The sequence below is a fragment of the Centroberyx affinis genome, unplaced genomic scaffold (genome assembly GCF_046629955.1).
Source record: "Centroberyx affinis isolate AG114_WGS23_722 - 3 ecotype Tasmania unplaced genomic scaffold, CSIRO-AGI_Caff_v1 ptg001691l_1, whole genome shotgun sequence".
Lineage (NCBI taxonomy): Eukaryota > Metazoa > Chordata > Actinopteri > Beryciformes > Berycidae > Centroberyx > Centroberyx affinis.
The window spans coordinates 51,164-192,056 of NW_027280109.1; the positions used below are offsets into that span (position 1 = coordinate 51,164).

The 140,893-nt window shown below is 41.0% G+C and overlaps 11 protein-coding genes across 15 annotated transcripts in view; 5 read left to right on the forward strand and 6 right to left on the reverse strand.

Moving 5' to 3' along the window:
* Positions 1-2,352: 2,352 nt before the first annotated feature.
* On the forward strand, positions 2,353-6,702 carry dhrs7ca (dehydrogenase/reductase (SDR family) member 7Ca). 2 transcript variants are annotated; one of them, XM_071528611.1, is made up of 7 exons: positions 2,353-2,406; positions 2,646-2,823; positions 3,175-3,287; positions 3,991-4,201; positions 4,418-4,510; positions 5,175-5,324; positions 6,382-6,702. In XM_071528611.1, the coding sequence occupies exons 1-7, from the start codon at positions 2,353-2,355 to the stop codon at positions 6,585-6,587; spliced, it is 1,005 nt and encodes a 334-aa protein (XP_071384712.1). In that variant the 3' UTR covers positions 6,588-6,702. The 2 variants fall into 2 exon arrangements, with proteins under 2 accessions (XP_071384712.1, XP_071384713.1); XM_071528612.1 differs by having other exon boundaries at positions 2,658-2,823.
* A 1,151-nt stretch (positions 6,703-7,853) lies between these two features.
* LOC139651636 (protein NATD1-like) lies at positions 7,854-9,812 on the forward strand. The gene is made up of 3 exons (XM_071528639.1): positions 7,854-8,016; positions 8,618-8,736; positions 9,439-9,812. Exons 1-3 carry the CDS (start codon positions 7,857-7,859, stop codon positions 9,553-9,555), a joined length of 396 nt encoding a protein of 131 aa, XP_071384740.1. The 5' UTR covers positions 7,854-7,856; the 3' UTR covers positions 9,556-9,812.
* A 4,570-nt stretch (positions 9,813-14,382) lies between these two features.
* On the reverse strand, positions 14,383-21,115 carry LOC139651615 (germ cell-specific gene 1-like protein). Its single transcript, XM_071528613.1, has 5 exons — positions 20,812-21,115; positions 18,855-18,902; positions 17,445-17,597; positions 15,193-15,304; positions 14,383-14,686 (listed from the first exon to the last, which is right to left on the reverse strand). The coding sequence occupies exons 1-5, from the start codon at positions 21,113-21,115 to the stop codon at positions 14,383-14,385; spliced, it is 921 nt and encodes a 306-aa protein (XP_071384714.1).
* Positions 21,116-29,256: 8,141 nt separating this feature from the next.
* Positions 29,257-30,606, forward strand: rcvrna (recoverin a). The gene is made up of 3 exons (XM_071528614.1): positions 29,257-29,637; positions 30,236-30,347; positions 30,475-30,606. Exons 1-3 carry the CDS (start codon positions 29,257-29,259, stop codon positions 30,591-30,593), a joined length of 612 nt encoding a protein of 203 aa, XP_071384715.1. The 3' UTR covers positions 30,594-30,606.
* A 4,630-nt stretch (positions 30,607-35,236) lies between these two features.
* gas7a (growth arrest-specific 7a) lies at positions 35,237-54,422 on the reverse strand. The gene is made up of 10 exons (XM_071528626.1): positions 54,294-54,422; positions 49,442-49,531; positions 48,258-48,373; positions 46,037-46,111; positions 45,084-45,162; positions 43,614-43,745; positions 42,463-42,586; positions 38,790-38,869; positions 38,092-38,190; positions 35,237-35,428 (listed from the first exon to the last, which is right to left on the reverse strand). The coding sequence occupies exons 1-10, from the start codon at positions 54,420-54,422 to the stop codon at positions 35,315-35,317; spliced, it is 1,038 nt and encodes a 345-aa protein (XP_071384727.1). The 3' UTR covers positions 35,237-35,314.
* A 17,006-nt stretch (positions 54,423-71,428) lies between these two features.
* On the forward strand, positions 71,429-88,908 carry LOC139651627 (myosin-4-like). The gene is made up of 39 exons (XM_071528627.1): positions 71,429-71,632; positions 72,340-72,483; positions 73,587-73,743; positions 74,235-74,262; positions 74,359-74,467; positions 75,100-75,192; positions 75,283-75,346; positions 75,460-75,558; positions 76,217-76,320; positions 76,411-76,549; positions 76,684-76,802; positions 77,359-77,508; positions 77,597-77,767; positions 77,862-78,168; positions 79,043-79,116; positions 79,552-79,639; positions 79,719-79,836; positions 79,909-80,032; positions 80,149-80,285; positions 80,787-81,042; positions 81,165-81,407; positions 81,490-81,666; positions 81,760-81,905; positions 82,247-82,337; positions 82,445-82,834; positions 82,951-83,077; positions 83,163-83,281; positions 83,365-83,561; positions 83,636-83,819; positions 84,198-84,363; positions 84,460-84,584; positions 84,701-85,009; positions 85,785-85,988; positions 86,593-86,718; positions 86,833-87,003; positions 87,758-87,862; positions 88,442-88,537; positions 88,644-88,775; positions 88,888-88,908. Exons 1-39 carry the CDS (start codon positions 71,429-71,431, stop codon positions 88,906-88,908), a joined length of 5,814 nt encoding a protein of 1,937 aa, XP_071384728.1.
* Positions 88,909-90,031: 1,123 nt separating this feature from the next.
* LOC139651628 (myosin heavy chain, fast skeletal muscle-like) lies at positions 90,032-103,531 on the reverse strand. The gene is made up of 39 exons (XM_071528628.1): positions 103,328-103,531; positions 102,848-102,991; positions 102,614-102,770; positions 101,821-101,848; positions 101,614-101,728; positions 101,424-101,516; positions 101,187-101,250; positions 101,003-101,101; positions 100,811-100,914; positions 100,582-100,720; positions 100,143-100,261; positions 99,489-99,638; positions 99,182-99,352; positions 98,779-99,088; positions 98,592-98,674; positions 98,392-98,479; positions 98,133-98,250; positions 97,916-98,039; positions 97,655-97,791; positions 97,311-97,566; positions 96,915-97,157; positions 96,652-96,828; positions 96,410-96,555; positions 96,233-96,323; positions 95,753-96,142; positions 95,525-95,651; positions 95,290-95,408; positions 95,006-95,202; positions 94,340-94,523; positions 94,088-94,253; positions 93,869-93,993; positions 93,224-93,532; positions 92,339-92,542; positions 92,127-92,252; positions 91,854-92,024; positions 90,965-91,069; positions 90,602-90,697; positions 90,372-90,515; positions 90,032-90,055 (listed from the first exon to the last, which is right to left on the reverse strand). Exons 1-39 carry the CDS (start codon positions 103,529-103,531, stop codon positions 90,032-90,034), a joined length of 5,847 nt encoding a protein of 1,948 aa, XP_071384729.1.
* A 7,249-nt stretch (positions 103,532-110,780) lies between these two features.
* Positions 110,781-125,025, reverse strand: LOC139651630 (myosin-1B-like). Its single transcript, XM_071528630.1, has 38 exons — positions 124,825-125,025; positions 124,484-124,627; positions 124,027-124,183; positions 123,866-123,893; positions 123,672-123,786; positions 123,446-123,538; positions 123,289-123,352; positions 123,093-123,191; positions 122,816-122,919; positions 122,561-122,699; positions 121,706-121,824; positions 121,460-121,609; positions 121,208-121,378; positions 120,720-121,026; positions 120,479-120,546; positions 120,293-120,380; positions 120,091-120,208; positions 119,870-119,993; positions 119,254-119,390; positions 118,568-118,823; positions 117,674-117,916; positions 117,046-117,222; positions 116,733-116,878; positions 116,378-116,468; positions 115,900-116,289; positions 115,642-115,768; positions 115,439-115,557; positions 114,783-114,979; positions 114,510-114,693; positions 114,258-114,423; positions 114,042-114,166; positions 113,003-113,311; positions 112,601-112,804; positions 111,673-111,798; positions 111,383-111,553; positions 111,199-111,303; positions 111,018-111,113; positions 110,781-110,924 (listed from the first exon to the last, which is right to left on the reverse strand). Exons 1-38 carry the CDS (start codon positions 125,023-125,025, stop codon positions 110,781-110,783), a joined length of 5,802 nt encoding a protein of 1,933 aa, XP_071384731.1.
* Positions 125,026-128,680: 3,655 nt separating this feature from the next.
* Positions 128,681-133,714, reverse strand: sco1 (synthesis of cytochrome C oxidase 1). Its single transcript, XM_071528623.1, has 7 exons — positions 133,500-133,714; positions 132,871-132,996; positions 132,471-132,561; positions 131,549-131,746; positions 131,357-131,449; positions 130,013-130,128; positions 128,681-129,891 (listed from the first exon to the last, which is right to left on the reverse strand). Exons 1-7 carry the CDS (start codon positions 133,662-133,664, stop codon positions 129,757-129,759), a joined length of 924 nt encoding a protein of 307 aa, XP_071384724.1. The 5' UTR covers positions 133,665-133,714; the 3' UTR covers positions 128,681-129,756.
* A 322-nt stretch (positions 133,715-134,036) lies between these two features.
* On the reverse strand, positions 134,037-136,885 carry tmem220 (transmembrane protein 220). Its single transcript, XM_071528633.1, has 6 exons — positions 136,742-136,885; positions 136,624-136,653; positions 136,487-136,547; positions 136,010-136,133; positions 134,913-134,972; positions 134,037-134,619 (listed from the first exon to the last, which is right to left on the reverse strand). Exons 1-6 carry the CDS (start codon positions 136,847-136,849, stop codon positions 134,487-134,489), a joined length of 516 nt encoding a protein of 171 aa, XP_071384734.1. The 5' UTR covers positions 136,850-136,885; the 3' UTR covers positions 134,037-134,486.
* Positions 136,886-137,723: 838 nt separating this feature from the next.
* map2k4a (mitogen-activated protein kinase kinase 4a) overlaps positions 137,724-140,893 on the forward strand; it is a 13,146-nt gene continuing 9,976 nt past the window's right edge. Inside the window, exons 1-3 of one of the 4 annotated variants that reach the window (XM_071528595.1) lie at positions 137,724-138,166; positions 139,027-139,062; positions 140,463-140,495. In XM_071528595.1, the coding sequence (XP_071384696.1) occupies positions 138,016-138,166; positions 139,027-139,062; positions 140,463-140,495 (220 nt within the window). In that variant the 5' untranslated portion in view covers positions 137,724-138,015. The remainder of the gene's footprint in view (positions 138,167-139,026; positions 139,063-140,462; positions 140,496-140,893) is intronic. The other 3 variants (XM_071528596.1, XM_071528597.1, XM_071528598.1) reach the window with 3 other exon arrangements.

Sequence of the window (140,893 nt, forward strand, 5' to 3'; positions counted from 1 at the left end):
AACGTCGCCTAGACGGCTATGGGCCATTTAGACGTGTTTTAAACGTCTAATCAACTAAGATTGTTCAGTGGGTTGGAAGGGTGTCTACAGTCTTATAAAGCTAATTTTAACCTGTTTAAGTGCCAAGTTGTTCCTAAAAGCTGTAGAACGGGGGACCCAGTTCTGAGTAGTATAAACGAAAAGCTGTAACTACAGGGCCGTTTGCAAAGTGACAAACAACGCTTTTATTTTGAGGGTAACATCCAGTTACTTCTGGTCTTAGTCTGTCTAACTTTGTGTGACTTGATTGAACGCGAATTTTCGAGCCTTCTTGACAGGAGTCGAGCGCCGGCGGCACACACACACACACACACACACACACACACTCACACACACAAACACACACAAACACACACACACAAACACACACACACAAACACACACACGCATTGACACACATAGAACATGATGACAGACTTGTTCAGTAGCAGTGAATATGAATCAATCCAGCCGGACATTTACAAATCTGACAATCTGGACAATCTAAGACCCAACATTTTAATATATATTTTTTTTAATTTAATTAAAGTTATTTTTTTTGTGAGTTCATGCAACATCTACTTAGTACAACACAGATCTGTTCTCTCTGAAACGGTAATAATTAAATTTCTAGTGTTTTATTATAATATGCAAAAACTACACAACATACTTAACAACATAGCCTACTTTCCATTCAGAATACTTTTTGCTCTCTCATATTTTTGGTCTCTCTCATTTTGTGTGTGATGTATGCATATGCGCACACATGCACACACATCTGTGAGTGTGTGTGTGTGTGTGTGTGTGTGTGTGTGTGTGTGTGTGTGTGTGTGTGTGTGTGTGTGCTTAATCCTTTTTATTTGTGATGGACTATACGAAATTACATGTAACCTATGAAGGAAGCCTGACTCAAGCAATGGGACACCACTCACCCCCCCTCTACCCCTCCACCTCCCTGGCCTGTCATTCTAAACATAACATGTTGACAACACACATGGAAAATAACTGACTCAGCTGTGTTGCTATTAAAAGAGCTCAAATCCCAGAGTATTGCTAGAGTAGGAACGCTGGCTGAATGAGCCGAGGCTTGCAGCTCCAGCTCCTCATGAGAGGAATTAAACGGAGAGCGCAGAATACCTCCAGAGGCCCATAAGAAACCCAAGCAGTAAGTGCTGCATGGTTGCTAATTCATTCTTGCCATTATCTACATCAGACAGCTCAGTTGGTCAGAGTGAACTGTTGCATTTAGTCCACCAAAGCGTCACTTGAGCCTCTTGCGAGCGACGTGCCAAGACGCCATGCTGCAAATTTAGGATTTCTGAGTGCGACGGTTTGTTTTCACAAGTTTTATTTCATGCTAGACAAGTGCTGTGTACAATGAAATGAAGACAGTGTTTCATTTCTGTTCAATTTTTCATTGTGTCCTTTGATCTGTTGACTTTGTCGAGGAATAATGCTGATAGTACTCTGTGACATTGAGCTTTTGTGAGAGATACAGTATCCATTTCTAGGTCAGTTTATATTTAGACGTCCCTTCTTGGACAAACACACTTTACTCGGCGTGGTAATCTTCTGCCACAGGGTTATCCTGTAATTCCCAGTACAAAACCAGTGCGTGTAACTACCAGTATTTACATTCTGATGACAATAAAAAAAAACTAGAATTGTTGCAGTTGCTAACAGAGAACAGCTTTGTGGGAAGGGAAGCCTGTCTCTTCAAGCTGATTATGAAAGAGACTCTGACTGTCTGTAGAAAGCTTATTCATTCATGATTTTGACTTATATCTTACAAGCTACTCCAATAGACACAAATCCCATCAGAGGACTTTAACTGTGGTATTTATTAGGAATGGGACGATACACTTCTCTCGCGATACGATTCGATACACAACACGGGGTTCACGCTTCGATACAACCATGATACGATTTAATAAAAAAGAAAGTTCAATGACAACAAAGTATAACTGTGCAGAATTGCATTGGCTTGCTAGAATGTAAACAACAATTTAAAAATGTCATTACAAAGTGCAAATAATATAATTTGGATGGAGAGCTTGTGACATTGTGATGGGCAAACCATCATTTGTGATTACTACAGAATAAAATCTAGCTAATATCGCGATGAATTTTTCTGCCACACGACATGTATTGTTACATTTTTGTATTGCGATATATTGAAATTCGATATATCGTCCCATCCCTAGTATTTATCATTAACCCCTTGTGTCACAGCTTGCCCTCTCGTCTTTGACTTGTTGTGTAAGAACATGGTGAAAAAAAAAATGTCTTCTCTGTTTTCATTTCAGAGTTGTAAGAATATAGCTAGATTTAAAAATGGTTGTAAAGGGTCAGTTGGATTCCAATAGAACGGAACCGGAGAGCTTTTGGGTATGAAACGCTCCTTTTAAGTCATGTTCACTAGATCCTAGTGTTTGAACATACTTTGACAATAAAAAAAACTTTGCTTTCGAGCTAACCCTGACCTTCATGATGACACATATAAACAGTGGGTGTTTATGAAGGGTGTTTTTTCACTTTTTTACATTTTGTATGAGCATTTACAATGCACTCTCTTTGTCATCTTCATAATTATGCACATTTAATATACAAATCATATCTATTTGCAGGATATCCTCCAGGAAATGGACCTAGCAGTGACCACCACTGTCCTCCTGGTGCCCTGTGTAGTTGTGATCACAGCTGGGCTCTTCTACCTCTATGGCACAGTTACCAGTCTGTTGTCCAAAACTTCAGTCCGGAACAAGGTGGTGGTGATAACTGATGCCTTGTCTGGGCTCGGGAAAGGTGACTTCAGTTTGGTTGTTGAAAAGGAAAAAGAGTATATGAATTGCACTGCAAAGTACTTGGATTGTAACTGTTTATTACAAATTCATCATCATCTCATTTCCACACAAATTACAATTACAATTTACAATTACAATTTCACATTTGGCAGACGCTTTTATCCAAAGCGACTTACACATGAGATTTGCATACAACACAAGCAAGTTTCTAGATAGGAGAGAACAACGAGAGTAAGTGCTATAGAGCTAAGTTCTGGTCCAACAGGACAAAGGTGCTACGAGACAGTGCAACAAGTGTCAAATGTCCCCATTGTTTCTTTTATCTGAACTTGCTGCGGATTCATCAATGAAGAATGTGCGAGTGTGTTTCACCAAGGAGGGGCGAGGCTGATCCTGTGTGGGAAAAGTTGGGAGAAACTTGAAGCACTCGCTGATGATTTGGCAAATGCTTCAGACCCAACTTTAGTAAGTATGCCACTTTTGAATCAAGATGAAAGACAACAATGTCTGGTGGACTGACTGACTGATTGGCAGTGGTGCAAAGAGCACTAGAACGTCCTACTCAAGTAGAAGTACTGTTACTTTGCTGATATTTTACTTAAGTAGAAGTAAAAGTACTGGTGTAAAAATCTACGTAAAGAAAGTAAAAGAAAGAAGTAGGTAATTCAAAATGTAAAAGTGACTGAGTTACTTTTTTAGAGAAGAGAGCATTGTTAGCTGCAATTCTAAAAGGACAAGAGGACAGAGTTCAAACTACATTCTTTTAACCAGAAAATGTGGAAATTACAAACTAAAGTGCAGAAACAAAGTAAAGGCGGATTGCTCTTCTCACTGTCAATGGCTCCATAATTTGCCAATTTATGTGGGTCAAGTTTCTGTAGCTTATGGAGAGACACAAAGTCTGTCCTCTGTAGTGGATGTGATTTAAAATGTAGTGAAGTACAGTACTTCAGCAAAAACATACTTAATTAAAAGCCTGTTAAATTAAAAAAATACTCAAAAAAGTACACAAAAAAGCTAGGCAATTACAGTAACGTTAGTAAATGTAATTAGTTGCTTCCACCCTTGTTGATTGGTTGGCTGATTGGTTGTTTGGGACAAATATGGATCAAAGTCCCCTCACAGAATGCCTCAACCCTCCTTTGCCTCCACCGTTTCTCTTCCCCAGACGTTTCCCCCGAAGCTGGTGCTGCTGGATTTCGGCGACATGGACAGCATGCCTGAGGTCATCGCAGAGATCCTGGAGTGCTACGGCTGCCTGGATATTCTCATCCTCAACAGCAGCCTGAAGGTGAAGGCCCCGGCACAGAGCGTGTCTCTGGAGATGGACAAGTTGCTGATGGACAACAACTACTTTGGACCCGTCACACTGGCCAAAGGTACATAGGACATACTGTATATAAAGGTATATAAAGGTATGTAAAGGTATGTAAAGGTACAAAGAACACATACAACAATGAGATTTAGGTTTGTAAGGGGGAGAGAATTGTCTAAAGAGTATAGATTGTTTCTGAGAGAGGTGAATGACTTGATCACATTTCTTTTGTGGCTTGTTCTCACTTTGCGGTACACATGCTTTTATGTTTCTGTTTCAGGTGTGCTGCCCTCCATGATCTCTCGGAGGACCGGTCACCTGCTGCTGGTCAACAGCATCCAAGGGAAACTAGCTGTGCCCTTCCGCACTACATGTGAGTTTAGAATGGCAAATATTTAAGAAAGTTTTAATTCACATGTAGCATTTTCAAACATGAGTAAATCATCTTGGGATACCTTGGTATAATTACTGTAAACAAATGAGACCATGGTGGAGTCAATTGCTAGCGTCTATGCCAGTGGTTTTGTTAGTTTGTTTGTTAGTGGAATTAAGACCACATTTCCCATAAACTCGTCTGCTTGCTGTCACAAAGACAATCTTTGCCTCTTCAAAGGTAAAAGGATTTCTCTTTCACTTTACTGAAGAGGATAAACATGTTGGAAGCGATTTTTCCATCTGTCTTTCACTCCTTCCTCCATTTGCCATTGCCAGAAACGCCAAAAAGCTTAAGCTCAGTTTTCTTTGGAAGAACAGCGCCCTCTTCCTGTTTTGTGCCGTAAAGCAATCCAGAAGATTTCCCGCCAAATCTGACCCGGCGGCACACAATGTAAAATGTAGTGTAGAGGCTGGTAGAAGCTGCCAGTCTTCTCCGCAGTGGTCTTGTTTGTTTATAGTAATTATACTAATGTCTCAGAATGAATATAGTAATGATTTATTGATGCTAAAATGTTAGATGTAGCACCTGTAAACAGCCTACGGGTTAGTATCTTACTTGTCAGATGGGAGATTCAGATGGTTCTGCGCTTTCTATGTTGCAGATGCAGCCTCGAAGCATGCGGTTCAGGCCTTCTTCGACTGTCTGAGGGCCGAAGTGGAAGAGTACGGCATCTCCGTCAGCACCGTGAGCCACACCTTCATCAGTGGCTCGGCATCCGGAACGGAAACCGCCTCCAAATCCATCTGGTCCTGTGAGTAAACTTCAATCAGATGAAACCAGACAGAAGTATAACCAGACAGAGTGTTGGTGTCTTTCTCACTACACATCAATAAACTATTCAAAGAGGAGAGGATAGAGTGCTTCTATTGGCTTTTGGTGTGTGAAGGTATTGGTGTGGTCTTTTGAACTAGCAATGGTATAAAGTTTCTCTTCTTTTTGGTTGAGGAGTGCCTTGGAACTCCTTTTTTACATCAGAAAATACAATAAATTTTTGTAGATATTGTATACAGAGATTAAAGTTCCAGTGCGATGATTTCAACTCAACTTTCAAAAGTTTGATGTTGATTTCTAACACAATGAGCATCATTTTGTTCAGTTTTAATGGTTATATGGTACAAAGCCTGTAGGACTGAGTGTCTTCCACTGCAGACAATATTTCTATCTTTGAGGAACAAATATCCAGAGTTGGACCTTCGGCACACAGCAGCAATAGAGGCACCGAGATTTTGCCTAGTTTGACAAGTAGCTGGCTAGATATTGTCTGACAGATTATGGGGCACCTCATTAACTATGCATACTGTCAAACCAATCAGAGCATTCATTAAAGCCTGGGTGTAGGTGGCATCATTTACACCAGGAAGTAGACTGGAATTCTAAATCTGTGTGATTCTGTTGAGTTTTCAAAGGGCGTTAGTCACATTTTCACAGTGCTGACAGTTATGATAATTTGTGTAACTTTACATTATCAGATCCTTTGTTAAATTATACCATGAAATTGAGAAATGCAATTCTCACTGCACTGGACCTTTATTAAGTGGTAAATAAAAAATGTGGCTACTCACATCAGGCAGAAGAACCAACAACAGTCAAATCATCAGACTAGTACTGTGTTTAATATTCTTGAAAACACTGCTTTTCTAATGTATACAATGAATAAGCTCTGTAACTACAATGATGGGTAAACTCTTAAAAAATAAAAAGGTGGGTAGACCAGGTAACTTTACCCTCCACTGCAACCCTGATTGTATAATATTGAGCGTTTTCTTCAGCTTTCTTCCATCCTAACCTCTCTCCCCTTGGGCTTTCAGTTCTGTACAGTCAGAAGCCCCTTGGCGTTTCTCCAGATGAAGCAGCCACTGCGATTGTGAAGACTTTAAGCAGTAAGAGGAAAGAGGTGGTAATTGCTCCCTCGCTCCCCAAGGTGGCCATCTACGCCAGATCCTTCTTCCCTAATGTTTTCTTTGCTGTGATGGCCGCCGGAGTGAAGAATGCTGCTGCTTTAGAGAACATGTAGTGTTGCCGGATACAGCCTGGCACTGTAATCACTCTGGATACTTGAAATGAGATTTGTTGTCTCCACTGAGAGTTGGAAGTGAAACAAATGTGTGGAAATTAGAGAAATTAAAGATAGCTAGAAATGAGAGAAGGGTTTGAGAAGATTCATTTTTCGCCCGCAATCGTCCTTTATCCATGTAAACAATCAAGAAATAATATTCAAATCTGTTGTTTGTGAGCATCCCATTTTGTTTTAGAATAAAATGTTTGAAATAAATGTAACCAATGAATCCTCAGATTGTGTCTTTCAATCATCTGTACTGTATGGGTTGGCTGTAAGTTTCTCCATCAGAACCAATTGTTTTTTCATATTATTCAGTTTCAGATATTCTAAGACACGTTATATGTGTGGCCTCAGATGCATTTGAGTTTGAGTAAGACATTTTAGACATTTACGTATTAGAGAGTAGGATTAAATTTGCCTCACTGTGAGGTTTTTCTTTCAGTTAAGACCACATTTTCATCCTGAGTGGCCTGATACATATTGTAGACAAGGTTAAGATGTCGGCCATGCATGTAGACCTGCTGCTAACTCTAACTGAAGGTTAGGAATAACATGATAGACACACTCTTTATTGGAAGAAAAGGCAACTGTAATCCATTACTGTTACTATGGCAAACAGATTGAGCCAACTCAGAACAGTTTGAAGTGATACTACAGGCAAATATAAATTTGCATGACTTTAAGTACTGATTAGTGATGACGTGATTATACTAATTGTGCTGTTCAAAATACAGTTTGTAAATTGGAGTGGGCTACATTTTCCACTCAACCCTACAGTATATACAACGTATTTTTTAAGGCAAATTAGATTAATCCCATAGTAATTGAAAGTAATCAGACTGAATGACAAATTTACTATAGTGTTTCCTGCAGAGTTTTGTAGATTTGGTGGATGGGGGTGATTTTGTTCCACTCCTGCACCCATGCAGGACCAGTTTCACTGGGTGCTGCAGTTCAAGAATGGCTCTTATTTGGATATTTATATCATGATGGTGAACTGTGCTGTAATTGCAATTGTTATGATTATTTTGGGAGCAGTAAAGCCACATCATGAATGTTTCATTTCCCTCTTGTCTTTGACAGAGGTCATGGAAAGGTGATTTCATAAATGTAACCTTTGGAGTGTAAAATGCAAAACACTGGCGCCCCCTGCAGGACATTCTTTACTTCCAGTCGGTGTACATGTCGTTAGTAGGCCTACATGCGTGTTTTTTCTTTGTTTAAATGGCCTTTAAATTATTTTGCAGCCTCGCTGCATTGAACAGTACCCAGCGGTTCAAGTATTATCCGGCTGCCTTCAGGGCGTTGACTTCCAGCTGCAGTTTAACGGTGGATCATGACCGGCAGAACCGGCGCTTCACCGTCAGTCTGGGCGGCGAGGCCGGTAAGCAGACAGCTGGGGTGGATGTTTAGGTGGAGGGGAGATACTGTAACTGGAGACCGCTGTTCATTCACGGCCTACTGTATACTATAGGCATTATAGTTTCCAATGAGAGAGCACGTACGGGTACGCAAGTATACCTGTTCTCTGCTGTGAGGAGAGAACGTTACGCTGAATCCGTAAAGAAATCTGGCAGTTTAATGTGTCGTTGCTGATGTGCAAACGATACATACGTGGTAGTAAATTAGTTAAGACTTTTTACAAATGATTATGGGCCACACTTCAATTCGGCATACATAAAATCCACTAAAGCAACACGTATTTTAGTACGATTTAAATTTATTTAACTGTCTCGCCCGTTATTCCCACGGGTAGCGCGCTTTGAGAATCACTTTAGCTGAGATTTCCTTGAAGTAAGGTGCTGATTAGTGAATTACTTATATGCCGAATTTGCCACTGGATCAGAGTGATTTATAAAAAGTCTTAAGTCGTGTTACATTAGGCATATATCGTTTGCCAATGAGCAAGGGAGCGTTTAATAGCCAGATTTTACAATGGAATTTGGCGATCTCAGACTAGTTTGAACTGCATTCTCTTTCCACAGGGAACCATGAATGTGCGGTGCTGCGCTACAGATTCACCGGGAACAAGGAGGTGGATCTAGTATCAACCACTGTACCCGAGTCTTTCAGGGGCCAAGGTGTTGCTGCACTGCTGTCAAAGGTGAGAAACAAGGACAGGCACTGACCATAAATGAGTCCAAATTTGACCTTGTGGTTTTCAACCTTATATTGGAGAGCAAAGGTCATACAGAATCCCCAGAAATGTATTTGTAAGCCATATTTAATTAAAAAGAAAATCTCACCAGGGAAGCATTGGGGACTAATGTTCCTCTAAGCTGATAGTTCGGTGGCCTACATTTAACATCACATTAACCAAATAATATCTGGTCAGTCATTGCTCCACTTTGTCCCCAGAAATTTTAATCAGTATAAGCAGGTAAATGATTTTAGATGATGTAGTCACAAATCAACTCTATACATAGTATTCTATTCCATCACTACACAGCCATTTTGGTAGGAAAATAACAGGTGATTATAATCAAATGAATGCCACAGCCAATGAGCTGTGTATATGATGAAGCACCATATTGGTAGGAAAAGTGACATCATAGGAATACTATGAAGACATTGTGCAAGTGCCCACCACATCAGATAGGTTAGGCAAGCCAAATATCTCAGTGTACTATTGAAGATACTGTAAAATAGATTGTATGCAGATTTGTATGAGAGTGCAAGTTTACAATTAAATCACAAATTCATCTACATGCAATCTCATGTCAAATGTAAAATGCTTCAATTTTTGATGTTGTGACAATTTCTAATCTTGTATGATTAAATGTAATTTCGAATGTTCCTTTTACAGGCTGCCATGGACTTTCTGGTTGAAGAAAACCTCAAGGCTCACGTCTCTTGCTGGTACATTAAGAAATATATTGAGGACAACCCACTGCTTGGTTATAAAGACTTTGTCATCGCTTGACTGCATATAGCGCCAACAAAAACAATAGGAGATCACCTATGTTAATTTTTCCAGTATATTACCTTACAGAGCCTACTACCTCAAGTCAACTAAAACCTCATGTGTTGTGTTACCCATAAAGGCCAAGTGGAGGTGTGAAGTATACTTGAAATGGGAAATTTGTGTCCTCTGAAATTAAGATTATGAATGATGATTTAAATTGATTGTTATACTTTGGTTTTATCCTCAAATACTGAAAACACAAAATGAATCACATTAGGTTTAGGTATAGTTCCTATACTATTTAATGGCTTACAAATTGAAGCACCAGTGCTGAGTAAATTTACTCAACATGTCAACATGTCCTCAGGTAATTTTGAAACTAGTAATTTTTTTATTTTGCATATCAGATTGAATTTTATATTCTTATGTCTATGATCTTTTAGTAATGCTCCATGGATGAAATAATAAATAATAGCTCATATGATTCTTTACTGAACATGATTATGGAACATAAATATGTGCAGATCAGAAACTGTGCGAGCTCAATAATAAATTTGTCCAGAGCACAGAAATGCAAAAAGCAACCCAGGGTAGAGACAGTTCAAGCTTCCTGTCTCAGCTCCCTCCTAATTGGCTGAGGCGGGGGCTGTTTAGGCAGGAAGCATTGCACAGTCTGATGACTGTCAGCACAAAAGGTCGCCCAAGATGCTCTGTGTTGCAGCTTGGGGTGCTGAGGCAGAAGCTGAGGATGAGTTCAGTTTAGTCCTCATCCCCCCCTCTTCTACTGGTACAGCTACACTCTTCAGGGTGTCCAGGCTCAGCGCTACACCACAGAACCAGTCTGTTTCACCAGTTTGTTAATCCTGCCTGCTTCCTGTCCACTGACTGGTAGCACATGTAGTCTGTTGCATAACTTGAAAGACCTGGGCCTATAGTTACAAAGCATCTCAAAGTATAAAAAAAAAAGTATGTTGTCGGACCAGTCCAGTTTGTTGTTGATGTGAACCCTCAGTTACTTGGAGGACTGCACTGCCTCCATCTCCTCACGCTGCATCTCCACGGGTATCAGTTGGAAATCCCCCACCAGCTGCTTTGTCTTACTGACGCTGAGCTGCAGATGGTTCTCGATGAAGCTCTCCACCAGACTCCTGGACTCCTCCTCCTCCTCTCCGCTGATGCATCCCACGATAGAGGAGTCATCGGAGAACTTCTGGAGGTGGCAAGACCCAGAGATTAATCTGAAGTCAGAGGTGTAGAGAGCGAACAAGAAAGGTGAGAGTATTATTCCCAGGTGGCTAATGCTAACCCTCCGTTCCACTCCGTTTTCCACTGGACCTCTCTAAGCTTCTCCCTGAGCAGGAGGGCCCAATTGGTGTTAAAAGTTCTAGAGAAATCAAAGAACATGATTCTCACCATGTTTCCCGGCCTCTCCAGCTGGGAATAAGCCCTGTGGAGCAGGAAAATGATGGTGTCGTTCACACCTCTGTGGACTCGGTATGCAAATCTGAGGTGCTTCAGGACCAGCCTCCCAAAGGTCTTCATTATGTGCAAAGTCAGTGCCACCAGCCTGTAATCATTCAGGGCGGTGGGGCATCCCGGCACTGGGACAAAGCAGGAGGGGTTTTATATGGGGGTGCCTCCTCTACCCTCGGGGATAGGTTTAAAAGGTACTGGAGAACATCTGCTAGCGGATCGGTTAGAGGTGAAAAAGAGATGTGTTTGTCCCGCTTATTCACTGTGATCGAGAAAATTAACTTCATAAATAACTGGAAATTCCATTTCAGTGGAGAGCGACTGGGAAACAGTTGATCGATTTTAGCGGGGAGAAAGTTCAACTTGTGTTTTCTGATTCTGAACATATCACAGTCTGGTATGATAGAGAGCTTATTTGTGCGTACTGTGTAAATTCAAATGTTCAGTGACTCCGCGCCCCATCAGCTGTCAATGGTGCAGCTCCAGACTGGACATCAGCATGACATCAGATAAGAGTCTTAGCTGTCTGACTTCCAGATTAGGTTCCAGGCAAGTTATCACAGATAGTCTAAAAATAGTATAAATAGTCCAAACCTAGGCCATGGGAATAATGCGTAATATAGACTAGTAGACTAGTTAAATGCAGGTATTCATGAAATTTGACTTGCATATTTTCATTTCTGGGGAAAAAATGGGATTGAATTTCTTCGTTGTTGTCTAGTACCCCCTTGGGTTTGCTGCATCACCTCCACAAGGCATCTGATGTGCCGACCTTTGAGACCTTAATGGTCCATAATGGAAAAGAGAAGAAACTGTGAACTCACTGTGAAGCTCCATGTGGAGAGGCCTACATGCGCTGCATCCAAAGAGGTGACTGGCTTATTCCTCCTTGGCCAAGGACCGTTCTGTCCATGGCGAGAGTTTAAGGAGTGATCCTGCTGCTGGAGCTGGGCAGGGTCCTGGACGTCTTGGGTTTGCATCACAAACACTTCTTCAACGAACCCAAGGGCTCCAGCCTGCCTGAAGAAACCTGAGAGCAGCAACCAGCCCCACAGCCTTGGCAGGACTGATGGAGGAACCCCTACTGAGCTGCAGATTGGAGTTTTAGTCATACAAACATTTCTCAGAGGCAGAGGTGAGGCAGAAATAATCCTCTTGGTTGCTTAAACCTCAATGGGCGGAGCTAAATAAACATTTTTTCACAGCAGAAATTAGCTAACTGGCAGCTAATTTAAATGGTAAATTTGAACGGCAAAGAAGAAACTCTGGTGAGAATATAGATAAAATATATAAATTGTAATGACCTCTTTTTTCATTCATTCATGATCTTGAAAGGTCAGCAGGCTAGTGAACTTGACTGGAGCTGTAGGCTACTATGGCTAATTTGAACTTGGAAGATAAACTAGCTAACTTTGCTTTATGGCTAGCATTTTTTCAGTTGGTAGTAAGAGCGCTAGGTTTCATGTTAGTTACCTCCTCTTTTACCCCTTGGGCTTCAGTCAGTCTAATGTTACTTAGCCTTTAACACTTTTTTTTTTGGCTGTACCCACTGAGTTTTAACTCAACCAATGAGATTATTTCTGCCTCCACAGCAGCTTCGCCTTCAAGAAATGTCTGTGCAACTATTGCTCCAATGTGCTACTGAGTTATAGTCTCAGGTCTTCCACATTCTGAGATAGTCATGAGTGACTCCTTCAACCTGAGGTCCTACCAAATGACAGGGCAAGAGTTTGGCTGCTCAGCTTCAATAGAATCTACGAAGTGGCCATGTCGTCTACCAGGTAAAGCATGAGATGAACAAAGCATCAGGCCTTTGATTTCCAATGTGGTCTCCCATACTACAAACACATGCATTCAAGGTACTGTAAGGTGATTTGGAAAAAGGCATTGACCAATTATAGTTTGCAGTTAGAAGCATCTTATGCAATCAGTCTGAGTCACTATTCAAGTAACAGTATCTTAATGTTTTATTTTGCATCGCATCTTCAGTGATTGTCACTGCTCGATCAAAAGATACAGAAAATGTATTTCTGTGTTGTACTGGAAATCCAAAGACAGAACTGTATCACAAACTTACATTATTTTTCCAATAGATGTCAGTCTTTCTCCACTATAGACACTTGCCTTGGCTTGCAATGTGGCTCAGTACTGTCAGTGTTAGATTGATACCTTAAATTAGAAAATGTTTAACATACATTACACCTATAAGAACCCGTCAAAAAGCACTGGTCCCAGATCAAAGCTGGCATCTGTTATTCAAGTGTCTTTCTAGGGTCTTCAAGTCTTGCTTTAAAAATACATACAAAGCTGAATATTTAAACCGTCTGAAAACAGAAATCAAGCTGATAGGGACTAAAAGGAGTGGATCCAAATGGCATATGAAAGCATCAGCTGCAGTGTTGCTATTGGATTTTCTAAAATTAAAGTCCAATACATTCATGGATTTGGTTAACATATCCTCAGAGTATGTTTGCTTATTTACTCCGTTAAAAGTGTGAAAACTAACAACTTTTTTTTTTTTTTACCACTTTTTCTCAAGCACATTTGGACGCATGTTTGCAAACGCATATAAATGTGTTGTCCCTGCTAAGTAGTGATCATCCGTATGGCAACAAGCATTGGCTGATCTTCTCAGCCCCATATGAGCTGTATGGTAAAACAAGCACAGACGCAGCTTGTAAAAATCAGCTCACCCATCTGTTCCTGAATAACTGTCATGATTATAATAGTCATGGTTTTGGCTCTAGACACACATAGGATGTACTTTTTGTCGACAAGCATAGTCTAATCACTTGGCTAGCGTCGGATGTGTTATGGCATAGCACAGTAATGTTCTCAATGAGATCAACTGACCATACTGTAATGTCCTGTAACATCCAGTCAGTTTCTGGTCTAATTCAGACTCATTGTCCGTCTTACTGAGTAGGTCAACAAGCCTCGTCCCCGAGAGCAGCTGGGTGTGTAAGGGTTTGATGCAACCCCACTCTTAAAAGCCTAATTCAACAAATGATTGAGGTGGAAAAAGATATTCATGGGTAGTGCTGCAACAGTAGCTTCCACATCCTGCAGCTGAATTTCAAGACTTTGAAATCGCAGCCCTCTTCCACAAATAGCATCACATGGAAAGATTTGATGAAATGCATGTTGTGTCAAAGCCGAGCAGAGTTATATTATCTCCGCAAAAAAAGATTCTCGGGGCTGGTTTCACAGACACATTTTAATGTGCAGCAAGGACCAAAACAAACTAACAAAAAAAAAATATTCCCCTGTATTAGAATTTTAAATCCAGGAACAAGACTTAATCTGTGTCCAGGGAATCAACCCTCAAAGTGTTCCAGTGGGGCACAGGGCCAGGGGTTAGCGACCACGTTTTTAGCAGTACGCCTCTCCTTGTTGATCTGGCACACTGTCCATTTCAACCACATAGGCTGTGCCACTGGGCGGTTTGTGCCCGTTGACCGGCAGTTCTAGCGGTGCCTCAGTGTCGGCGGGCACGGCAGTCAGGTACATGTCCCACATCTGCTCCGGGAGGTCCAGCTCCAGCATCTTCTGCTTGATCCTCAGGTTCTTCTCAATGTTACGCCGCTTGTATTTGAACTCTATGATGGTCTTGGTATACCGGTTCAGCGCCGTCACTGCAGAACCCATGCAGGTGCCGAAGGAGCCCCACGCTAAGCTGAGAAGGGGGTTGGAAATAGTATGCAATGGATGTTACATAAACCACAACTCAGTCTGCTGTATATGTGAGATTATCTATTGCAGTGGTTCTCAAACTTTTTGGCTCATGACCCCTTAACATGAAGCGATGCCTACCTGCAACCACCGTCACAGGCTGCAGTTCCCCCCAATTTTTTTTTGTCCCTTTTTCAGGTTGTTTCATTTGATTTACGCAGGAAACCAAAACTACTCAGTATTTCACGACAAAAAAGCAAAAATTAGAGAAAAATACATAAATTCCTATCCCATATATCATGTTGTGAACACCCCAAAATTATCTCGTAACCCCCTGGGGGGTCCAGACCCCTGGTTGAGGACCACTGATCTATTGCATCTCAGCATCACCAGATTCTATCAAATAATGGTGAATAAGGATGGGTATTTCATGCATATTTTGTTGTTTGTTTTGAGCTAACCATCCGGGTTGACACCTTGTTTGTACAGCAGATAAAAAGAAGCACTTACACATAAGACCAGCTGTAGTCCCAGGTCTTGGGCCTCCAGTCTTCTGGCCCCATAGCTACGGCCAGCTGGAATATTGTGGTGAACATCATGTGGGCCACCATCCCACAAAGGCCTGAGAACAAGAACAAATCAGTGTGTGTATTGTGCAGTCAAATGTATATAACATCTAAAATCCTCCAGCTGTTGTTTCACCTATTAGCATTTATCTTTAGAGTCTGATAACACTGTAGTATGATTTTTGCTGAAACCACTGTGTGGCAGAGTCGTATAATTTAGATATGACATACATTTCATTTTTGTGCTTTTTGTGGGAGCAAAAATAAATAAGCCGAACATGATGAAATGTGCTGGTTTTGATATTCTTGCAAATTAGCAAAAAGAGAAATATCTAAGGAGAAACTATTTGCTGACATGAAATTTAATTAGCCTAACCCTAAGCCTGAAACATGTTCTTGCTTTCATTTGCAGGCTGCACTGAGCCAAACATGGGTGTGTGATATCCAGGCAGACAGACAGAGGGACACCGGTGAGGTGAGCTGGGCGACGCCTGCCTGTTCTCTCCCTGCCGGCTCCTGGCCATCTCTCAGCCAACATTCTGCTTTTCCACAGCTGCTTTTCTTGGGATTAACACATAACAACAGGGGGGGATGGGGGTCAGGGGAAGGGGGGGGGGGGGGTTGGAGGGGGTGGGAGGGGGCTCCTCTGGGCAGGCCTTGTCGTGGCCCAAAACCGCTGCCTCAGCTCCAATCCGATTAGTCCACAAACCAGCAAATCCTCCGAGGCAGCGAGTGGACACTGTACAGACCGCTGCTCCTCCTGCTAGCTAGCGCTGCAGCAGCCTGGCCGGTCTTCTTCACCTATTACCCCGCTCTGATTAATGCTGTGCAAAATTATGTCTTTTTCACAGGGTGACTAGGCGACATGCACCCCCTTGTTTTTTAGGGGATTTTTTTTGTGAACAGATTACATTGAACAAAATCAAAGTATAATAGTTTGCTGAAACATTCACACATTTTTTTCCATTTCAAATGTTTTAGGGGAAAATTTATGGAATCCTTTGCCTCAGCTTACTTTATTATAACAAATCAGCCACAGACAGTAAGCAGCTGCTGTCAAAGCTGTTTGGAAATTGCAGCAGCTTGCACGATGCACAGCATTTCACACTTGGATAGATATATTTATTACCCACAAAGCACAGTTGGATCAGGAAATACTGGCTTTATGGAGTACAGTAATGATTCAAAAACCTTGGCAATCCAATGAATTAATCCAGATTTAAGATTGTGTTCTATAAAACTATCAACTAACATACTTAAGTGTATTGTTTTAATTGAGATTATGTGGCAAGCTGTCCACTGTGACAACAGCTTTCACTCCTTTGATTGGTCTGTGCCAGCCAGCCTGTCTTAGTTAGGAAATCAAGGCACCAGAATGGCTGTCCCAAATGATCGTCTGTTAGTGTAAAAATCTTTGTGGAACTTGCAAATCGCAGAGTTTTAGTTATGCACACATCAAACATTTAATTGAGACAGAGAAAGGAGACAGAAATAATCTCATTAGTTGAGTAAAACTTCAATGAGCGGAGCCATTGCAAACTTGAATGGCAAAGAAGGAACTCTGGCCAAAATATAAATAAAAATATAAATGCCAATGTCTTATTTTTCATTCATTCATGACCATGGCATTCATGATCTTGGAAGGTCAGCAACTACCTAACTAGCTTACCTAGATCTCTATAGGCTAGTATGGCTAGTTTGAACTTTGATGGTCAGCTAGGCTAACTAGCTAACCTAGATAATTTAGTATGGCTAGATTGCATTTTTTTTCAGTTAGTAGCAGAGCGCTAGGCTTCATACTATTAGCTTCCTCCTTTCTTACCTCTTGCCTTTTTCACTGGGCTTCAGTCTTAACGTTGCTTAGACAGAAAAACTGATTCTTTGGCTCCGCCCAATGAGGTTTAACTCAACCAATGAGATTATATGTGCCTCAGAGAAATGTTTGTAAAACTAAAACTCCAATCTGCTCCCAAATCAGACCCACCGCAGGATTTCTATCCTACAACAGAGAGCTGTGTACCAGCTTTATCACGGCAGGGGGAGGTTGGCATCAGCTGCTGTCATTCAGAAGCAGAAGATACACCCACGCAAGGATCACACAGCATGTCTGACTTGTTTGCCATTTCGAATGTCACAATGGATGAAAGAAACAGTGAAGTGATTCTCGTCTGTGTGCGGCTTCTTTCGCAATGTTACCTGACAAGGCAGTGCACAAGGCAGCGAAGGCATTGAGCTTTAGCTTGTTCATGACACTGAAGCAGGGACACTGCTCCAGGGTCATGAGAGCCCCGCCTGTGAAGAGCAGGGTGAGGTACAGACTCTCAGCCACTATACACAACCACAGGACCCCTGGGGACAGAGAAAGAGAAAGGGAGGGAGAGAGAGAGAGAGACAGAAATGAGTTGTGTTGTCCCTGTAATACCCTGTCCCTGGAAAATAATCCCACTTGTGTGTGGGCAGACATGCGTATCAGACCTGTTGCAGAGGGTCCCTCCCAGTGTAATCTGTCCCACCCTGCTGGAACTACCTGATCCTCCATGACTGGACAGATTTATGAAAGCAGGACAGCAGCTACTGATGAGATGAAAGCTGCTCATAACATGTGGGACTTGCAGAGGTGCGGATCTCACAGTCTGGGACAATGAATGGGATCCTTGTAGTATGAAGCTGTAAGGTAAACTAACAAAGGAACTGGGTCCGTGGGTGTTACAACAGTAAAAGTGACAACAGGTCCTTTTTTTTTACCCACTATTGTTGTGTTTTGAAATGTATGAAACTTATCTCCCCATAACTTCCTCAGTTGATTTCTGTTTTTCAAATGGTGCCACTCATCATTTTAATAATTAAGAAACCTCAGGACATATTAGAAAAGATTGAATGCACTTTAAAATCATTATTCAAGCAATTCAGTACGTTTAAATTAGCTGCATTTGTGTGTTATCTAATTCTTACATACCAAGTCAGTGAGAAATTTCTTAGTGTTAATAAAGATATGGTGGTTGACAGTGAAATCTCACCAAGTATGGTATTTTTGCATAGGCCTGCTTTACACATTTGATTAGCATTATATCAGTATTCTCAACATTTCAACATTACAAAACAATAATATACTCATAGATAAATGGCCTGGACAAGATCATTGGTGCTCAAGACCAATAAACTAAATTAAATACACCAAATGTAATATTCCCAAAAGCATAATTGTTCAATATTGAAGTGAGAAGCTGTGGATCACTTCAGCTGAAGAATCTCTGTTGTTTTCATGCTTTGAGCAGATTCTAAGTCTCTAATATAGTGTTATACTTGGCTGTGAACTGTCCACATTCCCAGCCATCAAACAAACTGTCCCACAGCTGTGTCAAAGATTAGACAACATGATAGTGAGCTCTCTGAATGGTTTATTTCTCTCACTATCGTGCGGGTCAAGATGAATGTTGAAATTTCGCCAGTTACTAATTCTGACAACCATATTACAGTGGAGAGCTCTGTCCTAGAATACATCAAAGTCATGGAAACACTGTCAATAATGCTATCGGTGCACAGGATACAGACAGTATTTCAACAATCTCATAATCATCTGATTTTTCCTCCCATCATTTCACCAACCTCGTTCGTGTTCAGGTGCAATCTCTGAGAAGTCTCTACAGTCAAACCCTGTAATCAGAAAAAAAACAACGTAAAATCAGTTATTGTTTTTGAGTGAATCAGTGTTCTCTTCCTCAGTAATTCTTTAATTTCTGCTGTGATTAACACAGCCTCGCAAACCCAGAGGACAATACTGTAGCACTTTCACTTAGACTTGTTTATATGTCAGCATGGACACATGTTAGGCATGATGACTTTGGGTCCATCGCTACAGCATGTCGAATCAAGAGAAGTTTAATGATCCTTGTGGGGAGATTGGGACGTTGCAGCAGAAATAGTAAGAGGATACAGCACAAGGAAATAGAATAGAAAATATAGCAATGGACGGTATTTAAACATCCTACAACCAACAATTTCAACACTAGAACATGTTAAGCATAAATAGTTAGGATGTAAGAATATAAAGACAACAGTATGTGAATTTACAGCAGATATAAATGATGTGCAAAATGTGCATTGTATTCACTTTAACAGGTCTGCATAAGGCCATACATATGTTCAAAAAGTGTCAAGGTGTGCAGATTTCATTGTTAAAAATTATTGACGTTAACAAATACATTCAATTTACACATGTAAATAAAGAAATTGCAGATTTGGATATGTGCATACAAGCTGTTCAGTTTATCAGAAACTCAAGATGGAGGTACCATATAAAGAAAAAGTGATGATGTGCACAGGTGCATGTACTTTATTGTCTGTATTCATTTTCATATCATCATCAGTTCTGGTGTTGTATAAATTATCGATGATATAACGTCACATTGAGGTTATCGTTGGTTTTAAACAGGATCTTTAGACAGCTATAATTACCTATCATTGCTAACCAAGCCTGCTCTTAAGACATTCATTCTTAGACATTTGTTTTTATTCTGAAAAACTGGCACCAGCCTCTTGCTTACATTTGCTATCCATACTGGTGCAAGTCAATGGAGAATGCAAAGCCTTATAAAAAGTTCTATTACTTATTCCCACAGCTTATGAGAGCAAATGGGATGGCTTGCATGCAATGCTAAGAGAAATGGTTTTAATCCGCTATTGACTAGCATTGCTAACAAATGCTAAAAACAGAATCGCTGGCAGGAAAACATCTTGCAAAAGGAAGATTGGTTTAATTGATCGACAGGAGAGGCTTCTAAAAATCTTGAACCTTCCTTTCAACACCGTCGGGATATAACTTTTCACTTTTCATTCCAATATTGTAGTGTGAAGAGTAATGTGTTTGCTTATCTCTTATTTAGCCTTAATTTTTGTCATGGTGCCACCACCAAAAGTAGAGTGAAAAGGCAACCTACTGCCCCCATGTGCATTCATCATGTGTCTACATAGAGCAGAAACTGAAAATACCAAGCCATGTCTACAAATCTCTCAACTGCTGTTATAATTGTAGGCGACATTTAACTGATTGTGATGCCGTTGTCTATTTCATACTGCAGTATCATCAGCATAAAGTGTCTAATATTGCAGCATGGGAGGGAAATCTTGTAAGGACTGTTGCACTTAATGCAACCATTTCATTACTTGCGGTAATTTATCTGGAAATTCACACATAAACTTAAAGAGCCAAGCAGAAGTTATACTTGCTCTGGTGTGGAGTGTCCTCACTTGCCATAATGGTAATAATGAATGAGTGAAATGAATGAGATAATAGAAATTTCAAAGATTTACATTCTGTACGCCGAGATTCAGCTTGACTTTGACTATAGGTGGCAAACGAACAACAAATGAAAATTAATGACGATGTTAAAATAATGTGGTCACCATTTCAAACCTACATTACAGCTAAACTGCTGATTGAAAAGTGACTCTGTTCTTTTTTTCTTTTGCCTTTGCATGAAGCACTTCCTCCATCATCACTTCCTGTTGTTTCTTTTTGAACACCTGGACCGAGCCGAGGGGCAGCGCCGGCCACCTGTCTCACCGTTCATGTCGGCGGCCTGCTCGCAGGAGAAGAATATCCCCGTGTGGAACTTCCTCATTAGAAACTTCTCCTCGCCGGTCTCCCAGATGTACTGCACCAGGCGGCTGTCATTGATGTTGGAGCTGTTGAAGCGGATGCAGAACCACTGCTTGACCTTCGCCGGCGGTCCCGTGCAGAAGGGCTTCACCACCTTCCTGGTCCCCTCGCACCAGTAGCTGGTCGTCACGGCTGATAAGGCAAACGCAAACGCCACAAAGTTGAGGGTGAGTGCCAGAGAAGCCCGCCGCCCGCGCTCTAGCCTCATGGTCGAGGCCAGGCGAGATGAAATGAAATGAAAAGGCAACTAATCCTGGCTTTCGATATGTAGCCACCGTCCCAGATATATCAAATCTTCATAATCTTGTTGTGTTTGAGGCTCCTTGGGTGATAAGGAGAACGCTGGACATCCTGCCGCTGGCTCTAAGGACGCTCCGCTACCTTGACCGAACGATTCATTCTCTCCCCTTCCGCTGAAACAATCCCAGTCCCATGCCAATCCGACGACTCTTTGTCGTTCTCTGCTTCATCTGAACTCTCTCGCTCCTCGCTCTCTGCTGCTCGTCCAACCCCATCTCGCTCCTCCCCTTCCACAAATCTTTAACTGCAATATTATCCATTACAAATGGCAAATTATATTCCAGACCTTCTTTGAGCATATTAATAAAAAAAAAAAGATTACTTCCAGCTTAGTTTTTAATCTGGCACAAGGTTCTTCCAGTCGGCATTTCCCTGATTTTTTTTTTTTTTTGCATGTTATGTCAAAGTATATCTCAAAGTAATCGCAGCCATAGACATCAGATCAAATACATGCTTTACAGTCAGTGGCCTGTGACATAATATGCACATTCTCACATGAGGCTGAAAATGAAGCCATAATGTGTGTGCATGCAGGGTCTTAATAGCCGGCTGATGTAGGACGCACCCTGCAAAGCAAGACAAATCACTTTAGGAAGTATGCGAAGGACAGGACAGATGCTCGGAGAAAACAAACGCTGCCTTTCTTCCGATAGATGTGTCTTTTCCTCTCTATAACTGCCCGCCACTCCATTAAACATTAGAGAGGATGCAGGAAATGCTCCTCCGTTGTTAAGGCAACTCCAGACGAAATACTCAAAATGTTGATGATGATGCATAAGTACTGTAGCTGAACGCTTACAGAGACAAGCAGCAATATTGTTAACAGCATTACGCACAAGGCTTTTACGTTAGTATTTGCAGCAACTGGCAATGTTAAGTCATTCTGAAAGGTCTTATCCTGTTTAAGAACTTAGTGTTTTATGACTCAGCTGGGTAATCTAGATTATTCAGTGGATCTGTGTTAAGTATGCGTGAAAGAAATGTCAGAGTCATTCAGTACAGTCAGTCGAGTCAGAAATCTGGATGCAATTAATTCACAAAAGAGGAATGAAAGCTTGCACATCCTTCGATCTCAGCCATGTGCTTGGAACAAGGGAGGAATAAATCAAAAGATGGACACACACACACACACACACACACACACACTTCAATACTGCACCACTGCAAATAAAGCAAGGTATCTGTATTCCAGCTTTGCAAATAGCACATTGGATCATTGAGGTTCATTCATGACAGAACAGCTCATCATTGCTTGGAAACTACAGCACACAATGTTTATGGGCAAAGAAAACCATTTTCTAATACAGATGCAGCACGAGATATGAGGTTTTGATAGGAATCATGTAGGCTTAATCCACACGAGCCTGCAGATGTTACTTTCATCTAAACATAAAGAAAGAAAGTACATAAATACAGTAATGTTATTAAGATGAAGGCTTTCAAATGAGCAAGTTTGACTCCTTATTCTTCGAATTCTTCAATGTTTAGGGATAGATTGTTTTTCTTTTATTACTTTAAAAGGCATTCATTTCCAGCTCGCTACAGACAGCAATACCTTTGACTGTAACACAATCAAGGCTATAAGTGAGTATACACACTATACCCCACCATATATACCCACTCTCTCCACTACCACTGCACCATTGCATCAAACTCCTTTATTCTTTCACAACATGTAATCATAAAAACCTGAATATTCCCTCAATCATAGCAGTGTTGTCATGTTTTCTGAGCCTGGACCAAATCCAGAATACACTGAATCGAAAATGTCGAGCATTAGATGAATCATGCAACCTTAAAAAAATCCAAGCTTACAAAGGTACTGGTACTTCAGCAAATGTTAGGACAGGATTATCTTCTACTTGAGTCCCTGTGTGTTTTCTAGGTGCAGGCACATTTTGCTTTTTACATGACAGCCACAACTGTGCTCCATGGTGCTGAGTATCAGGAAATGATAAGAGACCGGCCTCAGCTCAAGTCCAAATCCTACAACCTAAGGCCAAGTTGAATAACCCACCACATTTAATACAAAAAGCAACACAATGTGCTTCACAAGGCCAAGAGCAATACATGTATAATAAAATAAAATGAAATAAAATAAAATAAGAACATAGATGTCATCATGCATAAAAACATACATACACATGCACACATGCAGAGGACATAGACAATTTACAGTGCATATAAATTCAGGTAAAACAGGAGCTCTAAAAATAAACAACATTAGTGTGTAAAGTCAAAAGAGCTTGTAAAAACAGCAGTAAAAAGAAATATTTTAAGTCTACTTTTAAAAGAACTAAGTGTTGGGGCAACTCTGATGTCACTTGTAATACGTTTTTTTTTTACCTATACTCTTTTTACATTTTGTTCATTATCATAGCTCAGATAATCACAGAATAAATCGGTCATGTTGGGATATATCTAGACAGATAGAAATCAAACGAAACACCACTCAGCAGAAAAAGGATTCTGAAGTGTTTTTAGGAGTGATAATTTCCTAAAGTTCATATACAACATATTGATGAGTCTATTATTAGTCAAATGCTTTGCAAGTAACCTGCAAGTCTGTTTCCAAGACATAGACTGTGCTTCATAACTCTGGAATTCACCACAGCATGGCAGCGCCTGAAAATTGGTGCCATGGCCGGGTGCAAAATCTCCCCTCGAGCGTTCATTGCGGTGATAGAGATGATCATTAAGGCATCAAACTGGGTTGTGGGTGGAGAAAAGGCAGCAGCGACTCGCCTCCCACCCATTAGAACATATGGAGGATGTGACAAGTATGACTATAATAACACCCGACAAAACTTGCCAAGTTGAATAATGTCCTAAAATAGGTCAGAATGAAGAGGCAGTTCCAGGGATGTCGGAGGAGCCTGTCAGAAGCTTAGGGAGAGACGGTAATAATGCAAGCCTCACAGACAAAGTGCAGATTCAGGGGTTAAGACAGGATGTGATGAGAGGTTCAGGGTCCATGGAGAGGCATGAGGAGTTAGAAAGATTCCCTTGTATGCTAGACAATTGCTAAGAAATTCTGCATTGTTTCAGCAGCAGTATGGCACTTTATGGAAAGTGGGTCCAGTTATACCAAAGATTATCTTCACCACTCCCGATCTCTTCCATTGTTTCTTCATAAATGGGTGATTACAAACACCCCCTAACACCAGTAAGCGCCAACAAGCTCTAATGATTGGTGAGATATGGCTACATGGCTAGAATCGTACTTTATGTCACTCTACAGCATTTGACTTAATTTCTTTTTCAAGGTTCTGGATTGAGCTGAGTGCAAATATTCCCAAATTCCATTATTCACATGACGGCTTGTTTCTCAATTTTATATCTAGATTTTTCTAAAAACTAGCTTCCGTAGCGGTGTGGCTAAACAGCGCTGATTGGCCATGTCAGGTGAACTCAACGCTTTGTCGTTTGCAACTGTATTGCGACATAGCAGAGGTAGCTAATGATTAGCAATTCTAGTCATGCCAAAGATAATCTTTGGTAACATTAGCCTATTTACTTTGAAGATAAATAAATGTTTCCTTTGAAAAAAATGTACACGTATTTTCTTTGACACCAACGTCTGAACAGGCTTTTTCAAGCCAGTGGAGTCAGCATTTTTGGAAGAGATATTGTAAGCAAAATACAAGTGTAGATGCAGTGTCAGTAGAGTAAGTGTATCGGTGAGTATACATGTTACATTACAGTTTGTATGTTGTAGGCATTTAGCTGACGCTTTTATCCAACTTAAAATGAGTACAAGAGTAGAAAAAGCTTAATTTCCTAGATCGCTAAAATTAGAAGCAGCCAGTAGAAGGTCAGAGCCACCTGACAATATTCAAGTGACCGCAGGATGATTATGTAATGATTCAAGGGCTGGGATAACAGAGACATGCTGGGAAAAGAAATAATAAGAGCTATGGAGAGAGGAGGAGGGGATTTTGAGAGCAATTTTAGAGTGAGTAGAGGAGATGGCAAAAAAATGGCAAAGTGAGGTGAGGGTGACATTAGGCATTTCTTGAAAAGATGAGTTTGAACCTTTACACAGAACAGAACCTTTACTCCAACGGTTCTCAACCCTGGGTCACAGTGACCAGAAAGTCTCCTGTTGAGGGTAAGAGATGCGAAGCTACAACTCAACTCAACTGTATTTATATAGCACCTTTCATACAAGCATGCAGCCCAAAGTGCTTCACATAGCAAAATTACAATAATAAAACAATAAAATGTTAAAAAATCAATAAGTTAGAGTCGATAAAATACAATAAAAATACAATCAAAAAAACACCAGGGATACAAATAAAGTAAAAAACAATGATTAGAACTTAAAAACTAAGGCTATAACATTACTCCAAATTAAAAGCCAGATTAAAAAGATAGGTCTTTATTTTACTTTTAAAAACATAAGAGTTACAATACAGATCTGATGTCTTTTGTCACTGTTAACCTGCACACGCCTGTCTTCGCAACATCATTATCAGTTCATATTGGTATCAGATATGGGTTACATCATAGAATAGGTATGAACAGTCATCTAAAAAAAATCAAATATGAGCAGAAATTCAGAATTGAGCATGAAGGCCTGCAGTGTCTTGGCTTTCTTGTTTCTATCTTTGGGAGAGAATTGCTTTACGTTCACAAATGTTGATTCTTCACTGCCCAAGATCATGTTTTAGGGTTATTTTTTTCTTTCAAATACCACATACCTGACTGCAGGTACATGGAGTGACCCAACCACAGCCAGCAAGTCACTGAGTAATTTGTCCTCTGAACACAAAGAGATTGTTCTGACAAACTTCCATGTAATGCGAACAGAGGAGGAATGAGTCCAGCATTAAACCTGATGAAACAGTAAGCCTCTGCTGTACGGGGAATCTCTCCTGAGAATAATCCTTTTTACATAATGCATACCTGCCAGGGGGGCGAGATCATTTTGATGGAATAAACCCTGTAACATCAGAGTATTCAACTGACAGATGTGGGATTTGGATGCCTCTTTGTCTATTTTCCTGTAAATGCGTACGATCACAAAGGATACTCAAGTTGATGCTTTACGTTCTGTGCCTTTTATGACAAAACTTAAAGCTTATTTGATTAGGTGAAACTGCATGATGCTGCTTGAAAGTGAAATGATTGGAGGTTTCCTAATCTCTGATTTTGTAAAGGCAGATATGCAGAGTTTCAGATTAATGCTCCTAGATCATGTTTAAGTTTGTAGGAATTCAATTTGAGCAGGAACAGAGGTGAGGAAAGTAGAGGATTGGCTCTTCTGTTTTAATTCCAGCGAAAATAAATAATTTCAAAATAAATTTGTGTGAACCTGTCCTATTAAGAAGTCATACATGTGAACACTGTATGTTGCAGAGTGATGACCTGCAGGCCACTTTGCTCTCCATCGTGTCAGACTTAAACTGATCCTGTGGCCTCTCAGTCCCTGACGCATGAAAGGCACTGATAGATTACTGTAGGTTAATGGGGTGCACACAGTTGACTCAGCCGGCTCTGCCAAAGCACTTTGCACTGAGATACAATCACTTCTCACACACACACACACACACACACGCATAAACACACGAAAGAGTCAGAAACACAGATTCCACTAAAAACATTGTTTAACAGCTTTCCCCTTTCCACGTCTGTTATAATTCAGTCCTTCCAACAAATAGTTTATCTCTCAATTTCATCAGCAAGTTAGTGATATCAGTAACTCAAGGATGGCATTTTAAATTTGAAAAGTCTGTTTGTGGCGTTTTACAGTATATTTAAAAGAAATAGCAAGAAAAGTAGATTGTTAACCTTCGCTAACAAACCGCTAATATAAAATATTTTGTAATCGCTTCACTGCAAAAAATCTCCATCTTAACAAATCATTTAGTCTGTTATTGAGTCCTAAAAATCTAAATTTTCTTAAAATCTGCCAATTGGGTTTGATCATTTCGCAGAATCAGGTGTCATTTTCTTGTTTGTTTCTTATTCTAGTCAGAAAATTCCTGAAACAAGAGAATCTGCATTGGAAACAAGTTATATTTTTCTCTTGGTTTAAGAGAAAAATATGAGACTAATATATGAGACTAAATCCAAAGTTGGATGTTTTTTTGCAGTGTAATAAATGGATAAGTCTATTACATTTTCATACAGGCCTATTTTTCAATCAGTAGCTGGAAAAAAAAAACTACAGTACTTTAAATAATGGCCAACATTGAAACTGGCTGAAATAAAAAAAAACAACAATTTGCATTCATTCATTTGGCGCACAGTTTCAAAGCAGCTTTAGTTAAATCAGGGAGTGTGTCCCAGTTGAGAAAAACCAATTGGCCCCCAATTGACCCTCTCTGGACCAGTCACAATATCCGTCTCACACAGGCCTTACAGTGCACTGAGAATGGTGTCAAATGCCTCACTCTTTCACCTTTTTGCTGCTACATTTATGTGGTTTTAGGTGCCATTTGATCTAACTGCAACCCACATTAATGGAAGATAATCTACTATATCTAAAGGCTCAAATCTTAGATACACTTTGACTTGGCTGTGAAAGCTGAGTCATCACCAGTGGAGGTTTTTAGGATTCTTAGGATGGACATGTAACACCTCAGTCTTAGTTTTTCAGTTACTCAGAGCAATACATGACAGGAGAATTAATGATGGCCCCCCCGTCACTCATCCGCAGAGCCACTGCTCCTCCTGTTACACAGCACACACTCATCCCGATTCTGTAATTACCCTCACTCGCCGTGGTCTCGGCACCACTGCAGCAGATGGTCTTGTAATCTGGCCTGAGACTATTACACTGGAGACAGATAATCTCATCTCATTGTGGAGGAGCGGCCCACGCCATGCAGGGCTTCAGGACGACCCCCGGCCACGTCTCAATCCCCCACTGGCCCTTTTTGTTTTTTTGCTGTCTAATGTCTTGGCCTCGTTTACGACAGACCTTTACTGTCTGGAAGTCAGTGGACAATGCTCGATCTGTCTGGTAGTAATAAGAAAGGTGTGTAAACTACCATCATGACCATCATAAGGCACAAAATCACCAATGTAAACAAAAATCTATTATACATATTATGCAGAAATGCATTCATTTATGCTTTTTCCCCCTTACAATACTCCATCTTCATAAAACATACATCAGTTTGAAGCTACTTACTATGATGTACATTTTTGTAAATTTGTAAATTTACCTTGTAAAGATTAATGCTAGCCTAAAAAGGTGAATAAACTTTATTCTGCATATAAAAAAGATGGATACACAGAGTTTACCCTCCACTACATTCCTGAAGCAACTGATTGTCAAATATAAATGCAGTCCATTTACCATTGTTTCTTCATAAGGCGTGTAACATATTTTTAACTGATGATGTAATAACAACAGATATGATTCTTTTTATTCTTCATGAGTTATCACTATTAGTCAAAATTCTTATTACATCATCAGTTAAAAATACATTACACTCCTTATGAAGTGAGAATCACGGGTTGATGTAATAATTTAACATCTGGAAATGTATTATATTAACAAGTTTAATTACAGTTTCTAACAGGGACATTTTATTTCATTCATTCATTTTATTTCATTCATTTTCACAAGTTATTTCGTTATGCAGCAGTTATTACAGTATCAGTTGCTATATGATCTTGCCTGAATCTGGATCCACAGTGTTTTAGAATTAACTGGAAAGAGTACAACAGGACGCTATTGTTTAAAGTATTTACTTCAATGTTTGAATATAATTTAAGATGATCTGGTCTCCCAGATGTTGACCTTTACAACCTTAGCCACTCGCTGAGTTCAATTCTTAATCCTCTACTTATATCGACAGTATGTGACTGTCTTCAAAAACGTGTCATAGTGGTGTGACGTGGTTATCCCCTTAATCTTCAAGACAGCCTGTCTGGATTTAGGTAGTGATGACCATAATCCCATTCAGCACTTTGAGGAGCCGTCGGGTCGAGCGACAGACCACAGAGGTTTTTACACCAAACCAAGACAGGAAGAGAGCAGAGAGACGAGAAGAACGACAGCAGCATCTCCTTTTTAGAGTGTCAGTTTGCAGCATGGGGAATAGCAAGAGCGGCGCGCTGTCGAAGGAGCTCCTGGATGATCTGAAGTCCAACACGAAATACTCTGAGGCCGAGCTGTGTACCTGGTACCAGTCCTTTCTGAAGGAATGCCCCAGCGGGAAGATCAGCAAGCAGCAGTTTGAGGGCATCTACGCCAGCTTCTTCCCGGACGCCGACCCCACAGCGTACGCACGCCACGTGTTCAGGAGTTTCGACACCAATGCAGACGGTACTTTGGATTTTAAGGAGTACATCGTGGCCCTGCACCTCACCTCCGGCGGCAAGACTCTGCAGAAGCTGGAGTGGGCCTTTGCCCTCTACGATGTGGATGGGAACGGGACCATAAGCAAAAACGAAATCCTAGAGATCGTTAAGGTACTATCTTCTTCATTCAGCTCAGTTCAGATGCTAGTCACAACCTGGAGTAGGAACTGTAAAAATACGTATATTAACAATTTACTTTACTCCTGCACTCTTGAATAATGAATATCTGGGTATCCATTTGCTCAAAAGTCTTTCACAACTTGAACATGGATAACTCAGGAAAAAAAGATGGCATATTGTAGCCACACTCAAATTTATTTTCTAATGGCAGATAATTTAATGTATCACCTCATATATTATAATAAATCACCTTATCGCTCAATTAGACACAACAAAAGATAGTCTCAGTAGACAACAGAAAACGCTGGCATTGCTAAGCAGAACTTATGTCAGGTTATGGCAAGTATTTATTTTAGTCCCATTATGTTTTACAAATCCTCGTAAGTATTATGTATAAGAGATTTCCATTAAGCTCTTACAGAATATTAATGTCTACATAAAATACTTTTAATACTTTAGAATAAGGCCATTGTAAATGGATACTGTATATTCTGTAGGTTGTTAGTCTATAGTGTGAGTGATTCCTGTTTCATGTGGCAAACCAGCACGCACTGTTTCAGTCATGTTAAAACATTTTACTCTCATGCAGTCAATATTCAACATGATCCCTGTTGAGGACCAGAAGAACCTGCCTGAGGATGAAAACACACCAGAGAAGAGGGCAGAGAAAATCTGGGAATTCTTCGGAAAGAAGGAGAACGGTAATTCACTAATTCATTAATAAACTCCCTCTGATTGGTATAACGCCTAAACAGCTGCTTTGATGTTCTTCTATAAGTAAGGATCAGTTTCTGTATTGATGTGTCAATGATTTTTGTCAATTGACAGATAAAATACCTCAGGGAGAATTCATCCAGGGAGTGATGGACAACAAGGACATCCTGCGGTTGATACAGTACGATGAGCCCCAGAAAATTAAGGACAAACTGAAAGAGAAGAAGCAATAGAAAAAAAGGTTCTCCTCGATGTTATAAGACAAAAATCTTTTTTTTTTCTGTTTACATACTTAACACGTTTCTCATTCTTTCTGGTCTCGGCAACCAGCAAAACCGTGTTTGTCATTTTCGTCTTTGTACCCAGCAAGCAATGATATCGCCATCCTGGACTGATTACGTTAATACTCGAAAACAGTCGGTTTGTACACAAGATAACCAGGTTAGAGACGACTCTGCAACACCTCAGGAACTGAAACGGTGTGCTAAATAACACTATGGATGTGTATCGAACAGGTGGTAAACAACTCATTATAGGCCTCTACCTTCTGACTTGACTTCCATACACATTTGACTGGGCTTGACACCGCCCCCCCCCCCACCCCCTCCCCACTTGTCGGCCAGTCGTCCCTGGTAGCCACTTTACCCTCCCAGGCCCTGGCAGCGTACCAGCATGTTTTTTCACACTTCGATTCGTTCATTAGTTTAATAGCGAGAAAAGTCGGGACAAGAGCTCCTTATGAAAGGAATTAGGCTCAAGTTAACAATCCGCCTGTATCAGCCAATCCTATTAGGAGCTGAAGGTCAGTTGAGACAAACAACCTCCTTAGTGAAGTGTCTAGTTAGGGTAATATGGGCTTGGCACAGTAAGGAATACGTACGCTCCTTAAATATGCTGCTCGTCCCACAAAGGAGGGCTCGCACACTTCAGGCAGTCCTAACTCCCATTCGAAACAGAGTCAGTAAAAGTGGTCATTTTCTTGTTTTTTTTATTTAGTTGCGAACATTTTGTTGGCATGCTAGGTTACAAGGGATGTACGATCACCGCAGGAGATTAGAGGAGATATTCTGCCATTGTCCTGGATTAGTGTTTTGGAAAGGGAATAGGCAGTGAGGTACAAGAGCGTTGCTGAAAGACATTTCTTTCTGCTTATATTCATTTAAAGGATATGCCTTCTACAACATAGATGGGTAATCAATGGCAAGGGTGGAAGTAACCAATTACAATTACTCTCCTTACTGTGATTGAGTTTTTGTTTTTTTTGTGTAATTGTACTTTTGAGTATTTTTTGAAATCAGCTATTTTACTTTTTCTTAAGTATGTTTTGACTGAAGAATTGTGCTTTGCTACATTTTAAATCAAATCACATTGCAGAGTACAAGTTTTGTCAGCTTTTCCATAAGGATTGGATCAGAAACTGGCCAGTTGTAAATTGGCACAACTGTGGAGCCATTTGCAGTTAATGGTCAGAGAAGAGTAATCTGTTTTACTTTAAGTTTTTTTTTTTTTTCAATTAAAAGAGTCTAGTTTGAACTCTGTCTTCTCGGCCTTTTACAAATGCATGGAAAAGATCACGTCTGACAATGTTCTCTTTTGTAAAAAGTAACGCACATCAAACATAGTTATAGAGCCCATACTGTTGCATTAACCAAATGTACTGTATGTCAGAGGTTTGCTCTCTAAAGGTAATGTTATTCTAAAAAGTCCACACTCAGCAGAGTTATTTTAACACTTCTAGATAGTTTTGAACAACACTCCAATAAACACTTGTCAATAGTTGTCACTTAAAAATCAACACATAACATTGGAAAATTTGCTGTGTACCCATGTACACTGATGTCAGCAGTGCAGTACATAGTGTATGTGCTTTATCTGTTTTTCATGCCTGATCTTGAGGGAATTACTGATGTATTTACTGATTTAGGTAGCTCTTTGGCTTGTAATAAACTTAAATGTGTGGAGTTGTTGTATATGTATTGCATGTGTCCATATTACACTGGCTTTGTGTATGGTTTCATTGTTGATTCAATTTGACTTTGTTTTTAATCGTTGGCGGACAGTATCAAATAGTATAATATCATCAGCAAATCATTTTAACTCAAGTTTGACATTTGCACACTACCAGTCAAACGTTTGGACACACCTGATTGAATGTACTATGTTTTTCATTCTCTCAAAGCAATTTTGATCTAAAGGCGTATGCTTAAATGCTTGAAATTAGTTTCTTAGACAAATATAAATAGTGAAGTTGATCCTATGTATGAATTTCTTTCTAGAGCCTTTGCCTTTCCATCAAGGCAAAGGGCGGCTACTTTAAAGAATCTAAAATATAAGATAGTTTTGATTTGTTTCACGCTTTTTTGGTCACTGCATAATTCCATTTGTGTTATTCCATAGTTTTGATGTCTTTACTGTTATTCTAAAATGTGGAAAATAGTAAAAATAAAGAAAAATTCAGGTGTCCAAACTTTTGACTGGTACAGTAGTGTACATCAACACTAGGGATTACATTGCTGTGGATGGCTTGGCAACATCTTATGTACCTTTTACAGATGAAATTACACAGTAAGCATACTAATTTGTATCTATCATTATTATGACTCTGAGCCCATACAGTCAAGCCTCTGGGTGCTCGCCAGAACTATACTGCTCCGGCGGCGTCCGTCCTGCCCTAAAGCCCGTTTTGGCTCGGGCCAATGCCTGGCCTGAATACATATCATCCACCTGCCTTCTACTGCCCCCTCTAATCAGCACTGGACCACATCCAGTGGGGTTGGTGACCCTGTAAGCTGACCAAAAGTTTCATCTGATCATGAGGGAAGGTGTGTTCCTGTATGTGTGTGTGTTCCTCTGCACAAACAATCACTGTAAATCACAAAGTTCCCATTGTGAAATCCCAACCTCCCAATGCAGTTATGTAATGACGCACCGAGATGTTTCATTTTCGAGGAAGAGATTTATTTTGGACACTGCATTCCACAGTACACTGTCGGGACATCGGTCACCAATGATAAAACATTCTTAAAACATCGGGAACATCTGATTCGATCCACGTTATGAAAAATATCTTGTCACAAAGGGCAGTTAAACTCAACAGTTACATCATTATGAAATTTTTCGATTCTGTTAAGAACATTTAGTTGGAACGTAATAACTTTTTGTCACATTTAGTGCACAACATCGACACACGGATAAACCTCTACAACAAATATGCCACTTAAACCTGCAGCAGGTTGGGAAAGCGTTAAAGTCTAAATGTGCTGAATGCAGTTCGCCTGATTCAAATAAACACGACTTTGCTTCATTTAACACAAAAATAAGGAATGTCAAACGTGGTGAATGCAATGCACATTACTCAGTCATCAATGCGTTGGTGATAAGGCAGGTAAACTTTTTTTTTTTTTCATGGCATTTCTTTTCTGCGCCTGGTGGATTGGATTTAGGTTTATGACTTGAATTAGCCTTATCTGATCAGCCTCGTCCGCTTGGAGATGAAAAGAGCGACCACAGAAAGGAAACAGTCAAATCCAGAACAGATAAAACCACAAGAAAACGTAAAGACAAAGACAGACGTAAAAACACACGTACATGTAAACACAGAAACATACTGTACATGCAGTCTCTCTGTCAGGATGGATATTATCTGTCATTTGTGCAAGTGGGTTTTTTTTTTCAGTTCGCTTTTACTTCACTGGAGTCGATCAGTAATTTCCTCGTCAGATCAATCTATAGAAATGGTGAATTACAATCCATAATTACAGTGAACCCACTACAAGAATATGCCCACTTCTTATTCCTAATCCTCTTTTTTGTAATAAGTGAGTTAGAGTTACAGTCTGCTGAAGGTTGCCCCCTTTGCCTCACACCACCATAAAGATACTCTCTGTACATTTACCAAAAATAAAACAAACAACAATGTACAAACACTCCATTAGCCCAAAGACCGAGGCCCGTTAAACATTTGACAGCAAAATACATCTAGCCCGTATATACAAATGTACACTGATGCAGAGTAGAATATATCAAGGACATTCCAGGTATATAACCGTTAGGCACTAAAAGGTGTTTTCAGTGTAACATGGATCGTCTTTTCTCGTCAGGACTGATCCAAAATAGACCCTGGCCTAAATCTGATCGACCACATGTTGGGACTTGTGGCGAACATACCAAATTCACAATCCCAAACATCTTGTGTGTGTGTGTGTGGTTTTTTTTTTTAATCTATTGATGATATTGGATAACAACGTTGGACATGAACTCTCAATTCTTGTGAGAAACATCGTAATGAGTCGATTAACTCTCGGTACAAGATACAGAAAACCTTGTGTAAATTATTCAACCAATCAGACTCTTGCACTATACCAAAACAACCATCATGATTCCACAAACTGTGCAGTTCTCCATGTACAGTAAAAGCAAGATATTCAAAACATGCACTTCCACCAAAATGAACCAGCAAAATATGAAAATATATCATATTCATTCTAAGATATCTCAATATGCTTCAATATCAGTATCTAAAATAAAGGTAATATCAATAATGAGCCTTTTTTTTGTTTTTTTTGTTTGGTTCGTCCAAATTGGAAAAGGTTTTGACAGTAAGTGACCTGAACGAGCGCTAAACTAAACAATTCAAAATACATAGCATTTTTGTAATAGTCTTGACTTGACAACAGGTAAACAACAAAATATGTTAAGTGGCATTCAATAAGCTAATGTAGATTATAATACTGTTAAAATTTAGAAGGAACATGCTGGTATTTTTATGTTTTCCTGGACTCTAACTGCGTTAAGTGTGAAGCTTTCCTCCCGTTGTTCCGGTCAGGGAGACAGGATGAGCAGACTTCAGCCTGAACATGCACTGTCCCTGGATCAGTAGTAGTAGAAGTGTTCTGGGACTCTGTGGACGTGTCGATACTGAAAGCAGAACGGCTGATCCCAGGTCAGTTATGGTCTATATGTCCATATCCACCGGGCGGACCTCACCACTTTTATGCTCCTTCACCCACAGCTCTCTGTCTTTGGCCGGATCCACGCTCTGCAGCAGCTGATCCACCGGCTCTGCCGTCTAACAACACACACACACACACACACACACACCCACACACAGACATAGAACAATCCCATCAAACATTGGCATTATCTCATTATTACTGCTTCAGCATGTTAGATATAGTATAGTATTTGTCATTAGCAGTAGCATTTTTGCATATTGGTTGCATGTAAGCATGGATATACTAGTATTAACTGAATTAAGTTATATGTAAGTAAGTTATAAACCCACCTGAACTCAGTTTATCCACCTTTTCTATATGCGGAATAGAAGTTACTCACTTTTTTGGGCTGACATGACATAAATCTTTATGAGCTAAATTCATAGTACATGTCATAGTAAGTCAAACTGATCAGGTTATATAAGGATAGGGCCTAAATGATAGGGGAAAAAATAATAAATTCATGGTTTTCTGAAAGTATAATAGATTTTTGTTCATATTGGTGGTTGGTTGCCTTAGTATAGGTCTGTTGTAAACAGAATATTATTAGAGAATAACATTAGAATAGAGCTTATCCACCTTTTCAGTCTAACATAATTTTTTATGGCTTAAATTCATAGTTAGAAGTATCACACTGTTGTAAATGATATGAGAATACGTTTTTAAGTGATTGATTTTGATAGATTTTTGTTTATATTGGTGGTTCTTTGCTCTCTGATGATGGCTAACTGCTCACAGCTGGCCCACCTTTTTATTTTCCACAAGTCACATATTGATTATGAGCATTAAATAGTTGATACCCATTTGCATGAACCCTTTCCCTTAATCAGTACACATGATATGTGGAACATAGGACCCACGCTTTGATAGCAAAACAACTGAAAGCACTAGGGTTAATCCAGTATATCAGTTTTCTCTGCCTTAAGGAGCTGCTAACCCACCTAAAAGAATTTAATATACTAATTAGGCTAATGGAGAGTTTTAGTGTCCCATGATGATCTAACTGCTGTTTCAGAGACTTTTCCACCCTGACAAGAATAAAATCCTGGGGCAAACACCTAATATTTGTCATCTTTTGGCATGAAAAACAAAATATCGGCCATGGGCACCTTCGGTCTAAAAATATCGGTATCGGCCTCCAGAAACCCATATCATTCGCAGCCTAACCTCCACTAGCAGATCACATTAGGCCGATCACAAGTGCGTGCTATCATCTCTATGAAATTATCCGTGTCAGCCAGTCAGAAAGGAAGCGCCCTTGTTACGGTAAACAAGCCTGGATGCTGACACTCGGCGTCTCGTTAGATTTGCAGAGGTTTTACTGTACTCCTGCTAAATAAGCGGAGCGCCTCGCCGGGCTTCTCCGGGGCGGCGAGCGATGACAGCTAAGATAGCAAGTGCCGCCCGATGAAAGGCTGACAGAGGGACACCGGGAGCCTGAGAGGTGCTGAAAAGCTCGGGCCGCACTGTCACAACAGCTCCACTCAGCCGAAGTGGCACACAAATCCCGTCAAAGCCAATCGCATCACTGGGAGATCTAATAAAGGTTTGTTTAGCGGATTTGTTAATCAGTGAGGTAGTGGGGAATAAAAAGATGGGTGAACTGTGGCCTTCAGTCAGCGGTCAGCATAAGGCAAATAACCACCAGTCTAAAGAAAAATCTACTTTATTTTCAGAAAAGCATTCATTTATTCCTTATTTGTATTTATTTTATTATCTATTTATTATCTATTATCTATTTATTCCTATTCATTTCCCTTAAAATACCATATTCTCATATAATTTAGACCGGTTTGATATTGCTCACTATGAATTTACGCCACAAACATTTATGTTTAGACTGAAAATGTGGATAAATTAAAAAATCTGTTATACTTTCAGAAAACCATTAATTTATGACTTCCCCCCCCCCCCCCCTCAACAGGCCCCATCCTCATATAACCTAGTTTGACTTACTATGATGTATGCTATGAATTTAGGTCATAAAGATTAATGTCAGCCCAAAAAGGTGAGTAACTTCTATTCCTCAAATAGAAAAGATGGATAAACTGAGTTCAGGTGGGTTTACCCTGCGGTACATCCCTGTCACTGATGAACTGCCAAAACACACACTGCTTAGTCAAAATGTGTTTGTAGCATTGTTGTGCCCGTTATCTGACTCCAGTGCAGGTTTGGAGCCGAACTGAATTCAGAATGCATGGTGAAGTCCAATTCAATTCCTGGAGTTGGAATTGGAATTGGAATGTGAATGTCACCCAGCTCTAAGGAAACAGAACGTGAATTGAACTGGAACGACAGGGAACAGAATTAGATTCCAATTTTCAATTTCAATTCCATGAAATTCCACTTCTAAGAGAGGTTGACTTGACTCGCTGAACATTATAAATCAAACATTATGAATCAAATAAAAGACAGTTAAGCAATACAATACATTCAATTATAATATATTTATTACAATTACATATTACACAGGATCAATTCAATATTGATAATATATAACACTAGGTGTAATCTCAGCTATGTGGCAAGAAAAAACAAACAAACATGGAATTTCACAGAATTTCATTGAATTAAATGAAACTTCCTGAAATTCCAATTCGATTCCAATTCTGTTTCTTGTGGGTGTTTTTTTCAAATTCCAATTCGATTCCAATTCTGTTTCTTGTGGGGTTTTTTTTTCAAATTCCAATTCCAGCGCAGACACAGTAAATGTTAAAGACAGGACAAAGGAACTCACACTTTGGTTGAACATGTCGGTTTCGTGCCGCAGAGTGGTGTACTGGCGTAGATGCTGCTGAATCCACTCGATCCGGTCCACCTCCAGCTTCTCCAGCTCCTGCAGGCCAGAGGGAAACAACAGTCAGAGGTAATATTGTTGGGCACCTTATCCACTCAATACCTATTTCCTACACTGCAGTATAGTCCTTACTTCCTTCCTTACCTATGTCTATCTTTCTTTCTTTCTTTCTGTCTTACCTATCTTTTATCTTTCTTTCTTGTTTTTAGGATTCATATTTTATTGGATTTTCAAACTTTATAACATGTACATGAAAATAGACACATAATGAGGGATGTAAATGAAAAAAGGGGGATTTAAAGGGGTTAAAAGAAAAAAAAAAAGAATAAAATTACACAAAATAAGTTCTCTCTCGTTCACATCTGAGATCAATACAGTAATGCAGTGTTTTTCGTGACAAAGTTCAGTACAGGATACATGGACAAAACATATTGTATTCTCACACTTTGTGGCTCAATACTAATCTAGTGCCAAAATGTGCAATCTTTCTTTCTTTTTTAATGTCATTTTACTGGACAAATTCTGCCATGCTTTTGCTTGTATGTTTGATTTTGTCCATTTATTTCATGTAAAGCACTATAAAAATAAAGTTATTATATATTATTATTATTTTCAGAGCAAGGGAAATGTGGTTTTACCATGCTTGTAGTGACCATCTCCTCAAACCACTTGGACTGGGTTTGGTTGTACAGGTCCACACAGCGCATCAGGTCGTCTCCTATAGGGAACACAGGACAGCAAAGGCCTGCAGTCAGTCCAGGAGCAAATAATAAAACACTTTTACCAGGGGATTTGATTTGAGATCCATTGATCAGTGTGGATCATAGCTTAAAAAAGCCCAAAACAAAACGTTAGATTTTCTAAAAGTTCTAGAAATGTGGTTTGCTGTCATGTCTGTGTGTCTGTTGTTGGTACCAGAAGCTGCGGTGCACATGGAGTAAAACCCCTAGTGGCCAGCAGAGGGCGCTCACAACTCATTCCTCCTGCTGTCACAGTTGATGCATAATAACACATTTACATTTAGATTGAACTGTCCTACCACAGCTATGTTTAAAAGGGAAGAGAGAACATGAGAACACACTGAGAAGTGACCAGTGTTAAGGCAACTTTTAGCAAGTGCCATGTATATCCTGTGATGTTTTTATTGTGTTTTCACTGTGTTTCAAGTTACTGTTGTGATGTCGTCTTCCATTCGAGGATCACAGTGGAAATAAAAGCATTTTAAGCAGCACTTTCTTGTGCTTTCCTCTGCGCTCAAATATACATGAATTGCTTTTTTATCATGTATTTTTTTCTACAGCACTTGAGTGGATAGAGCGGTCATTCCCATTCAAATCAAAGTTCCAGGACGGTTGGAGCGGCGGCCATTTTTACTGGATGTGTACTGTTGGGCTAGTTCCCGGATAAACCGATTTACGGAAAGTTGCTAAGGCAAGAGGTTTTACAGCAAGGACCAAAGGAGCTTCACTATCGTTTGTTAACCTTGTCGCTAATGTCGGCTTTCAGTTGAGTTTGCTAACAGACACATCTGCATAGTTCTCAAGCAAGTGTGACACACTTTACGATCTTAATGCCCAGACTTACGTTGTCACCATAGCAACCCTTAAAATTCCATATTTGCCATTTTATGGTGTATGAGCCAAATTACCAAGGCAAACAATGGAAGGACCGTTCTATCCATTCAAGTTCTGTGATTATTTTCTATCTCTCAAACCAAATCAAAGTTAGATGTCATTTCCCCTTTGGACTGCAGCATATTTCCGCTCAGTTCATCTTCTCTCAGGACTGTTAGGCAGAGGAAAACATCAGAAAACATCAGGCTGACTTATTAAGATTCAGCCTGAGCAGTAACAACACAGTATGCAGCGAGCTGTAATGACGTTTGCCTCATTCTTTGGGAAGCAGTGATCACTGACACAAGGCCGACATCATTTAGCTGTGGCTTATGAGCGCTATTGATTAGCGCTGTGGACTGTGACTAATCTACTGAGTGCAGGAGAGAACTTCCCGCAGCGCCTCTCCTCCACTGTTCTCTGTGCAGAGCAATTACAACCTCGGCCCTCGCTCTTTTCTACCTGCGATGTAGCGACACGCATTCGCTGGAAAATTAGCTGCTTGAACGCTTGTAGCCTCGTGTTCCTTTTCATTAAAATGTCCACATCTCAAACACCGCACATCCCAGGTCATATTTCCCGCTTTTGCTCTGCTTTTCCTTCTGTTTTCTTCTGTTTATGCCGAGGAAACCGTGCAAAACCAGGAAAAGTTCACATAAAATAATAGACATGCCTTGATGCAGGGTTTTATAGATTTCTTGCTGCACCCCCTCTGCAGAATATTTGATAGAAAAATGAATTTTGTATCATCATGTGCAGTGATGTAGTGGCAAATAGAAAAGTGAGTAAACTATGACCTCCAGTTGGCAACCATTTTTCACACTTTATCACTTAAAAACCCTTTTCTCATTCAATTTGACTTGCTCAATATAATGTATACTATGAATTTAAGCCATAAAGATTGATTGATTCTAATATATTGGCCTTGTTTACAACAGACACCAGGCAACCAACCACCAATATGAACAAAAATCTGAAAATCTGAAAAGAAATACTTTCAGAACAAAAAACAATTTGTGTTTTTTTCTCTTTAAAATATCATTATATACTGTAACTTCCACCAGTCTGATACTCCTTACTGTAATGTATGCTATGACTTTACACCATAGAGGTTTATGTCAGCCTAAAAAGATATAAACTAAACTTTATTTTGCAAATAAAAAGGAGGGTAAACTGGGTGTAGGCGGGTTTACCCTCCACTACATCCCCATATCATATTATGATACTGGAGTCATACAGATGATGAGTTTTTACACATAGTTACATCTGCATGAAATATCTTGGCACCCTTACTGCAACAAATACACACACACACACACACACACACACACCATCCCATTCGTTCTGCTCCGTCTACAGCCTGCTCCATTCAAACCCAGGAACCTTTGGCAGCCAAATCCCAGTATCTGGACGCCTTGCTGGATGAGACAAGTCTTCCATTGACAGGACACACTGTTATTCACCTACACCGAGGGATTAGCCCCGAGGATTGTGGGTAAGGGGTTTGCTGGTTATGCCTCATGCCTCACAGCGACCCACAAAGCCCCACCCAGACTTTACACAACGGCTGCACAATGGCTGGCAATCGGAGAGTAATAAAAGCCTGGCTCCTCCAAAGCATCTTATTCAAAATAACTGCAGGTCGCTCAACCGAACCGGACTGATTCATCAAGACACGCAGCAGTGGGTGAAGTGAATAGCCAGCGTCTGAAGGGAAGGGTAATTTGGTGCCTTAATACAAAAAAACACATCTTTTATGTTGATTAAGCACATCTGAAAATGGAAAAGGCTTCCAGTGCATTCTGGGTACATAACCCTCACCTCACTGGTGTTATATAGACCTGAAGAAGGAGCATGTATCTGTCAGTAACATGTACCTAGTGTATAAGTAATTTGTAAAGTCTTGATTAAAGTGCCCTGATCTTGTGAAGATGAACAATTCATAATCAGTGGCTCATTTAAATTGAGTTTACTTTGGGTCTACACTTTGAACCAGCTTGTACCGATCTCCTGTGGGAGTTTAACTCCTGAATCTTAGGGTGCGATCACATCTACAGTTTGTTTTCTTTGGTCCAATCCACAGTTGAAACCTTTACGTTTGTAAACAAAAGTCACATGGACTCATAAGAAGCTTGTTTATTGGACAGTTTTGTTAACCGGTCATCCTGTGAGGTCAGAGATTTTGGCAGCGGAGGGAGTCAAAACAAACCTGATTCCAGTCCCCGTAACTTTAACTGAGCATGATGGATTCGTCTGCACTTTTTGCTGTAATTTCCCTCCTCTGGTGTTCATACCAGTTAAGAACACATGAAGAAACAGCTGAATATGAGCATCAGTCCAGACTGCAGTTTGCCCTCGCTTCATTTTGCTCTGCTAGACTTTCCAAGCATGAGAGACTGCTGGCTATTAGATGTCAACATTTGTCTCTTTATACCCATAAACCCTTGTGTTATTGGGTTGTTTGCAGTTTGTATGATTCTGTTCTCACTCCTAACAAACCGCACTGCAGTTCTCTTGGAAAGAGACTCAGACTCACATTTTCAGGCGTCTCGCTGCGGTTAATTGGTGCCACCCGAGTTCAAATGGCATTTATTCTCACCTGCCCAAAACGAACCGGGAGGAGTAAACACTCAAACTGTTCAAAACACGCTTGGTGTGATCGCAGCCTTTTTCAAGCTCTGACTCCTCTGCCTCTGACCTGCTTGTGTGGATTTCCGCCGGGCCTTCTTTATGTCTTCCTCTGTCTTGTTGCTGAGTTTGATCTCCAGCTGCTGGGTCTTCACCTCCAGATCCTTCTGCCTGTCTGCCAGGGCTTTGCGAGCCTGCAGCACACACACACACACACACACACACACGAAAAGAGTAGAGCAGGATGTGTGAATGAAGAAACAATATGAGTCATTCAGCATAATCCTCAGATTTACTGTACCTACATCTATTACTAGAGTCATTACAGCCTTTTCATGTTGGCTACCTATATCCGCTCTCCAATCCTGGTCTCATCCCTTAATCTACGCTTAATTCAGAGTCTTTCTTCATATTCTCTACTGAGGCAGCTCTCCAAGGTCATGGTGTAATAGTGTTTGAAAGGTAAACATACAGAAGCAATGATCCGTAAGCCCACAAAATCTCTTTTTCAGCGGACGCCAACAAAAATAAAACACACAGGATGGAGTCTGCCTAAACCCACCGATTAGGGCGTTTAATCCAAGCTGGAAGAGAGATGGAGCCACAAGTTTGTTTTAGACTAAAAATGATTTGCATGATTGGAATAACTTCAACATTAGACAGTTAACTTATTAGGAACATATTAAAAATTCAGATGAAGTTGCCGGCTGCAGATATAGTGTATGTAAAGCTAGAAAAAAAGCCTAATTGTCTCATTATAGGCCAATATATTTCTGACAATATTTTAAGTAGGTTTCAGTTAATTGTACAACCATATTCAGTTTGCAAATCTTGCAGTTGTAAGATAAACACTGTTGCTAGGATGAGAGGTAGCACAGCAAGCACTCCCACACACACACACACACACACACACACACACACACACACACACACACACAACATATTTTGGCAGCTCAACAACACAACAAGATGAAAATGCTGTGTGTGCTTGCTTGCAGAGTAGGGAGTCCACACTGGCAGTGTAGCAGTGAGGGGAAAGTGTGTTCAGTTTGTACTGCAGGCCAGTTGGGGTTTGGAGAGTCGCAGGCCAAAATGAATTGGCAACCAGAATTAGTCAGAGGGCCAGCTGAACATCCGGCCAACAGACCTTATGATGATGGACACAAGATTTAAGAGGAACTTCTCGTTAAGATCCGCAGCGGCATGCGAGAAGCCAAGTACCTTCTCCACACTTGCGTAGCGACTGGCCAGCTGCTTCCTGAGGTCTGCGATGTGATGGTCGTACTTCTTCAGGTCCTTCTTGAAGTTGTCGCCTCTGAACGTCAGCAAGGGCTTCTCCACCTCAGAGTGGAGCTGTGAAAACAAGGCAGTGTACAGTAACGATCCCTGACTGTTGTAAAATGGATGGTTCCGGCCCTCAGCTCTGATAGAATACCCTGTACACACCTGTGATCACACTGCAATTCACTGAAATATTAATGTGTTAAACAGAAAATCCCCACTCATTACTTATGTGTCGCTTAGCAACCACTTTGTTTAGCTACTGGTCAAGAACTGCAGTGCTTAGCAGAAGAATAACTTTTGAGTTATTGTTTCTTATTATTTCATTATTATCTTTCTTTGTTTTCTTGTTACCAGTGCCACCATTTTCTAAAATCGGTTGACACTGTGCTTTACATAAATAGGCACATTTCTAAGATCACTGACAGCTTCTTGTGACTTAATGCTTAAGTAAAGCCTAGGCCTGCTTCCTATGTTACAAAGTGAGATGCCTTAAATATAATGGCTAATGCAATGCCTAAAATGTAAAGATGTAAAATGAGATAGATCTAGTGTAGTATGTAGTACCCACATAATGCAAAACAATCTTAAAAGGATAGGCTACTGTTACAGTTTTAGTCTCAGATTTTATTTCAACTCACCAAACACTTATAATCTTATAATTTGATTATTTTTTTCTTTGACTGACACTTCAATAAACCAAAAAAATACTTTCTATATAGAATGCTAATCCCAAAGCTATTTTAGCTGTTGGCTCTCCATGCTGAATGCTAATCTAATGCTAACGCCAAATGTTTGCAACTGTAGCTGAAAGGTGGCTCATCAGAAACTCAGAAATAAATGTGCCAGGCCTTCTACATCTTCTTTATAAGACTTGTCACTCTCTGGCTGACCACACATCACCTGCCCCCCTCTCATGATGAGGCATCGCGTCTCGGAGCTTCAGCGGCGCAGGGAGAGCCGGGCTGCTGCTGGGCGGCGGCTCGTCACGACTCGCAACTAATTAATTAGACAACAGAGGGCTGGGAAAAGCTCCGAGGCTGCCTCTGCTTTATTTAAGGCTGGATTTAAAGCCAGTATAGGGTTTCTGCATCGCTGCTAATTGAATTGCAGGCGGGTCGTTTTCTGCGGTCAGCACTGACAAGGTTGAGGCAAACAAGGCCTGTCACCCCAGGGTGCGGTCAGACCAAGTATCCCACTTCTTCAACTGATGACACTTCTTCAACACTTGACCTGAAAGTCACACAAAGCTCTGAAACCAAGGCATCCGCACAGGAATAGATGACGACTCCTTTCAAAATGTTGTCAGTTTAAGATTACCGATTACCTGATGAAAACTGTAACTTTTATTTGAAGTTACGTTTGGGGCAGTTTGCTTCCAAAATGTTTAGGACGTGAGGTAGACCTTACCTTGTTGGAGAACTTTAGGTGGACCTCAGCCTCATCATGGAGACTCTTCTTCAGTTGGGTCCAGGCTTCCCCAAGAGTCCTGCAATACACATCAGTGAAATGTTGGGCTGAAATCTATTTCAAATAAATAAAACCTGTGATTTTAATGGTGTAGCATATCTGATAGAACTAGAAGGCACTCGGAGAGCATAAAACCTCCGCCAACGCTGAACAATTCTCCAACTCTTGGTTACACCCAAAGACATCATTCCTATCAAAGTTAAATTGATTTATTGAGCCTGCAAACATTCCTTAGTCAAGTCCCTGTCTTTGTTAATACAAGACGTAGACACAAGAATCACTTCACTTTACCAAGGATAAACACTGAATACAGACATTCATCCACAGGACCATAAATATCTGGAATTCATGTCTCTAAGATTGTCTTTTCATTATTGCTACATTTTCCGTAGCAATGTTGATTTGTCTTTTTTCTCTCTCTCTCTCTCTTGTTGTTGTATAAGTGTATTTAATATGTGTTGTTTTTAAAATGATGGACTCTTGGAATATTAGCCCTCAAAATCAAATCTTTGTTTGTTTCATAATTATGGCTAAAAATCATCCAATAGTAGAAATCCCAGGTCCCAATCATCACCAAAATCTATTCAATTGTTCTTTGGGCCAAGGTCAATTTGTCCACCAAATTTAATGTAAAACTGTTTATAAGTTTTTGAGTTATCCTGCTGACAGACAGACAAACTAACCATGGTGTAAACAGAACCAATAACAATCTTTTAGAATTGCATCAAACACATTTAATCAAATGCACAAAAAGTAGTGTGGGAAGTATTTTTTTAAACAGGCCTATCTTTAGACACAGTATTGTTAATTATAAAACCAGCATACTGATTTAAAAAAGGAGATGGCAAGTCCAAGATGCACACAGTGTTATCTTGCTGCTGTTCTGCACTCACCCTTCCTCCTGTGCGGCGAGGGGGCTCAGAGACAGCTTGGAGAGGTTCTTGGCATATTCCTCTTCAATCTTTATCCTGAAACAGTGAGAGAGACAGATATAAAACCCTGAGCTGCCTGGCTCAAGGGAGGGCCAGCACTGCTTTAGTGAAGTCGAAAAAAAAACCCAAAAACGCTTAAACACAGACAATTTCAGGAGAGCACTGCAGCAGAACGACATAAACTTCTAATACATTGCTGCTAAAGGCTGAAATCCAAATGGCAGACACGGCCATGACCCCCCTCTACATCTGTAATCCCATTGTGCTGCTGCAAAATTCTCCAGCAATATATGATAGAACAGCCCCATTTTTCGGTATGGCCATTCACATTTCCATTTTAGAGAGGGAAATGAGAAAATGCATGCATCCTGAGGGCCATTCAGCGAGGGTAGCCATCTTTTTGCCCCTTGTGACATTCAGATCCTCCACTAAATTCACATTAACCATCCACACCTGAGTAAATCTGTCACCTAAAGAAGGTCACGAGGCCCGTTCTGGAGACCTGATGTCGGGATACTCCAGGCACAAAGCAACCCGCCGAAACAACACATAAAGGTCAGCGCTGAATAGAAATCTACTTGAAGGATTTGGGAGACTGTAGCCTCTTGAATCCAGTGTGCGAGTACACTCAAAGGGGAGCGTTCATTAACTCCCCAGGACCGGGACGTGAATAGAGCTTTTGTGGGATTAGGTGGAGCTAATTATATAGAGAAGCGTGGGATCGGATGTAAAACTTTTAACTGAATTCTCTATTGTTCGTGTTGCTTTGGACATTCTGGTCCAGATTCACTAAGATTGTCAATCTATGTGTTTTTTGTGCCCGAGTTGCTTGAACAGAGAGTGCAAGTTTTGTCTTATATACTAAGAAATTTATGCGAAACAAGTTACGGCACAAACAAGCCCTTAAAAAAACACTACGCAAGCAAATAGCCCTCTTAATTACCGATTGCAAGTGTAAATTGCTTGTTTCAGCTGTAAGAGTAATCCACCAAGGCTGGCACCCTTGCACCCTAAAGCAGCCTTTATAATTGGAGCGTTCTCTGCTCTGAACTTCTCTGGGAACTACACTGTGCTCGATTTGCATGGCCTCACCTACAAATAAGTACTATATGTACAAGTTACACATATAATGTACCGATGCATGTCCATGACAGGTGCAGAGAGGCTGTATTTTTTGACCAGTGCTATTCCACTCATGGGCATGGGTTTCTGATTGGTTATTTTGGTGACACTCTTCCTTGCACAATCCTTTAGTGAATCTGGACCTCTATGTTTTACATGTCCACATACAGTAAGTAGTCATGCAAGTCATCTAAAAACCTTTTAACTTATGATATCCATTGATATCCCCCAGTATTATGTTTTGTAGATTCAAATGACCAGTAATATCTTTACTGTTCAGCACTATTTAGCATTGCATGCATAGCAGTAACGTATGATGGATAGTAAATGCCACTCTAACCTACGTTTCTAACTTGAATTATTTGTACTATAACCAGCCCCACCGAGCCTACATTAGTCTCCCCTGTGTTGATATCTATTGATGTATGTATTAATATATCTGATTTAACCCCCAAACCTCGACCAAAAAAGTGATAAATATCGTAAAGTTTCCATGGTGCCATATATCCCAAGGGCAAAAGAACACAGGAATGGATTATAAATACCATGATAACACGGCGATAAAACTACAAGAGCCCTATTGAACACTGATAAGGCACATTAAACACAGCTCAAAATAAAACAAGATCAGAAGCGATAAGACATGGCCAGATAATAATAGCATATTCTCTCCACGGCTCACACACTCCCTTTTGTTGATTTCTACAAACAGAGGGCAGATTGTAGCTTTAGTTCTACAAGCATTTCTCAGAGGCAGCTTCTCGGGAGGCAGGAGTAATCTCATTGGTTGAGTAAAACTTCAGTGGGCGGAGCTAAAGAAGAAACACATTTTTTCTGGCTAATGTTGCGTTCACGTCATGTGGGAGTTATCACAATTACTAGCTTCTGAATGGGAAAAAACGTTCACGCTAACCTCCTAATTCCAACTAGGAAACATGGGAACTTAAAATTACCGTTTTTGGTTGGTTCCACCGATTGAGATTTAACTCACCCAATGAATTTAGTATTTCCGCCTTCAGCGCAGCTCTGCTTCTGAGAAATTAAAACTCCAGTCTGTTACCTCTCGTGGATGAATTCGGCCATCTCCTTCTGCATCTGTTTGCCCTTCAGCTGCTTCTGCAGTAGCACCTCGAAGCCGGCCACCGAGGTGGTGCCCTGCGGGTCTTTCTTGTCGGTCTGAGGGAGAGCAGACTGTCACTCAAACACACAAACTGACCAATGCACAGCTATCAGTTCATGGACAGAATGTCAAATAACACCTCAGCGTTGTTTACGTTTGAGAGTGTGTAGGAGTTTGTGAGAATGAGAGTTGGGCGGTGAGTCAGAAACTATGTGCATGAATGTATGAGTCACACATGCATGTCAGGGAGGGCATGCGTTGGTGTGTGTGTGTGTGTGTGTGCGTCACTTGCTGATGGGCAGATGTGTCTATGTGTGTGTGTGTGTGTGTGTGTGTGTTTGTGTGCACAGGAATGTCTAACAGGGTTCAGCGAGGTGCAGCACTCTCTCTTGTTTTTGACAGGGACTGATGTGCGTCGCCCCGTGGAACAGAGGTGGCAGGTTTACTTCACACAGCAGGTTGGAGCAGCAGGTCGCCGGATGTACAAACCAGCACAAACAACAGCACAGAAGCAAGGAGCGAAATAGCAGTAGAGGAGAAGGAAACAGGCCTCGGCTCAAGAGTTTGGATACAAATCAAATTTAGTATGGAAATTTATGGAAACCGAAAATTACAGGACCCGCTAGGGGGGCATTGAAGCAGGGATTATCACTGTGTTTGTACTCGGACAATTGCGGAGAGGCCGGTCGATCAGCCTTCCACCTGTGATCCAACTACTCCACCATGAAAGCCAATTATGTCCTTTGTTAAACAAGGAGGAGTGCGCTGAATCCATCTACTGCTGGCAAAAAAACATATTTACTGCTGTCCGTCAGTGTAGGACCTTGTTTTTTTACTTGCATATCAATTCAAAGTAAGCATTTATTTTTTAACTGAATCATAAATTTACCATCAAAGACATGTTATAAAGAAATCTGAAATCTATCAGATCTCTCACCCTTTTTCCTCCATCCATGCTAGGTATCTACATTCAGTAGGTGCTCTCATCAATATAGCACAAGGGATAGTTACAGATCATGTGTACTGGTAAATAACAAGATATTAGATCATTATCAGCCCATTTCACTGTGAAGAATAAAAGGGGTCATTGGTAGTGGTTTGTCTGTAAGGGCAGAGTGTCTTACCCAGAAGTAATCACAGTAGCTCCACTCATTGGGCTTGAGGAGCTGCTGCTCCGGTCCTTCTCCAGGCAGAGGAAAAGTGACGCAATTGATCTGAAGCAAAAGAGGAGAAACGCAGATGGAAAAACAAAGATTTGAACCAGGAACCTCTCTGAGATTTAATGTGGATTGCGCTAGTCAGAGGAAGAAATGACTAGTGGAGTCTGTGGGAGTTGTTGTAATTTACGTTTTGTCTTTTGGAGAGCGAGGTTGCAGGCCCGGGCTGCGTTTGGCTGATGCTGATGAGAGGGAAAAGGTCAGGCATGAGTAAACATACGAATGTGGCGATGTTGGTCATCCAGAAGGTGACCCATGGGCCTCCAGGGAGAGAGAGGGAGAGAGAGAGAGAGAGAGAGAGAGAGAGAGAGAGAGAGCAAGCGAGAGACAGAGAGCACCCCCCACCCCCTCAAAACACAAAAAACCCCTCTCCATTACTTCCCTCAAATCGAATCAATCAGCTTTATACACTGGGGAATTTGTGGTGTTGCAGATAAACACAGCCGGCCCTCAGACTGAATACACACTCCCTGCTCCACAGCGTCTTCAATTACTCTTAGGGCTGCAATTATGTAATGTTCACCATCTGTGAGCCCTCCCTTCTGGCACAACAAGATACCCTCTGTGCCATGTCAGCCGCTGCTGCAAACTACATGGGCATCCAGACATGCTGTTTCAGCGACAAACAAACACACACACACACACACACACACACACACACACACACACACACACACACAAACACAATATTTATAGCATGAGCCCATCACAGTACTCTCTTTACAAAGACTGATCAAAGACACCAGTTTCAGAATGCATTTCAAATTGACCTAATTGAATTGCTTAATTCTTTCCACTGCAAATTGAATATAGATGTAAAAAATAAAGAAAGGTAACATATTTTAGCATTTAATTCTGCATTGGGCAACTTTGCACGTTGTTGGTGTTTGAATCATTTGAACTTCAATACCCAGAATTCCTATAAGGTGATGTCAGTAAACTGCACACAGTACGCACATGTTTACCAATTAGCCGGTTTGTGATGCTTTATACCAAAGATACCAAAGAGACGAGAGAGGAAAAAAATCTAATGTCTAATGCTGCTCACTGCTGTTTAGGAGACAGTTTGGATTTCACTTTTAACTTTTGATTCATCACTTTCTGTGGCTGGAGTGTGTCCACACCAGAATTTAATTTGGGTAAATAGGATGAATCTACAGCATCCTAAGTAGTGGGGCTCTCCTCTATTGATTCTCTAATGATTTAGGTGGATAAAATGTTTGTATTTCTACATAAAGCTTTAACTAACAAATTCAGCATGAAAAAGCTGAAGTGGCTGCGAACACTCTTCACTGACCTCCTCATTCTCTACACTGCCTCTGCACCACTTGGTTTGAATAGGATCCGTAAACAACTGCAGAAACAGATGAGTAATGTGCTTTCCTCTCATCTAGAAAGGTATGTTCACTAAAACCCAGAGGGTGAGCTGGTTGCCATTCAGATAGATTCATATGCACTCATGTGGTAGAAACAAAACAAATAAAACATCACCGCCGAAAACGACACACACAAACAATACAAACACATACATTGACACGCGGTAAGACTTTCTAATCTAAAGAAATGGTGGCATGATTTACTCCGCATGCCAACCAGTCACTTTGTTCATTTTCTGCCTGAGAGATCATACTGATTGTCATGGGCACCAGATTTTCCATTACACTGGCTCCACATCTATCATGATCGTTGTTTATCTCCCTCTCACATCCAGCAGAAATGAGACCATTTATCTAAAGCAAGGCTGTCTCCCTAACTCACTTCTCCTTTATGGGTGCTTAGTGAGGTGCTCCGGGGTTAGGACTGAAATATTAATACAGATTACCTTTATGACACTCGCGGTGTAATAAATCCTTTTGGAGGATCTAGCCATTCTGGTGGAGGTGTTGCAGACTCATTGAAGACTCATGAAAGAAGAAGAGAGCCAATGTACAGTAAAGTCCAGACTCCCAAAGATGTGTAGCTTATATGGCATATTATGTCCTTTCAGATGAACACAACATAATGTTTTTTTTAAGCTGCCAGCAATGTATAACAGTGCCAGTCTTGTAGAGTGAAACAGAACATTTTGTCCTCACTCAGCATTCATAAACAAATTCGCTCTCATGGGTTTTGTAGCCAAGCTAGAGGCAATGGTTCATTACACATGTTGGTGTTTTTTTTGTTTGTTTTTTTGTTTTTTTTGTTTTTTGTTGTTGTTGTTTTGCTGAATAGACAGAAATATTACATGACATAGTCTGAGAATAAATGGCCCATGAGACACATAAAAATAATGGTTTGGCAGGCAAACAAACAACTCTGTAACACATTATTCCACATCACTCACTCTCTCTCTCTCACACCCATTTCTAAGCAAAAGCACTGAAGATTTCAGCTACAGCGAATGAGACTGTAGGGTGCTCCGCCACTGTTGCTAAGCGACAAATTACTTTTGCTGTAAAGGACCCCCCCCCCCCCCCTCCCAATCCCCCTCCTCCTCCATCCTCCATAACAAAACAATCTGAGACGTCCTCACTATTCTCACTGTTGCCATTTCTTCTCCCGGTCCTTTCTCCTCTGATTCATTTTACATCCGCTAATATCGTGCGACTGTCTGCTCCGGGAAGAGTCCAATCAAAACGACCCGTCCGAAGCCAGATGACACTCTTCCCAAGCTGCTGTTCCCTGAGTCTACACTGAACTGAGCATAGCAACAAGTCAAACAGCACGTGAATGAATGTTTAATAAGGTGAAAAACATTGAGGCATTCAGTCGGATGGCTGCGTATCGGTCACATTCACACATCAGGATGGAGAAGGCAAGGTGAAAACAAGGTTACAGCTCCTTCTCCTATCTGATGCAGGAGCCTTGGTGTCCATGTTGCTACCAGTCATAGATGTGCGTGTCTCCATGACAACTGCAGGGTTGTAGAGGGTTGTGTAACGCAAGATGCACCATGGCAAACAAAAAGACACCTTTCTGGACTGACGTCATGCAGCCACACAGCTACGGATTCAGCTGTTATCACCCATCATCCATAAAACACCTGTTTTTTTTATTTCTGACTGAATATTTTATTCAACTGCAACAGAAATATTTGACTATGCATGAAGCCTGTTTACACTTAAATTATGTGAAAATATGTCAAATTATGTGAAATTGCCCTCTCTATATTTTCAGAAGGCGACATTTTTGCACAATCCATTGTGTTAAAATAGAAAAACTGCTTGCCAAGTGTCGTAATGGCTCAGCACTACATGGGAATTCATGGGATACAAGTGAAGCCGAGGCAAATTGTTGTCAAGAATTTGAGATCTATGAGAGGTGAAAGCCTTTGAAAAGGCCCGGGAAAAAAAAACATTTTTCTACACGCATTATATATTCAGTGAATATGTGAATGGTTTTCCCCTTTCCTATGGCAGTGTTTTCCATTTCAACACCCATTAATCAGTGCTATTGCTTTTGTCACCATGGAAACTGGACTTGCTGCATCTCTCGCAGGTCTGTGGGTTTTCACAATAGCCAGACTGACGGCTCCCGTGGCTGCAGCAGGTCAGCGAGCCCACCGAGCGCAAAACCAGCCCTGCGAGACACAAAACCACCTCTGTCTGTCTGCAAAGCACATGAGCGCCATCTCCAACACACATTCTCCTCGCCTCTTCTCCTCCCACAGTCATCATTATGGACCACGAGATTACATAACCAGAGCCACTGTCAGGGCAACTTGAGACAAAGCGATATTTTACGTAAATCTGAATATATGCTGCTGAAGATTGATGCACATTTTTGTTTCCTTTGTTTGAAAATTTGCTTGGTGTAATCAGCGATCGTTCTGATTGTGTATGCATAACTACAGAAGAGCATGTAGCCAGAATGCTTGCTACTATAGGCGGTGAGGGAGTTGTTTGTGCACAAAGTGCTTACTTTCCAAATGCTGTAGACACTGCTGGCTGACAACTGCAGTGCTGTGTGACCTGCACTGCCCCGCAGATTCATCTGTGGACCCCTTTTGGGAGGAGGAGGGGTGCCTACAGTACCACACTGAGCAACATCTTGATGAGAAAAACACTTGGAGATCAAGATGACTTCGTTTTCTGACAGACAAGACAGTGTGATTCTAAAAATACCCACAGCTGTCTGCAGTAAACTACAAAGGCTTTGTGCTTTTCAGGCATTTCAAAGCCATCACAATACAGTGAAAATCACAGCAAGGCTACTTGGCATCTACTCTTGCTCAAAGTCTGCTTCTGCAAACTGAGAGGGAGAGGAAAAAAAAAACACATTTCATCGTGTTGAAAATGCATCTTTGAGAGTATAAATGCATCTCTGACAGGTGTTTGTGAAGCCAGCAGGATCAATACTGTGGAGCAAGGCCAGTCGGTCCGGGAGATAAAGATTAGCGCGGGACTCCTGGACAGCTCCTTCATTGAGACTAATGCTGTATCCAATAGGATGTCTATGGAGGGTTCCCCATACTACTCCACAGACACACTCCACGAGGACCCACAATGCATTATGATTTACTGTTGTGTGCTGGAGAGGTGTGAGATTTAAGATGATGTTAGCAGATGATGCAAAAAGAAAGCATTCCTTTTTTTTTTTAAAAATAGACATTAAGTTCTTTCTGCTACATCAGATTCTCCTTCAGAGGATGGAGAGAGAGACAACAGAAGTGGAAAGAGAGAGAGGGAGAGAGACAGAGAGAGGGGGAGAAAGAGGCAGAAGGCAGCAGAGGAAGAGGCGAGAGAGGTGGAGGACGGAGTTGGAGCTCCGAGGTACTCACAGTTATCTTGGTCTCCTTGACCTCCTTGATCTGCCTCTTGGCCGGCGACACGGAGCCGGGGGGCTGCGGGGCGAGACAGGAGGGATCGTCAAAACTCTCCTCAGTGTCAAAGCTGGCTTCCATCATCATCCCTCTCTCCTCCTCCTGCTCCTCTATTCTGGGAAAGCCTCTCTCTCTCTCTCGCTCTCTCTTTCTCTCTCTCTCTCACTCTCACTGTCCGCTGCTCACTGAGGCTGCCTTCAGTCTCACAGCCTGCGCTGCCAAGCTACAGAGTGAGCGGAGAGGAGTCGCGTTGCAGGGGGGGTGGGGGATGGAGGGGGGGGGGAGGTGTGTGAGGAGGAGGAGTGAGTAGTGTGAGTGGGGGCTGGTGTGGGGGTGGGGGCTGAGGGGAGGGGGGGGGGGTGATCGGTCGCGGCACTGGGAGCGTGACGAGGCTCGCCTCCGGTTAAGCCGCTGTCACACGAGTTTTTTGAGGTTGAAGGCTGGAAAGAGAAGGATGCTGCCTGCAAGGGGCTTTTTGTACCCCCCCACCCCCCACCCCCCAACCCTCACCCCCAACCCCCCCCCCCCCCCCCCCCCCTTCACCCCCCGCTGTCCATGCAGAGAGACCACTGAGGCGGCACATGGACGGAGTGTGAGAGGGAGAGAGTGAGATGCGAGGGGAAGGAAAAACACACAGGCAGAGAAATGGGAAAAGACAGAGACAGTAAGAGAGGGAGAGGGGGGAGGAGGGGGTTGTGTGGGGGGGCTATTTACATGATCCTCGCCACACCTCCCTCCCTCTTCCCTCCCCGGAGAGCCAGATAGTGGGAGGAGGGAGCAGTGGTGGGTGGTGGTTTGATGGAAATGGTTGAATGATGATCTCTAAAGGACTAATTACGATTTGGGAGGGAAGCTGGAGGAGCGGGAGAGGAGAGAGAGGGCAGGAAAGGAAAAAAAAAGGCAGCCAATGAAATGCAGCTTCTCTGATTGTGTATTTATGAACGTGTGGTGTTTGGAAAGATGTGTTTTAGAGGTGTGTGTGTGTGTGTGTGTGTGCTGAGTGCAGAGACAGTAGGTGCAAGGGGTTAAAAAAAAAGGTGTGCAGAGGGATGCATGTTTGTGTGGTAAACATAACGTGACAACTTAATTATTTGTGTCCGCATATGTCTATGTGTGTGTGCAACGGGCGCGCGCCTCTGAGCTAGCATGCGCGTGTGTGTGTGTGTGTGTGCAGCGTCTGCATGTTAAAGTACGTGTGTGTGTGTGTGCAAGACAGCGGCAGCTACATCGTTATCATCTTTCTCATATGACAGCGTTAACACCCGAGGCGCCAAACGCAAGCCGTGCGGAGAGCAGCTACTGTACGGCGCACGTGATCGCCGCGGGGGGCAGCAGCAGCTCTCTGCACCCTCATTACAACATCCACCTGCGCTGGGCCAACAACACCAACACAAGCCAGTACAAACCCTTTGAAGATGCCACCGTGCAATGCAGACTCTGTCGCGGACTCTCGCTCTCACCTTCGTGGTACAGAACATGGCGGCGGGCAGCACACACCGACACCCAGCGCGGTCCCCGTCCGGGCTGCTGGGATTGGGTGTGGCGGTCCAGCCGGCGTACTGGTCCCGGGCCCCGGGTGTTCCCCAGCGCTCCCGCCGTGAGCTTAGGCTATGTTGGCTGGCCTCCTTTCAAAAGCTGTAGTCCAAAATCTCAGTTGCCCATATGGCCCAACTGTCTGTCCATCTCCTCTCCCGTGCGATGGCGATGACACGGTATGCCCTCATCTGACTCGTAATTAGTCACGTGGGTTGGCATGTAATCGATGTTGGCCCGGGTTCATCGGTGCTACGGGAGTGGCCCTGGCTTCACTGGACAGAGCGCGGCAGCTTTATCCCACCGAAATACTGATACCAGACCATGAACGGAAAATGCTGCATATATAGAAGAAAGCACTAGGTGTTGTGGAGTTGGGTGTCTCTGCAATAAGCCGGCCCAGTGCAGCAGAATGTAGAATATGATAGTGGATTGATTTGCTATTAAGGGCAAGCTGCTCCCCGTATACATGAAATCAATGAATGTGCGTTAGTAGTGTGCAAACAGAACTGACAGTTTGTACTGCTTAAAGTGATGCTGATATAACCATGAAATTGGTGATTCTCTGTTATCTGTTGCCCGGGGCTCAGGTAGAGGCCCTACACCTGCAACACTGAAATTCTTCATATTGGATTTCGGTTTTACACTTGTTCAAGCTGAAAAGTTTAATAAGATAAAGAAAGCGATTCACTTAAAAAAAATCAGCAAAGTGACTCGTTTTTTTTATATATATTGACAGAATCTGCTTTGTTTGCATTTGTTTATGTGCTAGAAGTGTGATTTTCAGACATGTGGCAATGGCAGTGAATGGATAGAGAAAAAAAAACAATTCTCCAATCGTCTCTACCGGAGCAACAGATAACAGAGAATTGTCGATTTTGGGGTGTTATCATGTCCAGGAAGCTTCACAACCCAAGGTACTACCAAAGTTCACCATCACTTTAATAGTCTATTTTGGCTCAAGCTGTACCTGTTTATCCATGGTGGCTCTCCTTAGAGGAACATCAGCGATCGCTACGGGCTGATTGGCCTTTTTACTGCTGTGACATCCATTGGCTGGGGACAAACAGATTATAATGTGTCCGTTATTGAAAAGATTGACAGATGAAGGCTTATTTTTGTGCAATAACTTGACAATAATGAGCAGGCGGGGAGCAAGCAATTGACAATTTGAGAGGCAGTGTATGACTCAATTATAGTGAAAAGGTCACATTCTGCTGAGGTTGTAATGTGACGTCTTAATATTGGGGTGTCCAAGCAGTAGTTTGCATGTTCACAAGTCTCCTCATTCATCTTCCAGACAGAAACCGATTTGTTCGCCCTCGCACCAAAGCGACGAGCATTTCGCACAGCGTCTGTTTAATGCTACGGGGGATCTCAAAGGCCAAGATGTGCCGTTATGACTCTCTTGGGGAAATGACTGCTGCTTATTCTAGGTAGGTGCTGCATACCTCCTCTTCTCCTCCAGAGCCGCATAGGAACACATACTGTAGGGATGCCATTAATGAGACTGGCCTGGGGGTTATCTCTTGCTTCACCCAGCCCAGTTCTGTAGCAATGTCCCCGGTTTCATCCTACAGGCCACTAATGGTTCTTCATCGCCTGTGATTCATGGGCTGTCCGCTCGTCGCATATCAAATCGGCCCATCTCCAGCTGAAGGTAAACACGTGAGCTTGGCAGTGTGACGCCCCGAGGATACACATCACAGATATGGACACTGGCTGCAGAAGGACCAGGCTGCAGAAAATGGAGGGGAGTCAAAAAATGGCGATGACGCTCAGTGAGTTTAAATGGACATTAAATAATCTATGGCCTTTATCGAGCTCTATCGACGACCGAGGAATTTCAACATTATAGACAGGTCTCTGACACTGACAGATTACGGTGGCCTGTAATTGACATAAATAATAAAGTCACATTATCACAGTAGAGAGGAGTGAGCTAGCTAATTAGAGCAGACATGCGTCACTGGAATAATAATACTGCTTTGTCATTTTTTTGGTTTGAGAACGAGGCTTTTTAGCCTTCATAGCTGAAATGTTTTGCAATGCCAGTCGCTCCCTCCATCCTCTATCATGGAGCATTTGAGGGGTTGGAAGTGTCTTGAAACTCCAGTGGGTGGGGGGTTTATGTTCCAAATCGGACTACGGACCAGAAAGTGAGTTCTGAAAGCCAGGATATCTCAGCAGCTGGCCAAGTAATCGTTGAGACACTGGTATTGATCAACAACCCTATCAACCTCCCGCAGATATATTATGGTAATTTTGTGCAAGGGGACAGTGAAAATCTTCCTTGTTACATGTAGCATTTTTAAACAAATTAATTGTAGTAATACCGTGGTGTAATGACCATAAACAAATGACACCATGGTGGAGGTGATTGGGAGCCTCTATCTCCTGTTTTCCCATAAATCATGTTGCTTCCTGTTGAAAAGAAGATGTCGCTTCTTTGGTGAAAAGTCTTCTCTTTCACTTTACTGAAGAGGATAAACATGCTGAAGGTGATTTTTCCATCGGCCTTTCACTCCTTCCACCATCTGCTGTTGCCAGAAACTCTGAAAGCTTTAGCTCCGTTTGCTCTGGAAGAACAGAACCTCTTCGTGTTTTGTGCCGTAAAGCAATCCAGCGGATTTCCCGCCAAATCTGACCCAGCGTCACACAATGTAAAATACAGTAGAGTCCAGTAGAGGCTGACAATCTTCTCAGTGGTGGTCTCATATGTTCACGACCATTATACTAATGTCTCAAAATTATTGTGGTAATGATTTATCGACGTAAACATGATACAAACGGCACCTTTAAGTGTGTGTGTGTGTGTGTGTGTGTGTGTGTGCACTTTGGGGATGTATTGTACGTTTGCAAGGGCTTGAGTGCAGAGTGGAGATGGTGGGTGTAAAGGATTTGAAAGGTGAGATGTATGTGAAACACCATCTTATCTCAGCACCCTATCCTGTTGGACGCTGCGTCACTCTGCCTCTCTGTCTGGCCCAGTCGAATCCAATCCCCGGTTTCCTGGTTTCCCTCTCCAGGGCGCCGGTATTCAGGGTCAGAGGTGGCAGGAGATATCCAGGCAGCACTGATCTAAACCTGGCCTTCATTACCTCCTGTCTCCCCTGGGAGGAGCGCACTTGTCTGGGTCGAACGCTGACAAACTCCCCTGCAGCTGACTGCCTCCCCACTCTTTTTTTTTTTTTACCTCTAAGTGTGTTTAGGCCACATGCCAGCAGAAAGAAGACAACCATCTGCTCTCCGCTAAGAAGATGTTGTTAGTAAGGATGTTGGCAGCAATGGCACATTTCAAGCCACTCATTAAGGCAATAGCACCAATTGATGTTCATGATAATATACACAGCACTGAAATGTGGAAGGGACGGTTAGAGGGAAAAAAAAGGCTCCGTTTTACCATATGGCGAGGAATTGTGTCGTGCCAGTGGTCTCTGCGGCTCCCCGACTGACAAGGAGGGACGCCGCCATGTTGTTTCTGGAATGACACAAGGAAAGAGTTAAAAGAGAAACAAACAATTTCACATGGCATCAACTCCTTCACAGCGTTTTTTTTTGCACATTTTGCCCATTTTTCTGTATGGATGCCACCTCCGTCTGGAGTTTTGATGAAGGGACAGCTAGTAATGTAATCAGCACTTTTTGTAGATATGTTAAGTGAATGTGTAAAATCAATATATTGATAAGATGTAGTGTTTATGCAACACCTATGTATACACCCCAGGACATTTTCTGTACATATGTATGGCCTTCTCTAGAACTGTTAATGTGAATCAACAGTGTGAACCGATACTGGTATCGGTATCGTTGCCAATACCAGGCTAAAATTCAATATCGGTATCAGAGATTTTACCCAAGACTAAAATCCGATACCCAAAGCCATGAGTAACATGTAAGAAATTAAAGCAAACTGTCTTGATTTTATGCATTTGTGGCCCATATTTCTCAAATGGTGGGATTTTATCTCAATAATTTTGTCCATTGACCCCAATACTCGGTATCAGCCGATACTTAAGTTTTCGTACTCGGAATTGGTAGCGGCATTGAAAAAATGGTATACAAAACACATTTGCACATTGTGTATGTTGTGTATGTAATAAACGCAAAACCATTTATTTGTTATCTCAAAATAACAAGATAGTTAAGTCGTGATCTTGAGATAACGGGGTTACAAAAAAATATGAGCAAGCATGTCCACTTAAGACACACCAAATGTGAGGAGGGCAAGGTACGCTCTGTGACGTTTATTTTCTGAAAAACAAAACAGGGAGAAAGATTCTGTTTCTCTATGTATATGTTCACTGTCTATCACACAAGCAACTGCAAATCATTCCACTTAGTGGAGCAGGAGGTCCTTTACGCTGTAATAGCTGTGGGTGAACTGGTGTTGCTCTCTGTTGTTGTTGAATTCTGACGCCCGATCAAGCCGCTTCTTCCAAAAGAAATATTAGAGCATATATCAGCTAATATGTTTTGGCAGTGCGGTTACAAACATATCTGGTGGCAATAATTCCCTCTCTCCAGTTAATCAAAACCAAAGCACTGTTCAAATGAGTGTGTATGGAAAGATAAAATCCTTTCAAGAAGCTGTAACCGAGTTGGAAATGTATATCATGTCACATTAGAATTCATAACACATGGTCATTAATTATGGTACACATTAATCCTGTGTATGGGAATTACTCTCTTTTTCATGCCCATTCATTCAATCCCCCGTTCTTTTCCTTCATGCTGACTGGATCGACACGCACTCTATCTCAAACTTAACTGTTTATGCCAATCCCCCCCTTTTTTTTTTTTTTTTTTACAGCCTGTTAGGCTAAATGGTTGCTGCCAATACAGTTTCCTGAGCTGATCAGCATTCATTCATGTTCTTACTGGCTCGTTCCCCGATTCTCCAAATACGCTCCCACCCACAGCTGACTACTAAAGCAACAGTGAATTATTTATCACTTAGATAGATAGATAGATAGATAGATAGATAGACAGATAGACAGACAGACAGACAGACAGACGGACAGATGGACAGATAGATAGATAGATAGATAGATAGATAGTAGAGTTGTTGCTACCAAAGTAATTGCCATCATAAACACACAATTCAAGTTTTCTTAGTCATTTTTTTCTAGTCATTCCCAATCACACTGTCATGTTTGCAATCCCAAATGGTCCAAGAGCCGAGGTTTCATCGTCTTTTCCCCATGAGATGATTCAGACTAAAAACAACAAGCTGCTCTGCTAATTATGTGAATTTAAACACCGCAGTACACACTGGCAGCGCTCTCCGTAACAGCCTTCTGAAAAGATTTTAACTCCACGGTTATGCCATGAAACAAAACGATGCTGTAACAATGTGAAAAGAGACTCAAAGTGACTGTTGCAGCATATGGCTGCTGAAAGTAAAAATAGCCGTTGGGTATTTTTTTTCTCCTCCGGTGTGTGGTTGTGCGCCAGAGAGCAGTGCGATCCCCTGCCAGAGCTGTTGTTGATGCAGCCTCGGTCTGTCCCGCAGGAGCCTGTCCTGTCCCCCTGGACTCCCTCCCAAATGAGGTGCAAAACACACACACACACACACACACACACACACCAACACACATGTTTATGAAAGGTTGCCTGCCTATTAGCCATGGTATTAATAGAGTTCCTTTTCTTGTCAGTTAACAGTGTTTTACAGTGGAAGACAGTTATAGAAATGTCCCTGCACCACTGAAGCCACGGATCACACTACTGCTGAGATACTGGCAGAGCTGCTCGGCCTCCTGTGCCACACGTTTAAAATAATCAGATTAAAGTGGATCGGATATGCGGGCCCCTCTTCACATGAATGGACTGCAGTGACGACGATGAGTCGGAGGAATGGTAATGAGCCCTCAGAGCTCACAGTGTTTAGAGTGAGAGCTAAACACCGAGGTAACAAAACAAAACACTGAGAATTAGATTAGATTGCACTTTATTGATCCCCCAGGGGAAATTCGGGTGTCACAGCAGCACTGTACAGTGTAGTACAGGAAGGTAAAAAATAATAAGGTAAGTACAAATAAAAATAGTGCAGAGAAGATATAAGACAATATAGATATAACACTATAAAACTATGAAGATAAACAACATAGATATAAAACTATTCCAAAGTGTCTCAAGTGTCCAAAGTGTCTCAAGTGGTATGTCCAGCTGAATAAAAAACAAAAAGTCCTGTGTAAGTTTGAGGCTAGTAGAGTGGTGCAGAAAGGATAATGGCAATAGATAAATATAACACTATAAAAACTATGAAGTGCACAATATAAAACTATTAAAAAAAGTGCAAGTGGCAATGTGAAGTGGAAATACTCGGTTCACTGCATGGCTACTCATCAAAAGTAGGTTACAGCATTTCATCTGCAGATCAAATGCAAGCCAGGAGAGTCTACTGTGTCTACTGGAGTCTACTGGAACTGGCAGATTGGAGTTTTAGTTCTGGAGGCATTAGACTGAAGGCAAGTGAAAAAGACAAGAGGTAAGAGACAAGGAAGCTAATATTCTGAAGCCTAGCTCTCTGCTACTAACTGAAAAAATACAATCTAGTCATACTAAGTTATCTATGTTAGCTAGTTAGCCTAACTGACCTTCCAAGTTCAAACTAGCCATACTAGTCTATAGCTATCTAGGTTAGCTAGTTAGCTTGCCTGCTCATGAATACCATGGTCATGAATGAATGAATAAAGAAGTAATTGCCATTTGTTAATTAATATTTTAACCACAGTTCCCTTTTTTCCATTCAAGTTTGCCAGTTAGCTAACTTGCGCTCTGAAAAAAAAAAAAAGAGATTATTTGGCTCTGCCCATTCAGTTTTAAATCAGCCAATGAGATTCTGCCTCCATTCTGTTACATCACCAAACGGCCATCTTGGTAGGAATAACAGGTGATTGTAATAAAGTAACAGCCAATGAGCTGTGTGTATAAAGCACCATTTTGGTAGGAAATGCATGTGACATCATGGGAATACTGTGCACTGATCCCAGGTGATCTTCGGGGGCGGGAGGAGGGTTGCTGTGTGTGTGTTGACACACTGCAGCTTACCTTTGCTGGAGCTGTTGACGTAATACCTCTGTCCCTCAGGTGACATGTAGCATCTCCAGCCTGGAGGAAGAGGCCGGCTGTCAGGCTCCTCCCTGGAGGCCGGGCTTATGCTCGCTGGCTTCTGTCATAAACAAACACACATTTCACCACCACACCACTAAATGTGCCAGATTATTATAGTCCATTTAAATTAGGGCTTAAAACTTGAAGACCCCATGAAATGGCATCTTTACTTCCTGGATTTGATGCATTTCCTTTTGAAACAGGATGTTGGGGCGGGACATAATGCAGCATTCAAAAGTCTAAAGTAACGGAATATGAATCAGGGAGAGAAAGGCAGTTTTACTTGATGGGAGGGGTGGGATTGTTAAAAAATCTGCTGGTTTTATTGGTAAAGATACTGTGATTACCAGGAAGTAAGAGTAATGTGAGTTCATTTCATGGCGACTTTAAAGGGGGAAATCCACTCCGACTCCAGTAATTTATGGGCCGTCTCATTACGTAATCTTCGCAATTAGCGGGTTTGCCTCCTAATTTTCCATCAAGCTACAAAGTGCCACAGTGTTTCTGGGGGCTAAGTCAAGCCGCGGGAGAACGATCTGTTCTAATTAGTAAAAACTTCATTAACTTGATTAATTCAGAACATATCCAGCTATATCCATGAATGAAGAAGAAGTAATGTGTGGATTCTGCTGTAATGTTCGCTGCACGATGTGGCCATTAACCACCGAGGCTCCTGAGGGCCAAGGGGACGGATGTTTTCCTCTCAGTGAAACAGCCCGACTCAACTGCATCTCGGGACTATTTTAATTCCTTTTGAGCAAAGGAAGGTTGAATGAGAACGTCTATAACGCTCTGCTGCCTCTTCACCAAAGTTTGAGCCTCAAAAGTTGCGAGTTACACCCATCTCCAGGCGCTTACATATACAATAAAATGCAAATGAAGCATTCACGGCAGGTTTTCCCTTGTAAATGATTTTCCTTGTAAATTATATAAATTATCAAATTCCCATTCCCGCTTTTCAGCATCTTCCACTCCGCTCCGGTAAATGGTGTTATTCATGTGGTGAAATGCGATCCTCTGTGTGGATAAATAATGATAAATGCTTGCTCTGCCTTATCAGCGGCGCCCAGGAGCCTCCACCACACAGCCATTATACAAGTTCTCCGACTACACTGGGGCCAGAAATTACTGCGGTGTGCTTTACAAGGCAAAAGTCATTCTTAATCTCCTGGGATCGCCGGCTGACTGTTCATTTTCGGACGCAACAGTGCATGGCCCATTCAGCTCTGTCTGCTGTGTCTGAACTCCAGGACAGGACAGTGCACTCCAACGGGACATCTAGGGGTGGGGGGGATGGGGGTGGGGGTGGCTGGGGGTGGATGGACAGATAGATAAATGGGGGGATTATTAATGGAATGATAAAGCGGGGAGATCGTGTATACACTCTGCTGCCGGGGCCGACGGGGCAGAGTGGGCGGATGTAGCCGTTTGATGTGCAACATAAAAGGGATCGCTCGCGTTCTCTCGCTCAATCTTTCTATCTTTCTGCTTTTCCGATTCAAGGCGGCCGGCCTCGGAGTTCGCTGCGAGCGCGACAGATAGCTTCCAAGCTCCCATCGCAGTCTGCTGCAGCACATCAGCCGCTGACTGTCTCCTGCACAGAACAGATAACCGAGCTCTGCTGACATGCCCGGTTAACGACGACCCCTGTGAGGGCCGGTTTTATTTCATGCATTAGACCCAAAGCTGGGGATGAGAAATGTAAGAAACATCCACGTTCAGTTATGTCATGACTAAATCAAAATAATCACGATTTTGTTTGCTTAACGATCCACCTTCAGATATGTAGATAATAAATCTTATCGTGAGATTTTTATCTGTTATCTCTTCATCCTGAGGATTTCACACGTCCCCCTGGCAAGGAGAATTGCAGCAGAGCGGCATCCGAGCTCCCAGAGAATCTTAAAAACCCGCAGATCCTCAAGATACCCCCTGCCAAATCCCACAATCCTCTGGGGCGGCGCTCCCGGTGTAACCCCGAGAGCGGGGATCTAAACTCCACTTGTGTTTGCTCAGTTCTCTCTGAATACCAAGAAACCGAGCAGACAGGCTGTGTCAGACTCCCACAGAGGGGAGGATGCCTCTCGCCGCTTCGCTCCGCTTTAGTCGGTTCACAGGGATTGACTGGGAAGGGATGAAAGCGTCGACCCCACTCTCTACCTGGAAAATAGGATTAATGAACCTCAACCTCCTTATGGTGGTGAAAGAGAAAAGCACCAGTAACTGATGGTTGATTTTTTGTCCACTAACCTCATTCAATCAGCTAGGTAGAGCCATAATTTCAACCGTTTCACAAGAGCTCATTTTTTTGATATAGGGGGAATAACATTTTTATTATAAAGATTAAGGCATCCCTGCTTTGTTTGATTGAGTCCATTAGAGAATGACAGGGACAGGACAAGCAACAGTACATCATGGAAAGCCCCAGTCAGAAATGTACTGTTCAGGTTCAAGGTAAGACAACAAATCATTTTCTGGTAAAACTGCATGAAAAAATCTGGGATATGGCCTAATGTTAACTCTCACCCCCCTACACACAAAAACGGGGTAAAGTTTAACATTATCACTAAAGAAAATCTATTTGGGGCTCTTAATCTGGCTGCACTGTACATAATCTTAAATATTCAAAAAGGAAAAGGCTTTTGTGTGTAATTTTAGATAGTGCTGAACAAAGTTAAAAGCCCTATTTTTTTTTTTTTTTTTTTTTTTTCACATGGTTTCTCTCTGTGCCCCGGGGCAGATACTGACTGTACTGGGAGTTTGGAGCAGCAGCAATTATAAAAACAAGAGGAAGCCTTGGAGAAGAATCTACAGCCACTCCACGCAGGATGTTGATAAAAAAAAAATACAAAAAAAGTGGAGGACATGAAGAAAGCAATGATCCCTTTATTTTCTCCAAGGCTAAATGAGCATGTAGCAGTGGATGGCTGAGCCTGCGGTGTCATGACAGGTTGCCTCTTCGTCCTCGGAGGGAAACAGAGCTTTGGCGAGGATGTAAAGGAAGAGGGTTTTTTTTTTTATTGAGCCTGAGTGCACAGCTGCCGTCAACAGAGAAACATTTGGCATCTTGCAACCAACTGGGAAGTTTAAAGTGCTTTGGCAGGCCCGGCTGTGACAGAAGATGCGGGATTTGAGGAGAATAGGTGGATCGGGATTGAAACCGACAGACCGAAACCAACGGAGACTGAATACTGCCAGGAATCTTACACATTTAAAAAGGATGCAATTAGTCCTTTCAAGTGTTTTGAATTAGCTGCTCTGGGGGAAGCCACTCGCACATCTAACAGTACATAAAACACAATAAAATAGTTACAAATAGGCAAACAATGACTGTGAAACACCTTGTGCTTTATTAACAGGTGCAAATCTAATACATTGTTTTCAAGGGTTTTAGAAATCCCTGATGACAATATTTATCATCTGCCATGCCTTCCATAGCTTACTGTACTTATATCCTATCCTATCTGACTCATTAGAGTATTAGTTATAAATGGCTGTTATAAAACCATGTTACCAATTTTGTTGATTTTCATGTTTTCGCCTCAGTTGAAGGATTACATGCTCCTCAGAGGGTTGAGAAAATTCCCCAACCTCTTGGGCCCTCATATGAAACCAAAAGAAAATCCACAGGATAAAGTCAAAAAATGCATTGTGATCAAGCTAAAACAAGGCTGTTTTTTCTTAGTTCCTGAAAAGTTGGCATTTTGGCAATACAGGGTTTTCACCTGACAGACAAGGAAGCATTAGCAGGCCAGTGAAATGAAGTTCTTACCATGCTGCCACACTGTTGTGCTCAAGTTGAAGAAATCAAAACGCCAAAGAAGCTGAGAGGTGTCCGTTAACCAGCCAGTGGACATGTGACTGAAGGCGACAAGGCTTCTTCAGAATGGAAAGCAGAAACCTTTTTACACTTATGGGATCTCATTACTGTCCAAAATGATCCAAAGCCGGCATGGGTCACAGCTAAGGACACAGAAGGAATGGAGACACACTGGAGATCTTTCAACCCAACAGCTTTCTTCTTTTTTTTTTATGTGTAAAAAAATAAGAGGCCTGGAAGAGAGACACGCCTCGGTTTTAATCAGAGCAACACATTTTCTATGAGTCTTTGTTGAGTGTGGAACAGATGGGAGCGTCCGGCGGCTCTCGCTCCACAAAAGCCCGCACTGTCCGGCCGAGCCGCCATGCAGCGGGACGCAACAAGGACTTTTCTGTCTCGCCAGCTTGTCCTTTCCTTGTAAATCAAATTGACCCTACATATAGTGCGTGTCAGTCTCGTCGCACTCGATTCAAACAGATGAGGGCCGTCTCTCTGAGGAGCAGGCAGGCTGTCTGGCAGCTGGGACAGGCATCCAAATAAAAGAGGGATGAGGAGGGAAGTTTTTAAGCCTGAAGAGAGCAGGCATTTCAAAACAGCATCACAGTGTTCAGATGGATTTTCCTACTGGTTTTACAATGGTATATAAATTTGACTGCATCTAGGAAGTAATGACCCAATGCAGGAAATCAGATTGGGTCACAACTAACCAAATCACAACTATTAATAAATTATTAAGCAATTAATCCATAGAGTCTTTTATATATGTGGGATCCCATGTAATGTAAAGGGTTAAAATCCAGATCCATATTATACATGGATGGTCCTTTGAATTATGTCAAGTCAAGTCAAGTCAATTTTATTGTCCCAGATGAGCGATTTGTGCTGCAGCAAGTATAAAAACACATATGACGACATAAAACATGCAGTATCACATAGAAACACTGATGAAATTCATTTTCTGGATGATGTTTTCATTCTTTGGCAATCTATGTCTGTGTTTGTATTTATTTAGTGATTGTAGATGGTTTTAAAAAACAAATTTATATAACAAACTTTTAGTTGTGTATGGGATACATTCCAGAGTGAGACTGCATGGCTTGGCCTTCATCCTCTTCCCCTTTAACCCCTTTAATGAAATCAGTGCTGTCAGCTGAGCGCAGGGGAGGAGAGATGCTTCAACTATATACAGTATATGTGGAATCATTGTAATTTCAAAAATTTCCGGGAATTTCCTCATCCTACTCTATATTCCTACACACCTGCACAAAGAACACTGGATGTGCGAGTGATCCTGTTTTTCTATACAGTACTTGATGGTCTAAAATACTGTGAAAACCTCAACCTCAACCTACTTGTATGTTATGTCTTGACCCATGTGAAACTTGAATTCTTACTGGGACAATACGTTGAAAACGTACAATAGAAAAACCGACCTCAACAACTGGAAACATATATTTCATGATATTTTATGATACCATTGTTTTTGCATCCACTCACCCAAGCCTTCAGGAAAGAATTTTATTCATAATTGAACATCTGAACACTGTTTTTCTTTGTTGCTCACAGAAATGTTCTTTGGCTTTTATTGTATCAGGAAGGGAAATGAAATGAACATTACTTAATTAACCTTCTTATCTCACTGGCAACATGTCATGCAAATTCAGGAATAATAATAATTAAAAAAAATACTTTTATTGTATTTGAAAAAGAAGCCAAACCATTTGCTGTATAAAAACATTTTGACCTCCACTAATAGGAAAAAAACATCAATTTGTGTGTATTTTTTTCAAACCTTTTCAAACCTCTTTGGCACATGCCTTTTTGTTTCCCTTTGTTTTGCATTGTCTTCATTGTTCTTTTTTATGGTGCAAATAAAGAAAAACCTAAAAACCTAAACAGCTGGTGTAGGGCAACTTTCCAGTCACCAGCCCTCTTCTGTAACCTGAAAACCCCCTTTACCTACAGATGACAAACCTTTGATGTGATGCTGGAGGAAAAGGCTTTAAAAAGCTCTTCATGTTGGACACGGATACTACATACCTCTGGAATATATCCATATATATCCATGGACTGCATTTATTACTTGCATTTATTATTTGCACTTAATATTCACATGTGGTTTGAATCACATGTGAAAAACCAAAACACGTGTCCAAAAACCACCTGTGGTTCAATATCACATGTGGGAACACTCTCATGTGGTTTTCCACATGTGATTTCCACATGTGGTTTTTCTGTAAGGGTCTCTATTGTTGTATATTATGTACATTAACTTTATTTTATTTACCAATTTTCTTTTATTACCTTCCTGTACTTCCTGACACATACTGACTTCCTTGGCATTGTCCGCCAATTGCTGCTGTGGCGCCTGAATTTCCCCCAGGAGATTAAAAAAGTGCGATCTTATCTTATCTTATCTTATCTTATGTTATCTTATCTTATCTTATCTTATCTTATCTTAGGCTCCTTGGTGTTGCCTGGTTTGACAAACACTTTGGAAGGACGTGCATGGTGATACAATGAAGTTCAAAGAGTCCGTCTGATGCATCAAGACGTTTGTTGTCCATCAGATATCAAATGTGCAATCAAAGTGAAACCTAACCCCTGCTGGCAAAGCCACTCTGATGCTGCGTTCAAATCCCGTCCCGTCCCTCACCTTGCTGTGACATTACACTTAAATGTCTTGATAACCTTCAGCAAAAGCTTTGTCCAAAACACGAGCCAGAAACAATAGACAGACAAAAGACTCACAGATGAATAACAATACAGTTCTCATAATGCACTGTGCTGTTTGGACTGGACGGTCGCCACGCTCTCATTGTTAAAACAACTGTATCCCACTCAGGCTTTGATGGCCCGTATTTCCGTCCCAGCTGCCTGCAATAATCCTTTAAAAAGAATATAATCAATCCTCTTCAAATCCCCTTTTAAAGGTTGTCTGCCTGTTCGTGTCCGGACACTAATCACACTAGTTATCTATATCCACCAAAATAGCAGTTGTAAGGCACTCAAAACATGTTGGGTATTTAAGGGGAATATTTAGCCTACTTCTATAGAGATATGCAGGGCTGTATGAACTGTTGTCTTTGGTGGGATCTTATAGATGTTGTTTAAATAACCTGTGGCATCGTGTCAGTTCTGTTAATAGCAATACAGTGGAGGTTGATCTTTTTCAATTTGCAGGATGTGCATGGAAATACATATTGAAGCTGGCTAATTAGCTTGTTACTGTAAGTAGAGCTATGGGAATGACGGAAATCACAATGCACTTTTCTTTGTAATACAGTGTGGAAGTATAAACAGATATGTAAACAAATATTTTAGCGGGGGCATGACATTAAAGGATAAGGCTGGTGTTTTTTAATGCATTGCTTACCGTCAACAAATCCTATGAAAATAACAAAATCAGCAATGATTTTAAACCGGCTGTAAACACGTTTGCGATCTCAGGAAAGTAGTTCCGCGAAAACAGTCCCCAGCATAATGAAGAATTTGTTCCCATTTGAATTTGATTTGATAATAACTACAACAGCCTGACTTTTCGTGGTAACAGTTAGCAATTTTTAAAATTGAAACTATGTCTTTGTGAGCTGTAGTTCAAGGTTTTTAGCTTACAATTGGAGCCAATGACTTCCGGGTTGACGGGTAAAAACGGTACGTGGGAAGTCAGAAAGTAATGGGAGTAGAGCAAACGCATTGTTGATTTTGTTATTTTCATAAGATTTGTTGATGGTAAGCAATGCATTAAAAAACACCAGCCTTATCCTTTAATGTTTGGAATTTTATATAATTGAATACAAGGTGAGATTTTCTCCAAGAATGCAGATTACAATTTGATTTATTGTTCAGGAATATGTGGAGAAGGGACAGAATATATGGAGAGAAAAAAACACGAATTACATTGGAAATTGCAGTGGTCAATATCGCTGGTAGAGTCGGTTCTACTATCAGGCACTGTGTACCTTGTATACATTGTTTTTTGATCATCCTTCTCACCTGTTGCCCAGTCATAAATGTATCACACAATCCCATCTACTATAAAGTTCAAACATATAAATAAATTAACAGAATTTTAGTGTAGAATCCTTTTCTACTCTCTTTTTTTCATATATATAATGCAGTGTTGCTATGCGCTCCATTGACTTCAAATGTGACATTTTATGGCGTCAAACGCTAAATATAACTCTACTGCATCTTAATGAACTTATCCATGATGAGCAACAGGTTCGTGTAACTCAACCAGTGCATGCCCATGTAAAGAAGGAAGGCTTCGCACCAAGGACAATGGTGTGATATAAAAAGGGCTGCTGCAACTGGCAATGTTTACTGTCCCAGCATAATCAACAAGGTAAGCCCACGACCCGTCAGTGCATGGTAACAGTTATGCTTTTTTGTTTTTTATGTCTTGGTACAGGATGAGACATTGTGTATTCGCAACTTTTGACCAACTGCTCTCATAGGTTTTTGTGGATGGTTCAAACTTCTGACCACTTTTGCTATTCCAGTATTTAGAGGTGAGTTTAAAGACATGCTGCATCACATTTCAAACAACATCCACCGTACACACAAGGAGCTGAGGAGACGCTGAAGGTGCTTTCTCTCTTTGTCTCAGGAAGAGAAGATGAGCACAGATGGGGAAATGGCGATCTTCGGGCCGGCTGCCCAGTACCTGCGGAAGTCGGAGAAGGAGCGGATCGAGGCTCAGTCTCGTCCCTTCGACAGCAAGACGGCTTGCTTCGTCAGCGAGGAGAAGGAGCTGTATGTGAAGGCTGAGATCCAGGAGAGGGCGGACGGCAAAGCCACCGTCAAGACTCTGGATGACAGAGTAGGTGTGCTGGAGGGTGAGGCTGATAGATCGGACTGATATTGGCTTTTAATTAAAAATTGGATATTGGTCAGTTGCTCTCTTTCAGTATGATGGAGGTTCCTGTCAGACCACAGCTAGTGAATGTTTTTATTACTTTTTTATTTCACATAGCTGACCAGAGAAACCATTCCAGTGTGGTGTGGGAGGATTTTACAGCTTCAGGGGTTTCAGTCTGTAAAACCTGCAGTGAAACCTGCCTCACACCTAAGAATTTCATTAGTTTGCACTTCAATGAATAGTTTTAGTGTTCCATGATGGTCTAAAAGCTGTTTGAGAGGCCTGTTCCACCCTGACAAGAATCAAATTCTGGGGGGATATCTGAATCCTTGTAATTTTGGAGGATTTTTTAGGCTTGAAAATTGTCATATTTAAAGATATTGAATATTGGCACAAAATATTGGCTATTTGCAGCTACAACCTAAAATTAACAGTATTGGTATCAACCTTACAGTGCAAAAAACATCCATCTTAACAAGTCATTTAGTCTCATATCCAGCCTTCAAATCTTATTTTTCTTAAAACAAGAAAACAACTTGCTTCCAATGCAGCTTCACTTGTTTCAGGAATCTTTTCAGGAATAAGGCAGATCACTGCACTACTATCAAGAAAACGACACTTGATTCTACAAAATTCTTGAAACAAGTTGCTCTGTTTGTGTTTCCCAGACTTTAACTGTCAAGGAGCAGCAGGTGTTCCCCATGAACCCGCCCAAGTTTGATAAGATCGAGGACATGGTGATGATGACCCACCTGCATGAGCCGGCGGTGCTGTTCAACCTCAAAGAGCGCTACGCAGCATGGATGATCTATGTAAGTCAGTCAAGGAGCATGGAGCCAGTTAGACAGACACAGCTCATATACATCAGATGATGGACTTAGAAGTATTTTTATGTTTCATTGTAATTAGAATAATATGTTTAATTTAAATTAGAATAAGATACCAAAACCATCCAATTGCAGAAAACATTAGACAGCAGAAGAAAAAAAAAGTAATAATAAAAAATAAAAAAAAATCACATTTCTGTTTTGACACTTGAAAAATAGTGAAATATGAATGTACCCTTGAAACACACATATCTTGTTATTGGACGATTCAGATTCAGATTCTTATTATATTAATTTGCATGTACACGGTGCTGATTATTGTCACTGCCCAAGAGCCTTCCCCCATCTCTGCCATTTGTGTTGAAGTTAAATCTGCTGCTGGCTTCATTTAAAGGCCCAGTCAGGAACTGGACTATGGCGCCCCCTGTGGAGCCTCTGTCTCCAGAGTGGGCTTCGTTCATGCTTTGATTTAATGGATTGAGTACATTGTTAAAATGACTGAGCTGTTGATACAAGAACTGAGTATGTGACATCTGAAGATTTAAAAAGGTTGTGAAGCAGTAAAGTAACTAAAGTTTATTTATATACCACCTTTCACAGAGCAAAAGTGCCTCACACAGAGTAAAATAGTTAAAATAAGACCAGAACAGAGGCATAAAAACACTGAATTACAGATACGGAAGCTAAACAAAGGCCAGTCTGAACAGATGAGTCTTTAGCTGCATTTTGAAAGTGTCAGCAGAGTCTGCAGGGTTTGCTTACATTTATATTGTTTGTAAAATGGAGCGAAATGGAGCTGCCTGTTGAGTTAGAGTGGGATCTGAAAGTGGCAAAGTGGCGAGTCCTACCATTCAAAAATCTCATGATTGATACACTTAAAAAAGCTATTTAAAAAAACACTTTAAGCCTTGTGTGTGAAAGGTGACTTTGTCCTGTGTAAAAGTCCTTTTTAATCTGTGGCTAGGCTTACTCCATGATGTCGGTCCTGTATGAAATATCATGTAAAAAAATCCATTCCTCACTGCTTCACGCACATTTCTTCACTTGTGTTTTATAAATGCATCCTTCTGTCTTTCCTCTCCATGAAGACCTACTCGGGGCTCTTCTGTGTCACTGTGAATCCCTACAAGTGGCTTCCAGTCTACAACCCCGAGGTGGTGCAGGCCTACCGGGGGAAGAAGAGGATGGAGGTTCCTCCTCACATCTTCGCCCTGTCTGATAACGCCTACCAGTTCATGCTCACTGGTATGTCAGCACAACAAAATCAAGTTCAAGTTAAAGTTCTTTTATTGTCATATGCAGAGAAAACAAGTTGCCCATGACAATTAAATTCTTAGTTTGCGGTCTTCTCTGATGCCTGAACAAACTAAAACGAGAAAGTAAGAGAATAAAATATGATATACTATGTACATACAGTATGTAACTAGTATAACTTGCATGAATGTAATGTTAAAATGAACTAAAATATATAAATGACTATGAATGCTAAATAGTAATGCTAAAAGAAAAGTGTGCAAAGAATGCCTAATATGTGCCAGTAGATAGTTCAACAGTCAATAATTGAATAGCAGAATTCAATATAGCAGCAGACGCTCCTGGTCTTTATAGTGCAAATAGAAATCCAAATGTTGGGGGTGATGTGTAATTGGGAAGAGGCAGCAGTTGATAAGTGAGCGGTGAATCACTGTGATTCAATAGTTTGATGTTTAGTCACTGTCTTCTCTTTTGTTTCCCAGATCGTGAAAATCAGTCTATTCTCATCACGTAAGTGTAGCGATGATTTCTTAATCTGGGCCTATTGACTGACTCTGATGAAACTGTCACAAGTTGAAATGTGTGATTTTTGTTTTTTTTGGCTAGTGGAGAATCCGGTGCAGGAAAGACCGTCAACACTAAACGCGTCATTCAGTACTTTGCGACAATCGCAGTAGCTGGAGACAAGAAGAAGGAGACGAACAGCAAAATGAAGGTAGGACCGGGTCTTTCATCAGACTGTGTTTTGACAGGCAGTGCTGCCAGTCAGTGGTGGGGACTGGAGTCACATGACTTGGACTCGAGTCACAATTTTAATTGCTTGAGACTTCACTTGGTGCATGAAGAGAAGACTTGAGACTTGACTTGGGCTCTGGTGACTTGGGACTTGACTTTGCCTTGTACTTTGACGACTTGAAAAGGTTTCTAAAGTCTTGACTTGAGATCTTGTGTTTGTGTAAATGACTTTAGATTGAAAGTGATGAGATTTGTTCCAGCAGACGACTGAATTTAAATTCTGTTTTATGAATTTGTATGGAATGACTGAATTTACTGAAGTTGAAACTGATTATAGAAATCAAACTCATGATGCTCTTACCAAGTTTTTATCCTATTAAAACCATATTGCATTGAAACGTCCTAGATATTTAGTTTTCTTTAAGATATTAAATTGATCCTGGACTCTTGATTTGTTCTGACTTGACGTGTTCTAGATTTAGACTTGGGACTTGACTTGTGCCTCAAGACTTGAGACTGACTTAGGACTCGAGCAAAGTTGACTTGTCAGTCAGTCAGTAATTTGAGACTGGAGTCAGTGTGTGTCAGACAGATTCCCCTGCTCTTCCCCAGGGGACGCTGGAGGATCAGATCATCCAGGCAAACCCTCTGCTGGAGGCCTTCGGGAATGCCAAGACCGCGAGGAACGACAACTCTTCTCGCTTTGTAAGTCAGCCTGAGGTTCTTCATTTTCAAATTGATTTATCAGGAATTTGTACAACACAGACAGTAAGATCATTTTTTTGCATTGAATAGGGTAAATTCATTCGAATACACTTTGGCACAACTGGTAAACTGGCATCTGCGGATATTGAAACATGTAAGTTTGACTTGTGCACATGTTTTGCTGTATTGTATCTTGCGTGAAATAAATAATGGTGATTTTCTTTTTGGTTTATAGATCATGTTAATTTTGCCTTGTCTCTTTGAAAGATCTGCTGGAGAAATCAAGAGTGACATTTCAGTTGGGATCAGAGAGGAGCTACCACATCTTTTATCAGCTTACTTGCAACAAGAAGCCTGAACTCATTGGTAATCTGATGCATCTTTTTTTTTTTTTTGTCTTATTCCATCTTTCTTTTTCCCTTTCTGGTAACCCTTTATTAATGACGTAGTAATGACTGGAAATAACTAAGTAATATCCTAGAGAAATAGATGTAATAACTAGTTACAGCATTAGAATGACTGGTAACTGAGTAATGGGGTTTTTGTTGTTTTCTGTTATTTATGCAGAGTTGGTACAGAGTAGGTTTGTATACCTATGTGAATATTGTACATAGTCAGTACTAGTATGTCTTTTCTAAAATATATTATGTATTATTGTATGTATTCTACATTATGAGCAAATGAAAACCTCATGAAAAAACATTGTTTCTGCACAGGTGTCGTCACTTTCTGTAATGAATGGAAGATAAATCAATGCAGACAGTGTGTTTCTTCCTTTTTGAACTTGTTTATCCTTTGGTTTCAAACGTGTGTGTTAGTTAGTGTGTGAGCCACTTATCTCATACAGTTACAGGTAAAAGCATCTTAATACCAGTCATTCTAATGCTATAACTAGTTATTACATCTATTTTACTTAGTTATTTCCAGTCATTACTGTGTAATTAATGGCCTCTTTCTCTCTCACACACAGTTGTAGACACACATCCGAACCTATTCTAACCTGACTTGATTTCACCCACTTCAGATATGCTTCTCATCACCACCAACCCCTATGACTTTGCCTTCATCAGCCACGGGGAAATCAGTGTTAAAAGTATTGACGACGCTGAGGAGTTAATCGCTACGGATGTGAGTCGACTCAGCGAAATCACATAAGCCGGCGCTGTCTTTTTGATCGATTTACATTTGACATATCTTTTGGTTTTTTTTATGAAACAGGAAGCCATCGATATTCTGGGCTTCAGTGCTGATGAGAAAGTGGGCATCTACAAGCTGACTGGTGCCGTGATGCATTATGGGAACATGAAGTTCAAGCAGAAGCAGCGGGAGGAGCAGGCGGAGCCCGACGGCACCGAGGGTGAGGATCATCTCTGAGGTTTACTGTTGGCTTGTAAAGTGATTTTTTAAAATGAAATAAGTATTTAAGCTAATATGATTAGATATATTGTTTATGATTATGTGCCTTTTCTCCCTGTGTTGTACTGTGTGCAGAAGCTGATAAAGCAGCGTATCTTATGGGCCTGAACTCTGCTGACCTGCTCAAAAATCTCTGTTATCCCAGAGTAAAGGTTGGAAATGAGTACGTCACCAAAGGACAAAATGTTCAGCAGGCAAGATGACTAACAATTAAATATTATCCCACACATTTCTCCTGCTTAGTTATAATGTGATGAAACAACTCTTTAACTTTCCTTCCTTCTTACTTGCGCATGAGTGAACACTATATGTGGGGGGGACAGAGCTTTACCCTGTATGATTCTCATCCATCTCTGGATGGTGAGGTTTTTGACCAAGAGGAGAATCTATGATTCTCGTCTGCCTTAGGCAGTGAGATCTGACGTAAATATCAGATCAAGAGTAGAATCAGGAAGGGGAAAAGAAAATTACAGAAAAACATATGGGTTCACTCACAATGTGCATCTAAAAGTGGAAGTATTTGCTGTATTTGTTGTGTTCTTTCATCTTTCTATCTCATTTGATTTGAACTGCACTAGTTTACTTTTAAGTATTTTATCTTTTGTATCTCTTGTCTGTATTTTTGCACTTTTTACCTTTACTGTATTTTTATCACCCTGTAAAGCACTTTGAATTGCCCCAGTGTATGAAATGTGCTATACAAATAAAGCTGCCTTGCCTTGCCTTGCCTTGCCTTGCCTTGCCTTCTAGGTGTACAACGCTATTGGCGCTCTTGCTAAATCAGTGTATGAGAAGATGTTTCTGTGGATGGTGGTGCGAATCAACCAGCAGCTGGACACAAAACAACCCCGACAACACTTCATTGGGGTTCTGGATATTGCTGGCTTTGAGATCTTTGATGTACGTGCTGAAGTTATATGTATCGCTCACGTCTTCATGGCATGTTGAATAATGAATGTTTATCCTAATACTGAATATACGTCTTCAGTTCAATACGCTGGAGCAGCTCTGCATCAACTTCACCAACGAGAAACTGCAACAGTTTTTCAACCACCACATGTTTGTGCTGGAGCAAGAAGAATACAAGAAGGAAGGGATTGACTGGGAGTTCATTGATTTTGGCATGGACTTGGCAGCCTGCATTGAGCTCATTGAGAAGGTATATTATTCAAAATATTGCAGCTAGACTCACTTAAAACTGATCCTGCAATTCTGATGATAATAATCAATAATACTAATTGCTTGTTCCCCAGCCGATGGGCATCTTCTCCATCCTGGAGGAGGAGTGCATGTTTCCGAAATCAACAGACACTTCTTTCAAGAACAAACTCTACGACCAGCATCTTGGCAAGAACAGCTGCTTCCTGAAGCCCAAGGTTGTCAAAGGCAAACCCGAGGCTCACTTCTCCCTGGTGCACTATGCCGGCACAGTGGACTACAACATCAGCGGCTGGCTGGAGAAGAACAAAGACCCGCTGAACGAGTCTGTGGTGCAGCTCTACCAGAAGTCGTCGGTCAAATTCCTGGCGATGCTGTACGCAAGCTTCTCTGCAGCAGATGGTAAAGAAGCGTTTTACAGTCTCAATTCAGATCACCTATCAAGAATACTTGGCTGAAATGTATCTATAAACTAAACTAGTGTAATAGACAAATACACTAAAGCGATATGTCACTTTGGCAGAGCATTTTTACACTGGGTTCAACTAATATGGGTTTTTGAAGCTGCCGATTGCTGATGAATTCAATCCCTTTCCATTTTCATGCCAAAAAATTAAAGGTATCCAGTGTTTCCACCCAAAATTGTATTATTGTCGAGGTGTAAAAGCTTCTGAAACAGCATTTAGACCATCAAACAAAACAAAAACTCTCCATTGAAACCTATAATAATGAAAGGCAGGGAGTCCCACCCCACTGATTCAATGACAGGAGAAACTCCCACTGGCTAACTGCCTTTAAATGAAGAATTCATTTACAAAAAACTTTATATATTGATTAAAAAACAAATAAAATAAAATGTGATATAAGAATATCAAAAGAATATAAAATTTCCTTGCATGTTTTACAGTCTTTATATGGAGCTGTGGTCAGGGAGGAACCTCCATCATGTCAGAGGTGGAGGACATTGACTGGCCGATGATATTTAATAGAAGGCCAATATCGGCCCCATACATTGGCAAACTCATATATTGGTCTAATATTGGTCTAATTGTAACACACTGAATGAAATGAAAGCAAAGTAAATGGTGGTGACTTCAGTTAATCAGGTCTGCCAACATTACAAGCTAACTGTTCATAGAGTCATACGGAGGTATACGTTCCAAAAAGTGAAAATGATCTACCAAAGAGAAATACTACTTTAGCTATAGTTTCTTTGTAATTGACAATACAGTCATTCCTGAAGTTTCCTTCCTTTTTTATTACATTATCACTGCAGAAGCTGCAGGTGGTACCAAGAAAGGAGCCAAGAAGAAGGGAGCATCTTTCCAAACTGTGTCAGCGCTGTTCAGGGTAAGGTGCTAATGCAATTTTTGACAGTTGATCTCATATTGAGGTCAGAAATCTGAAACCACAACATTTAAAACACTTGAAAATTGTAACAAAGTAACTAATAGCAAAACTAGGCATAAAAAACTAAATGGGTACTTAAATCATAATCTCTTCCTCCAAAACTAAATGGAATAAAATTCAAATATTTCCCAGTCTGACATATAAGAAAGAACTCTGAAATGAATAAGACCCACATATCTTGATAGATACTATGCATGTTTATAAAACAGTGTATACTTCTACTTTGCCCTCACTGACAATATACTAAAGTTAAACTAAGCAAAAAAACATAAACATTTCTGAATACAAGAAATTAAACTAAAACTAGTAAACACTCAGACCTCTGAAAACTAAATGAAATTCAGTCAGTCACATATATTCTTTTGTTTTTTCCAGGAGAACCTTGGCAAGCTCATGACCAATCTGAGAACCACTCATCCTCACTTTGTGCGGTGCTTGATACCAAACGAGACAAAAACACCTGGTAGGTTTGATAATCCCCTCGTTGCAAAACATATCCTGTAAAAGCATACAGCTCAGAGTTATTTTCGCCTTCATCATAGGTGTTATGGAAAACCAACTGGTTATCCACCAGCTGCGCTGCAACGGTGTGCTGGAGGGCATCAGGATCTGTAGGAAGGGATTTCCAAGCAGAATCCTCTATGGGGACTTCAAGCAGAGGTAAATATAGGTTTAAATTTGAATATTGCTCAGTGTCAGGTCTTAGTTTCAGGCCTATTATTCTTCCCACAGATACAGGATCCTTAATGCCAGCGCTGTTCCCGAGGGACAGTTTATGGATAACAAGAAAGCTGCAGAGAAGCTGCTGGGCTCGATTGACGTGGATCACACACAGTACAAATTTGGACACACCAAGGTTCTCATTTGTTTGAGCACACTTGTTAAATGGTGGTTACACTTGGGATCAGGAATCACATCTTCCTTGAATAAGAACCTAATTGAATAAATTGCTCAAATCAACTGTATTTTCAGGTGTTTTTTAAAGCAGGTCTCCTGGGCACTTTGGAGGAGATGAGAGACGAGCGCCTGGCCCAGGTGGTGACGTCCACTCAGGCTCTGTGCCGCGGCTACGTCATCCGGCTGGAATACCAGAAGATGGTGGCCAGAAAGTAAAGATCTTTAGTGCTTTAAAGCTGCACTAGGCAAGGTTTGCGTTAAGGTTATGGTTAGGAAACTAAAACAACTTGGTTAAGGTTAGGGAAAGGCTTTGGACATGGTTAAATATGAAAAACGTTCGTTAAAAATTTTAATTTGACTCACGGTAGAACTTTCCTTCGGGAAGTTGGGAATTGAACCACGGTCACCCATCTTTGGTGAGTCCAGCTTTCTCTGGACGGAGTGCTCGCTCACTGCTGTTTAGGAGACATTTTTGTATTTTGCTCTTAAGGTTTGATTAATCACTTCTGGTGAGATTTCCAGCCAGTTATACCCGACATCAGAGTTTCTCAGTCTCAGTTAGTGGGAATTGGATGCTGCAGCCCCAATTTGTGATTTAGACTATTAAGACAGGTTTATTTTTTACATTTACATGTTGCCTAGTGAAGTTTTAAATTTAAGAATAATATATAGCTGTACGTGAGTGAAAACTTATCCTGATCTTACTTTGTTAGGGAGGCCATCTACACTATCCAATACAACTTCCGCTCATTCATGAATGTGAAACACTGGCCATGGATGAAGTTGTACTTTAAACTCAAACCTCTTCTGAAGAGTGCTGAGGCTGAGAAGGAAATGGCTCAAATGAAGGTGGATTTCACTAAACTCAAGGAAGATCTGACCAAATCAGAAAACAGGCGGAAAGAACTTGAGGAGAAAATGGTTTCCATCGTACAAGAGAAGAATGATCTTGTCCTTCAGGTCCAGACGGTAAGTTAACCCAAAGCAAGCTTTAAGAGTTAGTACAAAGTCAGGCGATCTGCATGATTATTATTATTGGATGTTTACTGAGTGCTTAGCTGTGCAATATCCGCTCATAATCTTGATATCAGGAATCTGACAACCTGATGGATGCAGAGGAGAGATGCGAAGGACTCATCAAAAGCAAGATCCAGCTGGAGGCGAAGCTGAAGGAGGTGACAGAGCGACTGGAGGACGAGGAGGAGGTGAATGCCGAGCTGACCGCCAAGAAGCGGAAGCTGGAGGACGAATGCTCTGAGCTCAAGAAGGACATCGACGACTTAGAGCTCACCTTAGCCAAAGTGGAGAAGGAGAAACATGCCATTGAGAACAAGGTAATGTTATGTACTGAATATTGCTTAACATCGTCAAAAGTTCAAGGAGGATAGTAACAGCAGTTCTGTATGATAATGTCAGGTGAAAAATCTCACTGAAGAAATCATGAGCCAAGATGACAACCTTACCAAACTGACCAAAGAGAAGAAAGCCCTGCAGGAAGCCCATCAACAAACTCTGGATGACCTGCAGTCAGAGGAGGACAAAATCAACTGTCTGACCAAAGCCAAAGGCAAATTAGAACAGCAGGTGGATGAGGTGAGTTAGTGTACATAAGGCTAACTGATGAAAACTGACCTAATGTGCTATTTAGAAAAGACGCATGCATGTAAGTATGGTTCATGTTTTTAGCTGGAAGGTTCACTGGAACAAGAGAAGAAGATCCGTATGGACCTTGAGAGAGCCAAGAGGAAGCTAGAGGGCGATCTGAAACTGGCCCAGGAGTCTCTCATGGACGTGGAGAATGAGAAGCAGCAGCTGGATGAAAAGCTGAAAAAGTAAGGAGTCCTCTCTTTTTGTGTGAAGTTCAAATTCCACATTAAATCCATGTCGAGTTCAAGTCCTGCGTCAATTCTATTTGAAGCTAAAACAGATGTATATCATACTACAAACTTAGTGTGATCATAGGCTAGCCTTGTCCCTTTCTTACAGTAGTTTTGCTTGCTGCTGAACCTGCTGTGTTTGTGTGTATTTTTGTTTTTTTTCCTCCTTGCTAACTTTATTCTTTTCTCTGAATTGTATCGCACCTGCCTATGAAATCCTCTTTATAATCAAATACATTTTAAGTCTAAACTCAGAATGCATTGATTTTTTTATGATGCTTCACTTTATTTTACAGGAAAGACTTTGAGTTGTCACAGCTGCAGACTAAAGTTGAAGATGAACAAGCTCTTGGTGTACAGCTACAGAAGAAAATAAAAGAGCTCCAGGTGAAGAACTTGATCAGTGGGTTTGACACAAGCCAGTTTTACAAAGTTAAGTTGGTTTGACTAGTTTCTACCTCTAGCATTACAGTGCTGCAATCTCTTATCTGTAGGCTCGTATTGAGGAGCTAGAAGAGGAAATCGAGGCTGAGCGCTCTTCTCGGGCCAAAGTAGAGAAGCAGAGGTCTGATCTCTCCAGGGAGCTGGAGGAGATCAGTGAGCGGCTGGAGGAGGCCGGAGGAGCCACCGCCGCTCAGGTTGAGATGAACAAGAAGCGAGAAGCCGAGTTTCAGAAACTTCGCCGGGACCTGGAGGAGTGTTCGCTGCAACACGACGCAACCTCCGCCGCTCTACGCAAGAAACATGCGGACAGCGTCTCCGAACTGGGAGAACAGCTGGATAACCTCCAGAGGGTCAAGCAGAAACTGGAGAAGGAGAAGACCGAGTTAAAACTGGAGGTGGACGACTTGTCGAGCAATATGGAAGCCATGGCCAAGTCAAAGGTTAGCGGATATGATTAATTTATGTTTTATATTCAGTTGACCGTTCCAGGTTCTATTTACAATACTTAAACTATGACAACATGCAATAAATCTTGTCTTTTTTTTTCAATGTGTAGATTAATTTGGAGAAAATGTGCCGTTCACTTGAAGATCAACTGAATGAGGTAAAAACCAAAGAGGAGGAGCATCAAAGACTGATAAATGACCTTTCAAGTCAGAAAGCTCGGCTGCAGACAGAAAATGGTGAGGAATACTTTGGCGGATCTGCAACAATCAAGTCAGTAGGCACACTTACTCACTGTCAAATTTTTTTATACTTATCATCCAGCTGAGATGTTTCGCCAGCTTGAAGAAAAAGAATCCCTAATGTCACAGTTAACTCGGGGAAAGCAAGCCTCCATTCAGCAGATCGAGGAGTTGAAAAGACTGAATGAGGAGGAAGTGAAGGTAAAGACCCACAAAAGAGACTCTCAATATGTTTTTTTCCAATTTAAAGGTTTACAATAATGTTTTACACTTTTTCTGTCAAGGCGAAGAATGCCCTGGCCCATGGTTTGCAGTCGTCTCGCCACGACTGTGAGCTGTTGAGAGAGCAGTATGAGGAGGAACAGGAGGCCAAAGCTGAGCTGCAGCGCTGCATGTCCAAGGCCAACAGCGAGGTGGCTCAGTGGAGAACCAAATACGAGACGGATGCCATCCAGCGCACCGAGGAGCTTGAGGAGGCCAAGTAAGAACGATCTCCACATCATTTAAAAACAGGATGGACTCTTACGCAGTCTTACGATGCATGTTCTCCCACAGGAAGAAGCTGGCGTTGCGTCTTCAGGATGCAGAGGAAGCGGTGGAGGCCGTTAACTCCAAGTGCTCTTCTCTTGAGAAGACCAAACAGCGGCTGCAAGGGGAGGTGGAGGACTTGATGATGGATGTTGAGAGGTCCAATGCTGCCGCTGCTGCCTTGGACAAGAAGCAGAGAAATTTTGATAAGGTTCTGGATGACTTTCCTAATGTTAAGAGTTCAAAAAACATTGCTAATACGAATGACGCAGTAATGGAGGTGTTCTGGGATAGATTATAAACACATACCTTAGAACCAACTGGGAGCTACAAATTGCATAAGTTCAAGATAATTCAGAGATAGATTTGTTTCAACAGCATTGATCACAGTGTTATGTGTGGTTCAGTACCAGATAGCTTAATTGATGATAAAGTATTACGCTGGCTTATTGCCGTTCATCCTTGTTGGAGAATAAGTTGAATCAGAATTCTCTCAGGCATATTTTTTTAGCCAAGCTAAGCTAGCAAGCTTATAGTGAAATTATGTCTTTTAATGATAATGGTTTAATGATAAAATTGATGTTAATAGGTTTTGACTGAGTGGAAGCAGAAATGCGAGGAGGGTCAAGCGGAGCTGGAGTCAGCTTTGAAAGAGGTGCGTTCTCTTGGCACTGAGAACTTCAAGATGAAGAACGCCTTTGAAGAATCGCTGGAACAACTAGAGACCCTCAGACGTGAAAACAAAAACCTGCAACGTACGCCAAGGCCCTTTACGGAGCTAATGCTGTGCATGGTAGATGTTAATAATGCGAGGAAATGATTGGACCTTATCAGATTTCCTTTTGTTTCAGAGGAAATTATGGATGTCACTGAACAGCTGGGAGAGACGGGCAAAACTATCCATGAGCTTGAGAAATCAAAGAAGCAGGCTGAACAGGAGAAAGGAGAGGCCCAGACTGCTTTGGAGGAGGCAGAAGTAAAGATAATACGAATATCTAGCTCATATATCTATCTCAACTCAGCAACTGTGTGTGACACCTTCACATTAACCCATCTCTGGTGATTATAACTGTGTATCATCTCTGTTGTCAGGCCTCACTGGAGCATGAGGAGTCCAAGATCCTGCGTGCGCAACTGGAGCTGAACCAGGTGAAGTCTGAGGTGGACAAGAAGATCGCCGAGAGGGAGGAAGAGATCGAACAGCTGAAGAGAAACAGCCAAAGAGTCATCGACTCCATGCAAAGTAATCTGGATGCTGAGGTCAGGAGCAGAAATGATGCCCTGAGAGTCAAGAAAAAGATGGAGGGAGACCTGAACGAGATGGAGATTCAGCTGAGCCACGGCAACAGGCAGGCAGCCGAGGCCCAGAAACAACTGAAGAACGTACAGGTTCAGCTCAAGGTGAGATACACATAAGGGAACATGTACAGAATTAACAATGTTTGTACACAGTTTTAGGCCTTGTTTCCCAATAACGATCACTCTTAGAGGTAAAGAGCATTTTTAAGTGTGATCCTATGAAGGTTTGCTCATTACCTACGTTTCTCAAAGCAGCACTTAGAGCGGGAGCGTGCTCACATTAGTTAAGTGTATCATAAAGTCGCGGTGGCGCTGTCCATTTGACAGGTGCTGAAATGTTTGTTGACTTGGTTTCATAATAACTGATTAATCAAAATGGCTGTAAGTTATGGGACATTGTGCAAATACATGAAATACTAAACAAAAATGAAACTCACACAGCAAAGAATTACATCTGCTTAGAATTGCCACAGAGACAACATTATTTAAAGCGCTATTTCACTACACCCATCCATTTTATACAGAGATTATTAAAATCTAGGCTAAATAAAGACAAAAAATACATAAAATGAAAATAAACTTAATAATAAATAAATAAACATAGCCTATAAAACCTTAAAATTTCAAGTTAAAAAGTTGCAATGAATCTTGCAGATGTACATGGTGGGGTGTTGTTTTATTTGTTATCTACGATCAGTTTTAAGAACGTGTTAAGGTGCTTTTCGAAAACACCTCACAAACTAAAGAGGCTTCGTAAACGATGGTTGAAACAATCATCTTAGCTTTAAGATGCTTTTGGGATACGAGGCCCTGGATGGTTACCCTAACTTTAAATTAACACATAGAAACGCTGCACATGCATATTTTCGTTCTATAGGAAGTGCAGATTCACCTTGAGGACGCCCTGAGAAACAACGATGACATGAAAGAGCAGGTTGCCATGTCTGAGCGCAGGAGTAACCTGATGCAGGCTGAAATCGAGGAGATCAGAGGAGCACTGGAGCAGACGGAGAGGAGCCGCAAGATAGCCGAGCAGGAGCTGTTGGATGCCAGCGAGAGAGTGCAGCTCCTTCACTCACAGGTTCGACTTGATCAATACTTGTCAATACATGTCATCATTTCATCCCTTTTCACTTTAAAGGTACTACATGTCGCATTTTAACATCAATAAATCATTATCACATTCATTTTGAGACATGAGTATTGCATTGCCCAGAAGATTGGCAGTCTCCACCAGTCCCTACACTGTATTGCTTTACGGCATGAAGGGATATTGCTTTACGGCACAAAACAGGAAGAGGGCGCTGTTCTTCCAGAGCAAACAGAACTAAAGCTTTCAGGGTTTCTGGTGAAATGAGTGAAAGGCTGATGGAAAAATCACTTCCGACATGTTTATCCTCTTCAATAAAGCCAAAGATGCCAGGGAGGGGGACGGGGGACAGGAAGCAACAGGGTTTATAGGAAATGTAGTCTTAATTTTGAGAAATAATTGTACTTACAATACCATTGGCGTGAGACAGAGGCCAATCTACCAATCATCTCCATCATGGCCTCATTTGTTTACGGTAATTATACCAAGTTATCACAATTAATTTGATATTGACATATTGATGTTTAAAGATGCTACACATAGTACCTTTAAAGTCATATTAGCATTGTAATGTCATACTTTGCATCTCTTACAGAACACCAGCCTGATCAACAGTCGGAAAAAGCTGGAGGCTGATCTGGCTCAGATTCAGGGTGAGATGGAGGAGAGTAACCAAGAGGCTAGAAATGCTGAAGAGAAAGCAAAAAAGGCGATCACTGATGTAAGTGTGTGTGTGTGTGTTTGGTTTTATTAACTAATGCAAGAGTCTGTATGGCCTTGCTTGATTCTCGGCTGCAAAAACAGCAACCTGCTAACGTTTTTTGACATTGCTCAGGCTGCCATGATGGGCGAGGAGCTGAAGAAGGAGCAGGACACCAGCGCTCACCTGGAGAGGATGAAGAAGAACCTGGAGGCCACAGTGAAAGACCTGCAGCAGCGTCTCGATGAGGCTGAGAACCTCGCCATGAAGGGTGGGAAGAAACAACTCCAGAAACTGGAATCAAGGGTAATGCATCGTAATGAAAAATCACAAAGAATCCCTCTGGGTTTTGTATAAATACATGTCTGGGGTGTTATTTGTAAAACTGGCAGGATTAGCATGATGTTATGAGGCTGAGAGGTTTCCATTGTCCTCATTTGTCATTTTTTCTGCCACCTTTCCATTTTATCATTTGAAATTTGTGAAGGTGATTCATGACAGTGTAAAAATACCCCCTGCTCCTCTGTTGTTTTAGTCAGAAAGAATATTACCGCTTTTTCTGAAATAAATGTTTGAGTATGAAACAATGTTGTACTGCTACAAACATTTCAATAGATTCTTTTCAAGGTACCATATAGGGTGACAGGGTGTAATCAGTTTCTTGAGGAACATATAAAAGTGTGTCCTCACAGCTTTTCTTAAAAATTCTGGTTAGTTTATTTGTTCAAGAAAGTAAAATATAAAATGGCAATAGACAGAATAACACAAGATTGTCCAGGTGGTTGAAAAAAAACCCCAAAGAAATGTAGGGCTTGTGTGAGATGACCACCTATATCAAATATAACTGAGTCACTAAGAAACAGAAGAAAATAACTTACAAATAATTAACTTACAAATAAAAATGAAAATGAAATGGCAGGTGAGACCATTGACTTTCTTCAACGCTCAGATTCAACCATGTAATCTTTGTCATACTAAGCCTGTACTGTATTGTCCTCATAGGAGTGAATTAAAGCACTTTCTTCAACTATGTGACAATATTCACATTGCTCTGTTCCAGGTGCGAGAGCTGGAGAATGAGCTTGAAACAGAACAAAGACACGGATCAGATGCCGTGAAAGGTGTGCGCAAATTTGAGCGCAGGATTAAGGAGCTCACCTACCAGGTACCAGATACTACAAAATCTGTGAACTTGTAGTGGTCCATCAGTTATACATGTAGAATATTTGACAGACGTCAGACTCGAGTCACAATTTTAATTGCCTGAGACTTGATGCATGTAGAGAATATTATATGAGACTTGACTTGATTTGGGTTCTGGTGACTTGGACTTGACTTGGACTTGTACTTTGATGACTTGAAAAGGTTTCTAAACTCTTGACAAAAGATCTTGTGTTTGTGTAAATGACTTAGATTGAAAGTGATGAGATTTGTTCCAGCAGACGACTGAATTTAAATTCTGTTTTCTGAATTTGTATGGAATGATTGAATTTATTGAAGCTGAAACTGATTATAGAAATCAAACTCATGATGCTCTTACCAAGTTTTTATCCTACTAAAACCATATTGCATTGAAAAGTCCTAGATATTTAGTTTTCTTTAAGATAGTAAATTGATACTGGACTTTTGATTTCTTCTGACTTGACTTGCTGTTCTACATTTAGACTTGAGACTTGACATTAATGACATGACTTGACTTGGAGGATGTTTTGTAAAATAGTTGTTTTCTTTTGTTGAAAACCAGTCTGAGGAAGATAAGAAAAACATCATGAGGCTGCAGGATCTGGTGGACAAACTGCAGCTGAAGGTCAAAGTGTACAAGAGGCAGGCGGAGGAAGCTGTGAGTGATTTTTCTGTCAACGCTAAGATTCAAACATTGTTTAACTTGATCTTTAGAGAGCTACATGACAGTGATTCTTATTAATCAATTATGTGACACCTGATAGGAGGAGCAAGCAAACACCCATTTGACAAAGCTGAGGAAGGTGCAGCACGAGCTGGAGGAGGCTGAAGAGCGGGCCGACATCGCCGAGACCCAGATCAACAAGATGAGGGTCAAGAGTCGCGACATGGGCAAGGTGGGTCGCTCAGCTTCTGCCAGTGTGTCTTATACAAACTTTTACTGAAGGGAAACCTCACTCTAGTTGATAATCTAACAGATAATTTCTGTTTTTCTTTCTCATTTACCAGGGAAAAGACAGCGGAGAATAGTCTTGCTTGGCTGCCATAAAGAAGATGAAGTGTGCCGTATCTGTAGCATGAAGTAGTATGCAACATACTCTTAACCAAATAGCTATTCATTTCTTCAATTATATATAAAGTGATGATAAATGATTAGTAGCATTTGGAATTGCCTGCATTCTTTTATTTTGTGGTAGTGGTTGTATGTTGCCTTAATATAAATAAAAATCTCAAAATAATTCATCACTGCTTGATTCATTTTATTGTTTGGATAATAGTTCATTTTAATGTTCAGATACAGTAAGTATTGTACTTGTATTAGTTGGTACAATAATTGGATGTGGTGAAGAATTTTAAATAAAATAGCAAGTCTTGCACAACAAATTAACAAAACTGGTGTTCTTCATTTTTATTGGTATTCACAATCAAGATCATGCATTTAATCCCAATTTTGTCTCACTGGCCTGAAAGGAGATTCATCAATTTGATTATTTGGAGACATGAATATGGTAGTGACATATGATCGGTTTGTTTAGTTGAATCAAAAATAATGCACAGCCACCAGTCATGCATTAGTTAATGATGCTATTGTTAATGTGAAAGCCATGGGCAAAGACACCCCAGTCTGCACATAATCTGCATCACTACTTTGGGATTTTCCAAACAATTTCTGGTGGGTGGAGAGAGTGGAGCTACAGTGCAGCAGCAGGGCAGCAAGCATATAAAACTATGGGGGTTTTGCAAAGGCTACATACACTTTGTGAGTAAAATAATGAGTTGCAGTGGTAAAGTTATCTTGAAGGGAGGTGTAACATGTTCAGTGGAACCATACAGGAGGTCGGCTCACATAGTGTACGAATTTGCCAATGTGCTGTTGAGATCATTCTTAACAAGCTAAAAGAAGTGAATTCAAAGAGTATCGAATGAAATAGAATTAACTAATGCGACATGTATAAATGTCAATATTCACTTATGTGAGAGATGACTCATATTAGTAAGATTCACTGGTTTGAGTTAACATGCTATATAATATTAATATGGTATACTAGAATTATTTGTTCCCAAATGTAAACATGAATATCAGGCACATTTGATACCAATTATTCTGTATCCGCTGCTATTCAAGCAGCAGGTAAAGTCTTGTCCTATTCTGCTACTCTCCTTGTCCCTCCTGTGCCTGGAAAACAAACAAATAAATACATAAATACTGTAAATAACTGCATAAATTTAAGTAAGGCATAATTTCTGAACATCAGCATTAATTATTAAATTGTTAATTATTAACAAGACTCCAGACTGAAGTTTACAGTAGCCTATTAGCGTATTAGTTATACTGTATATAAACTAATAGGCTAATATATTTTCTTTTTCTTTTGTTTTTGTTTTTGTAGCATTACTCTAAGACATACAGTTTTTCTGTAATTACTGTCTATTATTTTCATTTGCTATTCTGGAAAACAATAAACAGATTGATAAAAAACAACAACAACAACAGCCAATACCTTTGTTCCTATTTCTCGGCTCTTGGCTCGCATCTTGTTGGCCTGGGATTCGGCTATATCAGCTCTCTCCTCAGCCTCCTCCAGCTCATGCTGGGCCTTCCTGAATCTGGCCATGTGCACATTAGACTGCTCCTCCTGCAAATGAATAGCGTTGAATGTTTTGGTGGTCTGACAAATCAGGAAATCACTGATTAATTTCTTCTTGACAGTGATGCACTCACAGCTTCTTCAGCTTGTCTTTTGTAGGCCTTCACTTTGATCTGGAGCTTGTCCACCAAATCCTGGAGTCTGGCAATGTTTTTCTTGTCTTCCTCAGACTGCGAGAAATAAAGGGAATGAAGTGAACTGCTGGTCTAGTTGCTAGGTGATTATTTTTTATCTTGAATTTATCAATGTACATAAATATACTGTATCACAACTACTGCATAAAGGCATGTAGTACAAAGGAGGATTTAGCAATCAAGTGGCCAAGTTGAAGTAGGTTTAAGCATAATAAAAAGCTAAGAAATCTCAGTGTATGTCAGTCCAATATACTCTAGCAAATGCAACCCTTACACTCCCCCTCGTTGTGGACGTTCATTTACCTGATAGGTCAGTTCTTTGATCTTCCTCTCATATTTGCGGACTCCTTTGATGGCATCAGCACCACGTTTTTGCTCAGCTTCTAGTTCATTTTCCAGCTCACGGACCTGCGGGCACAAGAACAACATTAAGGATGGTTTTTATGTTTCATGTTTTTATGTTTTGTGTTGATGTTGCAAAGAGGCAGTTGGATTTTCATTAGGGTGAACTACACTTCTCTTTCTCCATTTCACATTTCTCTACAATTCAAAATAATGTGCTTGACTGCTTGTGGAAGAGTTTTGCTAGTAGAAGGTTCATTTCAAGTTCCCCTGGTTTCATGATAAGGTAAGTTGTGTCTTTTCAAAACATTAGAGCGATTTTAGTTTTGCATATCTTCTCTTCGTTGTGAGTGGACTTTAATCTTTTGTTGACGATGTAACAGTACCTTAGTAGGCCTTGCTAGTGTAGGCTACGTTAGCAGTAAAACGTTAAAGTTGAATTGTAGTATTGAGCAATTGTTGGTGATTATATATTTTTTTGCATTGTTGTATTTTCAAGTCACTTCTCTACACTTGAAAATGTTGTGACTGTTTTGTGTGCTTTCAGTGTTACTCTTACAGCTAGCAAGCATGTAGCAAACACTAAGCTAGTTTTCACTTGTTTTTATTTGGTTTTAGATACCAGGACTGTGTCTGTAAATTACATAACATCTGTAACTTGTAACTAGATAAGTTCAAGTTTGTTTATTTACATAGCCCTTTATCACAAGGATGTCTCAGATGACTTTACAGAGAATGAGCCTAGCTAGATCTAACTAAACAAAATCAGTGGTGAACAAAAAGATATAGGACAAGCATATAGCGAAAAACACAAGGTAGACAAGAGCATGAACAAAAGACAACTACATACCCTAGTCTCCAGTTTCTGAAGTTGTTTCTTTCCACCCTTCATGGCCAGGTTTTCAGCCTCATCTAAGCGGTGCTGCAGGTCTTTCACTGTGGCCTCCAGGTTCTTCTTCATCCTCTCCAGGTGAGCGCTGGTGTCCTGCTCCTTCTTCAGCTCCTCAGCCATCATGGCAGCCTGCAAGTGCAACAGGAGTAAAACATTTTTTTTTATTTAATCTGTAAAAGTCTATGTTAACCAAAATAAGAAAATAAGAGAGAGCCTGTAAGACGACCTTACATCGGTAATGGCTTTCTTGGCCTTCTCCTCTGCATTCCTCGCCTCTTGAACAGCATCCTCTATTTCGCCTTGAAGTTGAGTTACATCCCCCTCAAGCTTCTTTTTGGTGTTCAAAAGGCTGGTGCTCTGCGGAAGATAAAGCAGATGTGAAGTGTGCGGGAAGCAAATCAAAAGGCTTTGATTGAGGACTCCGTACTGGTAAACAAACCGACCTGAGAATGCAGAAGTCCCGCTCGCTCGCTGGCATCAATCAGCTCCTGCTCAGCTATTTTTCGGCCCCGCTCCGTCTGCTCCAGAGTCGCCCGAAGCTCTTCGATCTCAGCCTGCATCAAGTTGGTTCTGCGCTCCATCATGGCTACCTGCTCCTTCATATCATCCTGCCCTCTGACAGAGTCATCAAGGTGGATTTGGGCATCCTGAAATTAAATTGACCTTTGTTAAACGTGATTTTGGGTATAGACATTTTTTTTAAAAAGATAATCAGTGTTTCTGTGGTGCATTTTTCCTCTGAATATCATTTCAATTTTCTGAATTTTGCTCTGAATATAATGAGTTTTCAATAGATGACGAGTGTACACAATTGACAAATGAGGCACTGTTGTGATTGCAAGGTTGGATGTAACTAATTACATTTACTCACGTTGCTGTAGTTGAGTAGCTTTTTTGTGTACTTGCACTTTTTTGGGTATTTTAAAGTTAGTAAATGTACTTTTACTTAAGTATTGTACTTCGCTACATTTTAAATCACAGCCATTGTCAGTGAACTTCAGTCAGCAGAGAAGAGAAGAGTCTTCTGGCTTTACTTTGTTTGTGCACTATATAATTCTCAGTTTTTCCAATTAAAAGAATCTAGTTTGATTCTGTCCTCTCATCCTTTTAGAATTCCATGGAAAAAAATCACATCTAAAAATTTCTAAAAAGTAACTCAGTAACTTTCACTCTGAGTACATTTTAAATTAACCACTTTTTTACTTTTACGTAAGTATAGTTTTACACTGGTAATTTTACTTCTACTTAAGTAAAATATCAGCAAAGTAACAGCACTTCTACTTGAGTAGGACATTCTAGTACTCTTTCCACCACTGATGTGATTGTACCTTGAATTGCCCCTGGACATTCCTCAGTTGTTTCTGGGCCTCGGCCGCCTGCCTGTTGGCGTGGCTCAGCTGAATCTCCATCTCGTTCAGGTCTCCCTCCATCTTTTTCTTGACTCTCAGGGCATCATTCCTGCTCCTGACCTCAGCATCGAGAGTGGCCTGCATGGACTCGATCATTCTCTGGCTGTTCCTCTTCAGCTGGTCGATCTCCTCATCCTTCTCCGCCACCTTCCGGTCCACCTCAGCCTTCACCTGGTTCAGCTCCATCTGAATACGCAGGATCTTAGACTCCTCGTGTTCCAGGGAGGCCTGAGAACACAGCATTTAGGGTGATCAATCTGAATGTCAGTGGTTACACTGGTCGTCCATCATACATCTATCCTGCAAACACACTAGATTAGTAATGCAGCCTCTCTCAATGTTGCACATTAGAGCTGAATAGGCAATTTGCAACAACAAAAAAATCCTGTCACTTGTTTGCCAGATCATTACTTTTGCCTTCTGATAAGTGAATAAAAGAAAATCAAAATTTTCCAAACATTTCCTCTTGAAGTTGGAGCAACATTGCAGCCATAGGGAAATGCTGCATGCAGTGTATTTACTAAAAAGTGGAACTTATTTGATGGCTATGGTCTGTTGTTTTACCTCAGCTTCTTCCAACGCAGTTTGCATATCGCATTTTTCCGTCTCCACCTGCTTCTTGAATTTCTCCAGCTCATGGATGACCTTTCCATTTTCCCCGAGATGCTCTGTCAGGTCCGAGATCTCCTCTGTGTTTTGAAAAATGGAATGCAGAGAGGTTGGTTTTGAAATATATTTTTGATTTTAAAAAGTTGTTTCTCACAGGTAATAGACTTCACTCACGCTGCAGGTTTTTATTTTCCCTTTTCAGAGTCTCCAGATGATCCAGGGCTTCTTCATATGAGTTCTTCAGTTTGAAAAGCTCATTGCTTTGAGATCGAGATTCTTTCTGAGCGCCTTCAAGCTCGGCCTGAGACTCTTCATACTTCTGCTTCCAGTCAGCTAGAATCTGAATCAATTGAAATTTTAGCTAGTAATATTTACTGATGTGATGTAAAGCAATGAGATGTAAAGCATAACCTTTGAATAAAATACCTTGTCAAAGTTCCTCTGTTTCTTATCAAGGGTAGCAGCTAAACTATTGGACCTCTCCACATCAACCATGAGATCCTCCATCTCACTATGAAGCCGCTGTTTAGTTTTCTCCAGCGAGGCACATTTTGAATTCACTGCCTCGATTTGTTCTTCAGCCTCTTGGAGACGTTGGGCAAGCTTTTTTCTGTGGAAAGTGAGACCAATATTAAGAATTCTACCTAGGTACGAATTTGTAATCAGCACGTTGAAAATATAGTCAGTACTAGAGTATGATTGATATGGGATTTTGAAGGCCAACACAGATATCCACTATTTTGTGCCAATTTTCTCTGCCAATTTTCAGTATCCTCAAATTTGACCATTTCCATGCCAAACAAATTGAAGTATTCAGTGTTTCCCTCAAAAATGGTAGTTTCAATTGTAGGGAAAGATAATCACCTGAAATAGATTACTCTGCAGTACTACTGAAGAATAAATGTACAGAAATGTTCATAAATTAATAAATAAATTATGCAAAGCAAATCAAATGTCATATGGGTTTTACAGACTTTTTATGTAGCTGTGTTCAGGGAGGAACCTCCATCATATCAGAGGTTGGCCATGTGACTGTCCACTATCTGATATTTAATATACTGATATATTGATCTAGTCCTAGTGAGCAATTACTTTGCCTCCTCAAGCTCCTCAGTGCGCTGGATGGCATCAGTCTCATATTTGTTTCTCCAAAGAGCCACCTCAGTGTTGGTTTTCGACAAGCTGCGCTGCAGCTCTGCCTTGGCCTCCTGCTCTTCTTCAAACTGCTCACGCAGGAGGTCACAGTCATGACGAGCTGACTGTAAACTGTGAGCCAGGGCGTTCTTCGCCTAAAGAGGAAAAACAATATGGATCATGGCAACAATAAAATAATGACTAGTAAAATGACACAGTTTGCATATGTGACCTTAAACTACCTTTGATTCCTCCTCAATCTGTCTTTTTAGCTCATCGATTTGTGTTGTGAATCCCTGCTTTCCTCTTGTCAGTTGAGAAATTAGACTTTCCCTCTCTTCCATTTGTCGGGAAAATTCAGCTACGACAAGCAAAACAGGAAACCGTATAATTATTTAATCATATACTGTATATTATTTAATCAAAAGTCTGCACCTTTATGAATAGTGAGTTAAGGAATCATTGTGATCGGATTACCGTTCTCGGTTTGAAGGCGGGCCCTCTGATTGCTGAAATCAGTAATCTGGCGTATGTGTTCCTCATTCTTGGTCTTCAACTCTACGAGCTGATCTTCAAGTGAGCGACACATCTTCTCCAGGTTGACCTTTAAAGTGTTTAAAGGCAACAAAAATTATGCATTTGAACAGTTAAGAGAGTTCTCCTGGCTTTCCAGACATTCAAATATTTCAGATTCATAGGCTATACCTTAGCTTTTGCCACCGTCTCCATATTGCCGGTCAAGTCATCAATTTCCATTTTGAGTTCACTCTTTTCCTTCTCCAGTTTCTGCTTGATTCTCTGGAGGTTGTCAATCTGTTCTCCCAGCTCAGCCATGCTGTCTGCCTGCTTCTTGCGCAGTGCAGCAGTCGTCGCCTCGTGGTGCAACGTGGATTCCTCCAGGTCACGGCGAAGTTTGAGGAACTCGGCTTCACGCTTCTTGTTCATCTCGATCTGAGCGGCGGTGGCTCCGCCAGCCTCCTCCAGCCGCTCACTGATCTCCTCAAGCTCCCTGGAGAGATCAGACCTCTGCTTCTCTATCTTGGCCCGGACGGCTCGTTCAGCCTCAACTTCTTCTTCTAATTCTTCAATACGAGCCTTGAAACAGAAAACATGTCTTAAAACATCAAGTAGCCTAGGAATTAGTTTCTTTAAATTTGATTCAGGTATGTCTCTGGGCTATATTACATGCAGCTCCTTCATCTTCTTTTGAAGCTGGTTGTTCATTGCTTGCTCGTCTGCAATTTTGCTGAGCAGCTCATTGTTTTCAAATTCTTTTCTGTAAAGACAACATAATATAAATTTTGTCAGTTTAAATCCAACACATGTATTTCCCTCATATACACGATCAGTGCGTGACCTTACTTTTTTATTTTTTCCTCAGATTGTTGTTTGTCATTTTCTAGATCCATTACGGATTCTTGCACAAGTTTCAGATCCCCCTCAAGCTTCCTCTTGGCTCTTTCAAGGTCCATACGGATCTTCTTCTCTTGCTCCAATGAACCCTCAAGCTTGAAAGCAAGTTGCACAAATTTAAGTACATTAACATTTAAGTTCATTAACATTAACATCAACATTTCAACTTATCATTGTCTACCGTAACTCACATCATCCACTTGTTGTTCAAGCTTAGATTTTGCCTTTGTCAGAGAATTGACTTTGTCTTCCTCTGCTTGAAGATCATCCAGAGTCTGTTGGTGAGCCTCTTGGAGAGCTTTCTTCTCCTTGGTCAATTTGGAAATGCTTTCATCTTGAACAGTCATTTCCTCTGTTAGATTTTTTACCTGCAATAGGTATATGCATACGTAACAATATTAACAAGACACAAAAGTAAAATAACCCCCCAAAAAATCCTGGCGAAATTACAAACCTTGTTTTCTGTGGCATGTTTCTCCTTCTCAACTTTAGCCAAGGTGATCTCCAGGTCATCAATGTCTTTTTTGAGCTCAGAGCATTCGTCCTCCAGCTTCCGCTTCTTGGCGGTCAGCTCAGAGTTGATTTCCTCCTCATCATCCAGTCTTTCGGTCACCTCTTTGAGTTTGGCCTCCAGCTGGATTTTGCTTTTAATCAAACCCTCACATCGTTCCTCTGCATCGCAAAGATTTTCTGAATCCTATGAAAAATAGAGAGAAAACTATACTGATGCATTCACAAGTCACTCTTCTCAGCCACTGTGTCAAAGTAGACTTACAGGGACAATTGAATTGACGATTAAGAGGTTGAACGGTGAATAAGATCACTGGCATTCAGATGTAATGATACTCACAGCTTGCACTTGCAAGAGGAGGTTATTTTTCTCCTGCAACAGAGAAACCATTTTCTCTTCGAGCTCCTTGCGCTTGGCCTCTGCCTTTGCAAGATCCTCCTTACATTTGATGAAATCCTCCTTCATGGTCAACATCTCCTTCTCAGTCTCTGCACTCTTCAGAAGTGGCTTTATTTTGAAGAACAGCTTCATCCAGGGCCAGTGTTTCACATTCATGAACGAACGCAAGTTGTATTGCAGAATCCAGACGCAATCTCTGTAAAATATAGACACATTTTTTTTTAGTCAGTGTGGTATTATTTTATCACACAAATAAAAATAATCGTTTTTAGTGATGACCTTACTTTTGTGCAATTAATTTTGAGAACTCTTTTCTCATGAGGTAACCACGACACAGTGCTTGAGTCTGGGTCACCAGCGAAGCTAGTTTGTCATCTCGCAGCTCCTCCAGAGTGCCGAGCAGACCAGCTTTAAAGAAAACCTGCAATCACATGGTCGAGTAATAATGCTGCTGAAGAACTGACTAAATTCAGTGAGATTAATCACTTTGTTGCTTATAATGCATATAATCTATTTCCAGTGGTTCCAAGAGGCTTATAGAATACCTTAGTAGTCCCAAAGCGGTACTGTGTGTGGTCAAGATCAATTGAACCAAGAAGCTTCTCAGAGGCTTTCTTGCCGTCAATGAACTGTCCCTCTGGGATAGCACTGGCATTTAGTATTCTGTATCTGTTCAGATGTGGACAGAGAGAGAAAATCATAAGCATGAACAATTTAGATGGAAACAAAAACAGATGGTTTTCGGTAGGAATCAGTGTTTACCTCTGCTTGAAGTCAGCATAGAGAATCCTGCTGGGGAATCCCTTCCTGCAGATCCTGATACCCTCCAGTACACCGTTACAGCGCAGCTGGTGGATGACCAGGTGGTTGTCCATGATACCTATGGTATGGTCGACAGAAATTAATTGGAAACAGACACCAGCGGCATATTTCAACATAACGTTTTGCCTCTTGCATTGTGCCCACAAAAACTTACTGCTGTGGTTTTAAAGATACTTGGAGATATGTTGTAAATCTGTACCTGGAGTTTTCACCTCATTTGGAATCAGGCAGCGCACAAAGTGAGGATGGGTGCTCCTCAAGTTGGTCATTAGTTTTCCTAGATTTTCCTGCAAAGGCACAATTGTCATCATAACTTATTTTGAGAATGTCAGGAGAAGAGAGAAAAAGTTGACCTACTGCATCACATTTGAAAACCATACATTATTATCAGTTCCATACCCTGAAAACAGCAGACACGGTCTGGAAAGATCCGCCCTTCTTCTTTCCTCCTTTCTTTGCAACTTTGCCACCAGCATCACCGCCTGATTCTTAATATGAAATAGAAAAAATAACTGTCAATATACAAAGAACATCAATATTTTTTCTCCTACATGATACCTGTTCTTATGCTTTGTGAATGCTATACCTGCGTCAGTTCCAGAAAATGAGGCATACAAGTAAGACAGCAGTTTAACTGATGACTTCTGGTAGAGCTGCACCACAGACTCGTTCAGCGGGTCTTTGTTTTTGTCCAGCCAGCCGCCGATGTTGTAGTCCACTGTGCCAGCATAGTGCACCAGGGAGAAGTGAGCCTCAGGTTTGCCTTTGACAACCTTGGGCTTTTGGAAAGCATTGTTTTTTCCAAGATGCTGGTCGTAGAGTTTATTCTTGAAAGAAGTGTCTGAGGCCTTGGGGAACATACACTCCTCTTCAAGGATGGAGAAGATGCCCATTGGCTGTTGAAGGTATCATGGGCACATACTGTATGAGATATGGTGATGTCTGAAATGAATTAAAATATTCATTCATATTTGATATATTTATCCTACCTTTTCAATGAGCTCAATGCAGGCTGCCAAGTCCATACCAAAGTCGATGAACTCCCAGTCAATCCCTTCCTTTTTGTATTCTTCTTGCTCCAGCACAAACATGTGGTGGTTGAAAAACTGTTGCAGCTTCTCATTGGTGAAATTAATACAGAGTTGCTCCATGCTGTTGAACTGTGACAAGAGCCAACCATTAGTTTAGCTGTGTTTTGTGATATCAACATAAAACTGTGAGGAACAAAACTGTGCTCTGCTGTTGAAAGCCCATCACCATTGAACAAATGATATACAATATAGAGTCCAAACTCACATCAAAGATTTCAAATCCAGCAATGTCCAGCACTCCAATGAAGAACTGCCTGGGCTGCTTTGTATCCAGCATCTCATTGATTCTGATAACCATCCATAAGAACATCTTCTCATAGACAGACTTGGCCAGAGCACCAACTGCATTGGTGACCTGACCAGGGGATTGAGGAGAGAAAGAAAACTAAATATCTAGGACTTTTCAATGCAATATCGTTTTAATAGGATAAAAACTTGGTAAGAGCATCATGAGTTTGATTTCTATAATCAGTTTCAGCTTCAATAAATTAAATAATTCCATACAAATTCAGGAAACAGAATTTTAATTCAGTCGTCTGGTGGAACAAATCTCATCACTTTCAATCTAAAGTCATTTACACAAACACAAGATCTTTTGTCAAGACTTTAGAAACCTTTTCAAGTCATCAAAGTACAAGTCAAAGTCAAGTCCGAAGTCACCAGAACCCAAGTCAAGTCTCAAGTCTTCTCTTCATGCATCAAGTCTCAAGCAATTGAAATTGTGACTCGAGTCCAAGTCATGTGACTCAAGTCCCCACTGCTTTGTGGTTTTGGAATAACCACTAACACAATATTGTAGTTTTTTTTTTTTTTCAGACAGGCTTATTACAGTATAATAACCTTTGAGCTGTCACTATACCTGTGGGACTGTCTGGCCCTTGGTGACGTATTCGTTCCCCACTTTCACTCTGGGGTAGCAGAGGCCTTTCACCAAGTCAGCAGAGTTCAAGCCCATGAGGAAAGCGACTTTGTCTGCCACTGATAGATAGATATGAAATGTTAACACCTTTGTAGTTTATGGCGACTGAATGGCTTGAACAGTGTTGGGCGGTAACACGTTACTTACAGTAATATGATTTCTTTTTTTCAGTAACGAGTAGTGTAAGGGATTACAATTTAAAATTCAGTAATTACATTACAGTTACTAATTCGAGTAATGATCCATTGTTGAGTAATTAATAAACTAATGTGATTACCTTTTAAATGAGTAATAAGTAAAGAGTAATTGATTACTTTTTCTGAGTAGCTTGCCCAACACTGGCCTTGAATGCATTCTTGCTGATGACAAACAGCCTCACCCTCGGTGCCGTCGGACTCCGCCTGCTCCTCCCGCTGCTTCTGCTTGAACTTCATGTTCCCATAATGCAACACGGCACCAGTCAGCTTGTAGATAGACATTTTCTCATCATAGCTGAAGCCCAAGGTGTCAATGGCGGTCTATGAAATTGAAAAACGTCTGAGTTAGCAGCAGAACCCAATGAAATGTATGTGTATGTCACCGAAGATAATTGACGAGAGAGCGCTCACGTCTGTGGCCACCAGCTCTTCTTTGTCGTCAATACTGGCCACAGAGATCTGACCCTGACTTATCATGGGGAAGTCATATGGGTTTGTTGTTATGAGTAGCATGTCTGTAGAGGAAATGAAGTAGAAGTAGTTTCATTTTTTTAATTCAGCTGTAAGACTCTTACTTTGCGTGGTTTAATGTTCCAGCCGTACCTATAAGCTCTGCTTTGTGGCCGGTCATTATCTGGTAGAAGATGTGGTAGCTCCTCTCATCGGACAGCTGGAACGTCACTCTTGACTTCTCCAGCAAATCTGCATGGAATAACATATTGATTAAGGATTATCCATTACGAGTATCCACAAAACAAAAGTGACGCATGAGGAAAGAAAAACTTACATGTTTCGATATCAGCAGAAGACAGTTTTCCTGTCGTTCCAAAGTGAATTCTGATGAATTTACCCTATGAAACATAAAAAAGTAAAAGCTTTTATTAGATTTTTTTTTAACCTCTATTTAACCAGGCAAGTTGCCCAGGAGCACATTATTTGCATCTTATGGGCCATTACAGGGGCTAGTTTAGAGTATCTCTTGTTTAAAACTAGGGATCAATGCATTCTGGGAGATCGTACTTACAAAGCGTGAGGAGTTGTCATTCCTCACAGTCTTGGCATTCCCGAAAGCCTCAAGCAGTGGGTTAGCCGAAATGATTTGATCTTCCAGCGTCCCCTGGAAAACACGCCCAATGTGCTTCATGTACTATTTCTCTTCCATCTGGTCTATTGTTGAGTGATTATGAAAAGAATCCCTGTCATGTTTTCTATACCTGTATTTTTCCTGATGTTTGCTCTTTCTTATCAGCACCGCCAGACACTGCGATTGTCGCAAAGTACTGGATGACACGCTTGGTGTTGACAGTCTTCCCTGCACCGGATTCTCCACTGTAAATATAGAATAAAAGAGACATCAAGGCGGCCGAGACGTATGCCGTGCGTCTTTTCTCATTAAAATATAAGACACATTCTGGACTCACGTAATCAGGACGGACTGGTTCTCCCGATCTGTCGGTGATATGGAAATATGAAAAGGCTTCAGTGACTCTTTCATCTTGGCAATGCGTTACATGTTTCATAGTTGGTATAAAAGAAGATAGATTTATTGGGGTTTAAACTAGGGTTCGACTGATATGTCGAACCCTAGTTTAAACCCCAATAAATCTATACCCTAGATACGTTTTTGAAGGCCGACACCAATACTGATATTTTTAGATTGGCGCTGCCGATAGCAAATATTTTGTGCCGATAATAAATATCTTTACATGTGAACATTTTCTTGCCAAAACATTCAGTGTCTCCCTCAGAATCTTGTTCTTGTCAGGGTGGAAAATCCTCTATAACAACATTTAGACCAAATGACACTAAAACTCTCCACTGAAACCCCTGAGATTAATGAATATGTAAATTCTTTATTCTAATTCTCTTTAAAGCAGGGTGACCCACCATACTTATTCAATGGTCTGGGATACATTAGGCCATTAAATGAAGAATTAATTGACAAAAAGCATAAATGAACAATGAAATTAATAAACAAAATGCACAAAGAAAATCAAATTCTATTGCAGGTTTTACTATTTTTCTGTAGCTGTGGTCATGGAGGAACCGCTATCATATCTGCTGTCTAGCCGATGTTTGATATTCAACAAACGGCCAATATCGGGCCAATATATCGGCAAACTGGTGTAACCATGCTTTCAACACAACAAGGTCCTCCATGCCCTCCAAGGCTCTGTCATTCTGTGATCAGCTGAAACATTTCATCGTTCTTACCTGTAAGCATATTCTGATACGCGTTATCAGAGACTGAGAAAATATGGGGCGGGGCCTCCATGCGCTTCTTGCCTCTGTAGGCCGCCACCACCTTTGCGTCGTACACTGGGAGCCACTTGTAGGGGTTCACAGTGGCACAGAACAGGCCAGAGTAAGTCTGCAGAGAACAATTCATGAGAGGTGAGAGAGAGAATCACACAGACAGATGGATGGGTGAAAAAGCCCCCCACTTACATAAATCATCCACGCCGCATAACGATCTTTGAGGTTAAACAGCACAGAAGGCTCGTTGAGGTGGGTCATCATGGCCATGTCCTCAATCTTGTCGTACTTTGGGGGATTCATGGGATGGCAGTCGTCCTCCTTAACTGTTACAGTCTGATAAATGACAAACCATTCAGAGGAAAGCGTGCCGCTCTATGCATTTGTGTCTGATTTAAGATTAGACAAAACTTTATTGATCCCTGTGGGGAAATTAGGTCGCTGCAGCAGCAAAAGTAATATGATTCAGCAGGGAAAAAAGTAAAAATAGCATATAAGCACAAATATGAAATATAAAATAATTAATAAAAACAGTAAAAATACTAAAAACGATAGAAGAGAAACAATTGTGGGGTTATGTAAACAAGTGCTCCTTCATGCTTTCATTACTTAGTACCAAACCAAGTCATTTGAAGCTTTAGCAGGGTATCTATCAGTAGGTAGATCAATCACCTCCCCAGCTTCAGTCTTCACGGTGGCTTGTCCTCCTTCTTTCTTCTGGATAACTCCTTTGATGTAAAGGTCCTTGGCATCGGGAACAAAGCAGGCTGTTTTGGCATCGAAGGGCCGGTTCTGGGCCTCAATCCTCTCCTTCTCAGGTTTGCGGAGATAGACGGCCGCCGGCCCGTACTGGGCCATCTCCGCATCAGAGCTCATGCTGATATCTCACTGATTTGAAAACAAGACGAAAACAAACAAACAAGAGAGTAAAACACACTTCTTTAGAGTTCAATCCATTATGTGTTTTCCATTAAATTAGCAGATTTTTGTATCTGCCTGCTCACGCAGAGCAGTAGAATCCAGTGGTAGAAAAAGTACTCATATCCTTTACTGAAGTAAAAATAGCAATACTACAATGGAAAAATACTTAATTAAAAGTAAAAGTTCTGCATTCAAACGTTTACTTAAATAAGAGTAGAGAAGTATTAGCAGTAAAATATACTTAAGTATCAAAAGTAAAAGTACTCTTTTTCTTCTCTATTATTCTCTGTACTTGTTCTCTATACTGTTTGGTAGTTTAAACTCTAACAATGCAACATATTTTATGAGCTTATTGTATGTTTTGCATGTAAAACCTTATTCTGCAGAGTAACTAGTAATTACAGCCGTCAGATAAATGTAGTGGAGTCAAAAGTACAATATTTCCCTCTGAACTGTAGTGGAGTAAAAGTATACAGTCTCACAAAATGGAAATACTCAAGTAAAGTGTCAGTACCTCAGAATTGTACTTAAGTACAGTACTTGAGTAAATGTACTTGAGTTAGTTTCCACCTCTGGTAGAATCCAGTTAGATGTACCTCAGCGCTGCAAAGAAAACAGATAAAAGTTATTATTCAGAGGATAGCTGGCGCTCAGCCACTGATGCTGACGGATGCCTGAGTTAGAAGGGAGAATGTTGCCTCTTACCGCTGGTCAGACTGGTCGACAGGCCGCTCACTGAACACCGCCGAGAGCTTGAGCTCCTTTTATCAAGATGAATGTGCTGGTCAAGCAAATGTGACGCTCCAAATTTGGTAATGTCATTCTGTTCGAATCTCAATCAAGTCGCATTATCAATTTTTGCTCTGCACTGACATATGGCGCAGGAAGTGGTAATAGGAATATGTCACCAGCAGCAGGTGATGATCCTCAAGCACTATTTTTACATGCCTTCAATCCTGTCAGGCAGTGTTGTTAGCTACTTATATAATCAATGCATCTTAGTTTTAGAAGATATATGCACCTTTAAGGGCCACTATCATTTAGTCAGCAACATTGAATCTCAATAATAAGCAACACCTCATTCTGAGCATGAAACTGATTGGATAATAACAAAAAAAGTCAGGTCTGTAACATGAATTGCAGCAAATCTCCTTTATGTTTTTGCCTTCAGCACACCTGCATCTCATATTTAAAGCAGAATGAATTGCTTAATCAACATATTTAGTGTGTTGGTGTTGTTTTAGAGGGAGAAACGGTCATTGTGTGTATTTATGGGTGTAAACTATATGACACCACGGTCACCCTCAGCGTCTCCAAGATCCTTCTTGACCTCCATGCTCATCCTGGACTAGAGGACCACCTGCTCGTCCTCCCAGGCACCTTGCTTGAGATTTACTGGCAGAAACATATAGACAGACAGGCTGTCTGCTACAATGTCAACATCATGTTTTTGTAATGTAATGGAGAAACCAAAGAAATGGCTTTTTTTTTTTTTTGCCGATGCACAAATCAGATTGGGGAATTCCAACTGAATTGGCTTTATTTTGCAAAAGTAGATGTTTTTCAAAAGTTTAAAGTAAAATTTATACATCATATAATTGCATTGCCTGCAATAAGATGAAACTTTATTTATCCCTGTGGGGAAATTAGGTTGTTGCAGCAGCAAAAGTAATAGGATTCGGTAGGGGAAAAAGCACAGACACAGAATAAAAAATAAGCTACAAAAACAGTGAAATATAATAAAACAATAAAAGCAATAAAAATAGAATGTAAACAATTGTGGCGTTATATAAACATGCTGCCAACTATTTCAACACCTGTTAAGAGCACAGTAAGAGTGTGAAGTATGGGAAAGAGTATGGATTCACTTAAATATGGATTACTAAATATGTGCAATATAGTTTAACATAACACTATCAACTGTACAAATATGTAGGCTATACAGTATCAAATAGTGGAGCCATTATGAAAACATCATTAGTATATGTAGAGATGGTTAAAAGAAACTAACAGACAATTAAGCATTGGGAACCATGAAAATAATTTGACAATTTAAAATGGCAGACTTTTATTCTCATCAAGTAATCCATCAGAAATCCGTTGGCACCGGTTGCTTCCGTTAAAAGGCGTCAGATGTGAGCTGCAGCTGGTTTCCTCTGCGGCCCGTCACTTATCACCGCTCTGCTTCCAGCCCCATACATCACTGTCAAAGCTCTCTTGACACATTGTCTAACTCTTCACCAGTGTTAATCTGGAGCGAGTTTTGTCTGACATTCTGCAGGAGGACAGTGTGTCATTTATAGCTCCACCTGCACCCGGCCAGCTGTTCAATGTAAAGATAGATGTGGGAGCTTCCACAGATACAGTCCTGCGTTTCAAAGATGTAAGAAGGGCACTCGGAGAGCGCAGACCTCCGCCAAGGTTCGTGCTATTATTGCTTGTTTGAGAGTCGGATCCGGATCTGCTCCAAAATGTAATGGGTTCTTCCTTGGCCCATGCTGCACCCTTCCATGAAGTTTCATGAAAATCGGGCCAGTAGTTTTTCCGTAATCCTGCTAACAGACAAACAGACAAACAAACAAACAAACAAACAAACAGCACCGAAAACATAACCTCCTTGGCGGAGGTAAATATTACTGCCTCTGCCAATGTTCAAATCAAACAAGATGAGATGAAACTTTAATGATCCCTCTAGGGAATTTGGTCTGTTGTAGCAGGATACAGCAAAGAAAAATAGAATATAAAATCAAATTGTATTTATATAACAAATTTCATACAACAGTGTAAGCCAAAGTGCTTAACAAACATGGTTAAAAACAGTTCAGCGTCATGAAAAAGACAACAAATAACAGAAACAAAGACAACCAACATCACGAAAGGACACTAGGAGTCCAGGAGAAGTAACGTTTTAAAAAGTATAACGGAAGTAATGTTTAAAAAGTGTAACAGAAGTAACATTTAAAAAAAGTGTAACAGGAAAAGTAATGTTTAAAAACCATAGTGGGAGAAGTAACATTTAAAAAGTGCAGTAGGAGAGTAACATTTAAAAAGTGTAGACAAAGTATAAAGTATGGGTCAAAAACAAAACCAATATTAATAGGAATAGAGCAAACATGGGCTTCTTCTGAGACAATTTTTTTTTTTTTTTAATATGTGCAGTATTAAAAAAAAAATCCATATATATGCAATATATTACAGCTATATTACAATTACGACAGGAATATGAGAATATGAAGAAAAACAATGTGAAAACAATGTGGAAATTACAGCAAATATAGAAGTAGTCTCCTTCTTTGTCTTCCTTGGTGTTGTTTTCTTTATTGAAACAAGAGTAAAATTAACATTGATGTAAATTAGGGATTAGGGAGGACACAGTATGGAAAACAGGATGGCAGGATCCAGTGTGATGTCAGCAGAGCAACATGTGCTTTCAGACTGGGGATTTTAATTAGCACGGCATCTCTGCACACATACTGTATACTTCATATTTAATGTGGCATATAATTAAACATACAGTCACACAGCTGCAACTCATTATAATGGAGCAGCACAGCTTTGATTTATAATTGGATAGCGCTATGTTGTTTTACTTTTGTGGACAAAGAATAACTTCCAGTGGAATATGGGATAAAATCTCTCCAAATCCATGACTTAATGCAAGTATATCACTGCTGTATTTGTATGTAGAACAAATGATGCTTTGTGTTCGTTATTCATTCAACATTATTTCATTTTGCTCTCACAGATTTACACTTTATAAAGTTGAATGCCGGTAGTGTTTCCATTGCTATTTATCCTCTGTGCAGTTGCATGCCAACTTGTGTAATAACCGGACGCTTCTGAAGATGTTGAGTCTGATTTGTTGGCAAGTTAACACACAGCGATGTCAGGTCTGTTCTATACTTAAGGCTGTCTGAACATCACAAGTGGGCGGCGACATGTGACCGCCTCGTCCCACATTTAGAATAAGCATGGGAGAGTGTCTGAAACCTTATAGCTCTCGCAGCGTCAGGGGGAGGAGAGTGTGTGGAAGCGAGTGTGAACAGCAGCGTGTCATCCTGAAAACACATCGCACACCGCCACTGAGGCAGAGTGTGTGTGTTTTAGGCCCTGTGACGAGGAAAAAAAGAGACGAAGCAACACAAATAAAGCTTGAAATCCTGTTTTATTTGTGAGGAAATTACCTTGTATGTAGCCTCTATGTTCCTGTGGAAGTATTGACAACAATGTAAGGTCAGATGCACAGAATCTCTGTTTACAGTAGGGTTAGACTGATATATTAGTTTGCCGATATATCAGGCCTTTTATTAAATATCAGAAAGTAAGTGTCGTCCATCTCTGATAAGACGGATATGATGCAGTTTGTTTGATTAGGCTACATACTTACTGTATAATTAATCAATACTACTATTGTTTGTCTATGGGAAGTCCTTGATCTGAGGTGATTTTGATCAAATTCTACATCATCCTGGGTTTCAGTGGAGAGTTTTAGTCTCCCATGATGGTCTAAATGCTGTTTCAGAGGCTTTTCCACCCTGACAAGAATACAATTCTGAGGGAAACACTGAATACTTGTCATTTTGTAGGTTTCTTTCTTTTTTATTTTTGGCATGAAAATGGTCAAATATAGAGATATTGAATATCGGCAGAACAATGATATTTGCAGTTTGATGTTGAATTTAAAGCTTTGCCCATTTGCAAACAAGTGGATAACCCAATAAATTGACTAGTATGGACAAGCTAGTGTTGTGGTTTGTGTGCCCATGGCTGTCCTGTTAGTGTCCTGTTAGAGTCCTGTTAGTGTCCTGTTAGTGTCCTGTTAGAGTCCTGTTAGTGTCCTGTTAGTGTCCTGTTAGAGTCCTGTTAGTGTCCTGTTAGTGTCCTGTTACTGTCCTGTCAGTCTCCTGTTAGAGTCATGTTAGTCTCCTATTAGACTTCTGTTAGTGTCCTGTTAGTGTCCTGTTAGAGTCCTGTTAGTGTCCTGTTAGAGTCCTGTTAGTGTCCTGTTAGTGTCCTGTTAGTGTCCTGTTAGAGTCCTGTTAGTGTCCTGTTAGTGTTCTGTTACTGTCCTGTCAGTCTCCTGTTAGAGTCATGTTAGTCTCCTATTAGACTTCTGTTAGTGTCCTGTTAGTGTCATCAGCAACATGTCATCAAGTTCACTTCCCCCCTCCTGTCTGTCCTTTCTTCTCAGTTGGAGGTTACCCTAAACACTTGCTCCTGGCACCAGTGTGACCTCCTCCTATTGAAAGTCACACATGTGCAGCAGTAATTAACCTTACTTTACAGGGATTTCTACAAATGTCATGTACATGCCAGCTGCTGCCGATCACTGCAGGCCTGACATAACAAAAAAAGAAGAATTTGATGAGGCCCGTTTTAAATCACAGGCTTTCTGGTATCCAAAAGGCCCTACATTGATGTGACTGTGGCTGGCTTTTTTTTTGTTTGTTTTTTTTCAGCTTTGGCTTTTGAGATGTGTGTGCAGGTCCATCCTAATGTCATGTTTATAGTTTAATTGATGAGTGCCTGAACAGATTGTCCACACTAATATCACAGTGTTGGTAGAAATTATCATCATAAAGGCAACTGAGTGCTTCAGTTTTTTGGTCAAAGATATGTTCGATAATATCAGTAATGTGTTAGTAGCATCTACGCATGACCAGTTTCCTGTTTAATACATTTATGTATCTTCCTTTTTATCTAGTATGGCTTGTCTGTCTGCACAAATGAGTTTGCATTTGTCTCTAAATTGTTATGTATGTCTGAATATGTTCCCACTTCTGGCAAACAACTGTATTTTATATCAATCATATCAGATATCAGTTTCCCAAAAATATTTGTAGAGTATTATTTTATATTTCAAACATCTCTCTTGTGCAGCAGTGGTTTTGCTTTTTATCATCAGACGATACAAATGTTAAGCCATATGTATTTTTAAAGAGATACAGTATGTAAATGTGGGTCAAGCATCAGATTTTATGGTCTTAGGATGAAGTGTCTCCATCTTTTGGCTGTCAGTTACTACTGCAGCCAGCAAGACAAGACTGTCAGTGAGTTATCTCTTATTCACATCAGCATCTGAATCTGAGTTTCATTCAAAAATTAGACTTTCACCATTTGAAAAAAGTGTGAGTATCTGACGATATGACTGCTGGCATGAGAGTGATACTCACTATTGAAGATGAATGAAGTTATTAGCTAAATTTAACCCTTCACTAACAAAATAGTGATATTTTAGAGGATTCACCGTCTGTTTTTTGATTGATGTGCATTTTACACTGAGTGAAATTTGATGCTGTATAAGATGTTGATTATGTAATGCATTTGGTGTATAGGGATGATCAATGAGAGATTAGTTATTGAACTTAAAACATTTCTAGGAGTTCAGAGTTAAATGTGACAGTGCTTGACTGTCACTAAAAGCTTAATGAAATCTAATATTTCTGTACTCTGTCTTGGTCAGAATAAGCAAAAACAGCATTACAGCAACACAAACCATGACACAGCTTTATAGTTTTCCTATATCTTTATTTTACTATTAAACTTACATTATAGGTGCTGCATTTATCGAGAACTCTCACACCTTTTGGGAAAGGATTATGTAATAACTTAAGAATAATGTAATAACTTATCAAAATGTAATCAAATGTCTCTCTAACTGGGTTGAAAATGTAAAAAAAAAAAAACCTGTTCATTTTATAAATTAATGGATAACATAGTAGCACATTATTATACTGTAGGGTGTAACATATTTTAACTGATGATGTAATAATACTATAATAATGTATATAATCCATGAAGAATCAGAAGAAAAACAACGTAATAATGTTAATGTTAGTATTACATCATCAGTTAAGAATATGTTACACCCCTTTTGAAGTAGTAATCACTGGTTAATGTAACGATGTGATTGATTTATTACATTAACATGTTTTATTATATTTTCAAGCCATTTAGAGGGATGTTTTATTACATTTTGACATGTTATGACATCATCCGACACTTATTACATGATCAGTTATCAGTTATTATCATTATTACACACCTTATCTATGATTTACTCCACTTGCATCTCATGATCAGATGAAATTGCCGAAACTGACAGAATGGTTGATATATTTGTGTAAATCCTACATTACGTCACTGAATGCTTCTCTCTCTCTAACCAGGTGGACTGGAACAGCACAGACCGCAATGCAGATTTCTATTCTCCTTTTCCACCAACATCACGACTCTTCGCCCGTAATTTATTCACTTGAGATTCTGCAATATCAGCTCGTTCCTCCGCTTCCTCAAGCTCATGTTGCACCTTCCGAAATTTAGCCAGGTGGATGCTGGTTTGTTCCTCCTGTGTGTCACATAAAGAAAGGAGTTCAGTTAGATTGTTACGGGAAGGAATTAAGGAAAGGACAGTAGGGAGGAACCAGTTGTTATCACTCACCGCCTCCTCACACTGCCGCTTATATGCTTTCACTTTCAGCTGCAGTTTGTTGACCAGATCCTGGAGTCTCGCCACGTTCTTCTTCTCCTCCTCACCCTAAAAACGTTCCGGTCATTACTCTCACAGCTCATATCGCCTATTTCCTATATATTCAGTATCAAGCAGCCAAAGCTCAACTCACCTGATAAGTCAGCTCTTTAATTTTCCTCTCATATTTCCGCACACCTTTCATGGCCTCCCCACTTCGTTTCTGTTCTGCCTCCAATTCATTTTCCAACTCGCGGACCTAAAAAACACAGTTAGTTAAAATTTTTCTTTGCATTCAATTATTTTTTAGAATGAATTTCTTTCCTGTCGATTCATACCCTGGCTTCCAGTTTCTGAAGCTCTTTCTTTCCGCCTTTCAGAGCGATCTGCTCGGCTTCATCCAGGCGTTGCTGCAGGTCCTTCACTGTGGCCTCCAGGTTCTTCTTCATCCTCTCCACATGGGCGCTGGTGTCCTGCTCCTTCTTCAGCTCCTCGGCCATCATGGCAGCCTATATGCAAATGCGAACTCGCTGTGAAATTTGCTTTACGCTACACGACTGACCTCAAAGTCAGACTGTTTTCCATGACAGTGACTCATTCCAATAGACTGGAATCGGAGGAGACTTACATCCATGATGGCTTTTTTGGCCTTCTCATCTGCGTTCCTTGCTTCCTGGACAGTGTCCTCCATCTCTGATTGTAGCTGAACGATGTCAGACTCCATCTTCTTTTTAGTGGTTAGGAGGCTAGCGTTCTGGTCAGAAGATGAGGAGAAATAAGCTTGACACATTCATTAAAAGTGTGTGTGGTTTGGATCAAAAGCCAACTATTGATATCTATTTTATATTTATTTTGTAAGCCTGATGTTTATCCGTACTTAAATATATGAAGATATATATAGAACATATTTCATATTTAGTAAGATTCATGCAATCCATACTGGAAGTAACATCTATATCAACTGTAAGTAAACCTACAGTATATATATTCAATATACATGTAAGTAATTCATACTCTTTCCCATACTGTCCCATAGCACTCTTACAGTCTACTTAGTAGACTGTAGTATTGAAATTGTCAGCTTTATTTTTTAATTGTTCTTATCGATTTTATTGCTTCTATCATTTATATTCTATTTTTACATTTATATTCTGTTTTCCCTGTGCTGTATTCTGTTACTGCTGCAGTGACCCAGGTTACATAAGGAGTCAATAAAGTTTTATCTGATGTGACCTCATGTTATCTGATGCTATCTCATGTTATCACACAGCTTTGTTGAACACTCAATTCTGATTGGCCAATGAATGCATTCAGAGGTCTGTTATTTCTGACTGACTGACTAACTGTTTCACATGTAATCATATCACTCACACACGAAATCTGGTCGATTTTGCTGATTTCTAATCAAATTAACTTGTGGTAACTTGTGTCGGTTTTCTGTGCATTATCTTTGTCTTGTATTGCTTTGTCCTGTATTGTCTTGTATTGTCTTGTATTGTCTTGTATTGTCTTGTATTGTTTTGTTTTGTCTTGTCTTATCCATTGTGGTTCCTAACCTGAGAGTGCAGCAGCTGGATCCTCTCGCTGACGTCGACCAGTTCCTGCTCGGCCAGCTTGCGGCTCCTCTCAGATTGCTCCAGCGCTGCTCTCATCTCCTCGATCTCGGCCATCATCAGGTTGTTGCGGCGCTCTACGATGGCCAGTTGCTCCTTCAAGTCCTCCTGACTGTGGAGGGCTTCATCCAGATGGACCTGGGTGTCCTGGGGCAGAAAAGTCGCAGAATTTCAAGCCTGAAGACTTGGGTTTGACCGATATGGGTTTTTTTAATGTCAATACAGATACTGATATTTTTTAGATCGAAGATATTTTGTTCTGTTTGTTTCTGACCCTTCTGCAGACATTTATATGACTAGTGGTGTCGAGGTTTAGAAAAGGACAGGGAAATAGTTCATACAAACCTTGAGTTGACACTGCAGGTTCCGGAGCTGCTTGGTCGCCTCGGCCGCCTGGCGGTTGGCGTGACCGAGCTGAATCTCCATCTCGTTCAGATCCCCCTCCATCTTCTTCTTCATGCGGACGGCATCGTTCCTGCTGCGGGTCTCGGCGTCCAGAGCGCCCTGCAGCGTGTCCACCGTCCTCTGGTGATTCCTCTTGAGCTGGTCGATTTCTTCATCTTTCTCGGCCACCTTCCTGTCCACTTCTGACTTGATCTGGTTCAGCTCCAGTTGCAGGTGCAGCATCTTGGCCTCTTCGTGTTCCAGGGAAGACTACAGGAGGAGAAATTAAATGGTCTAATGTGTAATTTCTGGTCCAATGCTGGCCTCTATAGTTGAGCGTTGTCATTTCAACAACACTCTGCCCTTCGTAGAGCGAGACCATCATCAGCATGGTGGGCAGGTTGAACTGTTTGAGAACCAACAACAATGAACCTTCTATCATGTTTTACCACATTTTTTTTGTTGAATAGATGCTTGCCGTGATTTAGGATCCTGACATCACCACGATTCCTGTTGTCTGTGGATTTTTGGAACACATACAGTAGAAGGTAAGGAGTCGCTGTTTTGTGTGTGAAGTAACACCACTTCCCCGGCGTATAAAGGGCCGGTCCATTAAAATTCGAACTGTTTGGAGGATTATATACATGCCGAATTTACCAGAACACCCTACAGATTAGTAATAAAGTCTGAAATTATATTTTCCGATGTGTGTTTTTTGCTGATAAGCAAGGCAAAAACTAATTGCCAGATCTCTGAAAGGACCTTAGTGTGGTTGGAGGGCCTTCAAACAATAACAAAAACACACCCGCTCCTGTGTTTTTGAATGCAGAAATCTCTGTTCACTTTGTTTCACTCACAACCATTCAGCAAACTTGGCTGATATTTGCTAGTCATATTATGCTTCAGTAAAGCAGAAATATTACACATTTAACCTTTAACCCTCGAGGATGTGGTAATTATTTTAATTGCACGGTGACGAGGGGAATGTCTTACTACAAACCTCAGCTTCCTCGAGAGCTGCCTGGGTGTCCCTCTTGTCCTGCTCAGCTTGCTTTGCAACTTTCTCCAGTTCATGGATAGTTTTAGCAGATTCTCCTACTTGGTCAGTGATATCTGCTATTTCCTCTGAAAATGGATAAAAATAAAACCTTGTTCTTTATACATAAAAAACATTTTCAACACCAAAATAATGAGTAGTTTCCAGCAAAACCCTTACGTTGAAGATTCTTATTCTCTCTTTTCATGTTCTCGAGGTGATCCAGAGCCTCTTCGTAGGAGTTTTTCAGCTTGAAGAGTTCTGTGCTCAGCGCCCTGGACTCCCTCTGAGAGACTTCCAAGTCCGACTGACTCTCCTCGTACTTCTGTTTCCATTCAGCAAGAACCTAACGTGGAGGCAACCAGCGTGTGTAATCAATACAAAAACTGAGATATTTGCTGAAAATCAAATAACCCCCAGTGAAAGAAATACCTTGTCAAAGTTCCTCTGTTTCTTGTCCAAGGTGGCGTTGGCGGCATTGGACCTTTCCAGCTCCACCATGAGATCCTCCACCTCGGCCTGCAGCCTCTGCTTGGTTTTCTCCAGCGATGCACATTTGGCGTTTCCTGCCTCTGTCATCTCCTCAGATTCCTGCAGCCGCTGGGCCAGCTTCTTCCTTTGAATCAACAATGATTTTTTTTTTATTAGTATAAGAACCTATCAGAGCATATTTGCTGTGATGGCAATACACAGTATAATTCTTACTTGGCCTCCTCAAGCTCCTCGGTGCGCTGGATGGCGTCCGTCTCGTACTTGGTTCTCCACTGAGCCACCTCGCTGTTGGCCTTGGACATGCAGCGCTGCAGCTCAGCTTTGGCCTCCTGTTCCTCCTCATACTGCTCTCTCAACAGCTCACAGTCGTGGCGAGCTGATTGCAAACTATGCGCCAGGGCATTTTTTGCCTGAAAAAAGTAACAATATATATGTAAAGGTGTATAGAATTACTTAGACAATATTTTTATGTAAAAAATACACCTATCTTATCATCTTAAATCACAAAGTGGGGCTGCAGTAGAGAAGAGCGTCCCATCCCCACAAACTGAGACTCCATATATTCTCCCTGTTTGCCCAAGTTAAATTCTGGTATAGTATGGAAACTCTGTCCAGAGAAAGCTGGACTCACCAACATTAGATATTTTCCTCTCTCGTCTCTTTGGTTTCCTTGGTAAACATGAGTGTGCTGTGTGTGGTTTATTGATGTCACATTACATGATTTCTGGGTTTTGAAGTCCGCAAAATTTCAAACAGTTACCTCTCACTGTGATTTGGGGCTGCCACTGTGCAAAGCTGTCTAGTGCAGCTTTAAATCATACCTGTGATGGCATAGTATATTATAAATGTTTTCTGTTTATTTTTCAGACCTTAATTTCCTCATCCAAAAGTCTCTTCAGCTCTTCGATTTGTTGACTCCCCACAGATTTCACTCTGTTCAGCTGGGAAAGAGCAGACTCTCTCTCTTCCAGCTGTCGTGACAGTTCACCTGTTCAGAAGATACACAGTCATTTCTCAAGTGTTCATCTTTCAGCGTTCTTTTGTTTCCCTTTTTTTCCTATCAAAAACCTACCATTTTCTGTTTGTAGACGAGCATTGAGTGCAGTATAATCACTCAGAGACTTCTGGGCTTCATCAGACTTGGTCTTGTATTCATTGCTTTGGTCTTCAAGGCTCCTGCACAGTTTCTCCAGGTTAGCCTGAAATATTGAGTATAAATTAGGATGAGCCAGATGAACGAATGTACAGAAAATTGCCATGAGAAACATTAGAAAAGATTGTAGTGACTACTATTGTGGAAAGAAGAAATTGTTAGACTTCGGTCTTTTACCTTGGTTTTCAGAACACTCTCTACGTTGCTGGCCATGTCATCAATTTCCATCTTGAATTCACTCTTCTCTTTCTCAAGTTTCTGCTTGACTCTTTGAAGATTGTCTATTTGCTCGCTCAGCTCGGCAACGCTGTCCGCCTGTTTCTTGCGTAGCGCGGCAGTGATGGACTCGTGCTGCAGGGTTGACTCTTCAAGATCGCGGCGAAGCCTGTGGAACTCGGCTTCTCGCTTCTTGTTCATCTCGACCTGAGCGGCGGTGGCTCCTCCGGCCTCTTCCAGCCGCTCACTGATCTCCTCCAGCTCCCTGGAGAGATCGGACCTCTGCTTCTCCACTTTGGCCCGGGCGGTGCGCTCAGCCTCCATTTCCTCTTCTAGCTCCTCAATGCGAGCCTACAGCAAAATTTGATGTGTATTATTAAGATATTGGAAAAACAAAATGTATCGAAATACTTCTGCCCTGCGGTTATAATTCATATACCTGAAGCTCTTTTATTTTCTTTTGAAGTTGAGTGCTGAGTGCTTGCTCATCATCAATTTTGCACTGCAGGTTGCTGAGTTCAAAGTCCTTTCTGAAAAGAGAGTAAAGCATTTTACAAGTCAGAATACATAACTTTTGCTCTGGTCCAGATTCACTAAGATTGTGATGCAAGGGCAATTTGCGCTGTTTTTTACACTTCAGTTGCTCGAGCAAAGCAGTTCAAGTTGTGGAGCAAACCTCAATGTTGTCTAAAAGATTTCCATTATTTAATCTTCACTGTAAGGCCTAATTGTATGTAGACTTTAGATTTTACCCATAAGGGTTACTGGCATTGAAGAAGAAATTCACTATTTACTTTTTCAGTCTCTCTTCCATTTGTTGTCTTTCATTCTCCAGGTCCATGATGGTTTCTTGGGACAGCTTCAGATCCCCCTCGAGTTTTCTCCTGGATCTCTCTAAATCTGCACGCACCTTCTTCTCCTGCTCTAGTGAGCCCTCCAGCTGGAAGAGATCAACTTTTGTCAATATCAATTAGTAAACATAGGACAATTGTGCAAAAGGTCTAGCAGTGTTTTACGAGACACGATATCCCACACAAGAGGTTTGAGATCATATCATCACTGTGACCATCTAACTGTTGGAGGATCAGTTTGACTTGAGATACTCACATCATCGACCTGTTGCTCCAACTTGATCTTAGTCTTTGTTAGAGAGTTAACTTTGTCCTCTTCTGCCTGGAGGTCATCCAAAGTCTGCTGATGCACCTCTTGCAAAGCCTTTATCTCCTTTGAGGACTTCATTAGATTTTCCTCCAGAGTGGTTAACTCCTCTATCAAGTTCTTCACCTGAGGAAAGAAACAAGATTTTTTTTTTTTTTTGCATTTATATTCTTTATCAACAAGATAAATTAAATGTATTTATTTAAATTATCTAATTAAATTAAAGAGTTTTTTATATATATTGTCAGAGTCTGCTTTGTTCACATTCCTTTATGTGCTAGAACCGTGATTTTCAGACTGTTCCTCCATACAATAGCAGTGAATGGAGAGAGAAAAAAATGCAATTCTCCAGTTGTCTCTACCAGAGCAACAGATAACAGAGAATCACAGATTTGGGGGTTATATCATGTCCAGGAAGTTACACAACCCAAGGTACTACCAAAGTTCAGGGTCCTTTTTAGGGTTAAAAGCTGCAGTAGAATTTCACTTGTGTTCCTCTGCATAAACTGGTTTATAGATTGGCGTCTTTATGGTGCCTCGTGATACCTGAAGACATGACACGACTAAAACGATCTACCTTGTTCTCTGTGGCATACTTCTCCTTCTCCACTTTGGCGATGGTGAGCTCCAGGTCGTCTATGTCCCTTTTGAGCTCCGAACATTCGTCCTCCAGCTTCCTCTTCTTAGCGGTGATTTCTGCGTTGATCTCCTCCTCTTCCTCAATCCTCTCAGAGAATTCTTTGACTTTGGCCTCGAGGTGAATCTTGCTCTTTATCAAGCCTTCGCACCTCTCCTCGGCATCGCAGAGGTTCTCCCTCTCCTGTTGATGCAGAAAAGAGTATAAACATGAGGGAACCATCATAATAATGGTGCAGTAATGCATTATATAAATATATTTAGGTGGTGGACTGTTACTGTTGACAACTATATCCAAATATAGTAATTGTTGTTCTTATTCTCACTCTTTTTCCTCTTTCTGTTATTATTAGGTTTCATATGTATGGCCTTCTGTGGACCCACTAATGCAAATACAACACATATTCTGCTGTATGTATATAAGATGTAATTCATATATTCACAGAATTAAAGTTTAATACTTTTGTATATTTTCATATTGCACATATTTCTCATTCATGTTAGTTTGCACACCCTACATTCATATATTTTTATACTTTTCAGTCATATATTTCTAATTAATACATTCACCTGTTGTAATTGTCGGTTGCGTTTTAATATCCTCGGTTTGCCCTACTCTTGTTCATATCCTATTTTACTTTGCTGTATCTATTACTATTTTGCTGCTGCAACAACCCAATTCCCCACAGGCATAATTAAAGTTTCCTCTTATCTTATCTTATTATTGATTTTGAATGAAAAATCATTTGCCTCTTTTCCTCTGATCTCTTATCTGACAAAATGTAATCAATATAAACAAACCACTAGTACCACTCTGCTCTGAGTGTTCACGTACCGCTTGGATTTGAAGATAAAGGTCATTTTTCTCCTGAACAAGCACCACCATTTTCTCCTCCAGCTCCTTCCTCCTGGCCTCAGACTTTGCAAACTCTTCTTTCAGTCGTGCAAACTCCTCTTTCATGTTCTGCATTTCCTTTTCGGCCTCCGCACTTCGTAGCAGCGGCTTTATCTTGAAGTAAAGTCTCATCCAAGGCCAGTTCTTCACATTCATGAATGAACGGATGTTGTATTGGATGACGAAAATAGATTCCCTAAATATTGGTTCAGCAAAACAGTGGAGACTCATTAACAGGTTTCCCACTGTGGCCCTGATGTAAAATTCCATGACTTTTCCATAATTTTCCATAACTAAATCAAAGCATTTCCATTACCTAAAAAATGTTATTCCTTCCTGGTTTGTTAATGTTTTTCTAAAGGAGTGAGCAGTCTGGTTGCCACTACAGTTGGGCTGAAAACAATGAATGTGTGAAACAAGTTCTAAAATACATTTTGCTATATTCCTGTGACCCACTTGTAAAAATCCCTGATATTCCCTGATGTCCCCAGAGAATTTAGCAAATTCCCTGACTTTCCCTGTCTGGAATACACATCTCTGTGATATTCATGAAATCCCTTGGCCATTGAGAACCCTGCATTAAACTTTGATTACAAATATTTGACAGAAATGATGCTTTCGGAGACCTTTTCTTTGACATTTCCTTGAACCTCAGCCTGGTGACGTAACCTCTGGAAACAGCCTGGATGCGAGTCATCAGCACTGCCAGGCGCTCATCCCTCATCTCCTCCAGAAGACCCAGGAGGCCGGCCTTGAAGAACACCTTCATGTTGCAAAGACAGTGAATTTCAGTGGAACTGGAATTGGAAACTATTGGATGCCGATTTTTTGATTGGAGTCACATTTTGTGCCAATATTCAATATCTTTAAATTTGACTATTTGCATGCCAATAAATTACAAGGATTCATGTGACACTAAAACCCAGACTAATGAAATTATTTTAGGGTTAGCAGCTCTTTAAGGCAGGGTGACCCACTGCATCTATTCAATGGTAGAGGAAACTCAGGGATACATTAGGCCTTTAAATGAAGAATTCATGTACCAAAAAAATGACTGAACAGTTAAATTATCTAGCAGTGGTCAGGGAGGAACCTCCATCAAATTGGATGTGGATGACACCGACTGGCTGATATGCAATGTTTAATAAAAGGCCAATATCGTCCCAATATACGGGTCTAACTCTAATTAGTGCACCCGCATGCATGCGCATACATACTCATGTCATGTTTCTGAAAAAATACCTTTGTGTATCCAAACTTGTACTGGGCATGGTCTACATCAATGGAGGAGAGCAGCTTCTCTGAAGCCTTTTTGCTGTCAATAAACTGCCCTTCAGGGATTGCACTGGCGTTCAGAATCCTGTATCTGTCAGGGAGAAAGTTTAGATTCAGACGTCAGTAAGTTTCCATGTTTGCTTCTGTGTCTAATCCTCCCAGATAACAGAAACCGAGTGTGGTGTTACCTCTGCTTGAAATCCCCATAGAGAATCCTGCTGGGGAAGCCCTTTCTGCAAATCCTGATTCCCTCCAGCACGCCGTTACAGCGCAGCTGGTGCAGGACAAGATGGTGATCCATGGACCCTGTATGGACAATAAATATGATGCCAGGTAGCCTTCAGAGTGAATGAGCTGAAGTAACCATGCCACACACCTCTCATGTCTTACCTGGTGTCTTGGTCTCATTTGGGATAATGCATCTTACAAAGTGCGGATGTGTGGACCTGAGGTTGGCCATGAGTTTGTTAAGGTTTTCCTGCAGGAGATGAACATGTCAAACAACGGCCCCTAAAGAGACAGCAGTCTTGACATTAACTTAATACCATCAGGCATGATCTCAGTATTGGTTTTTACCCTGAAAAGTGCAGAAACTGTCTGGAAAGAGGAGCCCTTTTTCTTGGAACTTTTCTTCCCATCAGCAGCTACAGAAAGAGAAGAGAAGCATTATAACCTTCGACACTGCAAGTCAGTAAAGTATAGCACATATTTTGATTGTAATATTTCTGATTAAGCTGCGCATTGTCAGTCGCTGTCTTTTCGTTATTATGTTGTTGTCAGTCGCTGTCTTCGTTATTATGTTGTGAAGTGAACTGACCCTCAGCAGAAGCGTAGGTGGCAAACAGCTGAGACAGCAACTTCAGGGCAGCTTTTTGGTAGAGCTGCACCACAGTGTCGTTCAGCGGGTCTTTGTTTTTCTCCAGCCAGCCGCTGATGTTGTAGTCCACAGTGCCTGCGTAGTGCACCAGGGAGAAGTGAGCCTCGGCCTTGCCTTTGGAGGGCTTGGGCTTCTGGAAGTTGCTGTTCTTCCCAAGGTGTTGGTCGTAAAGCTTGTTCTTGAAGGAGCCGTCTGTCGCCTTTGGAAACATGCACTCCTCTTCAAGAATAGAGAAAATACCCATTGGCTGTAAAAACGAAAACGGATCATTGTTTTGTTCATTTCTGTGCCAAGTATATATTAATTCTGTGTGGAAATATTTACTTTTTTTTTTAAATATTTGCATGTAAGCAGGTCCTTCTAATTTGGTTTCGACACCTCTTGTATGTATATGCATCTACTGTTGGTATGAATACTTGGGGTATTACCTTCTCAATGAGCTCAATGCAGGCTGCCAAGTCCATGCCAAAGTCAATGAACTCCCACTCAATCCCTTCCTTCTTGTATTCTTCTTGCTCCAACACAAACATGTGGTGGTTGAAAAACTGTTGCAGTTTCTCGTTGGTGAAGTTGATGCAGAGCTGCTCCAGGCTGTTCATCTGCAACCGTTTCATTCATCAATAAAGTGCCTTGTTTTTTTGGGAAACATTTGATTTTATTTAGGTGTGATCCATAGTCACCTCAAAAATCTCAAACCCTGCAATATCCAGGACGCCAATGAAATGCTGTCTTGGCAGTTTGGTGTCCAGCTGCTGGTTGATCCTGGTGACCATCCACATGAAGAGCTTCTCGTACACGGCCTTAGACAGGGCACCCATGGAGTTGTTCACCTGAAATTGAGACAGGAGATACTTGTCATTAGAAATACTGCAAATGGAGTGTTGATGAAGTTGCTGTATGTTTTCAGATGCAGAAACGCACTGTACCTGCTGGACAGTCTGCCCTTTGGTGACGTACTCGTTCCCAACCTTCACTCTGGGGTAGCACAGCGCTTTCAGCAAGTCGGCAGAGTTTAGGCCCATGAGGTAGGCGACTTTGTCTGCCACTATTGGATACATACAACACATTGACAGGTCTGATTGATCGTCATTTATTTGTATAACACATATCAGGCTTGTTTTTAACTGTCTTTATGACATTTCACTGATAGTCAACATGAGAGAGAGGTAAGATGAGAGAAGACGAGAGAAGACGAATGACGACATGTGATACAAGTGGAGAGTGAAGCCATGATGTTGCGAACTCTCTGAGCAACCATCAGATTTCATTTATTTAGCCTTTCACAGGAATTTGCCTTTCATGTAAGAGAATTTGACAGAGATAAATAAAGACATCAAAGAACATACAGTACATGAACCACACAACAGGAATAACAGTGTAACATTTCAACATACAGGTAAGCTAGGTGCTGCAGCAGGTTGGGGTCGTGATCATGGTGCAGGGTCAAGGGGTAAAGTGCATTTGTGCGAGTTCATTAGTTTGATGCTGTGGGGAATAAATTATTTCAGAGTCCTGTTTGTTTTTGCTGCTAAGGTGCATTCACTGTACAGGATAAGGGTATAAGGGATTGTTAGTGATGCGTATGGCTAGGTCCAATGTGAATTTGTCACTCAGTGTGGTAATGGTTGTGAATTTGGTAGTGTCAGTTTTGTTTGATATGCTGATGATTTTGGTGAGTCATCAGCATATGAAACAGAATTGCCATGCACGGCCAAATTCACAGCCATTACCCCCCATGATGCTTAACATGGTTTCATTTCAGACTAAAACAGACTGCTCACCCTCGGTGCCGTCGGGCTCCGCCTGCTCCTCCCGCTGCTTCTGTTTGAACCTCATGTTCCCATTATGCATCACAGCACCAGTCAGCTTGTAGATGCCCAACTTCTCCTCTGTGTTAAAACCCAGGATATCAATGGCGCTCTTTGGAACGGAGACAGATGTTGAAGCGTTGTGATTAGTTGTGTGATTGCTAAACTTTGTGTTTCTGCATATATGTTTAGCCCAAGTTTATTAAAAGCCATAAGAGGTGCACTCACATCTGTGGCCATCAGCTCCTCTGTGTCATTGATGCTCAGCACAGTGATTTCACCCTGGCTGATGAACGGGTAATCATATGGATTGGTGGTTATCAGTAGCATGTCTGAAACAAAATACAAAAAAAGTATTGATACCTCTGTGCAGGTCAGCAGCGGGATGTGTCAGTGTAACATCGATTTCAACTTTTGGTTTTATGTTTATAGTTTTCTTTTATATCTATTCAACACATTCAGGACACAGTTCTTCAAATCTGAATTTCGTTAAAAGCATATTTACCAATTAAATCAGGCTTCTTGTTTGACAAGATCTGATAGAAGATGTGATAGCTCCTCTCTGCAAGGAGCTGAAACGTCACCCTGGATTTTTCCAGAAGGTCTAAGCATAAACATGAGATTAACTGCGATAAAAAGTATTGCAATACTTAAAATCAATAGCAGTGAAATAGCAATAACGTTGATGTAAGCAAACTTACAAGTTTCAATATCAGCTGATGCCAGCTTCCCCTTTGTTCCAAAGTGGATGCGAATGAATTTTCCCTGGAGGAGTTTTTTAAAATGTTTATGATTTAAGTTAGATATACAAGTTATATTCCAACTGATACATTCTACTGTGATTAGATATGAACTTACAAATCGAGAGGAGTTGTCGTTTCTCACAGTTTTGGCATTCCCAAAAGCCTCCAGCAGAGGGTTGGCCTGGATGATTTGATCCTCCAGGGTCCCCTATGGAAAAAAAAAAGTTCAAGAAAAGAGTTCAAGAATAGAAACTTCATATGAGCTTGCAAAAAAGATGTTGCAAAACACAATTTATGCTTGTATCACTACATTGTTGGAAAGTATGATTAGTGGACTCAACCTGCATTCTGCCACCATTCTGCTCTTTCTTGCTCGAGTCTCCAAATGATGCAATTGTTGCAAAGTACTGGATAACACGCTTTGTGTTGACAGTCTTCCCAGCACCGGATTCTCCACTGCAAAATATTATATGAAACATTATGAGATGGACATTGACAGTACTTTCTACTAAACAGCATATAAAGTCATGCTTACGTGATCAGGATGGACTGGTTCTCACGATCTGTTAAAAATGAGCAGATCAGACATAAGTACATTTTAATTTAATTAGAGGAGTTAATCACATAGAAAGAGACACTGATAATAGTTGGCATGGCAGATATTGCTTAACCTCATGCTGCCAGATGGGACAGTACCTGTGAGCATGTACTGGTAAGCGTTGTCAGAGATGGAGAAGATGTGGGGCGGGACCTCCTGCCGTTTCTTCCCCCGGTACCCGGCCACCACCTCTGGGTTGTAGACCGGAAGCCACTTGTAAGGGTTCACAGTCACACAGAAGAGACCAGAGTAGGTCTACGAATGAACGGGAGGAGAAAAGATCATGATGACAAAACTCAGGAAGAAACTGTAAATCAGATCTGTGTGGGGTGTCATTTATGAATTTACACTACCAGTCAAAAGTTTGGACATACCTGACTGAATATGCTATGTTTTTCATTCTCTTGAAGCCATTTTGATCTAAAGGCTTATACTTAAATGCTTGAAATTAGCTTTTTTAGTCAAATATAAATAGTGAAGTTGAGTAAGTCACTTCTGTGGTTTTGACTGATATTGGAGTATGGAGGGTGTACTGTGACGAGTGTCTGTGCTTACATAGATCATCCAGGCAGCATAGCGTTCCTTGAGGTTGAACAGCACAGCCGGTTCGTGGAGGTGGGTCAGCATGGCCATGTCCTCGATCTTGTCAAACTTGGGAGGGTTCATGGGCCGAATGTCATCCTGGTGCACTGTCACAACCTGGAACAACGTCAGATAAGAATGGACGAAAGATAGGAAAAAGATAGGGGGTATGACATCAGCATTCCTCAAAATATTCCAAGCTTTTTCAATGAGAAAAAAAAAAATCTACCTCCCTACCTACTGCTATACCATCTGAGTTAAGAACTGATGCTCTGTATAAAAACACAGATTAAAGCTTGTGTCCGTACACCCACCTTTCCATCCTCATGCTCCACAGTGACCTTGGAGCCATCTTGACTCTTGATCTTTCCTTTCACGTACTCCTGCTTGGGGTCGGCCACATAGACGGCTGTTTTGGCGTCAAAATGCTTGTTTTGTGCTGCGACCCTCTCCCGCTCCGGCTTGCGGAGGTACGGGGCCGCCACCCCAAATATTTCCATCTCAGCATCACCCATTCTCTCCAGCTGCACTGAACATGACATTCCAGAACAGTTCAGAAATTGGAACAAATTAGAACAAAAAATCAGGAACAATTATACTTGCAAAGGCATTATGCTTACCTGAGTGCTGCAGAACGAGAAGTACAACCACAGGAGGATTGAATCCCACGAGTTTCAAGAGGGTGTTTCAGAGCCTGCGGACACGATTGCCCACTCTGTGCTGTCGCTAATTGTTTTGTGTCTCAACAGTATGCCACAGACATACCTCAACCTAACAAGACTTTGACAGCTTTTATAAGAGATGGCCTGGCTTTTTTCACGGCTGCTTGACGGCTTCTCCTATATTTGGAGAGAGATCAAATCTGGCTTACATGCCACCTTGGAAAAGTCAAGTATGTCCATTTTGTATTTTGAACTGTCTATGTATAGCTGTATTGTGTCACTTTTAAATGGTTTCAATTGTAATCCTTCAGCCTCTCCATTAAAAAGCAATGATTGCTAAGGACGACGGCTTAGAGGGCTTAGGGTCCCGACACGGCAGGCCCCATTTTCTGGGATCAGGGAAGATTAGGTCTGTTAGGGCATTGCTGAAATTCTGGCATTGGCTGTCTGGGGAGCAGGGTTGATTACACATTACTGTTTGGGTCTGTATTGAGAGCCGCTGGGGGGTTGACAGGCAACATTTAGCACGTTCCAGACAGAAACCTGTCTCCATTAACTAAAGAAAAGCTGTTTCTTATAATGTGTGTGATGAAACATCTTGCATTTTTTGCTCATATTCATCACTGCTGGAGTTCTGATTGGGTTTCAGTGTTGATGTGCTACATTTACAATGAGTTCAGCAATTGCTGAATACATAAAGCTGAATTTGGCTGTGGTATTTGATACTTAATACAGTATTAGAGGGTAAAACATCAAAGTAGTGAAGATTGTCCACAATGTTGCTGTAAATTTCAGTCATTATCCTGTGAGTGCTATGCAGAATCACTCCCAGATTTACATCCCAGAAAAAACAACACACTTACAACACATCAGTCCGGCTGCTTCAGAACAGCAGGAACCTCCAGGCCTCCAGGCTGTTTCAGCTCTTCAGAGACCGCTCCACATAACAGGGTTAACAATGAATCCAAAAAAGCCTAACGGATCCATTCAAAATCCTTTGAGTGGGTTTCTATTAATGTGTCTCCATTGCCCAAGTCAATATAGCACAAGTATGTGCTTCAAGTTTACTGTGCGTCACTCCAGTGTGATGCCTGAGTTGATAGGGAGCTTTGCTCAGAGCAAAGAGTGTTAAGTTCAAGTCATTCACTTCATCTTCTCTCCAAGAATGCGATGGCTTTCTCCATTTGGAGTTTACAGTGCACCTATTCTTCATCCTGATAGTCCTTCCTCATGGCTGGAAGTTAACAGTCAACCATCTTGATGTTGAATTTTGATCTAAGCTTGAATAATCAGACGCACTGTAATGTGCCTGCAGTCGGGAACTGCCTGAGACTGGATTGTTCTCAGTTCAGGCACAGGTCAAATGTTTATTGCAAATAATTCTTTGTGTTGGTTCCATATCATATGGATGGGGTTTACTGCAACAGGACAATTCAAATAGTGTTGGGTAAGTTGCCAAACAGAAAATTATTACTTCACACTAGACAGGCCAAGCCGTCTAGCTGTTTTGAATTTTAGACCTGAAAAGTTTTTAAATTGTTTCTCCATATCTTATCCAAGACCCAATGTCTGTAGAGTTTTTCTGTAGATTTTCAAAATCATGCACGGAAATAGTATTCCTGAAGGCTGTACAGATGGCTTGTTCCCCTTCTCCTGGACCCCAAAATTCACAGGCCTTTCTACTGCCAACTGTCAAATACTTTCCTGTGATTGTCCTAACTTTCTGATACTCGCTGTATTGTCCCATGTGGTAAACTCCAGCCATCTGGAGCAGGCTGAAACAAATGCTTAGAGTTATTTGTGAGTACTATTTGTCCCAGGCCTGATTTATGACTCTTCATATGTCCCATGAGATGTCTTTTACACAGAGGATGCAGGTGGTCAGTTGTGATGAGTCTCAACAGAGCAGCTAATGGTACAGAGGTCAGTAAGATGGTTGCAGTGACTACATTAGGGGCACGAGAAATATTTGAGTTCTGAGATTAATCAGAAGAGTTTAAAGTCAGAATTCTGAGATTAAAGTTAGAATTCTGAGAACAAAGTCAGAATCTCAGAATAATAAATAAATTATTCTAATAATTCATTATTAAACTCAGAATCCTGACTTCCTCTTCCGTACATAATGGATTGTATAACTTAGTTTGTATTTGAATTGAGATTCCCCTGATGAAGGCACCTATGCTGAAAGATGTAGGGTACCCATATGAAAATAAAGGCTTTTTGAACTTTAGCTTGCAAAAGAAGAGTGCTTTGGCGTCCTTTTTTCAAGTGATAACAGACATGTTGGTGTACCAGTTTGAACCTAAAATCTTAATTTCATGTCAACGTTAAACTCTAATTGTTCCTCTTGAAAGGAGCACTGAAGTGATTTGGTATTCTAGGGGGAAAAAAGCAGTGCAATATTGTCATTTTGTCACACACTCTAACCCCCCCTGGCAGTGCATCAGACGCCCTAATTGGTGTTGATTTAATAGCCCCTTAATGTCACTTGAAGGTCTGGCAACAGCTGCGATTATAATTGCACGGTCCTAGTGGCTAGACCGGACTTCAGAGTACGCTGACCCCTCCGTCGCGCCTCGACACGGCGGCAAATGTGTGCGTGGAAGCGAGACTATGTCAAGGACATTAAGAGGCCGCTTGTGTGAATTCAAAAGGTCACGGGACAAGAGAGGGAAGACGCAAGGAGAAAATCCCCATCAGCTGGTTGTGTCTGAGAGAGACGGACGCCTAACCCCCGCGGAAAATAGATCTGACGACGGGTGCATCTGCCCAGGATTAGGCGGGTCAACGGGAGAGAGGAGGGCCTCCCTCGGTATAAAGCTACTGCAAACCAGGCGCTGGCTAAATGTACAGCTGCATTTCAAAAGAGAAGGGAGAAAAATTCAAATTAATTCTAGTGGAATAACAAAACACTGGCAGGGTAAATGTATTCCTGCTCAATCTTCCATCCAGCTGTCATCATCTGTGGGTTTCTTTGAGTCACGCAGCAGTGGGCATACTAAGCAGACGCAAGTGAAAGGCAACATCATTTACATTTTACATTTCAGGCCTTTTTGCTGACGCTCTTAGCCAGAGCGAGGCACGAATGCAACAGTAGGATAAGCTTCAATTCCTATATGACCAAACTCAGAAGCAACCAAAAATAAGGAGTGCAAAGGTTAATATACCAGAGAAAAAGAGTGAAACGCTAGGAAAATAGTAGGATAAAGGCGGGAGGAGGGAATTCTTAAGAGAACATGAGAAATCTGTCTAGATATCAATTCAACAGTTTTGAGTGCTTTATGTGACAATGGCTTGAAATGAAAGGTCATCTTCTCTTTCTTCCCAGTCCTCACAACGCAGCAGCCTCTCAGGAACGAGTGCGGGCCGGCGTCCGGCCGCCGAGAGCCGAACAACTGCTGCGACCGCTTTTCTAATCTGATTTCCAAAAGGGAAGAACACAACAGGTGTGCAGGCACAAAAGATACAGTATGAATAAATCAAAACTGGCTTGCGGCAAGTTCGGGTTTGAATAAATCAAGATTTTGTGGCTTTAATTTGTGAGCAACTGAGATGCAGATAATCAATAATCAGAACTGACATGAACACAGTGTTAAGACTGCAGCGGTAATTAATCAAATGGTTGGTACAAGAATATCTTCCGTTTCTGAAAGTTGTACATCATTATAAATTCAAAAAAATATTACATAACTCAATCCACTCATATGTATTGCATGGGAAGGACTTTGGTATGGGTTGATAGACTGATACACTATACCATATTTGAAACTGATACATGGGCAAAACAGAAACGCTACAAGCTATGAACCTAACAAAAAGCTAGCATGTGGAGTGAAAATCTATCTATCCAGAGTTTGTAAAACTGAAGCTTCCTGACTTGTTAACTATTTATCTTTCTTGCAATTGGGAATAACGGTCAGAAAAATTCAATTTTTTTTGCAGACTTTAGTTGCTCCTGATCAGCTTTTTCACAATCATCACACAAGCACTTTAGTGAACATGAACATCTGAGTAACCAAACATTGCAATGCCAACCAAAAACAAAAATGCTTTTTAAGAGCGGTGATCACAAATTGACTTCTGTGATGCAAACTGTTAAACTTTGTAAGTTTTATTTTAAACAGATCTGTCATTCCCTACACTACACTGCAGGTATTTCCTCGTTGGTGACGCCAGAATTCAGGAAATCAGTGAAATCGGCAAAGCCCCGCATTCCCGAGTGGAATTTACCACCTGAAAGCTGATGTGAACGGTATTTTCAAGTGGGAAGCTCGCATCTATAGCGTCTTTCCCATATGATGTGAATGTAGCAACAGTGTGCGATGCAATATGGTCGATAACGTAGGACAGTGTGATAGCGTCAGGCAGCGGATCTGCTTTCTGCACACCAACCACCGTCAAAACACAGAAGGGAATGTTTTACTGCAGACATATTAACTTCATACATCCCAAAATAAATACACGGTGCCAAGAAGAGTGATGGTTAGAGTTCACTGAGAGGTCTCTGAAGAAGACAAGGTCACACAGGAGACGCCCGAGGACGAGCCTCTGTCAGTCCTTCATGGCGGGCTTTAGGGCTGCCGCTCACTTTGCCTTCTTGTACTTCCTCATATGTGCTGCTATTGAACCGGCGATCTCTGTGTTTTTTTTGTTCTGTCCAAAATACTCCATGAACTCTCCGTCTGGACCCACCAGGTACATGATGATCGTGTGATCGACCTGAAGACAAAAGACAAAAACACGAAGAGACTGAATTTAGACCCACAGGCTTGTTTTAAAGGACCGAATAAATGATTTTATTATTATCACATGCAGCATGAGTAACACTGGAGCCACTCACGATGTAGTCGTTGTCTTCATCCTTTGGCCCCTGACTGTAGTAAACTCTGTAGGCTCGGGAAATCTGCTCGACCTGAGCTGTGGTCCCTGTCAGGCCGATCAGCTTGGGGGAAAACTCTGGAAAATACATTGTGTGTCTATTAGACTCAAAGCGGGAGAAAACTAGGTACCTCTTTATGGAGTGCTTTGCAAAAGGGTCTGGCTGCAGACCTTCACTGTCAGGCTAACCTCCGCTGTCAGGCCAAGGAGTCAGGCCAGCTCCACGCTCAGGTCTCTTCTTCTCTCATTCTAATGACCCAGCCCAACGGTCTTCTTCATCGTCTGTTTTTTTTAATTGCTCTTTACCTCCGCTGTCAGGACAGTGCCACCCCTATCTTTTTCTGTCGGCTAATTTTAATGGCTCAATCCGACGTTGTTGTAGGTCGGTTAATCAATGTTTTTGTTTGAAATTATGTGTCTAATGGGCTGTTTTTGCATTTTTTTTGTATGTGTGAATAATTAAGCGTATGCATGAATGAATGACAACAAGCAGTAAACAAAATTAATGAAAACATCAGCTAGAAACGGAGGGGAAGGATGACGATATCTCCTGCAACTTCTATTGTTCTGATATTTCATCTCTCCCGGTTAGCACTATCCCCAAATCATAAGACAGTCATGAAATAGCCTACATTGTCCCCTTAAATTACTATTACTATTTTGCTAATTATTAATTAGGGAGATTTCACCACTCACAACCGTGTTTTTTGTGGCAGCCTCGCGGGGCTTTTATTTTGAAAAGAAAATGCGCTTCGGCGACAAGCCTGGAAATGTGGCGAGTTTCACTGAACTTCAGCTTGAGAGGGAACTGGGAGTACAGAGATATATCTATGGTTATATCTCTATGACTGGGAGTTCAAAATAACTGACGAACAAGAGACCTGAGTGGGTTGGTTGTGGTTCAGTATTCAGAAACACATAAGATAGGATGAACACAAATAAAAACAGTGGTTCAGTATCCAGAAATATATAAAATAGGATGAATAAAAACAAGAAACAAATCATTTTGACCATCCACAAAAATCCACAAATACATATTTGATTCACAAATGCATTTTTGACCATTTCTAGGACATTTTGGCTCTGAAAATGTGTGTAAGAAAATTGAATATGAAAACCTGTTGGACTGTTTTTTGTGATGATTTGTGATTGTGTATTTGTTTGTGGACAGTCAATATTTGTGTTTCTTATTTTTTGATTTGTATTCATCCTATCTTCTATAAATCTAAAGTGAACCACTATTCATCCATACCTATTAACCTGAAGATACAGTTACATGCACATTTCGGTCCTCAGGTATTTGTACCTTTCACATATGCAGCCATGGCCTCTGGTGTGTCCCTGTCAGGATCGATGGTGATGAGGATGGGCGTCAGGTTCGGAAGAGACTTTATTTTGTCTGTGGGAAGCCATAAAAGTACAGGTAATTTGGTTAAACAGTGGCCCTTTATATTTAAATGCATTTTAAAAGTCATAATCCTTGCTGGAAACTGTTTACCTATTTCATCCACCACTTCAATCATTTTCTCTATTTCGTCTGGGCAGATGTCGGGACAGTGTGTGAATCCAAAATAGATGAGGACCCACTGGCCGAAAAAGTCCTCACTCTTGCTGGGTTTGTTGTTGTGATCGATGAGGGAGAACGGACCGCCAAGCAACGGCCGTCCTATCGACTTGTTCCTCCCTTTTTCAAGCACTGGAAAACACAAACAAAAAGGCAATGTTAAAAAGGAGAAGAGTTAGAGAATAAGGTCATTAGTCTTTCACGTCTTTGTTTCTTGATTCAGTGTAAAACTTCCAGGTCAACTTTGCTCGAGTCCCAAGTCACTTTCAAGTCTTGAGGTCTAAATATCAATTAACAAGTTAAGTCAAGCCAAGACCATGTCATTAATGTCAAGTCTCAAGTCTAAATCTAGAACACCAAGACAAGTCAGAACAAATCAAGAGTCCAGTATCAATTTAATATCTTAAAGAAAACTAAATATCTAGGACTTTTCAATGCAATATGGTTTTAATAGGATAAAAACTTGGTAAGAGCATCATGAGTTTGATTTCTACAATCAGTTTCAACTTCAATAAATTCAATCATTCCATACAAATTCAGGAAACAGAATTTAAATTCAGTCGGTGGAACAAATCTCATCACTTTCAATCAAAGTAATTTACACAAACACAATATCTTTTGTCCAGACTTTAGAAATCTTTTCAAGTCGTTAAAGTACAAGTCAAAGTCAAGTCCCAAGTCACCAGAACCCAAGTCAAGTCTCAAGTCTTCTCTTCATGCATCAAGTCAAGTCTCAAGCAATTAAAATTGTGACTCGAGTCCCCACCTCTGCTTTATTCGTATTCATTAATTTCAATTTACTTGATCCAACATGTACAGTACAGTATATTGACTGGTGAAATTACATTCAACTTACATTCCTCTTTTTCTCTCTTGAAGTACTTCATCCCTCCCAGCAGAGTGCCTCCAAGAGCAAATGTGATCGCTAAAGACTTCCAAGTCACAGGCTGTGGAGGAGAGAGAATGAAAAAACATGAAATCTGTATGTTTCAAGGCAGTTGCTGCTTTGTTCATCTAGACTAAAACCCTCATGGTTGTGTTGAGGGAGATCATCTTCTAGATCATTACCATCATCATCAATAGTCAGCACACCTCATCTCTAAAGGAAGCAATATGTCATTATTTTATTATTCTGCGAAAGCCTTGGCATTGATTAAGAATAAGCATGCCCTAAAATTTAATACTATTAAGTCAATGTGAATTCTCATGGGAAAAAAAGTCATGTCAAACCGGGAAGTTGGATCATTGTCACTTACCCCTGTTTTTTTCGACTTATTCCCAGATGAGGGCGGTGGAGGCACGGAGGAGGAAAATGCTCTTGAGCAGCGCAGAGGCAGCAGCCATCGTGTTGCTCTGCAGGTTGAACACCAATTCACTTTCACCTGTTGATGAGTGGACACGGTGAGAGTAGCTGCTAGCAGTGGGTCACAGCAAGACCAACACCGGGTGACAGACAGAACATTACTGACTTCGCTGTACAACTCTCATCTGAACGTCAAGCCAAATTCCATTCAAATATTTGATAATTGAATATGTCCTTGCTTAAATAATTCAAACAATGTGACTCGATATCTTTTCTGAATTGTTGAGACCCATTCTTCAATTCGGCACACATCTAAGACACCAAACAGAGCTTGTTTCATTAAAATTTCAACTTTAATATTGTTTTTTTGTTGATATAAGAGCTGATTGGTGGGTTGTATGTGTGCCGAATTGATAAATGATTAACTATCATTCATAAAAGGTCGCAAGCCATGTTTCACGAAGTGTCTTTTTCTGCCAATAGGCAAGGCATTATTAAATTGCCAAATTTCTGAATGGAGATTGGCCTGGCAACATCCCCACACCAGAAAACTGAGGGTGTCGGGTGCTAGCTTTGACCTACCAGACAGTGGACTCTTCGGGATGCGAGGTCTGTGTGTTTCGGCCCAGCCTCTCTCCGTAAAACACTGTGTGTAAACCTGACGGTTTGGGCATTAGTGCATTTTTGCAAGACGTTACTGTTAAACAACCGACAGCCCAGTTTGTGATATAAGAGGTTCAGTGCCATGTTATTAGCTTCACAGCGCCGTGCCTGACAAGGAAGCGGTGTCAAGTTCACAAAACGTGAACAGTCAGTGAGGGGGGGAAATACGGCATGCAAACACCTGATCTAGAATCAGTTTGGTTTTTTTTACACAACCTTGCTAATTCTCACGATTCGTCCAAAGCCCCCACAAGCTGTTCTGAGACCAGTGTCCAGGCGCCACTGTACGGCTCTCAGTAAGCGGATGTGACGTTGCTCCAAGTCTTCTTCTGTCATCCTGTCAGTACCACGTGCTCTCTCCTGCCATCTAGCGAAGAGTCTTTGGAAGTAGGCCCTTGTTTGTTATATATAAAAAATAAATACCAATGTGCAATATTAATGATTCAATGAGTTTATTATAATATTTCAGATTATTTTACACAAGTGCACTTCAGCTGAAGGTCTGGGCTCCTGCACCCAAACCATGGTCTATTTCTCCCATACAGACTTCAATGTAAAAAATCAACAACAGCACTCCTCCACCTCTATATGAAGTTCCACTTTAACTCCTGAACATGAAGAAGAGTTGTGAGTTAAAGGAGGAAGAAATACTTGATAATACTGGTACAACGCAGTTTTGTTGGTCATTCAAAAGACGTACAGCAGTGATCTTAGTGTGTATATTCCCATCTGATAATACTGCACAGGGTTGACTGACAAGCAGAGTTCTTGGCCCATGATTATCAATCAAAGGCCATAACAAGAGGAATGTTTACTGAGCCGTCTCTCAAAATGGTTTATAAAGTGCTATAAAGTTGCTCCCTTGATTTACTCGACTAACTCACAAAACAGCCGAGGAACTGATATCTAAATAGCAGTTTTACAATGGGAAGGCCAGTTGGATCTCAGCTCCTTATTGATGTAGTAGTAAAGCCAGGCGACAAAGGGGAAGACGGTGATGGCAACAGCTGTTGAAACTCTGAGTGTCCCGACAGGACTCCTGACAGAAAACAGCACAGTGAAGCATTAGAAAAACACAGAAACTCTACATATTAACTTGTTAAATTGTCCAATAACATGGTGGCCAACAGATCCCAACGTGCTGCGAATTCAAAAACAGATTGGTGAATGTGTTTTCTGAATTTTGCAACGCATTTTTGAATGCGTAGCGTGTTGGTCTCTCTCAGCCACCGTACAATAATGTATCATACATGGCCCAGACTGAGGATGAAATAATTTAGTTAGAATAGTTCGTGATGCAGAACATGTCTTTTGGTCACATCTTAGCCTTACCTGCCAGAGTGACGACACAGCAGAAGCCAAACAACCGTCAACATGAGACCAGAAAACTCTCTAGGAAAAAACAACATGACAAACGCACATTTTAGGATTTCTGTTTGAACCTGTTCTGCTTACAAACACATTTCATATTTAGATTTTAGGCATTAAGCTAACAGTCTATCCAGAGTGACTTACAGTAAGTGCAACAGTAGAATAAGATTCAGTTCCTTTAGGTTACACCAGTAGTGTGCAAAGGTCACGGCCATACTGCCTTGACAACAGATGTGATGAAATATTCCTCTGAGCTTAGAACGATCATGAGAACTGCTAGGAAAGGAACTGAGAGCTCAGGAGAGAGGCTGGAAGTACTTTTTCAAAATGTACACGTCTAATATTTTTTGACATGTCTATTAGGTGCAAGAAAAGTAGCCAAAAAATAACATTTTGCACAATGTTTTTGTCTTTTTGTCTTGTCTTTGTTTATTGTACTGTGTTGTCTGTTGTTTATTGTCTTGTATTTTTTTTTTCATCGGGGGCGAGGAGGAACGCCATTTTGTTCCTCTATATATTGTCCTTTATATACAGGTGGGATGACAATAAAGTTGATCTTATCTTATCTCTTATCAAATGCTCCTCCAAGTCTTCAACCCTGCCGGTCCCACCGGTGGGTCCATTATTACAAATGCATGTTGTGTGGTCAAGCTTTGTTCAAACCCAGACAAGCTGATTTTAAATTCTAGTCAAGACCCCAAGGTTTCCACAGATACCAAACATGTCATGCTGAATTACAGGGTAATATGTATAAAATGACGCACAAGACATCTGGATTTTTTCCATTTGAAGTGTCTTGGGTTTGAATATTTCACTCAATATAAACAGCTATAGCTTCAATGAAGTGTTGAAATTAGCAGATAGAGAAGATGTGACATTCTCATACAGTATGGAAAATTTGTTTTTTTTTCTAACTTGGAAACTAGTTAAGGGGAAATTTTAGAGTTCAAGGGGTTAAGTGCTTTTCCAAGGCAGATCCATAGAAATAACGGTGAGTCCACAACACTGTCCAGCTCTCAAACACCTGATGAACAGTTCAACAGTAACAGTAACTCTACCTGCCCTCCTCCTGTTGGAAGATATCTGTAATTCGGCCTTTATAAAGTGTCCATCCCAGCATGCAGATGACAGCGCTGGAAATCATCACATGGAGATCAGCCAGCCTCCTCCAGGGCAAAGACTCTGTGGAACCAGAGAGAGATCAAACCAGACCAGATCAAGCAGTGACACATGTCTAGTCTATAACTCTGGATCAAACTGTGCTCCAATTCTGTTTGAATTTCCAATCTGTTTTATTACTGCTGGTTTACTGAGCTGTACAGACATGATGCAGCCACTTGATGGCGCTATCAGGACAGGAAATTTACACTCAGGCAGCCTGTAAAAATATCTCAATGGAGAAAAAACAGGAAAAATACAATTTGTCAAAGACACAGGACCTCTAGCAAACGTATTGGGAACATGTGATTTTTTATTAAACCTTTTTGCAAAGATTGATACGTCTAAACTTGTAAGAACCAAATGGATCTCTCTACCTGTCACATGAGGTTTCAGGCCAATAAATAAACAGAGAGCTGCAGGAACACCATAACCAACCTGTAACAAAAAAACGGTATGAGCAACAAAATAATAAAAAATAATACAATTTAAATATATATAACTGTGAACTTACCATCCATAACCCTGCATCGGGATCATTGATCTAAAACAAAGTACAGACTTTGGTTAATGATTAAAATGTTAAGGATAGGGAAGCCAAAAAATAAAAAAATAAAGGAGAAAACACTCACCTGCACATACGTTGCAAGAGCGAAGAACAGAGACATGAACAGATTGCAGACTTGCCAAACAACAAAAAGCCATGTTTTGGTTTTCTTCTCTGTGCAAACTTCCCCCATTGCAGTTTTGGATTGGCTTTTCACTGTCACTTCCCCGCCCGGGCATGCGGGACGCAAAGACGTCAGAAAGCAGGCGAACCTCGCCCGGTCCTTCCCCTTTGCTAAAACAGAGAAGGTGCGCTCGATATGGACTACGGCAACCCCCGAAGTCGTGCGGTTTCCTGTCACGAATTCCCAAAATAGACACACATTAGGACACGGACATCCAGTGGATAAGATTTTGTCCCAGAAACCCCCCACAATGGGAAGGTTTTAGCTGTTGTTGATCTATTGAATTGTATACTGCACTGTGCGCAGGGAGATAAACATATGATTGGAATAGTCTTTCTTATACGTCTCTAATCGGGCTAACTTCTATTGAAGTAAATAACAGTACAATCAAGCTATTCCTCATTTTGCTATGGACCCTCTGGACAGCCCTCAAGGACCCCTGGGGATCTGCTTTAATCAACTCCACCGGATTAAAGGGCGGACGCCACCTCCCCACGCTGCCTCGTACAACAAAACGTGCGCACTGCAAGGTCCGCCCACATTCAACACGAATGTCAAGCTAGCCAGAATGAGAAAAGATAAAACTTCCGGCATCAAACTTTAAAACGAAACCATTATTTACGAATATATGTTGAAAAATCTTGGCCTGTTGTTGTAAAATTAGATATCGGCCAGTCAATGTTGTCCTTGCAATATGATGTAGAAACATCCAAGAAAAATTAGCCAAAATATCTGTAGCGGCCTACAAAAACCCATGTCGGGCAAAGCCTTTTATTTTGAAGGCAAAATCCAACATCCGGTGTTGTCCTGGCCATCTGTCGCTGCCTTACTGCAGTTTGGGAAGCTGTGGGTGTTGACATGCAAGTGTCACTTGGTCAGCTGATTGCGGGTCGTAAAGCTGCTTGGCTAGTACTGCTCCAGCTAGCCAGTTTGGGTAGCTTAGCCTAGCTGGATGTTTGTTTTTGTTAAGGTTATTACACAGTTAGCGATCAACCCAGCCCTCAACTTTTTAAATTGTTATTCAACATCGCCACCGTGCGATTTTAACTACTCTACACTCGCTATCGACTCGGTTTGGAGTGGGAAGTCGCCGTTAGCCTGGCTGTTATTCTGCTGGCAGGGAGGGAAGGGTGAAGTTGCTCTCGGTGTCTCTGCATTGCAGCCCGGTGCTGCTGATGGAATTCAAACACACAACAATGGCGACTCCCAGTCCTAACAACTCAACAACATCCAGCAGCCACAACAGCAGCAATAACGCAGGATCTGCAGCACACCACCATCACCAGTCCCAGTCTCAACACATAACGACAATGAGCAGCATGCAGGGTAAGCGCAGGGGATGTAAGAAGATTTGCTTGTCAGGAGCCCGCATATTGTTGTAGTGAAGGTTAACGTTAGCAGTGCTAGCCGTGGGAGGCTCAGGCTACTCCCTGGATTGAAAAATATCCCCCATGGGTAACGGGCTGTGCTAACAAACTGATTGTTTATTCCACGAGTTCATAAATCTGAGAATAAATTACCATCTTGTAGGCCACATAAATATACGCATTTCAGTCATTGCTACCATTTAGGTGTGAGGTGAACCGATACGTTCGGTTTCTCTCTTGCCTGGAGAGGAATCCAAGCCAAACTCCATTCAAAAGTCTGACAATTTAATGTTGCTAACATAAATATCCCGTAGAACATGATTTAATATATCTTACCATCCAGTATTATCCACTCTTCAATTCGGCATGCATCCAGTCTACCAAGCAGCACTCATTTTAATTAAATGTTACCTTTTAGAAATAGGTCGCCTGTTATTCCTGCAAATTTCACGAAACAAGAGTTGCGTGGTGGATTATATGTATTTGCCGAATTTATTGAAACACACTAGTGCTTGCCGATATGCAAGGCCACATTAAATTGCTAGATCTTTGAATGGAATTAGGTCCGAAGTCCTCCATAGAAGGGCAAAAACAAGCAATCAGCCTCTAATGTTAGATAATAGGCTTCCATTCACTCATCAGTAGTGAGTGTATGTAGTGTTATTATTGCAACACCTCACCATCACATTGTATCCTATGAAATGAGATTAGTAAAACCACAAGTAGGCTATGCAAGCCATTCTCTCATTCCCACCACCGCTAAACCAATGCTTATTATAATGCTGTTTTTTCTGTACAATGTCTCATTTTAACTTTCAGAATCCAACACCTGCTGGAGATGTCAGAGTGAAACAGGTAGCTACACACTTTATTGATTTCGTAGAGTAGGATACGCAGTTTAATTGTAAATCTTATCATGCTAGAGGTTTATTCTTTGGCATGGTATGAGAGTACTTCGGAAAAAGGGCTTTTGCTGCTTTGTAAAGGATCATCCATGCCGAATTTCTAACGACCAACTCTAGGAAACAGTGTAATTATTTTTTTTACTCATCGAAGTTAACAGAACCACAGACATAGGATAGAGCTAAGCCTGTCTACTTAGGCATAACCCCCCAAATCTGTCATAGACTTTTTTGCTTTTCTCACACAATCACACAATGTCCCATTTGCTGATGTCTGTCTGATTTTCAGACTAGACCTTGGCCTCTCCTACCCACCAAGTGCAATTTAGCTACTAGTCTTTCAACACAATGATATGAATGATATTAAAGCTTACACACCTGCTTATTATACAGTTTGTACTCTCAGCACTGTGGTGGTTTTTGTTTGTTTCACATTTATGTAATGATTTGGATTTGTAACTGATGAGTTGCATGTTAATTTTATATCCCTGTTAACTTATTTTAGGAATTTATGAGCAATGAGATTCTACTATAGTGATGCCTGATAATATTATGCCTAAACTTCTATATTTGAATTTATTAGAGCTTACCAGCTGGTTGTTTGATATTTAGATATTTAGGTTGTTAGACATTCAGACCTGTTGTGTAATCCTGTTTTCCTTTACACTTCCCTGACCGTTGTTTCACCCTTACCTTAATGCTAACTAATGACCCCTAACTCCTGACTTGATGCTGAATGATGGTGAGCTGTCCCAAGAAAAACATTTATAAAACTGTAATGTCTTTTTCCTTGCAAAATCATTTCATAATTGTAATTCATATTCATTTCCAGACCAGATCCCCTTTTTGTTTTAGTTTTTTTTTAATCTGCAGGTTATTTTTCTTCCTTCATTTGTTGTGTTGAAGCTGTCACACTGACACACACACCGTGCTCTTGTGCTCTTAGTTGTTTCATAAATGTGTGCGCATGCAAATGCATTACTGTCCAGAAAATGCATTTAACCCTGTGATTGATCGCTGTGGTACATCTGACAGCTCAGCGATGCAAGGCCAATTTCTGTGATTGGTCACCCAACATTAAATTATTTGCCAACCAACCCCCAAAAAAACTGCAGGATGCCTTTTAGTTTTGGATTCATTATGATATGAAATGGACTCCGTTGTATTTCAGGAGCATTTTAACAAGAATCACATTTGGTTTAATCAGGATGCCCAAACAGGTGAACTGAGAACCAAAGCCAAGGACCCTTTGTAGGTAAAGTCCAGTAATTAGTAAAAGCAGTCTGTTGAGGAGGAAGCTGACAAACTTAAGGTGAAATATGAGGAAAATAAAAGCTGTCTTCTCGCCTCTAGGGTTTCAGATAAACCTGTCTGGAGCTCCCCCAAGTAAGCCAAACCTCTTTTGCTACAGCACCAACAGTTCTCCTCCCTTTGTTTCCGCCTGACAGTCTGGTATGGGGGAGTCTGTCCTGTTGTTCTCGACTAATCCAAGTGAAGACTCGATGGGTTCCAGTAGGCTTGTGCCGGTCGTCGATAGTTTAACGATTAATGTGACTTTGCTTAGGCTTCCCTGTGTCTCTGTGTTTTTGAGGCAATACGGTCGGACACCTGCACTAATAGGATCACCATTGATTTCACACAGGAGTTTAATAAACCGCTGCCTTTTGTATCCCATTTACCTAACTGTGGGCTACTTCTGACTTTCTGTAGTTCCCCCAAACTCTGATTGTCTTAGTGAGTTAGCAGCGATTTTGCTAGTGTTGTCAAAAGCATATATAACATAT

Excerpts from the sequence above, each read along its gene's own strand:
- sco1 (XM_071528623.1), bottom strand. The coding sequence starts at position 133,664 with ATGGCACTGAACCTCTTATATCACAAACTGGGCTGTCGGTTGTTTAAC. Across the intron at positions 132,997-133,499 it reads CCCGAAGAGTCCACTGTCTG|GTGAAAGTGAATTGGTGTTC; the intron begins GTAGGTCAAAGC and ends ACTCATCAACAG. Across the intron at positions 129,892-130,012 it reads ATGAAGACAACGACTACATC|GTCGATCACACGATCATCAT; the intron begins GTGAGTGGCTCC and ends TTTTGTCTTCAG.
- dhrs7ca (XM_071528611.1), top strand. The coding sequence starts at position 2,353 with ATGGTTGTAAAGGGTCAGTTGGATTCCAATAGAACGGAACCGGAGAGC. Across the intron at positions 2,824-3,174 it reads CTTGTCTGGGCTCGGGAAAG|AATGTGCGAGTGTGTTTCAC; the intron begins GTGACTTCAGTT and ends TCATCAATGAAG. Across the intron at positions 4,202-4,417 it reads ACCCGTCACACTGGCCAAAG|GTGTGCTGCCCTCCATGATC; the intron begins GTACATAGGACA and ends TTTCTGTTTCAG.
- LOC139651627 (XM_071528627.1), top strand. The coding sequence starts at position 71,429 with ATGAGCACAGATGGGGAAATGGCGATCTTCGGGCCGGCTGCCCAGTAC. Across the intron at positions 76,321-76,410 it reads AGGAGTTAATCGCTACGGAT|GAAGCCATCGATATTCTGGG; the intron begins GTGAGTCGACTC and ends TTTATGAAACAG. Across the intron at positions 77,768-77,861 it reads GCATTGAGCTCATTGAGAAG|CCGATGGGCATCTTCTCCAT; the intron begins GTATATTATTCA and ends CTTGTTCCCCAG.
- LOC139651636 (XM_071528639.1), top strand. The coding sequence starts at position 7,857 with ATGGCCTTTAAATTATTTTGCAGCCTCGCTGCATTGAACAGTACCCAG. Across the intron at positions 8,017-8,617 it reads CAGTCTGGGCGGCGAGGCCG|GGAACCATGAATGTGCGGTG; the intron begins GTAAGCAGACAG and ends CTCTTTCCACAG. Across the intron at positions 8,737-9,438 it reads TTGCTGCACTGCTGTCAAAG|GCTGCCATGGACTTTCTGGT; the intron begins GTGAGAAACAAG and ends TTCCTTTTACAG.
- LOC139651628 (XM_071528628.1), bottom strand. The coding sequence starts at position 103,531 with ATGAGCTCTGATGCGGAGATGGCCCAGTACGGGCCGGCGGCCGTCTAT. Across the intron at positions 102,992-103,327 it reads TGAAGACTGAAGCTGGGGAG|ACTGTAACAGTTAAGGAGGA; the intron begins GTGATTGATCTA and ends GTCATTTATCAG. Across the intron at positions 90,698-90,964 it reads TCAAAGAACTGACCTATCAG|TCTGAGGAAGACAAGAAAAA; the intron begins GTAAATGAACGT and ends TATTTCTCGCAG.
- rcvrna (XM_071528614.1), top strand. The coding sequence starts at position 29,257 with ATGGGGAATAGCAAGAGCGGCGCGCTGTCGAAGGAGCTCCTGGATGAT. Across the intron at positions 29,638-30,235 it reads AAATCCTAGAGATCGTTAAG|TCAATATTCAACATGATCCC; the intron begins GTACTATCTTCT and ends ACTCTCATGCAG. Across the intron at positions 30,348-30,474 it reads CTTCGGAAAGAAGGAGAACG|ATAAAATACCTCAGGGAGAA; the intron begins GTAATTCACTAA and ends GTCAATTGACAG.
- gas7a (XM_071528626.1), bottom strand. The coding sequence starts at position 54,422 with ATGATGATGGAAGCCAGCTTTGACACTGAGGAGAGTTTTGACGATCCC. Across the intron at positions 45,163-46,036 it reads CTCGCCGCACAGGAGGAAGG|GACTCTTGGGGAAGCCTGGA; the intron begins GTGAGTGCAGAA and ends TGTGTATTGCAG. Across the intron at positions 38,870-42,462 it reads GCGGAAATCCACACAAGCAG|GAGACGACCTGATGCGCTGT; the intron begins GTCAGAGGCAGA and ends TGTTCCCTATAG.
- LOC139651615 (XM_071528613.1), bottom strand. The coding sequence starts at position 21,115 with ATGAGGCTAGAGCGCGGGCGGCGGGCTTCTCTGGCACTCACCCTCAAC. Across the intron at positions 18,903-20,811 it reads GCAGGCCGCCGACATGAACG|GGTTTGACTGTAGAGACTTC; the intron begins GTGAGACAGGTG and ends TTCTGATTACAG. Across the intron at positions 17,598-18,854 it reads TGCACCTGAACACGAACGAG|GGGTCCTGTGGTTGTGTATA; the intron begins GTTGGTGAAATG and ends CTCTGTCCCCAG.
- tmem220 (XM_071528633.1), bottom strand. The coding sequence starts at position 136,849 with ATGGGGGAAGTTTGCACAGAGAAGAAAACCAAAACATGGCTTTTTGTT. Across the intron at positions 136,654-136,741 it reads CTCTTGCAACGTATGTGCAG|ATCAATGATCCCGATGCAGG; the intron begins GTGAGTGTTTTC and ends ACTTTGTTTTAG. Across the intron at positions 136,548-136,623 it reads CCGATGCAGGGTTATGGATG|GTTGGTTATGGTGTTCCTGC; the intron begins GTAAGTTCACAG and ends TTTTTGTTACAG.
- LOC139651630 (XM_071528630.1), bottom strand. The coding sequence starts at position 125,025 with ATGGGTGATGCTGAGATGGAAATATTTGGGGTGGCGGCCCCGTACCTC. Across the intron at positions 121,027-121,207 it reads GCATTGAGCTCATTGAGAAG|CCAATGGGTATTTTCTCTAT; the intron begins GTAATACCCCAA and ends TCGTTTTTACAG. Across the intron at positions 111,114-111,198 it reads TTAAAGAGCTGACTTATCAG|GGTGAGGAGGAGAAGAAGAA; the intron begins GTGAGTTGAGCT and ends GAACGTTTTTAG.